The sequence below is a fragment of the Salvia splendens genome, chromosome 13, assembly GCF_004379255.2.
Source record: "Salvia splendens isolate huo1 chromosome 13, SspV2, whole genome shotgun sequence".
Taxonomy (NCBI): domain Eukaryota; kingdom Viridiplantae; phylum Streptophyta; class Magnoliopsida; order Lamiales; family Lamiaceae; genus Salvia; species Salvia splendens.
In genome coordinates this window covers 1,103,503-1,247,681 of record NC_056044.1, presented here as the reverse complement: position 1 = coordinate 1,247,681, position 144,179 = coordinate 1,103,503, and the positions used below count along the sequence as shown (strand labels likewise).

Below are 144,179 nucleotides of genomic sequence, written 5' to 3'. Positions count from 1 at the left end.
GTCCATTGCTGTGGCGAGGGCGTGAGATGCCGTCACATCGGACCCCATAGTGGGCACCAATCAGACCGAGAGGAGCTTTTGGAAGCCCGTCCTGTTGGCATACAACGAGTTCAAACCTTGAGACGCCAGACTGCGTGACGGAGAACAGCTCCGCAAAAAGTGGTCTAGGATTCTGCCGGCCACCAAGCGGTTCGCGGGCATATACCAGAACATCCTGCTCAATGCTGAGAGTGGCCGAAGCGAAGCCGACGTTAAGGCACTGTCTATGGGCCAATACAACACGGAGCGCTAACCAAAGTTCACAATGTGGGATGAGTATCTAGTTCTCGAGCATTGCCCGAAATTCAAGGCAATCTGTGCGCAAGAGCGGGCTGGAGCTCCTGGACCGAAGGATACTAGACACAACATAGTCGGGGACTACAGCAGCGATAGCGGCTGGCAATCATTCGACCAGGACGACGAGCAAGCCGAAGAGCCCTCCGCTACACACGCTAGACGCGCACGCCCTCCGGGACAATAGGCCTCTGTCTGCAGCGCCAGAGTGGCTGGAAGCTCCTCCCGCCTATCGTCGGCCGCGTCTGGATCGCACATCCCGCAGCCCGCCCCTATACCGCGGCCCATGGCCCCTGGTCCCCATGAGGTCTTGATGGAGAATTTCGATGTGCAGTTGATGCAATAACTGCAGGACGTCTGCAGCAAATACGGGGCAGCAACCGACCCGTTCATCAAGGATATATACTTGAAACTCATAAGTCGGATCCTGCGCCGTCTAGGCTTGGCTGATGAGGCTCCAGGGGCAGGGGCGGTTGGCTGCAGTGAGGGAGGCGGAGAAGAAGAGTAGGAATCCGACTCCGCCACCGATTAGACGGTGGTAGCATTTTTATTTGTATTTTATTTTAAATGTTCGTTGTATAATTTTATCGTTTCCAATGCAACGAATATTCGGTCCCAATTACCTCGTTTTCTAATTATTTACATTCCGATGATTTTAATTATAATTGATTGAAACTAAACGAAACAATTAAAAATGAAAATTGGTTATAAAATTTTGGGGCTATTGGAAGTGTCCGCCTATAGTGGCAGAAACTTTTTTTTTGGCGTGGAAAAAAAAAACTGGGGCTATGGACAAAAAAGGGGCGGGGCTATTGGAGATGGGCGCATTATAGTGGACACTCTAATATCCTTTGGTGCATTTGCGGTATCGTTGCAAATTGAAACAAACTTTATCCTTATCTTAAAAGATGACATCCTCAACGGCTGAGAAACTCTGCCGTCGATTCTCACTTGCCGAAATCAACTTAGCAACCAAAGATTTCAGTCGTGAGCATGTGATCGGAAAGGGTGGTTTTGGTGAAGTTTACAGGGGCTTCATTGATAATGGGTCATCTGTTGTGGCCATAAAGAGGTGTGTAGGATCAAATTCGAGTCAAGGGCAGACAGAGTTTGCGACGGAGTCACGGAGATTGAAACACTAAGTAAATTCCGACACCATAATCTAGTATCTCTTATTGGGTACTGCGATGAGGATGGAGAGATGATTCTTGTGTATGAATACATGTTGAATGGAACGCTGGCAGATCGCCTCCACAAGAATAGCGAGGGCGGCTCAACTCTCTCATGGAATGAACGACTTAAAATATGTATTGGAGCTGGGCGAGGTTTGGACTATCTTCACTCTGGTTGCTCCATCATACACCGTGATGTCAAGCCTACTAACATCCTTTTAGATCAAAATTTCATTGCTAAGGTTTCGGATTTTGGGTTAGCCAAACATTTAGGGAATGATTTCTTACAGAGCCATGTCTTCACATTTGTTAAGGGCTCATTTGGGTATTTCGATCCAAGTTATTTTATCTCCGGCTACCTTACAAGGGCAAGTGACACATATTCTTTTGGAGTAGTGTTATTGGAGGTGTTGACTGGGAGACCAGCGGTTGACAAGAGGCTTGTGGAAAATGAGCTTTGTATGAGCATGTGGGCTCAAGAAATGATTCGGAATGGAAAAGCTGGCCAGATTGTAGCTTCAAATTTGAAGGGAGATATCACACAAGATTGCCTCAAGACATTTGTTGAGGTTGTGAAAAGATGCCTGCATCCCGAACCTAAGAAACGACTCACAATGACTCGAGTTGTGGCAAAGCTTGAGCTAGCCCTTGAACAACAGGAGATGAAAGGGACGACGACACAAAAATTACAATTCTGGCCTCATTGGAACAGAGGTCCAAAAACTACAATTTCGGCAAGTGAGTTTTTTATATTTACAAATATTTATAATGTTAAACTTTTGATAATTGGTGTTGTGGCTTATTATGTTGACTATCATGGCACAGGATCTGCACAAAAGGATGAGAATGAAGTGGCTATGGACACAGGATCAACAGTTGACGTTGATAAGCTGTCAAAGGCTATCTCTGGCTTATCAGTGCATCATACTATCAATATGCTGCCAATTTATGTCCCTTCCTTTCCACTAGCTGAAGTAAGGTACATTAGGGAGGATTTTCAAGTACCTGAAATAAAGCACATGATTGATGATGTTATTCCCGGGAGTTTGAGTTTTAGTGAAGACACAGAAGTAAATGTAGTCCATAGAGTACTCAAATATAGAAACGAAGAATATTTTCAAAGGCGCGAGTGCAAGAAAGAGCGTGAATTTTTCGCACAGGTTTCAAAGGTTTGGCACAGGCCTGATGATTTTATTCCCAGGAGTATGAGTTCTAGTTCAGAGAGAGAAGTAAATCTATTCCATAGAGTACTCAAAAGTGGACAAGAAGCATCAATTAAATGGCTAGACGACATGCCAGAGCCTGACTTTATAGAACAGGTTTAACATCTATTCTGAATGGCTCCACTAACATAATGTATGTTTAACACATGGTTTTGCAGGTTTCAAAAGTATCTAGTCTGAAACATGAAAACGTGGCTCAACCAATTGGTTATTGTTTGAATGGTGGCCGGCAGTTGTTGGCGTATGGGTTTTCCACACGAAGGTCCCTACATGATATTCTTCGCGGTTGGTTAATTTTTAAAAAAAAATTATTATCTGGTGAAATAGTATTCAAAACAACGAGTTTGAAGACGAATCCTATCCTGCATGCATGTATGTTTACTCTATGTAGTAGGAGAAGGAGATATGGATGGCTTATCTTGGAACCAAAGAATCAATATTGCTGTTGGGATTGCAAGGGGATTATGCTACATTCATGAAAAACATTTGGTTCATCATGACTTAAGATCCAGCAATGTTTTTCTTTTTGATGATGAAACTGCAAAGATAACTTGGGCTGAGGATTTAACTGGTGTCAAGAGTTGTTATGATGCTCCAGAGTAGGTTTATTTCTGATGTTTTATTTAATGATGAGTTTGAATTTGTAATAATTGCTGCTACTTTGAATTGTAGATGGCCTCAGTGCACTCAAAAAAGTAATGTTTTTAGCTTTGGTGTGATTCTCCTTGAGCTCTTGACAGTTGATCACAAAATGCATCCAATGAGCCACCTTCGGACATGGGTATGCATTTCTCAACTTGTCTTTGTTTCGTGTTTATATGTTTGTTAGAACTTGGAATTGAAAAGCTTGAATTGAACACGATCGGAGAAGAGAACAAGAATTTGAATTAATCGCCTTTCCTTCTTGATTGAGAATTTCTGAACTGGAGATTGAATCAATAATGGGAAAACGGCCCTAACTAAAACAAAACAGAATTGAAACTAAAAGAACCAACGGCTAGTTGATCCAACGGTCCCTGATTAATCCATCTAACTAATCAAGATCGAGGGCTGTGATTAAACGTGATCATTTGTGTCGGAATTTGAGCATATACTCTTCATGTTTGATAACTTTGAAAGTAATTTGATACCATGCATTACCACAGCTGGATTCAGGCAAGGTACACGAGATTGTGGATGCTAGATTAAAAGGAGACTGCCCTCAAAAGGAAGTTGAAATGGTAGATTGATAACTAGTTTGGCTAATAGATAAATCTCTTGAATTTGATTTCATGATTATGATGATGATGATGATGATGATGATGATCTATTTAAAACAGACGGCTCGAGTAGCTGTAATGTGCCTTCTATTTAAACAAGATTGTCGTCCGGACATGCGCATAGTTGTACAAGATCTCATGAAGTGCCTTCATGAAACCAAATCACAACACTCTCAGAGTTGAAAGTAGTTGAGGAATGCATGAAAGCAAGTGAGAAGAAGAAAGATGGAAGCCAAAATGAAAGAAATAACTTCATACATGGTGGATCCAAGAATTAAATATCGTGGGGTCGAAAGAGAAAATAATCATAATAATATGTAAATATATATTTCTAATAAAAATACATTACAAATGAAATATATCTATCTTACATTAAACTCGATAATTGGCTCTTATGTGTACGATATAGAATATTCACATCAAAACTATCAATAGATTTTTATAATCCAAGATCATCATTAATTTCTTTTTCATCAGTTTCAATCTTGTCTGTATTATTATCAACTATTCCACGATCTTCTAGTTATTGTGGTTCTTGTTCAACATTAGCTAGACTAACTAACAGAAACTCGAGGTCTTTTCGATAAAATTTAATCCATTAATATAAACTGGAAGGTAATTAAATAAAATAATAAAAAAATAATATACTGATCAATTTTATTAAAATTAGGACAAATATATAATTATTATCACCAAATATGATTAAAGAGAGAACCAAATTTCAAAATAATAATAATAATAATGTGTAAAAAATAATTTGGTTTATCGTTATATTTAGTTTTTCAAAATCAAATCACACCAAAAAAAATTGGAACCAAATTTCAAAAACTAATATTTTACTTAAAAATCCAAAACAATGATATCGTGACTAAATTAATATTTATAATTTATAAATGATGCTCACATAAAATATAGTCTTATAAAAGTATACTTTTTTATAATTTGTTGACATTAAATAATATACAAAATCGGCAACCTTATTATTGTTTCACGTAGCATTACATTACATAAAATATGCAGTAATTTATTTGATCTGTGTTTAATCCCCTTTTTAACTTGTCTCATCCTATTTTTTAACTGAAAATCTGGAGTAAATTATGCATAGTCTAATTATTCAATAGTCCAGTAATTAACAGTACAAGGTCCAAGCCCAACTGGTGTCTTTCTTCCCCAATTATCCATGACCATCTCTCATTTTCACAGAGTCACCGTAGACACGAAATCTATGCGGCGACAACCATGAGCCATGGCGCCGAATCAAAGCCAGAATTCGAGAGGCTATGGGGGTCGGGGACAGTTGGGAGGATTTTTCTGGCTTGCATATTTCATTTAATTGGATTTTACCCATGTCCCATTAAAAATGAAACTTTTTTGTTTTTAGTTTGTCCTATTAAAAAGGAAACGCTTTCCTAACATGGATACAACACCATCTCTACTTTTTCTTTTCTCTTATTTTACTCTCCCTTCATTATCTCATAAACAATACTACAAAAAATCTCATGCCGAAAACCAAATGTTTCATTTCTAATGGGACGGGGGAGTATTTGAAATCTTTTCAAATTTGTTTGTCATTTCTTGCCTGTGCTTAAATGTTAGTATTTCTGGCTTCATATTTCATTTCATTGGATTTTAAATTTTTTTTAGTTTGTCCCATTAAAAAGGAAACGCTTTCGTAAAATGGATTCAACACCATCTCTACTTTTTCTTATTTTACTCTCCCTTCATTATCTCATAAACAACACTGCAAAAAATCTCATGCCGAAAACCAAATGTTTCATTTCTAATGGGACGGGGGAGTATTTGAAATCTTTTCAAATTTGTTTGTTGTTTGTCGTTTCTTGCGTATGCTTAAATGTTAGTATTTTGGTGTTTGTTATAAAGGCTGAAATGTTGTGTGTTAGTACCTAAATCTTGCAATTTTATGTGTTATATATGATGAAAATAAATGCATTTAATGCAATATAAACCGTCTTTACAATATGCGGAAATCCGTCTATCTCATCCATTAATTTTGCTATTTAATAATGTTGTTATGTTGCATACGTGCCACTTGACAGCATGTGGTTGGAAAGATGTTAGTATTTTAGTTTGAGTTATTTTTTAAGTTTACCCCATTCATATATTCATTATCAATTACAGTACATTTTTTCTTTCATTTATATTCAAAATTAGATTTGAGAAAAAAAAAAAAAAAAGAGAAACTCTCTCGATCCCTTAAATTTTATCACATTTTTCTATTTTCGCCCGTCCCACAAAATTTGTCATATTTCACTCTTTACCATTTTTAGTAATGAACCTCATATTCTACTAACTTATTTCAACTACCATTTTATTATAAAACCAATATATAAAAGTAGGATCCACTCTTCATTAACTTTTTCAACTCACTTTCCATTATATTTCTTAAAACTCGTGCCCAGTTAAAATGTGACAAAATTTAAGGGACGGATGGAGTACTAATGGAAACAAATTGCAATATAAAAGGTGAAAGTTTTGCTAAATTTGATTTGCCCATCTTAACCCATTCGGTTTGCTAAAATATGGAAGAGAAAGTTCACTGAACCATTAAGAAAGAGAAGACAAATCAAAACACGAAGAGAAAGAAAAAGGGGACAGAGATGGAGTAAGGAAGATTATTACATGGATTTTTTTAGAGTAAAGTTCAATTTTGATCATAAACACATGACCAAAATATGAATTTTGGTCCAAAACAATCATTTTTTGAAAAAAATAAGTCCATAATAAATGAAAATGTCGCCAAAGTAATCCTTTTTTAACAATTCCATCAAAAAATTAAAGGTGAACGCTAGTTGCACAGTGGCATGACCGTTAATTTTTTTACCGAACCGTAAAAAAAGGACCCACTTTGACAAGGATTTCATTTGTTATGGACTTGTTTATCAAAAAGTGAATGTTTTTTGACCAAATTTGTGTTTTGATCATATGTTTAGGACTAAAATTGACCTTTATTAATTTTTTTATGTTTTAGTTATTTAAAGACTAAAGTCCCATTTTTATCCTTAGCATATAGCGATTTTTTTATTTTGGTCCAAAACATTATCTTTAGAATTATTCGGTCCCTCACAAATAAAAACGGGTCACATTTGGTCCATTTTGGACGGTTCCGTCAAATTTTTGATGGTTTTAAATACCGAGTCACAAATCCGTCACTAATTGGGAGAAACTGATTCGGTAAATTTTTGTCGGAGTTCATCGTTCTCCACCACGGAGTTCATCGTCTTCGTCCTCTTCTTCATCTTCACCTTCGCCTTCACCCTCCTCATCACCAGGGACGCCGCCGGCCTAGAATTCCAAATCCAGCCTCCCCAACTCCGTCTTCGACGCGCTTCTCCACTACACCGCTGATGCGATATTTTAGAGTTCTTAATCAAAGCATAAAGATTATCAAGTTTAATTATTTTAACTCTAATAATACTACACTACTGCAAGAATACAGTATCGTAGTAGTATTTCAAGTGTCGATCCACAGGGAGGCGAGATTGCTTACGCTTAATAAGACTACACAAAGCATAAAAATATTTTGTTTTGATTTTGAGATGGTTAACTAACTTAAACTACTGAACGAGATTTTTAATACGAGAAAGACAAGTCACTCCAAGTTGCTCACTAAGCTTGCGTTGTTTTACACCATTTACAACGAAACATACGACGGGATTATAATTATCAACCTAATCGCGTGCACTGAACATGTCTACGACGTATAGTTCACAGTCAGCTGAACACTTGTTCCATGAACCAACTTTCAACGACATTTAATTCCTGCGGATGCGCGGGAATAAATGTCGTCTACTATAATCACTTACCTAATCCACTATCAATTTATCCCCTGAACAGTTCTAAATCGAAAGCATACCAACAAACGATCAATCCTAAGCTATGTTAAAGAGACAATAGTTAAGATTTAACAACACTACATCATTAGCCAAAAACGTAGCATTTTAATTATCAAACACATTGTTGGTATCAAACATACGATTCAAGGTGTTAAAACAAATACACAAGCCTAGATTACAACTCGGAGCAACAAAGAGAGCCTAGCCTATACACATGGTAGAATGTAGAAATAAAACCATAGGTGTGATGCTCTCGTCGAGTGGAGTCGGGATTCGGGAATGGATGGTCGGAATAATGGCCGGAATGCCTTCCTTCTCTTCTTCCTCTCCTCCTTTCTCTCCCTCTGTCTTTTTCTATCTCTCGTCTCCCCCTCCAATTCATTTTCCCAGCTTTTTTAATTCTTCAACCGCTGGGTCAACTGCAAAATCGCAGTTACGCGACTAAAACGCCCGACCGGGCGAATTCAAAGGAGGTAATCGCCCGACCGGGCGAAAGGCTACTGCATGGCCTCGCGGGAAACGCCCGACCGGGCGTTTAGTTGAAATCAGAACGCCCGACCGGGCGAACTTTCTGGACTCCGCATGCACAATATGGAAACGCCCGACCGGGCGTTTAGCGACATCAAAACGCCCGACCGGGCGAACTCTCTGGAATCTCAGCTATGCATTTCCGACGAACTTCCAGCTTCTAACACCCGAAACTACACTCAAAGCACGACTTGGTGAGTTATAATTAACATGAAATCCGGGGTAAAGAATAGGAAATAAGCTTCGCATCAAATACCCCCAAACTTAAGCTCTTGCTCGCCCCGAGCAAGGTACATTTTTTTAGCACAAAAACTCAACGCAAGTCTACCCCGCAGAGAAATTTTCATCACAAAGAATCATGTAGGGACGTGAGTGACAAAATCTAAACCCCCAACATTTCCAATCGAGATTTCCCACTCTAAAGAACAATCACTCATCCCCCTAGAACGTCAAGTTAAGGTGCACTTCAAAATAAGTCCAAGCATGCGATCAAATAACTCAAACCATCATCATTGACTCATTAAGCAATACTAACCACATAGACTCACAGATTTCAAATCGAACCTCTTTAACTCTACCAAGTTCTTTACACAACATCCACAAGCATCAACGATAAGGTCCAAGGTCTTATTTCAAGATTGTAATGGGGCTAGGGACGAGGTAGGATAAGTATGGATAGTGAGCTCAAAGGCTACACATTTGAGTGCCGAAATCTTCCCTCCTACACTTCCTTCCAAAGATTAACCAACGAAAAATTACAACCAAACCCACACTCCCCCAAACTTGAGATCTATTCCAGACGAGATTACACAAACAAACATAGAAGCTCTATCTTTATTTCATCAACTTATTCCTTTTTTTTTGTTTTTGTAAAGACCTCGACTTTTGTGAATTTGGAGGTCGTCTTTTTCTTTTTCTTGTTTTTTTTTTTTTTTTCTTAGAACTTCATTCTTTTCACCTTCTCTCAAGTCTAGAAATATCTACTCTTTACAATTCACCACCCACACTCAAACTCAAACCACAGAGCTCAACTTGTATTTAGCACCCAAATAGTAGCAAGGTCTATCGATGAGGCTAAAATTAGGCTTATTTCAGTGGCTAAGTGTTTGGCTAAGTGTTTACACAAAGAATAAGAAATTAAGCTCAAGGTGGCTTCTAGGGGATCATTTGATGGACTAGGCATGTGATCATTTGGCCATGGAGTTCATCCTAGTGCCTTATCCTCCCAAATCGTTAACACAAACGAACGCAAGCACTTCACTCGATAAAGCAAATCAATCCAAAATAATTTCCACAAGTCATGCGATTTTCATACTCTCCTCAACTTAAGAAATCGGATGTAATCACAACATGCTCTTTCAAATAAATTCATGCACCCATTCCATTCATCCTAAGCTTCAAAGATCAAGTAAGATCAAGCAAGATTTCCTAACCAGAAAGCCGAAGATAAAGCATGCACCTGTCAACTACATAGATTCAAAACATCTTTATCACGCAAAACACCCAAAAACAAACATCACAAATCATTCATAACCCCCCCCCCCAAACTTGAATGCGTCATTGTCCTCAATGCATGCAAAAAAGACAAATAAAGTAAAGGGAAAGGAAACTCCCCCAAACTTGGCATGACGTCCATAGTGCATTCGGGTGGGAGGGTGGGTGTAAAAATCCTTTGCAGGTGTGCTTCCTCCTAAGCTCCAATCCTAACTCCCAGTTGCTCCTACAAAAAGAACAAAAACTACAAAAAGAAACACTCAATTCAAAATAAATGTTGGAGGAAAGAATTGAGCAAACAAAACCTCCAACATATGAATCAAAAATAAAAACAAAAAAACTTGGGTTGCCTCCCAATCAGCGCCTTTGTTTATAGTCGTTGGCTCGACCTTCTTCATCCTTGTCTACCTCTATCCAGGCTCCAATAGGCGCTTCCCCGCCTTCTCTTGCTTGATCACCACATTCTCTCCATCTACTCGAAACATGACCGTATTTGTCTTGGTCTCTATCACAACATCACCGGTTGCTAAAAATGGCCTACCAAATAGGATAGGCATATCCTTGTCCTCTTCCATCTCTAGGACAATGAAGTCAACCGGGAGTACAAATCTATCAACCTTCACCAAGACATCCTCGATGATACCTTTTGGTTTCACAATTGAATGATCCGCCAATTGTAGGTCAATGTCGATTGGTTCAATCCTCGCTTCTAGACCGATTGACCGTGCGGTTTTCAGAGCCATCAATGATATTCCCGAGCCTTGATCAAGTAGGCACTTTGGGAACTCCTTATCTCCCATCTCACATGGGATCACACAGCTTCCAGGGTCTCTTCTCTTTGCCGGCATCTTTCCCTTCACAAATTGTGAGCAAAATGTTCTCAATATCACCACACCATCGTCTTGTATCTTCTCCTTTTTCGCAATAAGATCCTTAAAAAACTTGGAGAATTTAGGAAAGTGTAGGAACAAATCCACCAGGGACACATCTACATTAACTTTCCTGATAATGTTCATCATCCAATCGAGTCCTTTCTCTTGAATTATTTTCCTACCCTTCTTCTTATTTTCGACTGGGAAAGGTGGTGGCGGGATAAAATCTGGAAAATTAAATGGACACTTCGGGTCCATTGCCGGACTTAGTAGATTCTTCTTGTGGATATCACTCATGGTTGACTCTTCTTTTTCTTGTTGACATTCCCTAGCTTCGGTAGTAGCCCACTCAATCCCCTAGTCCGCCCCTGCGTGCGAGGTTTGTGAGCCAAACAACTTGTCCGCCCCTGCGTGCAAGATGTTCGAGCCATTTTGTGCATCTAGCATGATTGGAGACTCAAGATCCTTTCCACTTCTTAACTTAACTGCCTTGCACTGTTCAAAACCTTTAGGATTGGTTAACTAACTTAAACTACTGAACGAGATTTTTAATACGAGAAAGACAAGTCACTCCAAGTTGCTCACTAAGCTTGCGTTGTTTTACACCATTTACAACGAAACATACGACGGGATTATAATTATCAACCTAATCGCGTGCACTGAACATGTCTACGACGTATAGTTCACAGTCAGCTGAACACTTGTTCCATGAACCAACTTTCAACGACATTTAATTCCTGCGGATGCGCGGGAATAAATGTCGTCTACTATAATCACTTACCTAATCCACTATCAACTTATCCCCTGAACAGTTCTAAATCGAAAGCATACCAACAAACGATCAATCCTAAGCTATGTTAAAGAGACAATAGTTAAGATTTAACAACACTACATCATTAGCCAAAAACGTAGCATTTTAATTATCAAACACATTGTTGGTATCAAACATACGATTCAAGGTGTTAAAACAAAAACACAAGCCTAGATTACAACTCGGAGCAACAAAGAGAGCCTAGCCTATACACATGGTAGAATGTAGAAATAAAACCATAGGTGTGATGCTCTCGTCGAGTGGAGTCGGGATTCGGGAATGGATGGTCGGAATAATGGCCGGAATGCCTTCCTTCTCTTCTTCCTCTCATCCTTTCTCTCCCTCTGTCTTTTTCTATCTCTCGTCTCCCCCTTCAATTCATTTTCCCAGCTTTTTTAATCCTTCAACCGCTGGGTCAACTGCAAAATCGCAGTTACGCGACTAAAACGCCCGACCGGGCGAATTCAAAGGAGGTAATCGCCCGACCGGGCGAAAGGCTACTGCATGGCCTCGCGGGAAACGCCCGACCGGGCGTTTAGTTGAAATCAGAACGCCCGACCGGGCGAACTTTCTGGACTCCGCATGCACAATATGGAAACGCCCGACCGGGCGTTTAGCGACATCAAAACGCCCGACCGGGCGAACTCTCTGGAATCTCAGCTATGCATTTCCGACGAACTTCCAGCTTCTAACACCTGAAACTACACTCAAAGCACGACTTGGTGAGTTATAATTAACATGAAATCCGGGGTAAAGAATAGGAAATAAGCTTCGCATCAACCGCCCTCAACGCCTCTTCCACCGGCCGCATGCCCGCCGACGAGCTGAACACCGTCGCCGCCATGCTCCGCCGCTGCGCCGCCTCTTGCAACCTCCTCGTCTTCGGGCTTAGCCACGAAACCCTACTGTGGAATTCCCTCAACCACAACGGCCGCACCGTGTTCTCGCGCGTATTAGTGACGGATTGGTGACGGATTTAGTGACGGATTAGTGACGGATTAGTGACGGATTTGTGACCCGGTAATTAAAACCGTAAAAAATTTGACGGAACCGTCCAAAATGGACCAAATTTGACCCGTTTTTATTTGTGAGGGACCGAATAATTCAAAAGATAATGTTTTGGACCAAAATCAAAAAATCGATATATGTTAAGGACCAAAATGAGACTTTAGTCTTATTTAAATCAAAATTACAATTTCCACATAAGCTTGATTTTCAATTTGGGGAAAAACTAGAAAACTCTAAAGCTTATGTATTTGGGGAGATGATCCAAACAAGAGTGTATCTACGTACATTAGAAATGCAGCCCAAATCTTGGCCCTAGGATTAGATGATCTAATGGTTAATAATTAACTAAAAATACGGGAGCTCATTATTAATCAGTTTTAGGTTATTTTATAAAATTTATATCCAATCATATACTATTTGTTTATGATTAGGCGTTTCATTTATTTCCAACGCGTGTTATATGAAATGCGTGCGTAGGTGTTCATTGTGAATCTGTGATCGTTGGTATTACCAAATCTGTTAACTTCACTTCATTGTTTGTTGGGGCTTTCAGCTTTTTCTCAACCCAACTTCTTAGACAGGCTTAGGTACTCATCGAACGGTAGATCTAAGTCATTATGTAGCTTAAGTTAGTTGATAAAAACACTACGAAAGAGTCGTTCAATAAAAATGGAAATGGGCATGATTGACCCGAATATATTGTATGTGGATCGTTTCCAATATCGTAGGCAAAATAATCATAATAATAGTTTGGTCAGAGTATATATTAATCAATCGTTGCCCAAGTCAAGCTAAAATCCAAGCAGGTGATTTGCATGGAATTTTTTAAGTTTAAGGTTGTACTATCTTATATTGCTCCCGTGTTCATAAATAATTTGTTTTTAATATAATTAAGTAATTAACCATTAAAAATTAATATAAATGCTAATAAATTATCAATACTCAACTTTAAATTATAATAAACTAATTCATCTTAAAATTAGTCAATTGACTGATTTGGTAGTTGGTACTGTCGAATACATATTATGAAGAATACAATTTCTAAATTAGTGTAATATTTTAGCGGATTATATGGCAGCATATGCATGATGATACAGTGCTGACTTTGTAGAGATTAGCCACAAAACAACCATTTTCATTTTAACAATTGCATTCCACAAATTTCAAACAATTGATTTGCACCACCGGTGTCTCTTAATATTTTATATTGAGCCATGGCAACATATGCTGCAGCGTTTTCTCTTAGGATTACTAAAGGGATCAAACCACCATGCATTCACATTATCGGGACCTCTTTGTATACATCGCATACTGAGATGACTAATCTAATAGGAACAAGCCGAAATACAAAAGAGTATTATAAGATTACAAGTAATCTATGTACAATTATACAAATAGGAAACCCTAGCTACAAGTAGACTGATTACCAAGCTCCATCCAATGAGTATACCTGCACACTAAGTAGCAATGTTAGTAACACAAGAAATTGATCCTTACACGATCAGGAAAAAGTTACAGAAGAAATCGACTAAGGATGAATAAAGTAGAGATATGGCTCAGGTCACAACAACGACTACACCAGGCCAAGAACCTCCACATACGCTTCAACCACAAGTCACAAGGTGAGAAACTGTCAAACACTGGAGTCAGAAACCCTAGTCTCACCGACTACCGCCAGTTCATTCAGCAAGGCTCACAAACACACAAATCTCACTGATCTCACAAAAGTTTCACAAGTTCTCGCACTCTAACCACCAAACACAGTCGGATCTGAAACCCTAGGTTAGATCCAACACCAATCTCTAAAGGAAACCGAGAGAGTAACCTAACTCAAAATCTTCACCGATAGATCTAACTAATACATAGATTCATCGGAGGAACCAGAAGATCGGAGGAGATGACCGGCGGTAACCGCCATAGGTGTAGAGTGAGAAAGAAGAGAGAAGGCAGAGAGAAATCTCCAGAGAGTGAGAGAGAGAGAGATAGAGAGAGAGAGATGTAACTGAATGAATTGAGATAGGAAACGACGCATTACACATAAAGCATACTCACTAACTCAGACCTGAGATCAACGGCTAAAGTTAGAGATCCGGGTGATGAGGACACGTGGCGGTTTGAGACACGAGGTAACGGGCGGGGCAAGCAGCTGGGTTGCCCACACACAATTAGATGGGCCGAAGCATTTAATAATAAGGAGTAGCCCAATCAATTAAATACATAGGTCCAAACCAATTAGTCCATAACATTTCAACAATTACAATTCAGCATATTTTCACAATCGTCTCGTATTTTGCTGGCTCCCCCCTCTTCAGAAATCCTTCAGCTGGCCTTCGAGGCCACGTCTGGTTTGCAGGAAGTTCAAACCGGACGACACCACCTATAGCAAGAACATGATGGAGGTGAATGCTTTGGATGAACGAATCAAAGAGGCTACATGGGAATTCAAAGATTTACTAGAATCCAATTCGTTGATCAAGTTCTCCCACAACTTGAAAGCTTGCTAGGTGTCAAGGGAGATCACTTGCCTTTCCATGTTGACCTGCAGAATATGAAAAAGTTGATGGATCGTGGGTACTATTTTTATATATTAGTTTTACAATAAAATGTAAGTGAGAATGAGTTAGTGTAATATGAGTAGGGCTAGCAATTTTCGACACGACGTGATAATTCGACACGAATCCGCACGAAATTATTGGGTTGGGGTCAAGTCTTATTGGGTCCGTGTCCTTATCGGGTTGACCCATTAAGAACCCGATAATTTTGCAAAACAGAGAGGCAAATCGAAGGAAAAGCAAAATCGTGGAAGATCAAAATCCAGAGGAAGGAGACAATCCAAGAAGGATTTGGATCAAGTTAAATGTTGGAATTGTGATGAGTTTGGGCATTTTAGAAATCAGTGTGAGGCATCGAAGAAATATAAGAATAAGGATCAGAAAGAGAAAAAGACAACAAACGTTACCATGTCTGATGACGATGGCGAGGTGTTGGTCCTAAGTGTGAGTAGTCCAATGGAATCGTGGGTATTGGATTCTGGAGCATCGTTCCATTCATGCAGCAATGTGGAGATAATGGAAAACTACGTTTTTGGCGATTTTGGGAAAGTACATCTGGCAGATGACGAGCCCTTAGATATCGTGGGAAAGGGAAACGTGAAGGTAGTGACATCTAATGGACACATTCCTGGATTACAGAGAAATCTGATTTCGATTGGGCAGCTTGATGCAGAAGAGTACACGGTGATGTTTGGCTGCCACAATTGGAAGATTACAAAGGGATCTATGATAGTAGATCAAGGTAAGAAGGATGGTAGGTTGTATACCACAACTAACTCCAAAGATTGCATTGATCTTGCAAGTGAAGCAAATAATGCAGATTTGTGGCACTGTCGTCTTGGCCACATGAACGAGAAAGAGATGAAGATAATGTGCTCAAAAGGTTTACTGCCCGGCCTGAAAACTGTTGAAGTTGGCTGGCGAAACTTGGAAAGAGGTGAAAACGCGATTAGAATGCGGATCAAGTTATATAGAATGATAACCGAACCGATCAGATCAGTTAGCAAATTGTCGTTGCCACTTAATCACTGCAGTCTTGCTCTCGCTCTTTCTTCCTTGCCAAAGTAATTTATAAACTCCCAATTTTGCACAACTTTAACAGTAAAGCGGCAAGTTCAAGGTCGATCCCACAGAGAAGTTGGTGTGTCGAGTGTGTGAGTAGTGAACAGGGGGGTTGGCTGCTGCCACGCTTTAACTTGGGAGTTTTTAACTATTGTCCTTACTCTAGGCAGAATTTAACTAGCTAGCTTGATCAATGGAACTTTAACTACTGGGTCAAGCGAATTGCAGTGAACAGCAGAAAAGTAAATGCGAGGATGTAAACGAAAATAACTTTGATTAAACTAAAAACTGAGTACAGCGTGAAATTTAAACTAAGCTAACACTTCGGAAGCTAAGAAAGCGGTAAAAACTGAGAAGAATCTCAGCGGGAAACTTAAGACAACGCTAACAGAAATGAGTATTCTGCAGCGGTATCCTTGCCACCCTCCTCAACCACTTGAGCTAGGGGGCTTGGATTTCTATCCCCTTTTGTTTCCCTTGACAACTTCATCTCTTTGACCATTTTTCCTCATGTGATATGAAACTTTGAATTTGGTTTTGAGGCTTCAAAGAATGGGTAAGGGTGTTTGGGCTCAAAGTGGTTAACTAAGGGATGTCTTGATTAGTGAGGCGGGTTTTTGGAACGAAGGACATAAACGGCTCAAGTGGTTAAGTCCTAATGCCTTTAGTCCTTACTACTTGTGCAATTTTCATCTCAATACTAAAAGTCAGCCACTCGTAAAAATATCTTTTGTAAGAATAGTAGAAAGTGTTCTACTTTTGGCTTATAACTCACATATAGAGAGGCTTCACAGTTGGTTTAGAAATTGAGCGTTTCCATCATACTTGAGTCGTTCAAATTGATCAAGTTTTTTGCAATCAAGTTTTACATGTGAGCATACTGAATCCTTTTTCTAACTCTCCCAAAAAGTAATCAAGTCTTCCATTTATCCAATTTCATGCATATTGCCTATTTAATTACTAACTGGAATTTTGAAAATTTTAGCATGTATGATTCTACTGTAACTAACCCGTTCCCCCTCCTCACTGCATATGAACTCGTCCTCGAGGGACTGGATGCAGTGGAAAAAAGGGTTAGGCATAGGCGGCGGCACAACAACAAGGGAAACTTCTCACACTTAGACCAGGCTAAGTGTGAGACAGTGCCAGCAATCAACACATGCTAATATAGAAAAAACATAACACATAGACGAAACAAAACACAACTCCCATAAACTTCTCACACTTAGTCCAGACACAGGACTAAGTGTGAGAGCGGAGTCAAAAACACAATTTACACAAAGAAACAGGGTTAAGGGTGATACTACTGCCTTCTAGATTGTTGAATCAGGGGAATGTTGCGCGCTTTCCTTATCGCCTCCATACTCAGGCCTTCCTTATTTGCCTCTAAGGCTTCGCGTGTGTCGGAGCTCTTCCTCCTTGGTATTCTTATTCCTTTTCTCCTTCGTGGAGAGAAGCATGCTGGCGCGTTAGTAAGCCCCATACCTTGGTTGGTATGGTGGCCCATTTTAGGGGGAGGAAGGATACTTTCTCCTCCCCCCCCTCCTCTTACTACCTTCCTCTGCTCTCACCTGGTTGCTTCCACAGTCTTGCTTGCTTCAATGACTGCTCCGGTCCCTTTGTTTTCTCCTCATCCGCTTGCTGCCTTGAACCCTCAGCTTCAAGAAGCAGCTGGTTCATTGTCCGGTGGCTCGTCCTTCTCGGAATGGAGTCATCCTCTATAGTCGAAGAAAGATTACATTCTGCCTCCTTTCGTCGTAGTAGGAGATCACTGGGAAGAGGCAACCCTTCTGCTGGTGGTGGCGGAGCAAGGTCCTTAGACCGAGAAATTCTTAGGCGAGCATTTAGGGCGGTGTAAATCTCCACGAGGTCAGCGCCGGTGGGAAAACTTCTGAGTAAGGAGTCCACACGCCTTATGTCAGCGGGGTCCACATATTGGAGTGGGCCGATGAATCTAGGAGGCAATAATGGGGCTCTGGTGGTTGGTGGTCTGGGTGGCAACAAGGGCCTCTGATTATCACTGTTGATGCCGGCTCCTGAAGAAAACGAGGAAGTATTGGAAGTCTCGAGTTGATTGCCCTGCATTTCTTTCTGATTTGAATTTAGATGAGGATAGCACAAAGGTTCTGAAGGTAGTTGATGGAAAGTGAGATCCGGAAGACCCCCTTTTATACTCAAACTCCGACTGTTGAGATTTCCGCCTGTCGAGATCTCTGCAACTTTTCGCGTTCCAGCGCGCCTTTTCAGAATGCCAGGTGGCAAAGCTTCTCCAATACGCTTACTTCCTCTCTCGAGGACGTCCTTTCATTTCAATAGTCGGCGCCGCCTGACACCTCTCTAATTACTGCGCACGTCTTATCATCACCTGTTCTTATCAACTCACTCACTGCACCACCAATTAAATTCAAATTGCACTGATCACGTGGACCATTAAATCCCGATGACAACTCACATAATTCCACTTGATCAGTTTCTTTCCTCCACTTCCGACTTTTGATTAACTAAGAAAAACTTAACACACTAAAAAAACTATTTACACTAACAAGGATTTGACCGGGTTTCCTTGGAATGTCACTTGATTAGATTAAGAGATTTAGAATTTGTTGCTTGATCAAGCAGACTATCCATGAATACCCGATCACTCCTTCTACCTGTTTACTGGCGTGAGCGAGGCATTGGTAGTGAAATGTCGTCCACGACAAACGCCTCCATTCCGTTCCTTCCGGGTAACTCGCTTTCCTCCAAACTGTCAGTCCTTCCTACGAACTTTGCCCTTTTAGGTGCAAGTTGCTCCCAGCTTCTCTATTTACTTTGATCAACCCTCCTTTCCTGGCAGATCCGCTGTCCCTCAGACTTCGACTTGATCAGATGCAGGTGCCCTTCAGGGAACTTGTATTGAATGGCTTCCCTATTTTCTTTTTGCAGAATTCGGCGCAGGTGACTCGCCTCTATGTTTTCACATCTTTTCCTATCAACTGCTTTCCACTCAAACTCCTGTAGAAGGAGTAACCATCTGATCAAATGCGGGTTTGATCTCCTCTTCGACGATAGGTATTTGATGGCCGCATGGTTTGTATACACCATCACTTTGGAACCAAGTAGGTGCTGTCTGAACTCCCCAAATGCAAAGACTACTAATAGCATTTCTTTTTCGGTCACATCATAGTTCCTTTGCGCCTGACCCAATGTTTTTAATGCGTAGAGGAAAACATAACTTTTCCCTTGGATTTTCTGACTTAGTATTGCTCTCACAGCACAGTTACTAGTCTTACACATCACCTCAAATGAGTGATTCCAGTCAGGGCCGCGTATTATAGAATAACTCATCAATCGATCTTTCAGAAATGGGAACGCGGCCTTGCAGACATCAGAAAATTTAAACTTTACGTCATCTTGTGGAAGCTTCGTCAGGATCTGGGCTCTCCCGGCGAAATCCTTGATGGGTCCTCCATGGGCCTCGGCGTGCCTTAACAAGGCTCTGATCTCCTCCTAGTTAATAGGGTACGGAAGTTTTGCCACATGTGTGTGCCTTGCCATGACTGTTCGAGGGTCCGACCAGTTTGAACTTCGCTTCTTGGACATCAGATGGGGTTGATGTTGGAAGAGTAGTTTTTCCTGTTTCTGCAATCTTGGTTCGACTGGTTTGTGATCTGTCTGTCTGGACAGGTTCTTGAAAGCCATCGGCGATGCTGGTATGGAAAGTAGTTGTCTTGTAAGCGAGGGGTTCTTCTTCAGTATTCCTTTTAATGGGGCGGCTTGGTCAGGTGGTTTCTCGACCTTTCTTGGTTGAGTAATCTCTCTTGCCTCGGCTGGTTGTGACGGCTGGCAAAATTCCATAATTGCCCTTCTAATGGCTTGATCATCCATTGCTCCAGTTATTGTCGTATCAAACCATTCTGCTGCCTCTCTCTTGAGCTGTTCACCTTCAGCGGAACCAGAGGGTGGCTCTTCGAAGGATTCCTTTTTCGGATACTTCTGTTTCCGAGGGCTGATAGCGTCTCCTGTTTGTATGCTCTCTCTGTCCTGTGGCCTTCTTGCAGCTTCATTAATGCCGACTGTAAGTCGCTCTCCTTTAAACTCCAGATTAATTATCCCATGGCGGACGTCAATGACTGTGTTGGTGGTGGATAGGAAAGGTCTCCCCAAAAGGATTCCAATAGACTCCTTCGCTCCTGGTTCCGTCATTTTTATAACAAAGAAGTCGGCGGGATACATAAATTTGTTCACCTTGACGATTTCATCTTCTAGAACTCCCTCGGGGTAAATGCAAGACACGTCTGCTAGCTGTATTTCCATATTCGTTTTAACGAGCTTAGCATTCTCCAGCTTCTTGTATATAGAATATGGCATTATATTGATGGAAGCCCCTAGGTCGCACATCGCGTGCTCTATTTGAACGTTTCTGATGGAAATAGGGAGCATAAATACCCCTGGGTCAGTTCTCTTGGGGAAAGATCACCCTAAACCCTAAAGATCACCAGGTTGGATTATACCGGTCACTTTTTCTGCTTCGACTCTCCTTCTCTTTTCAGCAACCTGTTCACGGATGTTAGACTCTTCTTTCGTTGTAACTTGATCAAGGGCGCTGTATTCAAAGTTTTTATTGTGATTGGTCCTGGGTGCTGGAAAACTTGCAGTGGAGCTTTGATAAACTCCTTCTGATTTCAGAGAGACTGTGTTGACATTCTCTCACCCCGCGGGTGGTTGCACTGTAGCCGGAATCTTCCCTTCATTGCCTCTCAGCTCGCCCAGTGACATGGCGACCTGAGATAACTGCTTCGTAAGCATTTCTAATGCAGCTCTCTGTTCTCTCTGGGCTTCCTGTATTTCTTGCACAGCATCATGAGGCTGGTGTGGAATCATCATATCCCCTGGACCTTCATTTTGCTGCCTGTTATTTCTCTGATTAAATCGGCCACCCCCATGGCCTTGCTGGTAGAAACCGGAGGGTCCATACTGTCCTGGTTGGTCTTGGGAAAGATGATTTTGTTGGTTTCCTCTTTGGTACTGCGGGACATAATTCACCAGTTGATTGTTTGACTGTCTTCCCTGGTTGTTAAACTGAGGGCCTTGGTGTTGGTACCCCCATTCTCCTTCCTGCTGTCGGCTTGACCAGTTAGGTGGTCCTCCACTTGACCAGTTCCCTTGAGGTCCACTTGACCAACCTGCCTGACCTCCCTGCATTCTATTCGCTCCAGTGTTTGGTCTATCCAAGATTCGAGCATGCCAATTGGACTGCCCGTCAGAGGATAGTACATGATGTGTCGCGGTTTGTTGTGGTTGGCTTTGATTCTGATCAGTCCATCTGAAGTTGGGGTGGTCCCTCCACGGAGCATCTCTCTGCTTCCCCTGGATCCAGTTGCCATTTGCGTTCCAGTGGCCTACGGCATTTACTTGCTCTACCTCAGGGGGAAATTCGCAGTAATAGTAGTGATGCTCTTCTGGCGGCGGTGGTTGTGGCACATACTGTGTTTCCTTCGGTGCAGGCGGTGGCAGAGGTCTCGTTTTTTCTACAGCTTCCAGCAGTTTCTTCTTCATCTGCTTGAATCGAGCCTCCAGCTTTTCATCGTTGCGCGCCTCTACTGCGTGCACTGCTCCTCTCCTGTACTGCCCTCGAGATGTTTCGTACGACCGCTTAGCCTCAATCAGCCTCTCCAAAATATTCTTAGCTTGGCTAAAAAGGGTTTTTGAGAAATCCCCTTGTGCTGCGAGGTTGAGGTCGTTCTTGCTCTCCACAGTGAGTCCGCCATAGAAGATCGAGTAGATCTCCTTCTCTCCCAGCTTGTGGTTAGGGCATGCTTGAAGCAGCCCTTGGAACCTATCCCAGTACTGGCCGAGGAGCTCGTCATACTCCTGTCTGGCTTCTTTAATTTCCCTTTTCAGGGCACTTGTTTTTTATGCTGGAAAGAAACGATCGAGGAATATCATGCGGAATTCGGCCCAAGTCCTGATGGATCCTTCTGGCAGCCTAGACAGCCAGACACCGGCGTCCCCCTTCAAAACGAAGGGAATAACCTTAAGCCTGTAATCTTCGGATGTGGATCCAGCTGGCACGGGCTGAATATCACAGTATCGGCAGAATTCCTCCAGAAAAGCATACAGACACTCCTTCGAAATGCCGTAGAAGTGGGACAAAACGACCAGTACTCCTGATTTGATTGCGATGGTCCGCATCCCAGAAGTAGCGGCGATGGCATGTGTCGGCTCTCTCTCATCATGAGCGTGTAGAGAGCCGATTCCCGAGTCGTCAGGGACAAGGGCCATTTTTACTTCTGCTTGTTCAGGTGGTGGTGGGTTTGTGTTCTGCTCGACGGCTGCTACTGCTTCTAATGCTGCTCTGTAACGAGTGGTGACAACTCCGGCTTCCTGGACTCTCCAATGAACGTTAGTCTCTTTATATAAAAAGGGATGATTCCAGTGTCCGCCGCATTGGTACCTTCTCATCAACAGTGAAAAACAAAAATTGAGAAAACAAGGAAATAAGATTATATACACCTACGCATTACACACAAACATAAAATAACACCATGCTTCCCCGGCAACGGCGCCATTTTGGCAGGACTTGGAAAGAGGCGAAAACGCGATTAGAATGCGGATCAAGTTATATGGAACGATAACCGAACCGATCGGATCAGTTAGCAAATTTTCGTTGCCACTTAATCACTGCAGTCTTGCTCTCGCTCTTTCTTCCTTGCCAAAGTAATTTATAAACTCCCAATTTTGCACAACTTTAACAGTAAAGTGGCAAGTTCGGGGTCGATCTCACAGAGAAGTTGGTGTGTCGAGTGTGTGAGTAGTGAACAGGAAAGTTGGCTGCTGCCACGCTTTAACTTGGGAGTTTTTAACTATTGTCCTTACTCTAGGCAGAATTTAACTAGCTAGCTTGATCAATGGAACTTTAACTACTGGGTCAAGCGAATTACAGTGAACAGCAGAAAAGTAAATGCGAGGATGTAAACGAAAATAACTTTGATTAAACTAAAAACTGAGTACAGCGTGAAATTTAAACTAAGCTAACACTTCGGAAGCTAAGAAAGCGTAAAAACTGAGAAGAATCTCAGCGGGAAACTTAAGATAACGCTAACAGAAATAAGTATTCTGAAGCGCTCCCTTCGGTCGCCCTTTTAACTAAGCTATCTAAGCTAAGCTAGAGAACTGAACCAAACTAAGCTAGAGAACTGAACTAAACTAGATAACTAAGCTAAGCTAAACTAGACGGAAAGTAAAGTCTCGGATCCCCCTCTTGTGGTGGCACATCATCTATTTATAAGCTCGATTCGACTCCCAGCTGGATAACGATCTTGACAGGGAATATTCGCTCATTCTGAGAGTGAGCGACTCATTGATTGCTACGTGTTGTTCTTCTAGAATGACGACGCTTTTTGGTAACAGATTTGTATAACAGCTTCTTCCTTGCGTTCTCATATTCCGGCACGTGTCCCCTTCTAGAACGTCGTCCTTGATAACAGAATGGTGCGCCATATCCAGCTGATTTCCTCACGTGTTCTTCTTTTAGAAACCAGCGATCCCCACCTAACTGCTTGATCGCTTCCCCTTGATCAACTCCCCCGATTCTTGGCCTTTTTTCGCCTTTTGTACTTGCTTGATCAGTTCGGCCTTGCTGCCTTGGTCAAGTAGCATTTCTGCACATTTTAACACTTGTTTTGCGCGATAAACCGATCAAGTAGTATACATTTTACCCTTAAACCGATGCATGAAATGAGCCTTATCATTGGCCTATGCGAGGATTGCGTATTTGGGAAACAGAAAAAGGTGAGTTTCTGAAGGGGAGGCAGAAAATTGAAGACATAGAAGTTGGAGTTGGTCCATAGTGATCTATGGGGACCAACACCTGTGAAGTCCCTGGAGGCTCTGAATATTATATGACATTCATCGACGACTCCACTTAAAAGGTATGATTTTATTTTCTGAAGAGTAAATCCGATTCGTTTGATGCTTTCAGGAAGTGGAAAGCCCTTGTTGATACTGAAACCGGGCTAAAGGTGAAGTGTCTAAGATCCGATAATAGAGGAGAATATGAACTTGTAAAGTTCAAGGAGTTTTGAGCCGAGAATGGAATTCGCATGGAAAAGACTGTGAAAGGAACTCCATAGCAGAATGGAATCGCAGAGCGCATGAACAGAACGTTGAATGAGTGAGTAAGATGCATGAGGTTGAAAAGTGGATTGCCAAAGAATTTTTGGGCAGATGCAGTCAACACAGTTGCATTCCTAATCAATAGAGGTTCATCAGTTCCGTTGGAGTTTCTGATACCTGAGGAGGTTTGGACAGGAAAAGAGGTGAATCTATCTTTCCTATGTATCTTTGGTTGTGTTGCTTATGCTCATGTTAGTTCTGTTGAGATAAGTAAGTTGGATGCCGAATCTGTTAAGTGTACGTTCATTGGTTATGGAGGCGATGAGTTCGGTTATAGAACCTGGGATGAGCAGAATCGTAAGGTTATTCGCAGCAGAGATGTTGTTTTAAATGAACATGTATTATACAAGGATAGATTGGAGGCGTCGAGTTCCAGCAGTTCTGAGCCCCAAGTGGTCGAGTTAGACATCTCAAACTCAAGTGGGAGCAAGGAGAGTCAGAATGCTGAAGAGGTGCTCGAAGAAGAACCAAGTAGTCCACCACCAATAATTCCGCTGCCTAAACAGACTAGAGAGCGACATGCACCTGATAGGTACCCGCCCTCTAATTTCTATTTGTTACTTACTGATGGTGGTGAACCTGAGTGTTATGGAGAGGCAGGAAAAGACCCTGATAAACGAAGGTGGAAAATTGTCATGGATGACGAGTTTGCCTCTCTTCTCCTGAATGGCACATGGGAGCTTGTGGAACTTCGAAAAGGGAAAAAGGCATTGCATTGCATTGCAAGTGAGTCTATCGAATCAAAGGTGAAGCTGATGGTAGCAAGCGCTACAAGGCTAGGCTGGTTGTCAAGGGATTTGAGCAACGATACGGTATTGATTATACAAATGTTTTCACTCCTGTTGTGAAACTTACTACTATTCGTTTAGTGTTGAGTATGGTAGTTGCAGAAAATCTATTGTTACATCAGATGGATGTAAAGACGACATTCCTTCATGGTGATTTGGAGGATGAGTTGTACATGACACAGCCTGAGGGATTCGTAGTAAAAGGAAAGGAAAATCTTGTGTGCAAGTTGAAGAAGAACTTATATGGTTTAAAGCAAGCTCCAAAGCAGTGGTACAAGAAGTTTGATGGATTTTATGATGGAGATTGGCTATAAAAGATGATACGTTGACCATTGTTATTACTACAAGAGGTTTGACAAGACCTATCTTATCCTATTATTATATGTTGATGATATGTTGATCGCATGATGTGATCAAAAGGAGATGGATAAGTTGAAAAGACAATTGTATGAACGATTCTCCATGAAAGATCTTGGAGAGACTAATCAAATTTTGGGCATGAGAATCAAGCGTGACAAGGCGACAGGAAAATTGTATCTTTCGCAAGCTGCTTACATTGGTAAGGTTTTGGAAAGATTCAACATAGATAATTCGAAGACAGTAAGTGTGCCTTTGGGCAGTCACTTCAAGCTGTTGAAGAAGGAGTCGTCGGGTATAAAAGAAGAACGTGCTGAAATGATGAAAGTTTCGTATGCTTCAGTAATTGGTAGTATTATGTATGCAATGGTGTGTACGAGGCCTGATATTGCACAAGCAGTGGGAGTAGTGAGTCTGTTCATGGGTGATCCGGGCAAGCAATATTAGGAAGCAGTTAAATGGATCCTTCGATACTTGAGAGGTACTACAGAAAGAGTTTTATGTTTCAATGGCAAGAATGTCGAGCTGGCAGGTTATGTGGATGCAGACTTGGAGTACAATAATCTTGATGGGAGAAGAAGCACAATCGGGTATGTATTTACTTATGGTGGTACTGCTATTTTATGGACTACTAAGTTGCAGAAGACCGTTGCTTTGTCTACTACGGAGGCTGAATATGTAGCTGCGACGGAGGCAAGCAAGGAGATGGTGTGGTTGCAGAGTTTCTTAGATGAACTTGGGAATGAGAACAAGAGTAGCATACTCTACAGTGATAGTCAGAGTGCTATTTTCTTGGCAAAGAATCCAGCGTTTCATTCTAGGACAAAGCATGTGGAGTTGAAGTATCATTACATTCGACACCTATTGGAGATGAAAATCCTGCAACTTGAGAAGATACTTGGAAGTGAGAATCCAACAGACATGTTTACTAAGGTGGTGACCTTAGAGAAATTGAAGTTATGCATAGCTTCAATTGGCCTTGGAACTTGAAGAGAAGGTTAGGCAATGCTAAGCGGATGCAGGGATGAGATCACGAGGATATGGTTGTTTAGGAGTTGTTAGTCTCCAAGTGGGAGATTGTTAATTATGGAGCCTAAAATATCTCCTACCATATTTAGGATTTGTTTTCTTGAAGTGTATTTCCTTGTGATAGATTTATTGCTTAGAAGATATTTCCTTATGGAATATGTTTCCTAGTTTGACTAGAATAGGACTCTCTATTGTGCTTATAAATAGAGGTGCTCCTCATTGTAAAATCATCCTGAAATTATATAGTGAAATCCCTGGTTTGGCATCGCCCCCAGACGTAGATACACATTTATCGAACTGGGTAAATAATTTCTTGTGTTCATTCTCCTTCATATTCGTGATTGCCTGTGTTTATTTCCCAACACTTTTCCCAAGCTATGACTACTTACCTCAATATTTAAATATGTTTTTTCTCTATTTGGGAGCTTTCTCTCCATATAGAGATATCATAATGATCAAACTCTTAAGTCAGTTTAGGGTCGAGGGGATTCTTGAGCAGAATGGAAAAATAGCTTTGAAAGATTTTATGTACGAATGCTCGGGGAAGCTCGTTAAATTGTATCATCTTGCTCTACATGAATACAATAGAAAATCTTGGTTTTCAAAGAACGAGTTTCACGTGCATTCTTGTCGGCAACACGTTTGTAAGAAAGAAGCTAGTAGGATCAAGTGTTTGCATATTTTACAAAGTTGTGATGATGTTATGAATTATCAACGTCGGTTGTGTGTCCATTGCAACACTTTATTTTCCTTCAAGCAAGTGTATGATTCAATAAAAAGTGATTGCGCACCCACCACCCATTCTCTCCTTTGTTATGGTCCTTACCACAAATATCTGGTGCCCATACATGCCATGGATTTCAAGTTGCTCAAGGTACTAGATGCTCTTGAGATCCGATTTTACCATATCCCTCTTGGAATTCTAAAACTTGTTTGCCTACATTATCTTGCCCTCACTTGCAATGGAGAGCTCCTACGTCCATATCGAACCTTTTTCTCCTTCAAACCTTGATTATTGACCAGCATATGAACATTACAAAGCATGGAAAACAGTCATATATACCTGTGGAAATATGGCATATGAAAGAACTACAACATATTGAGATATATGGAAGAGATCTACCAACCCCTAATTCTAATGCTAATTTGGACAAACTCTCCTATCTTATAGGTGTGAGTGCAAAGAGTTGCACTAGAGAAATTCTAAAAAGAATTCATAAGTTGGAGAGATTAGATATTATAATGGAGTTGAAGCCTTATAGTGATGACGATGATAGCAACCCATTGAGTGACTTGGATTGTATCTCATAAGAATTCCAAAATTAGGACGTACTCGCATATATTGTAGTGAACCCTGAGATGAAGTATAAGACTGTGGTTTCCCTTTCAATGTTTTCATCAAGTCATACAATATTGTGTTTGAGTGGGACAGGGTGTCCATGGAAGCACATGAATGACATTGGTTCATTGCTACCAAATCTTAAGGACCTCAAGTTATTGCTTTATGCCTTTCGAGGCCCAGAATCGGATATAGAATCAGGGTCTTTTATGAAACTTGGTACACTTGTAATTGAAGATACCGATTTGGTGCGGTGGAGACCTCAACATGGAAGCCTCCCAAGGCTTGAGCTCCTAAGCATACGGCATGGCTACAAATTACAACAACTCGAATATTGGACGCCCGATCCCTCAATAGTCACAACTCCTACAGTTGAATTGGTTGAGTGCAATCCCCCAGGTTTCTTATATTCTGCAAGGCAATTAAGACTGAACTCTCACTTTAAAGTTCACTTCTCTTTCTCATTTGGGGATTAGAAGTCATATAGCTAGACTGTCAAGACTTGGTTAACAGGTTAGTCTTCCTACTTCATTTAATTTGCATCAACCACATCAATTCATTTCTCTCTCTTTTACTGTAGTATGTGTGTTTAGGTCATTGACTGCTCTTTTTCTTACTCCTAGTTAGTCCATGAATGAGAATTTGACATCTAAAAGTGAGGGAGTTTTTTCAATGGGTTGCTACGGTTCAGATAAATAAAAATTTAATAGTCCAGCCATATTGTCATGTGGTGTACAGTCAATCACAATTGCAAAAATATTCTCTCCTCGTTTTTCTCTTTTTCTGCAATTATAATTGGTAGGACACACCACAAGTTAATATATCCTGATCACTGAATTTTTACTGATTTGTTGTTTCTGAAATTAAGTATACTGATTTGTTGGATTTGTTGAAAAACCTAAATGTTGAATTGTGTTTGTAACATATTTGTTGAAAGATATGAGTATTATTCATTCAACTTGTTCAGAGAATTACAATAGGTACGCCTCCTTTAAATAGGCCAAGGGTTACATAAAATTGGCAAGATTTGCCATAATACTCATTCCTTAATTAATTTTTTTCCTTGCTTACCTATTTTCCTTACTTACATATTTTCCTTTCTAACACTCCCCCTCAAGTTAAGTAATGGGATTACCGATACTTAACTTGCCCAATACCTCATGGAAGCTTCTTGCATCGACAGCTTTCGTGAGTATATCAGCCAACTGATCTTCAGATCTCACAAAAGGAAGTTCTACCGTCTTAGCCTCTATATTGTCCTTGATGAAATGTCGATCCACCTCGACATGTTTTGTCCGATCATGCTGAACTGGATTTTCAGATATACTGATTGCCGCCTTATTATCACAGAACAACTTACATGACTTCTGTGAGTTTAAGTTCAACTCAGTCATCAATTTCCTCAGCCACAGAATCTCAGTCAACCCACTCTTAATCCCTCGAAATTCAGCTTCTGCACTTGACAAGGCTACCACTTTCTGTTTTTTGCTTCTCCACGTGACAAGATTTCCTCCCACAAAGGTAAAATATCCAGCAGTTGATTTTCTGTCATTTGGGTTCCCTGCCCAATCAGCATCTGTGAATCCATGAATCTCTAAATGTCCATGATTCTCGAATAGAATCCCATGGTTCGCTGTCCCTTTCAGATATCGAACAATCCTCAGTGTTGCTTCCCAGTGAGCTACTTGAGGTGCATGCATAAACTGACTAACTACTCCAACTGCATAAGCTATGTCGGGTCTAGTGTGGGATAGGTATATCAATTTCCCAACTAAACGTTGATATCTCGTGCGGTGAGTGGTTTTAGCTCCTTCAACTATCCGCAGACCATGATTCTGAACCATAGGAGTATCTGCTGGCTTACAGTCCAGTAGTCCTGTCTCGGTTAACAAGTCAAGTACATATTTCCTCTGACTGATGAAGATCCCCTTCTTTGACCTTAGCACTTCTATACTCAGAAAGTACTTTAGTAATCCCAAGTCCTTCATTTCAAACTCTGCAAACAAATTCTTCCTTAGCTTGCTTATTTCCTCTTCATCATCTCCCGTGAGAATCATGTCATCTACATAGATGATGAGGCATGTAATCTTTCCTTCTCTTTTCTTCAAAAATAATGTATGATCAGAGTTGCTTTGTTCATACCCATACTTCTTCATTGCCTCATAGAATCTCCCAAACCAAGCTCTAGGTGACTGCTTTAGCCCATATAGTGTTCGTTTTAGTTTGCAAATCTTTCCTCCTTCGAAATCTCCAACATATCCAGGTGGTGGCTCCATGTAAATGGGCTTCTTCAGTTCCCCATGTAAGAATGTGTTTGTCACGTCGAACGGATGTAGTGGCCATTCCCTGACTGCCGCTATTGAGAAGAGCACTCGAATAGTACTCATTTTTGCTACCGGTGAGAATGTTTCAGCATAATCAACTCCATAAGTCTGAGTGTATCCTTTGGCCACAAGTCTCGCCTTATACCTTTCAATCGACCCATCTGGCCTCCGTTTGATAGTGAAGACCCATCTGCATCCCACAGTTCGAACTCCATCAGGTTTAAGACATACTTCCCATGTATTGTTCTTCATCAGAGCCCGCATTTCTACTAGCATTGCTTCTCGCCAGTGAGCAATTTTCATAGCCTCCTCGGCCGTATATGGGATTTCTTCTTCTTCGTAAAGTGCTGCTTCAAACGCCCTAGCCATCTCTGTTAGATTTGCTTTAGCCAGATTCGCCATAGAATATCGGCTTCTACTAATCCTCTCAGGACTGTATCTCTTAGCCGGGACCCCACGAGTAGTTCTGTTGGGGAGTATATAGCGGCCGGTATCACCATCAATTGCTGCATTCTCATTCTCGTCTACACCAAAAGTGTCAGGAGTAATAACTGTATTATCTGAGCTAGTTTCAGGAATTACCTCGGATATCACTGGAGGAGGACTCGATTCAGGCGTAGGCGGTTGAGGAGGCTCTACAGCAGATGTGACTGACTCGGCAGTGACACTAGCTTGTTCTGTTGGTTCCACGTTCGAGATACTTGGATGTGGCATCGGAAAACTGAGGGGTCCAATTTTATCACACTCCCCCTGAACAGCACTCCCCCCTGACCCCGAGGTTGGGTGTGATAGAAGTATTCACTTTCTAGAAAATTACAATTCATGGTTGTTATAACCTTCCTAGACCCCGGGTGATAGCATCGATAGCCCTTCTGATTTACCTCATACCCCAAAAAAACACATTTTATTGCACATGCAGAAAATTTTCCTCTTTCGTGTTTCGGTACATGCACATAAACGGAACAACCAAAGATTTTGAGCGGAAGTATGAGAGGTGGGGGAATATCAGTAAGGGATGCGAGAGTCTGCAAATGAGTTTTCATACCCAAAATTTTTTGTAGGCAAACGATTAATCAGGTAGACAGCAGTGGCAACAGTTTCGGGCCATAAAAATTTAGGAACATTTGAGTCAAAAAACAGGGCTCTCGTGACCTCTAGGATTATCCTATTCTTTCGTTCAGCTACACCATTTTGTTCAGGAGTGTAAGGACAAGTAGTTTGATGAACTAACCCCTTTTCTTTAAAAAAATCAGTCATGTCTTTGTTAACAAATTCCCTACCATTATCGGATCTAAGAATTTTGATCGTGGTTTGGAATTGTGTCTGGATCATTGTAAAGAAACGGGTAAATTTTTCAAAAACGTCAGATTTATGCTTCAAAAAATATACCCAAGTCAATCTAGTGCAGTCATCCACAGAAATGAGAAAATATTTAAAACCATGATCACCAACAATAGGAGCTGGACCCCAAACATCGGCATGCACTAGAGAAAAAATAGTCTTAACACGAGTATCACTTGATCTAAAGGATTGTCTGTGGTTTTTTGCCAAAACACAAGATTCGCAAGTAATATCCTTAAAATGGGAAAACTTTGGAAAAAGCATTTTTAAATAACCCGAGGATGGATGCCCCAATCTGCGGTGCCACAACCAAGCTTCCCGATTTGCAGATCCGTGAGCAAGCATCGCGGTGCCACCTTGTTGAGTAATCTCATCCACATAATAAAGACCTTGACGCTCAATGCCACGCCCAATTATCCTCCTCGTCCTGATATCCTGTAATACACAGAAATTTGGATGCATTAGTAACGTACAGTTTAATTCTTTCGTCACGTGGCTGATAGACATAAGTTTATGAGATAATTTGGGCACATAGAGGCAATTTGTGAGCTTCAGGGTTGGGGATATTTCAATGGTTCCACTCCCACCCACAGCGGTCAACTCTCCATCGGCAGTTTGAATTTGGCTTTTAGTTGCCCCATTAAATTCACAAAAATCTTTCAGATCGTAGGTCATAGTATCAGTTGCCCCACAATCAAAAATCCACTCACTCTCCTTAGGGTCAATTTTACTTTGGGCAATGCATGCAATAGGTATATTTTCCAAGGGTGCAAAATGATTTGGGCTTAAGACGGAACTTTCAGACAGTTTTGGGGTCAAACGTGGAATATAGTTTTTCTGGGGTCCTAACTGTAATTTTCCCGGGTCATATTGCATATATTCTGAACTATAAGGACCAGAAATTAAATTACTCATGCTTTGGGGTCTATTCTGAAAATCAAATTGGGGATCGGGGTTTCTCAACCCCAATCCGTTACCTCCATATGACCCGCCTCCTTTCTTCTCCGCGAAGGCTGCCTTGCCGGGCCTGCCGCCTCCACCCGGTTGAGGACCGGTATCTCCTGCTCTCCCACGGGTGTTAGTCATCTCTCTATTCCCTGCTCCTTGCAGAAATAATCCGTCTCCATCTTCGACTCCGATGGCTAATCGAGCTTTAGCCTTTTGATTTTCATCCCACCATTCCGGAAATCCAACGAGGAGGAAACATGTATCTCGAGTATGTCTTTGTTTTCCGCAATGAGAGCACCAAAATTTTGATTTGTCGGGTTTGAAACCGCCTTGGCGATTGGGCTGTTGCGCGGCAGTTCGTGGTGGTGGCTGTTTTGGTCGCGGTGGTGGTTGGTTTCTGACGGCGAACCCGTGTCCGACTTGGCCCGATGATGATCCATCGTTGATTGCGCCGGTCTGGAGATCGATGTCTGCTGCCGGCATGATTTTCAACCGCGTAGCTTCTCGTTTTACCAGACCGTATGCGGTCTCGGCTGAGGGCAACGGGGTTTCCTTGAGAATATCCCTTCGGATCCCGTCATATCTTGCATTCAAGCCTGTTAGGAATTTGAACAGCCGTCTTGTTGCTACATACGTTCGAAGTTGGCTAATCCCCTTGTCGCAGCAATCCACAGGTTGATGTTGGCATCGGTCAATTTCGACCCAGATTCCGTGGAGATGTCGCCAATATGTTTCTAGCCCATGTTCCCCTTGCACGATTCGGCCTGCCTTTTCCTCTAGATCGTACAACAGATATGGATCTGCAATACTTTCGAATGTAGTTTGTAGGCTCTCCCACAGAGCTTGCGCGGTTTGGTGATGTGCAAAGTCGACAACAATTTCTGTTTCGACGTTGTCAATTATCCATGAGAACACTGTCATATCGGCTTCCTCCCATTCTGTGTACCCCTTCATTCCAGGTTCCGACGGCTGCGGTGTACCGGTGATATACCTGTTTGCTCGTCTTCCCACGATGGCTACTCTCATCAGCCGTTTCCATAGGGGATAATTCATCCCGTTGAGTTTAACGGCTAGAGTAACATTCTTACTCATCTTTAATCGTGTCTCCTCCATATTTGGTTTCTCTTCATCGTCTGACATGTTGCAGGTTGAAAATAACCGCCTTCTTGGTCGGGAAAGGTATTAGGCTATGATGATTTTGTTATGAGCCTTTGCTCTGATATCATGTTGAAAGATATGAGTATTATTCATTCAACTTGTTCAGAGAATTACAATAGGTACGCCTCCTTTAAATAGGCCAAGGATTACATAAAATTGGCAAGATTTGCCATAATACTCATTCCCTAATTAATTTTTTTTCCTTGCTTACCTATTTTCCTTACTTACATATTTTCCTTTCTAACAATTTCTGTTGTCAATTAAATTCGTGTGAGCATTTTTCGCTAATTTCATTTTTCCTTGCTTCATCATGGCAATTCTCTCTCTCTCTCTACACAAATTGAATTATATTTACAGTATATTTCATTTTATCAGCATGCATGGCATACATTATATTAGCATCAATATAATGAAATTAGAAGATTAGATATTAACTATTGTAATTAGTAATTTTTATATCTTTTCTAGGTTACTCTTCTTTTTGGTAATTATTCTCTTTGAATATTTTGTTTCATTTTATTAATATCATAAGCCTGTATAAAAATTGGATATAGTAGTATTGAGTATGTCAAACTTTCCTTCAAAAAGTACGTAAAACTTCAACAAGATTTGAAAAACAAATAAACGTGTAAGACTTCATCCCTATAACTTAAATCAATTATTAGTTATAAGAATGTAATAATACTATTTAGCTCATAAAATAGAAAATATCGCGCATATTAATAGAGCAACAACACCAATCAAATATAGCTTAAACAGATTAATAAGCAAATCCATTTATGCTTCTCTTTTCCTTTTCAAGAACTACAACTGCATCCCAACGACGAAAACCAAAGTAACGAGAGCATTATCACAACGAGAGAGCGCTCAAGAATAAATTTCCACGAAAACATACCTGGGAATAGTGATGATTCTTGAAATGCACACAGAAGGAACTCGATGCAGATTTCCGTATAACAAAACTGGATCTGAGGAACTTTCTCGTGTAACATTCCTCGACCTGCATCACTTCAGGAGTCGTTATAAGCTCCAAACTGCAGTAACAATCCACTCTCCGGCTCTTGAATCTTGCGAAATACGAAAGGTGGAGAAAGGGAATGCAAGAAAGGCCACTGTCGATAAAATGAATGAATGAACAATATAGATCGAAACTGAACTTCACCTTAAAACACTAATGGATTCAAATCTAGTACATCTGTTTCTCAACATTTACATGATACTGTGAAACTTCTATATCAACGAGAGGAAATGTGGAAGTGGAAGACATTCGTTCATCATCTAGTAGCAACATTGCAAGGTATAGAGCATTTAAAGAATACGTTGAACAGCTTATTCAACTAGCCTAACAATATCAGTCCAAAATCGACTTTCTCGAGCAATATACCAGCAACTCCACCGTTTTAAGCAAGGGCATTGTCAGCAAGAGACTAACACAATATCTCTTTTCATGGTAAGCTTTGTTCGAAACAGGAAATTCAACCGTTTCTGGGGTCGAAAACAAAATCATGTTTCACAAAGAAGTCTCCCTACACATAAGAGCATGATATAGTAATTCACACGACATATCTTTGTACTGATAATCTGTATTCAGTTTTCTCGAGGTATGTTACAATACGTAACCTTCTTGAATGCACTTTGACTTTTTTTTTCTGAGAAGGAACTGAAGATTACCTCAATACTCCAGTTGTTGAATGCGATGCCTGCCTGACTGCGTCCGCCTCAAACTACTTAACCTTTATTTGCCGACAGAAGGTGGTGAAAGTTTCCAGAAATTCCATGAATTAAGATCTTCCTGAAACCAGAATGCCCCATGAGTTTCTATTGTTGAAGCAAGAAGTGGAATAGAAGTACTATTGTTTGAAGATTTGAAGAAAATTGTCTCAACATCATAGAATTTTATCAATATAAGGCCCGATAAAGCAAGTCACCTATCAATCTATCCAGAACCTGAAGAAAAATACACCAAAATGTTGAACGATGCTATCAATCTAAGACTAAAAATATCACATGTTCAATTCCTATACGTCTCGAAGTGCTTTTAGAACTATTTCAATAAACTAGATAAACACAAGTTGAGAAACCCCCAATAGAATATATGACAAAAAAACAGAAACAAAATTAACAATATGATAGTAGTAGTAGTTATTTTTCTCTTCTCGTAAAAGATAAATGTACAGCAAAACGAATGATGTATTTATGTTGGAAATGTTTTTCAACAAACCTGCTCACTGGTAAACATGTTGGGAAACATTCCCTTGACAAGCGCATGGAGAGACGTGTAAGACTTGGTCTCAACGTGACGGTTTACAGCAATCTCTCCCTGTAGATATTGCCACAGATTCAGAAGACATCACCAAGTCGACAGATGCAGTTGCACAATATTAAATAACCCCTCCTATTTACCTTTGGGTTTATGATAAAGATTTTCCCCAACGGAATTCCGACCTTGATGTAGCTAACCTCATCTGTGTCTCTGTTCCCAAATCCCGCATAAAATGGATGTGGATTTCTATCACGTGGAAATAATGACCTGATGTCCTGAGGAATTCACGAGTCATCAGATTATCTACCTTCTTTCATGTCCAAATGTCTTCAGTGTTATGACATCGTGTATCCGAACATACTTTCATGTTATTGTACATCGATGAATACAATATTTTCTTTTTTGAAAAAGCAACAATTAGGTTGCAAGTATTATACTCTCAGTAAATTAAGGTCATGGAAAAGATTACGGGTAACAAACCTCCAAGCAAGCAATTTTGAATTCATGAGGAGCTCTTCTAACAACTGCAAATGAGCATTATGTAATACACGATTAAAGATACTTCCAGATTCAAAAAATATCGGATGCTTAAAAGAGAAGACAATTCGTGTGTAAATAAGTATATATAGAAGGCAGAGGTAGTCAGTTACCTTCTCGAAATAGGGAAGGAAACAGTCCATCAGGTGAGATGACGACCGGTCCATCTGGTAAGGCTTTTCCATCCTGAAAGAACATATGAAGCAATTGTGTGATGTATTTGTAGAAAGATACAACCGAAATACAAGAACGCTATGATTATTAAAAAAAAAACTCAATTTTCTATTCTTATTGAGCAAACTGAACTTTTTCTTCTGTGAAAAAGTACTTCATAGTTCATACTACCTGTTTGACATTAAGAAGGAATTGTCGAGTGATGTAAGACTGAGAAATCGAACGTGCACTCAGGAAAAGTAATTGATATCCGTTCTCCTGCATCACAGCATCATAAACGATATAAAATCTCTCTTCATCTGGAAACAATCTCGAAATGATGTGACGAAGGTAAACTAAATCACAAAGGAGAGCTAGCAAAACTATTAGTGTGAAGAGTGTTTGACCACACCAGTAAATGTTAAACTCACAATGCAAACATATAAGAAGAAACAGAATTTTTTCTCAATAATCGATAACGATGAACCTTTATTGCTGTGAAGAGATGCGCGACACCTGTCTGCGACCAATCCATGCCAACCAAGGGCATGACCTGACCCAGAAGATCAGAACTGCAGCAAGCATTTATAAGAGATCAACGATAGAGAATGCTACGATCTGAATTGACGAAATGGCATCAACAATATATGGCAAACAATTTGTCTATATAACAGGATGTGAACAAATAAAAACCAGTGGCTGTCCAATTCACTACTGTGATACGGGAACTGTGGATAGAGGACATAAATTATATACCGTGTAATTGTCCCGTCAACATCAGATATCACAATTTTAGTGTCCCATCTCCACAGAAAAATCCGGGCATCAACCTGGACGTGTCAACTTCAGTCAATGCAACATCTAACATATTATAGCGAGAGGAATATAAAGAAACTTAAAACTAGACGCTTATAAATAAAAAAAAGTAAAACAAACCTGTTGCTTTCCTAGCATGGAAGTCGAGAAGGTGAATATTACCATATTCTTCCCTTCTTTTAACTGTAAGGATTGCAGCTGTTTAGATGTTGGAGTAAGTGTCTTTACTTTCTTCTTGTTTCCCTTCACTTTGGTCACATTCGTCCCGCTCTCCACGTCACTAGGTCCATTTGAAATGTCTAAGTCACTCGCCTTTTCACTAGAACACGTCACATCCGGAATTTTAGTGGCTGTTGATCTTCTGAAGTGGCCCTTTCCACCAGTTCCTAATAAAGTATCCACAGACTTCGGAGGGTATCCTGAAGAACTTCTAAAAGTCAACTTCTATAGTATTTCGTGTACAAATATGATAAACCGAAGTATTAATTGGACGTTCTAGATTACATTCATTTAATCTATTCCAATTCAAATATTGAATATCCAAATACATTCAAATAACATCTAGAGGTGATTCTAAACCAAGCAAAACAAACGGAAAATAAGGTAATAGAATTTCCTATTCTCAGTCGAGCAATTTGAATGGAGAGGATTGGTGCACTTGAGTTGTGACTCACTTACAGAAATAAAACATCTACAAGCTACAATCACTTTGACAGCCAATCGGCTTTCTAAAACCACAACATTATCGGCCATAGTACAATTAACCCAACGTATCATTTTCTTACCCGGCTTAGGAGGTTCACCAGCTGTTCTTTGAGCACCCGGCGGTTGATCATCCTTTTCTGTACATACGTCCACATCTGGATATAGTGAAGCATTTGAGAGGTGGCTGGGATCAGTTACTTCAAGAGTATTGCTTACGGAATCCATGATGGGCAAAGATCTCGCAGTTCTAATGCTTACGTTGCCAATCTCTGTAGCGCGGACATCATTAGACATAGAACTCAGTATTCTAGGGTCTAAACACACATCATTTGTATAGTCATTCGTTTCAGATTTCTCTAACGAAGAAATGGAGCAACATTTTGCATCACTCGACTCAGTGTCTTGACCAGCAACTCTTCTCATAAGTAACAAATCGGCGGCTTCTTTCCCCTCATGATCAGCTTCACTGAGTTCCAAGCGTTTCCCAGCGGGACGAAGACCATCCATGTCTCCGAAGAGGCATAGATCTTCTTCTGAAACCGTTGATGCTCCAACCGAAGGTGGAACAGTACACCTTTCGATATGGGGATCATAAACAATCTTGTCTTTATCCTCCAAAATAGTATGTCCATCCACGGGTACACCATTACTAGTTCCTCCACTCACCGACATCTTTTCTTCATGGACGACCGTGAAATAATCCCCGGAATAAAAGCATACTTCTCTGCATTCTTTATGACAAAACGGCCGAATTTTCTCTTTGGATGATCCCTCCAATTCAACGGATGAGTAGAAAGAGTGACTATTATCTCTTCCATTCTCCTCCACAGAGAAATTAGCATCGGACAAACTATTAAGCCTTGCAATACAGTCATCAATATCCGTATCAGATTTTGTAGCCTCAGAAACCACAGAACTCAGCTGCAAATCTGATTTATTTAAGCCTAATGCTGATATCACCGGTTCTAGCTTTGTCAAAGTGGTATATTCTCCTACACTGTCGACTGACGGGGAAACAGTATACTCAGAGGTAACACCATTCGCCTCGACATTGCTCTTCATAGGGCTTATTTCATCATGACTAGAGCCATCAAACAGAGGTCTTTTCTTGACTACTTTTTTCAATGTGTCTGCATCAGATAATGGCTCACAATCGTCTTTCTTGCATTTCGGCGAACCAAGATTAATAGACCACCTCAAGTCCAAGAGATCAGCCGCCATCTCAGCAACCTCTAACGATCCTTCTACGTTAGCATCATGTGCTTCTTTCCCTTGAATGGCCTCTTCTGTTGGAGATCTCCTTCCAAAAATGCCAAAAAAATTAGACTTGTGAGTGTTCGTCCTACTCAAAACCTTCTCTTCAGCAACAACGGGTTCAAACAAACCAGAATCATAGGTGCAATTTTTCGATTTCATCAGCCATCTAGGCGTCCCTTCCGTCTCCTCACCGGATGAGTGTGGAGACGAGGCTCCACACTCACCTTCCTCTGCTGCCTCAATGTCCTCCAAAAAGAAAGCCTCTCCTTTACTATCCAAGTGCATATTGAAATCCGCCTCGACATCATTCACACTAATGCCGACCACCTTCTCTTTCATCTTCAACACCCCCTGAAACTTCCCAAACTGAACATACCATGGAGAAGACTTGTAGCTCCCATCCGGCTGCTCCACCACGATTATGTCTACAGCGCCACCAAACGGATGGAAAGTCCCGGAAACCGTGTACACACTCTTACTAATGTAGCTACCTAGCTTCCCCACAGCTTGCATCTTGACAGGAACCAAACACCCCTAACTAATTCGACACTCCAAAAACCTCGAAGCAAACTAACCACAATGATCCATCAAACAATCCAAATTCTCCCAAAAATATCCACACCTCTTCAAAATCAAATACAAAACCAACAAACACCTTTAACTAACAGAATCTCCAATCACATAAAAATCACAAATTTGATACTTCAAAAACCTCAAAAGCTACCTACACTGATACATCAAACAACCCAAATGCTCCCCAAAAAAGCCCCATCTCTTTCTACCAAGCAATCCAAATCCCAACAACTACCCCATATCAAGAAATTGAATAAAGATCAAATCTTTCATACAAACCACTATGATGATCGGTGAAATAACTGCTTCCCCACACAAAAATTGAAGGAAAAAGCGGGATCAAATCATCTAATTGAAAATGCCACTCACAAAATCAAAACCGATCAAAGGGAATCCAGCTCAGGAAAGTTGGCAATTGAAGAAATGGAAACAGGAAACACTCAATGCGAACAATAAACCGCCAAAGAGTGGGCGTCGAAGAGCAGTTGGCGTCTAAACCATATTCATTTGTGGATTATTCGAATTGAGCTTCGCACATTTTAAATATATATATATAAAGATCCTAATGTAGGACCCAACTCTGTGGATAGATTAACAGAAAACACAATGCATGCAATTAAATGTTTCCATGAAGAAGAAGGAGGATTCCATGATCGAATCAGGAGTTTTTTTTTTTGTTTTTTTTAGGGATTTTTAGGGCTGATTTATTATAATTTCATGATGAACTATTTTTGGTAGTGTTTTTTTAAATAAAAATGTGAAAATAATGAGATTCGGATTTTTCTAAAATAACAATTAGGGCACGTCAATTATCAATTTACAAGTTGGCTATAAAATAATAGTACTAAATTAATAGAAAAAATTAATATTGTGTGTGTTTTGCTTAATAGTAGTATAATATATGAAGCTAAGGTTCTCGAGCTCGAGTGGAGTATTAATTAATTTTTAAATTTTTATTTATTTATCAATTAAAAAAATAGTAATTTTGAATTTTTTATTAATAAATATACACGTTCTGTTTAGTGACCAGACTAATTATATCATAAAAATGGATAGGTAATATTCTATATTTGGAAATGTCTATTGATTGACTTCAATAATAATTCGCCCCATAGTTGTTTAATTCGAAATTTAAAAATAAGTGCTTTTCACATGTATTTAAATAAATATAAATAAAATACAAGGAGTATTAATATTTTATTCGAGATCCTTCGTTCATTTTATCTTCAGTTTTGAGAAGAGGGAGAGAGATTTGTTTTGTTTTTGTCTTGTTGTATTTCTTATTTAATATACTTTCAAGATTTTACTTTGTTGTTCATGCTCCATATTTTTGAGTAACAATTGATAGATTGGTGTCATTCTTGAAATCTTAAGCTTAAATCCATCATATTGATGTTTCTAATATTTAATAATAATCGGTCCTTATGTTAAGACAAAGACTTCTATGCGCGTATTAACAAAATATTTGCATCAAATGTCTTCCCCTTTTTCTTGGAATCTGGTCACAAATCAAACCCAAATCGACTTCAGGTTGACCCGCACTTCTTGCACGCTCAAGAGTGGTGTTTCTCTTCCTTAACTACGTTCATATATTACATTCCGTCCCATTGTAGAATCACCTAACCTTATAATGTGATTTACTTCTTCCACTTAAAAGAGCAATTTGCTCATAAATAGATAGAAAATCAAAATTGATATAGAGAAACTTTACCAATTTCACCATTTGCAAACCCCTATATCTCAATACTGATATTTGGGGCATGAGATCTTCTAATTAAAATGATACTTAACGTATCTTTAAAATCAGAATCAAAGCATATACTTAATAATTCAGAACTTTTTAAAGTAAATCAATTATTATGGGCTGCATGTCGAGTAGACATGGAAATGGGCCAGCCCACATAACAAAAGGCTTTCTTTGTACAAGATTAAATATTTGAGGATTTTAATCGGATGAATTTAATTTTGGAAATTGCATATACTTATGCTGTTCAACTTTTGGAAGAATATCCAACTATTACTTTCAAGATCAATTCATTTGAGAAAAAAGCTACTCCATATACAAAAGAAGCATGAAAAATACAAACATTTGTCATTTCTTCTTTTCCCTGTACAAAAATTTTGTCAATTATAATTAAATCTAAAGTTTAATTAATTTCACTTCTAATATTGTCATACTACAATATCATTTTTTACATGTCATATTCGGTGCTTAGTTGGGATATTAAAAAAAATACGACTAAACTTAATTGAGAAAAAAAAGATTATGTTATATTCACTATCAATAATGAAATACTATCAATTAGTCACAGTACTAAACATTGCCGAGGGATGACCAACCCCAACATCAGTCCATGATGTATGATACTTCATGCATCCGTGAAATAATGTCCCAATTTTTTTTTTAATATTAGATAGGTGGACCTTACTTTCCACTAACTCATCACACTTAGATTAAGACTATTTGTGTGTGCCTCAACATATGTATTCTTATATTCTCATGGACTAACAATTGTGACAATAAAATGAATAAATTTAAAGCCATCAAAAATCAAATTAATTAATCCTAAAAAAACAATAAAATTACGGCTGCGGCTTGCTTTTATCAGATTTTTTTATTAATAAATAAATTCAATTTAAAGGCCGCACCATGAGAAGCTTTTATTAGACTTTTTAGTTCTTACAATGATCGATCGCCTCCTGCATCTCCTCCATGGTCGCATCGCTCTTCCACGGCGGAGTCGAGGTGCCGCTCGCCACCAGCATACCGATGTGCCTTGGCGAGGCACTCATCGACCACGGCACCGAGAATCGCCCCCTCATTCCGCTCTTCTTCTCACTAACCCTAACATCCCCCGCAAACGAATACGATTGCTGCCGGATAAACTCGCCGGAGATCTCCTGTCGCCGCCCTCCCGGCGTCAGAACCGCCTTCACAGATCGCGCGCATTTCTTGATCACCTCGAACCCTAAACCCTAAACCCTATTCTGATTGTTGTCGTTGTCGTTGTCGTTGCTGTTGTCGCTGCCGCTGTCTTCTTTCTCCTTTTTCCCAATCCCAAGGAAAGAGAAGGGTTTTGACTTTTTCTTCTTTTTTCTTCTCCGCCACGTGGCGGCTCTTGATTCTGTTATTATTGTTGTTGTTGATGTTGTTTATCTCCTCGATTGGGAGAGTGAAGCTGCCTTGGGAGCTGGTGGAGAAGCGCGGCAGCGAGGCGTGGCCGGGGAGGGAGTGGAGGGGGACGAGGTGGCCGCGGAAGAAGATCTCGCTGGCCGGAGATAGGTCGATCACGTCAGCGAGCGGTGGAGGAGAGTGTTTCGTCTTGCTATCGTGTTTCGTCCGCGGATGGAGGGAGAAGGTGAAGGAGAATTCATGCGACGGAGACGACGAAGGCAAGGGACGGCGTGGACGCGGCCGGGGTTTGATCGAGGTGTACGCTGTGCTTTGGGGATTGTACGTTTGGTTGTGCTTCACTAATCCTCAACGTTTGCTCATGTTCTTCCATGATGGTTTTAAGACCAACAAAATTTCAAGGGGTGCCAATTTTTGGGAAAGATAAAGGATACTAATTTGCATGAAATAGGGTGGTTTGGTGGTGGGGATATGGGGTTGGAGGTCTTCTCTATATCGAAAATAAATTGTGTATAAAATGTGTAACAATATATACTTTCTCATTCCACCAAAATATGACGCGTTTTACCATTTCCAACTATCCCCTAACTATAAACACATTTACTCTTTTTTTTTACTTTTAGTAAGTGAACCTCATACTCCATAACTTATTATATTCTACAATGGAAATATTATAGGATTCATAATTCACTAATTTTTTCATTCATTTCTTTTATAAAGTTAAATCGTTCATTCATTTCTTTTATAAAGTTAAATCGTATCAAGTTAAAACGTGTCTTTTAATAGCGGATGGAGGAAATATAGGTGATTAGTGTAATTTGGCAAGGGGGCATGTGGTGGATGTATAATGGAACCAATGGTAGCGGGGTCTCATTTTGAAGCTAAAACCTATATCAACTAGTGGAGTATTGATTTTGAGGTGGAGTACTCCATTACATATTCATATTTCCATATTACATGTATATTTGTTAAGATTGTGCTTTAAAAAATTATCAGTTTACTTAATTTTAAATCTGATTTAGATTTTTAATATTATTTTTATTATTTTGTGTAGTTATATTGTTATTATCAATAGTAATATTATAGTTAATGTTATAAATTAATAATTAATTAAGAAAATATTAATATAATTTTAAGATTACAATTATACTTAATTAAAATAAGATATAACTACTGTTGTAATAGTGATGATTTTATAAAATATTGTCTATTATTATTATTATGTTACCAATAAATGCTTTATTGTAAAAATCTAAATGTAATTAATAAAATTTGGAACCGAAATAATAATATGAACTTTTGTGTTTTCAAGTACTAACTTATTAAGTACCTTAATGTAAATTTAAAATTATAAATCATCTTAATTATATTACTATTATTATTTTAATCATTATCATTGTTACATCAATTAATTTATTATTATTGTTATTATTATTGAAAAATGTTGCTATTATTAGTATTGTTGATAATAGTAAAAAATACAAATAAGAAACTATAAGCTGAGTCGAGGAGTTCTCTTTTGGCAAGACGAGATACGTCTTTGAAATAGTCGCATCGCTAACAACAAAACTCCGGCAAACTGGATGAAGGCGACCGCAGAGCTTCAACAAAAAAGCTATGTAGAGAGAGGGATAGAATTCAAGCATGTAATTGTGAATATCTCCACACACTCAGTCTCACAGTAGCTTTGACAGATCATCACCATAATACATAAAACAACGAAACAAAATTTATATGAGAGGGAGCGAGAAACTAGCCGTGGTGGAGCTTGGTGGCGGAGGGCGACGAGGAACCAACGAAGACAACCGCTACTAGCATTTCCTTTCTTTCGTATAATTTGTACTCCCTCCGTCCCATTAAATATGCAACATTTGCTTTTCGGCACAGGATTTTATGTAGTGTTGTTTTGTGAGTTAATGAAGAGAGAGTAAAGTAAGAGAGAAGAAAAAGTAGAGAGAGTATTGTTTCCATTTTTAGAAACGTTTCATTTTTAATGAGACAGACTAAAAAGAAAAACGTTTCATTTCTAATGGGACAGAGGGAGTATGTATCGGTGAGCTTGAAGAACAGATGTTGCAGTCTTGTGAAAGAAAGCTTCTTTGAATGTAAACTAGTAATTACATTTATATACAATCTCTGTATCACCGTTTGACTAGTCACAAACCATCAAACTCAATTATTTTTATTTTTTCATTTCATTTATAATATCTCGAAATATATTACTAGTATCATTTATTTATTGTTAGTATAACATGGTTCATCGTATATTTTACTTTATTATTCATTACAATCGTTATCTTCTAAATTAAGATAATTTCTCTACTCGCATTGTATCAACTATTATAATTAAAAAAATTGTTGCACCTTATCAAGCCTAGCTAGTTTAAATTTAAAGTACTCCACAAAAGTTGTATTACTTGGTAGTACATATTTAAACTGATTAATTGTAGCCCAAAGAAACAAACATAGCGCAAAAAAAGTTGACGAAAGATAAATAGTACTACTTCCTTTGTCCTAAAATTCCATGCATAGATCTAAGAATATAGAGTAATAAGATCAAAAACCAAAAGTTTGGTAGTAGTATATGTTAACAAAAACGATGCTCTATCACTTTCAGTACCTCCATCCTATTGTTTTGTAAATTAAACAAAAAAAATTCAACCGACCATTACAATAATGTAAAATCATCCAACTTGTAATAGATTCGTCTCGTGACTGTTTATCGGATATCAAAATGGTCTATATTACTAAGCTATGAGCACATAGTGTTGGGAAATAAACACAGGCAATCACGAATATGAAAGAGAATGAACACAAGAAGTTGTTTACCCAGTTCGATACAATGTGTATCTACGTCTGGGGGCGATGCCAAGCCAGGGATTTCACTATATAATTTCAGGATGATTTAACAATGAGGGAGCACCTCTATTTATAAGTAACTAGAGAGCCCTAATTCTAGTCAAACTAGGAAACATATTCCATAAGGAAATATCTTTTAAGGAATAAATCTATCACAAGGAAATATACTTCAAGGAAACAAATCCTAAACATGGTAGGAGATATTTTAGGCCCCATAATTAACAATCTCCCACTTGGAGACTAACAACTCCTAAACAACCATTTCCTCGTGATCTCATCCCTTCATCCGCTTAGCATCGCCTAACCTTCTCTTCAAGTTCCAAGGCCAATTGAAGCTATGCATAGCTTCAATTTCTCTAAGGTCACCACCTTAGTAAACATGTCTGCAGGATTCTCACTTCCAAGTATCTTCACAAGTTGCAGGATTTTCATCTCCACTAGGTGTCGGATGTAATGATATTTCAACTCCACATGCTTTGTCCTAGAATGAAACGCTGGATTCTTCGCCAAGAAAATAGCACTCTGACTATCACTGTAGAGTATGCTACTCTTGTTCTCCTTCCCAAGTTCATCTAAGAAACTCTGCAACCACACCATCTCCTTGCTTGTCTCTGTCGCAGCTACATATTCAGCCTCCGTAGTAGACAAAGCAACAGTCTTCTGCAACTTAGAAGTCTATGAAATAGCAGTACCACCATAAGTAAATACATACCCGGTTGTGCTTCTTCTCCCATCAAGATCATTGGACGCCAAGTCTGCATCCACATAACCTGTCAGCTCGACATTCTTGCCATTGAAACATAAGACGCTTTCTGTAGTACCTCTCAAGTATCGAATGATCCATTTAACTGCTTCCCAATGTTGCTTGCCCGGATCACCCATGAACCGGCTCACTACTCCCACTGCTTGTGCAATATCAGGCCTCGTACACACCATTGCATACATAATACTGCCAATTGCTGAAGCATAAGGAATTTTCTTCATTTCAGCACGTTCTTCTTTTGTACTCGGCGACTCCTTCTTCGACAGCTTAAAGTGACTGCCCAAAGGCACACTTACTGGCTTCGAATTATCCATGTTGAATCTTTCCAAAACCTTACCAATGAAAGCAGCTTGCGAAAAATATAATTTTCCTGCCGCCTTGTCACGCTCGATTCTCATGCCCAAAATTTGATTAGCCTCTCCAAGATCTTTCATGGAGAATCGTTCAGACAATTGTCTTTTCAACCTATCCATCTCCTTTTAATCACCTTCTGCGATCAACATATCATCAACATATAATAACAGAATAAGATAGCTCTTGTCAAACCTCTTGTAATAACAACAATGGTCAGCGTAGCATCTTTTATAGCCAATCTCCATCATGAATCCATCAAACTTCTTGTACCACTGCTTTGGAGCTTGCTTTAAACCATACAAGCTCTTCTTCAACTTGCACACAAGATTTTCCATTCCTTTTACTACGAATCCTTCAGGCTGTGTCATGTACAACTCATCCTCCAAATCACCATGAAGGAATGCCGTCTTTACATCCATCTGATGTAACAATAGATTTTCTGCAACTACCATACTCAACACTAAACGAATAGTAGTTAGTTTCACAACAGGAGTGAACACATCTGTATAATCAATACCGTATCGTTGCTCAAATCCCTTGACAACCAGCCTAGCCTTGTAGCGCTTGCTACCATCAGCTTCACCTTTGATTCGATAGACCCACTTGCAATGCAATGCCTTTTTCCCTTTAGGAAGTTCCACAAGCTCCCATGTACCATTCAGGAGAAGAGAGGCAAACTCGTCATCCATGGCAATTTTCCACCTTCGTTTATCAGGGCCTTCTCCTGCCTCTGCATAACACTCGGGCTCACCACCATCAGTAAGTAACAAATAGAAATTAGAGGGCGAGTACCTATCAGGTGCACGTCGCTCTCTACTCGATTTAGGCAGCGGAATAGTCGGTGGTGGAGTGCTTGGTTCTTCTTCAAGCACCTCTTCAGCATTCTGACTCTCCTTGCTCCCACTCGAGTTTGAGATGTCTAGCTCGACCACTTGTGGCTCCGAACTGCTGGGACTTGACGCCTCCAATCTATCCTTGTACAATACCTGTTCATTGAAGATGACATCTCTACTGCGAATAACCTTACGGTTCTGCTCATCCCAGAGTCTATAACCGAACTCATCGCCTCCATAACCAATGAACGTACACTTAATAGATTTAGCATCCAACTTACTTCTCTCAACGGAACTAACATGAGCATAAGCAACACAACCAAAGATGCGTAGGAAAGATAGATTTACCTCTTTTCCTGTCCAAACCTCCTCGGGTATCCGAAACTCCAAGGGAACTGATGGACCTCTATTAATTAGGAATGCAGCTGTGTTGACTGCATCTGCCCAAAAACTCTTTGGCAATCCACTTTTCAACCTCATGCATCTTGCTCGCTCATTCAACGTTCTGTTCATGCGCTCTGCGATTCCATTCTGCTGTGGAGTTCCTTTCACAGTTTTCTCCATGCGGATTCCATTCTCGGCGCAGAATTCCTTGAACTTTGCAAGTTCATATTCTCCTCCATTATCGGATCTTAGACACTTCACCTTCATCCCGGTTTCAGTTTCAATAAGGGCTTTCCATTTCCTGAAAGCATCAAACGCATCGGATTTACTCTTCAGAAAATAAACCCATAGCTTTCGAGTAGAGTCGTCGATGAAAGTCATATAATATTCAGAGCCTCCTAAGGACTTCACAGGTGCTGGTCCCCATAGATCAGTGTGGACCATCTCCAACTTCTGTGTCTTCAATTTTCTGCCTCCTCTTGAGAAATTCACCCTTTTCTGTTTCCCAAACACGCAATCCTCGCACAGGCCAACTTCAACAGTTTTCAAGCCAGGCAGTAAACCTCTTGAGCACATTATCTTCATCCCTTTCTCGCTCATGTGGCCAAGACGACAGTGCCACAAATCTGCATTATTTGCCTCACTTGCAATATCAATGCAATCTTTGGAGTTAGTTGTGGTATACAACGTACCCTCCTTCTTACCTCGAGCTACTATCATAGCTCCCTTGGTAATCTTCCAATTGTTGCAGCCAAACGTCACGGGGTACCCTTCTGCATCAAGCTGCCCAATCGAAATCAAACTTCTCTGCAATCCAGGAATGTGTCTGACTCCATTCAGTTTTATTACGGATCCATTGGACGTCACTACCTTCACGTTTCCCTTTCCCACGATATCTAAGGGCTCGTCATCAGCCAGATGTACCTTCCCAAAATCGCCAGAAACGTAGTCTTCCATTATCTCCACATTGTTGCAGGAGTGAAACGACGCCCCAGAATCCAATACCCACGATTCCATCGGACTACTGACGCTCAAGACCAATGCCTCGCCATCGTCATCAGACATGGTAGCGTTTGCTGTCTTCTTGTCCTTCTGATCCTTATTCTTATACTTCTTCGGTGCCTCACATTGATTTCTAAAATGCTCAAACTCATCACAATTCCAGTATTTAACTTTATCCAAATCCTTCTTGGATAGACTCTTTCCTCTGGAATTTGATCTTCTACGATTTTGCTTTCCCTTCGATCTGCCTCTCTGTTCTGTATTCAGTGCTGATCCCGAAGTAGAAGATCCTGATTCTCTCCGGCGAACTTCCTCACCAATCATCAGATCTCTTACTCTGTCAACTGTTAGTTTTGTCTCTGCAGCAGTAACTGCTGTCACTGTGCCAGCCCAACTCTCAGGCAGAGACGATAGCAAAATCAGGGCACGAATTTCATCATCGAATTTTATATTAACCGAGTTCAGTTGCGAAGTAATCATGTTGAACTCGTTGAGATGTTGTTGCACCAGCTTTCCCTCTTGCATTCTAAAATTAAACAATCGTCTAATCAGATGTACCTTGTTTGCCGTTGATGGTTTCTGATACATGTCCTCCAAGATCTTTATCATCTCCTTTGTCGACTTTGCTGCAGTCGTGTGATAAGCCACATCCTTGGACAACGATAGCCTAATCGCGCTCATCGCTTTTCTGTCCAGCAGCTCCCACTCCTCATGTTCCATCTTTTCGGGTTTGGTTTTTAAAGGCTTCCAGAGATCTTTACCGTACAGGTAATCCTCAATCTGCATCTTCCAAAATCCGAAATCAGATCCATCGAACTTCTCTACAGCAATTTTCTCGTCGATCCCCATCGTGATTTCTGCCTCTTAAACCCTAGGCTCTTGATACCAGTTGTTGGGAAATAAACACAGGCAATCACGAATATGAAAGAGAATGAACACAAGAAGTTGTTTACCCAGTTCGATACAATGTGTATCTACGTCTGGGGGCGATGCCAAGCCAGGGATTTCACTATATAATTTCAGGATGATTTAACAATGAGGGAGCACCTCTATTTATAAGTAACTAGAGAGCCCTAATTCTAGTCAAACTAGGAAACATATTCCATAAGGAAATATCTTTTAAGGAATAAATCTATCACAAGGAAATATACTTCAAGGAAACAAATCCTAAACATGGTAGGAGATATTTTAGGCTCCATGATTAACACATAGTCCAGCTAGTGATCCTTGTTCACGGTGTGAGAATAATGAACTACATAAACCCCCTGACGTTTCCATTTGTTTCACTCCAGACCTCTGACAAAAAAAAATATTGCCACAAGTCTATAGCCTTTAACATAATCACATATCGTATATTTGTAGCCATTTTTTGGACTACAATACCCTTATGCCTTGCAGGGCATTTCAGGCATTTCAGGACTAAAAGACTTTGTACAACACTGCACTTTTTGCCGACATTAGGTCTGCACTGTCAACTCAAATTTGATATTCACTATTTGAAGTCAATATATGATTCAAATATTTTAATGACATTATCAAACATAGAACAGATAATCCTATGCGTTCCTACTATTAACACTTCAAATATATGAAAACTAAAAAAAGGATATTTTTTTAACTACAATTAGGTACACTAAATTGTATTTTTAACTGTACCAGCAACAATTTAAAAACGTTCTTATTATATGTTTTCCCAACTAAATTTAATAAACATAAATAAAAGTGATCCAAAAAATAAAAAATTAAGAAAATTTTGGAACCTTTTCTTTTATGTTCTAATATTAATTTATAAAAAAATTTCAACTTAAATAATTGCTTCTTTTATAGCTAAATTCGTACGATACCAAGGATGAATTTAAGTTGCCAAGACTAAAGCAAAATGAAATCGTTTTGTAAAAACGAAAAGGAATAAAATTTATTTCAAGATGATTTGAAAATGAGTAATACCAATAATTTAAAAAGGGGAAAATAAAAATAAAATAAAATAACATTACAAATTATGCTTGTGTTGCGATATAGCGAATAGGTGCATTAGCCACGAATCCTATGGGTGGCGGAATATTATAAAAGTACCCGTTATTTGTGCTTTCACGTGGGCCCTATAATCTGTTATCGGGAGTCAACTTTATGTTGTGGTTTATTTAAAAGAAGTTGCCGAAATTTGATCGATTATATAATTACAAAAAATGTAAAATACCGAAACAATAAAAAGTATTCATGTACTATTATTATTTTTGTTATACGTTGTTTATTATTAATTTATTTGTTTTTTCAACTTATTATTCAATTAAAAATTACTTTAATTGACACCAATTAGTTAATTAAAATATAGTAGTACTCTGTAATAAATATAGATTAAGAATCCTAATAGTTTAGAAATATCTTTTTAGAAATACATACATTAATATGCGGAGGATTACATTTTTATATATAGACATGAATCATGATAGATTTTCTAATATTAGGAAAGAAACAAATATATCATTTTGGAAATGCAAAAAGAGGATTATTGCCATCAAATGAAAATCTTCAAAACACCAAATCTCGACCTTAAAATAGTTATTTATGCATAACACTTGCCTGTTCAAGGTTCTCTAAAGGGTTGAGAACTCGCCACATAGAAGGAGTGCCACTGTTTTAATAGCCATAACAACTTTCACGTGAAATACAAAACTTCCCATCAATCTAATAAATATACAATCAAATGACTTTGGAATCTTCTGCCTATATATCAATAATCCCAAATATTTTATACTATATTCAGTTCTGAATTCAAAATTAGTAATGCATTGATCCAGGGCTGATAATTCGGTCATCGGTTAGTCGGTTAACCGATGATCGAACCGATAATCTCGGTTCTCGGTTAACCGAGAACCGCCAAATTCGGTTTTCGGTTATATCGGTTCTCGGTTTTGCATGTCTTGATCGGTTCTCGGTCTAACCAAGAACCGATCGGTTTAACCGAATTAAATTAAAGAACCGATAAAATATATTAATTATGATTATTCTTTAATTTTATTATTAAAAAATATCATAACTTAGATTTTTTTTTTCGAACCAGAAACTGAGAAAGAAACGGAATCCCTAATTTGTTCACTCTCCTTCTTCCCCCTTCATTCTTCCGCTGCAATCACGCCGCCGCGCCTCCTCCAATACCCACCACCACCTCCGGTCTCCGCCTCATCCCATCAGCCGCCGCCCCTCACCCTGCTTGAGGTTCGTTATTTGACTCAAATTTGGTAGAGCTCAATTTTTTTGGTGTAATGTAGAGCTCGGATATCTTTCTGTTTATTTTTATCATTTGAAACGGTTTCTCTCTCCCTTTCTAGATTCTCTTAAATGGGGTTAACTTAAAGGTTTCGGTGTCACAAAGGGCTGAGTTTGGAATCTCCCTTTCTTGATTGTAGGTAGTCTCAAGTATAGACAGCTGAGTACAGAAAGCAGAGATTAGTACTAGTTGGGAAAAATCACATGAATTTTGGATCAATTCTAATGTTCTTTTGGTATATCAGCTGTTAGTAGGGGTCTCTATTTCATAGATTAGTTTCATGTAAAAGCAGGATTTAAGCTTCTAATATATACATTCTCTGCTTGACAATTTAAAATAGTAAAACTCAAAAGTTAAAGATGTATGCTTTCATGATGTTGAAAAGCAATTATAAGGTGCATTCTGTTTACATCTGTCACAAGCATATTTTGCAACGATCAGTGTAACTGTTTTGAATTATTCTGTTTTTTATTAATATCATAGTAGTTCAGATTTGTAACAGTTATCTCCTTATCTTTGTGCAGACTTGTAGAGTTGTAGTTGAAGATGTCGATTTCAGAGTCTTCTACCCAAGACATAGGGATCCATGAAAATATGCTTGAAGATATTGAAGTTGAAGAATTAGAGGTTTTTTTTAATATTTGAACTGTGAATGGTGGTTGAATTGAATAGGTTGTAAACATTGATGATGGATTGACCTTTTAGTACTAAATGTCTTTGGATAATACTATATCTATATATTGTTCCAAGCATGTAGTTTTCTAATCAATAATAAATACAGTATCCATTTTACATAGGTTGTTATTATCACATGATACGATCGATATCCAACTGAAAAGTGGAAGAATGGCATCATCAAAAATAGTAATTTAGCCTTTTCCTTTGCTTCCACTACAGCCTCACTTTCACCGTTATTGCTTTATCCAAGAATTAAACATACAAAATCTTCGGTGTTCAATAAGTAACTCACCCATCTTCATCATCTCTAGAGTTCGTCAGCTGCAAGCATTTAAAAAATTATCAAAAAATTACATAACTCAATTTGAGTTTATTGCTGTGACTAAAACTTATCAAAAATACTACAACAGTATTAGTATTTGTCAACAAATGAATACACAAGACATCCAAAATTGAATCAAACTAAATCATTGGGGACTAAATTTATTTTATATATTTCCATACAAACCTTTTAAGGGAGGGGTGGTAAAATGCTAACTTTTTTTAATTTCTAATACAAAAGTACCTACATAATTTTTTCTACAAATTTAAACACTAAAACCGCAATGCAGTGCAAGTGGTGGCCAAGGTGGGAATTTCTCGTGTGCAACATCCAAGGATCAATACCTATGAACTACATAAGTTTTTTTTATTCGGTTCCGGTTCGGTTAACCGGAACCGAACCGACCCTATTCGGTTAGGAACCGAACCGAACCGAGGTCAATTCGGTTTCGGTTCCGGTGCTTCAATTTCGGTTCCTTTTAATTTCGGTTAACCGGGTATTCGGTTCGGTTAGAACCGAACCGACCGAATACCCTGCGCTAGGTGTAGATATATACTTTAAAAATGCAGTGTAGATATTTTTTTTATTTTTTTTTTATTTTTATTTTTTTTATTATTATTATTTTTTTTTTTAGATATTGCTTCTGTGTATTTTAAAAAAAATTATATGTAGAGTTATTATAGTTTAAAGTCTGATTTTCGAGCAAAGTCCATTTGTGGTCGTAATTTTCAAAAATCTTAAATAGGAAATTTCATTTTATAACAATCGGTGATATTTTAAATAGGCTAAACTTTGTCTCATAATCTGGTTCATGACTTAACGTTTTTCGGCGCCAAATATGTTGACCAACAAATTTGTATTCAATGCAGAGAAGGATTAATGTAACAGGTAAAATAAGTTTAAATATAATTATAACGTGAAGTGCTTTAAATTATTAAGCTACTTTTTTTTCGGATTCCTGCTTTTGCAACTGTTTTGAGTTTATTTTCGCAATCCACGTAGAGATTGTTGAATTTGTTAAATTTGCATCTTAGACATAATTTTTTTGAGTTAATTTCGCTATCTATATTTCATCACCGTGTCACATTACTAAATTGATCTACATAGAATACATCATCAGTTGCATCAGATTTCTATAATTAGATAACAAAATTAAATATTCAAGATATTACTTGATAAATTCTACACATTTATTTCAACATTTTAAATTTACAAATGTTCACTTCTTCTTACATGGTATTCCTCATCATATCTAGGGTGGTCCGGTACAGTATACCGTACTTTGAATGTCATACCGTATACCGTACCGAAAGTTACGGTATTGTTGGAAGGAAAAGATTGTGGAAGATCAAGATACCGATTTCCTACAATCAAAATAAATAGGAGATTAGCAAATTGATTCTTACCATGTATATGAAATTAGGGTTAGGGCAATAGAACTTACCTTATGTGTATTACTCTTGGGAGCCTATATAAAGGCGTGTATACTTGCATCATTGTGAATAAGATCGACTGGAATCAATTCCCAAAACCTTTGTCTTAACCTATTTTATCATGGCTTCAGAGCAGGAATCGAATTAGGGCTAAGAGTTTAGTTTCATCATTGCCCACCACATACCAGTCTCGGCCAAATCAGAAAAACCAGAGAGCAAACCAAATTCAAATCAGTATCCTATAATCCCAGAATGTCAGACGACAAGAAACCAACAGAATCAGAAACAGAGTCATCAAGCAGTAAAATACGAGCGAGTAAGAACGTAACTGTGGCGTTCAAACTCAATGGAGGAAATTACCCTCTATGGTCGCGGCTAATGAAGGTTGCGATTGGGAGCCGGGGAGGCTACTCCCATATAACCGGAAAACCATCGCCTCCATTGCCAGGAAGCAAGGAGTATGACGACTGGGAGGAAACGGATCTAATCGTTTTCTCCTGGATTGTGGATAATATCGAAACCGATATTATTGCCGACTTCGCCCACCATCAATCGGCTAAGGCAATTTGGGACAGCCTAGCTACCACATACGAGAGCGAGGCTGATCTCTACCTCGTATACGACCTGGAAGACAAAGCAAATACAATCAAACAGGGGAATATGGATCTGGAGACGTATTACCGCAAAATCCACGGGATGTGGATCAATATTGACCGGTGCCAGAAACAACCGGTCGACTGCTGTGAGAAAGGAGTCAACCAGTTCAGAGCCTACACCAACACCAAGAGGCTGCTGCGATTTCTCGCAGGACTAAACGACGAACACGAGGGAGTCCGGCGAGACATCCTCAAAGAAGTGTCGCCCCCTCCACTAGAAACCGCCTATGGGTGGGTTAAAAAGGAGGCGGCCCGACGACGCCTAGGGTCACCGGAATCCCCAAACTCTGTCACCCACAGCCATGGGGGAGGGGACAGACAAGGAATTGGACATGGATTGGCGGCACAAGGACACCGACAAGGTCACCGAAATGTAGCTCCGCGTCAATCCACCACCGCACACCGCCCGGGGAGCAAACCGGTGGACAAATCGCGACTGTGGTGTTCCCACTGCGGGATGCAGAAACACACCCGCGACACGTGCTTTCAGTTGCACGGCTATCCCGAATGGTGGGAAGAGCGGCAGACGGCAAAGGCCAAGATGGCGGTGGGAGTTCCCGCCGGAGACGAAGCAATCAAAATGACGACCGGGAATCGAGACAATCTGACCGGTCGGGGGAAACAAAGGGAGGAACCAGAAGCTTCCAGCGGAGGCGGAGGCGGCGGTGGAGTGATTGGCGCCGGCAACGACGCCGGCAAGACATGGAACAAACAAGGGGGAGGCGGCGCAAGTGTTGGAGGTAACGGGTTAGGGATTGATAACCCTAACCCCTATTCTCACCATATACCCTCAAATCCCACTAAACTATTATTAACTCCCCCAGACTTTACTAAATTACAGAATGTACCCCACCTTTTGCATGCACGTCCCCAGACTGTTGATTATTGTGAAAACCCCCCAGATTGTTTAAAAGTTATACAATTTGACCCTATCCCACTGAAAAACCAATTTGAGCCCTTAGACCATATTTCCGCTGCATTTACTGTAAAACGGGATAATTGGGATGAAAAAAGGGGGTGGATATTTGATTGTGGAGCAACCGACACCATGACCCCAAATAAAAGTGATTTCATTGATTTTAGTGATATTACTAAAACTTACATCCAGACTGCTAGCGGGGAATTGATTACTGTGGCTGGGGCGGGCACCATCGAGATATCCCCAACTTTAAGATTATCAAACTGTCTCTATGTTCCTACCTTGTCCCAAAGATTGATGTCCATAAGCCATGTAACAAAGGAATTGAACTGTACATTGCTGATGCATCCCGACTTCTGTATTTTGCAGGATATTCGGACGAGGAAGATACTTGGGCGTGGCACTGAGAGCCAAGGACTCTACTACGTGGATGAGATAGCTCAACAAGGCAGTGCGATGCTGGCACACGGGTCCACGAAAAAGGAGATTTGGCTCTGGCACCAACGACTGGGACACCCTTCCCCTGGTTATTTTAGTTTACTTTTTCCTAAACTTTCTATTCCCAAAGATTTTGCTTGTGAGACTTGTGTTTTGGCCAAGAGCCACATACAATCATTTAAACCTACAAATACTCGTATGAATTCTGTTTTTTCCCTTGTTCATGCTGATGTGTGGGGTCCTGCACCTATTGTTGGGGAAAATGGTTTGAGATACTTTGTGATTTTCGTAGATGACTGCACTAGGATGACATGGATATATTTTTTAAAACACAAGTCTGAAGTAATTGATAAATTTATCCTTTTCTTCAACCTTGTCCAAACCCAGTTCCAAACCACGATAAAAACCCTTCGATCTGATAATGGGAGGGAATTTGTGAACCATAAAATGACAGATTTCTTCACCGAAAAAGGCCTAATACACCAAACCTCTTGCCCGTACACACCAGAACAAAATGGGGTAGCCGAAAGAAAAAACAGAACCATCCTTGAAATAACCCGAGCCTTGATGTTTGAGTCCAAAGTCCCTACCCACTTCTGGCCCGAGGCAATAGCGACTTCCATCTACCTCATAAACCGACTCCCTACTAAAATCTTAAACAAAAAAACACCCCTTGACACCCTTTCCAAAATTTGCAAAATACCCACACACCTCAACCTCCAACCAAGAGTTTTTGGATGTACTGTTTATGTCCATATACCGAAACATGAAAGAACAAAACTGTCACCTTGTGCTACCAAGTGCGTATTTGTGGGCTACGGGATTAACCAAAAGGGATATCGTTGCTATGACCCAGCTACAAAAAGAGTAGTCACCACAATGAATTGCAATTTCCTGGAAACCGAGTTCTATTACCACACCCAACTTAGTAGTCAGGGGGAGAGTGAGTCATGTAACACAGTAGACTACCTAAGTTGGTTTGTGCCCGAGTCAAATCACTCCAACAACGACTTAACAAAATCGGCTAGCACTGTCGCGGAGCAAATCTCGACCACGCCAGAGAACTCTCAACCGCGACCCGATATCTCGCCTCAACCGATATCCGAAACACCTGAGGTAATTTCTGACCCCCCTCAAGAAGATAGCACTACTGCTGATCATGTTAATACAGAAACTGTTGATGGAAGCACGACCCTTGACGAGAGTACAGGTCGATATATCCTCCCACCGCGAAGTACTCGTGGAATTCCACCAAAGAGGTTCTCCCCAGAAAAAACCGGCAGGAAAAGCCAGTACGCTGTGGCCAACTTTGTGAAAGGAAACTTGGCCAAAATGGCTAGGGCATTTGAAGCTGCACTTTACGAGGAAGAGGAAATTCCCTATACCGCCGAAGAAGCATGGAAAACCAAACACTGGAGGGATGCTATGTTTGTAGAGATGGATGCCTTGCTAAAGAACAAGACTTGGGAAGCCAGTCCACTACCCGAAGGGGCTACTACAGTGGGATGTAGATGTGTGTTTACGATAAAAAGAAGACCTGACGGAACCATTGACCGATATAAGGCAAGACTAGTAGCAAAAGGGTACACCCAGACTTATGGCATTGATTATGCAGAGACCTTCTCGCCAGTTGCCAAAATCAATACAGTAAGGGTATTATTTTCAATAGCTGCTAACCGAGACTGGCCTCTACACCAGTTCGATGTGACAAATGCTTTTTTGCATGGAGAATTGACAAAACCAGTCTATATGGTTCCCCCACCTGGGTTCACTGGAGACTTCCAGAATGGGGACGTGTGCAAGCTCAAGAAGACATTATATGGCCTCAAACAATCTCCCAGAGCATGGTTCGGGAGGTTCACCGAAGTAATGAAGAAGTATGAGTACTGCCAAAGCAACTCAGATCACACCTTGTTCCTCAAAAAGAAGAATGGTAAGATTACCTGTCTCATTATTTATGTTGATGATATGATTATCACTGGTGATGATGAAGAAGAAATAGAGCAACTAAGGAAGAACCTGTCCAAGGAATTTGAGATGAAAGACCTCGGACACCTAAAGTTTTTTCTGGGAATAGAAGTACTTCGATCAAAGCAAGGGATCTTCATCAACCAGAGGAAATATGTACTTGATATTTTGGCAGAGACCGGAATGATTGACTGCAAACCAGTGGACACTCCAATGGTCCAGAACCATGGATTACAGATTCGTGAAGGAGCCAAACTCGCCGACCGAGGGAGATATCAACGATTGGTTGGGAAGCTCATCTACTTATCCCACACTAGGCCAGATCTCGCATATGCTGTTGGAGTAGTAAGTCAGTTCATGCATGCTCCACAAGAAGAACATTGGGAGGCAGTATTGAGAATAATACGCTACTTGAAGGGTACCCCGGGTCATGGAGTATTGTTCAAAAAACATGGGCACTTGGAAATACACGGTTATACTGATGCAGATTGGGCAGGGAATCCAAACGATAGGAAGTCGACAGCAGGATACTTCACCTTTGTAGGGGGGAACTTGGTAACTTGGAGGAGTAAGAAACAAAAAGTGGTAGCACTGTCAAGTGCAGAGGCAGAATTTAGAGGGATTAAGAGTGGATTGACAGAAGTTCTGTGGCTCAGAAAATTGATGACCGAACTTGAACTTAAGTCCACACAACCATGCCGATTGTTGTGTGATAACAAGGCTGCCATTAGTATCTCAGAAAATCCAGTCCAACATGATCGGACTAAGCATGTGGAGGTAGATCGACACTTCATAAAAGACACAATTGATGCAAAAATAGTGGAATTACCCTATGTCAAGTCAGAGGATCAACTGGCGGACATCTTGACAAAGGCAGTAAACTCAAACTCTTTTCGAGGTGTATTGAACAAGTTAAGTATTGGGGATCCCATCACTTAACTTGAGGGGGAGTGTTGGAAGGAAAAGATTGTGGAAGATCAAGATACCGATTTCCTACAATCAAAATAAATAGGAGATTAGCAAATTGATTCTTACCATGTATATGAAATTAGGGTTAGGGCAATAGAACTTACCTTATGTGTATTACTCTTGGGAGCCTATATAAAGGCGTGTATACTTGCATCATTGTGAATAAGATCGACTGGAATCAATTCCCAAAACCTTTGTCTTAACCTATTTTATGGTATGACAAAACACCATACCGATACCGTACCGAACTTTTCGATATGCCGAAGTTCGGTATACCGGAAATTCGGTATGATAGTTTTTGATACCGTTACCATACCATATTTTCGGTATACCGTACTTTTGCGGTATACCGAACTTCGGTACGACATACCGTTATACCGGAAAAATAATATATTATACCTAAAATATTAAAAAAATAATTCTATTGTTCAACTACTTCAAAAAGTATAAAACAATTATACTCCATACAGGCATTCTAATATTCAAATTTATAAAACTTTGACAACCAAATCATAAACAAATTGTAAAATCATGAGCAACATTATCTTCATTTCTTGGAACCTTGTTGGTGAATTTGACAAAAGACATTATTTGTAGATGAGACTGAAAATGGAGGATCCAACCAGCTATAAATATAAGGGTTATATATATATATATATAGGGTTTTGATCTATGCAAAACTAGATTTAAATACAGAAACGCAGAACAATATCATACGTAGGGCACTTTTAGGTCATAGTTAGTTAATTTTTAGGTCATGCTAACAAAGCATGACCTAAAATGATCTTAGCATGACATTAAACCCAAATATTATAATATGACCTAAAATTGCTTAATTATGACCTTCCGTGTTTTTGGTTAATTATTGACCATTATATCATCTAATCCCAGGGCCAAGATTTGGGCTGCATTTCTGGATTTAAATGCATTTTTAATTTGATCATCTCTCTATCTATGCAAAACTAGATTTAAATATAGAAACGCAGAACAATATCAAACGTAGGACACTTTTAGGGGATGTATTTACATCCTTCATGTAAATATTGTGCAAACATTCAACTGAATCTCAGCCCCACGATTTTGTCATCCGACGGTTAGATTAATGCCACGTGTTATTTAATAATGTAGATTTTCAGTTGAATAATGCACACCGACTAGCAATGCACCATTATAGTGTAATAATGTAGATTTTCATTCTAATAATGTACACCGACCAATAATACAGATTTTTCGTCAAATAATGCAGATCATCACAACCTTCCAATTCAAGGATCCAAGGGCTGTGATCTGCATTATTGATTTATTACAGGAAATATTTTACTAAGTAAGATTAGAGTCACTTCAAAAGTAGAAGTTATAGTATTAAATTGGAGTTTATACATTGAAAGAAAAATAAATATGTCCCCTAAAAATAGAAAATCTTCCTTTTTGATTTATTCATAAAATAAAAAATTTATATTTTTAAAAAATTTCGTTCTTTTAATAAAGTGAGATTCATTTTTCAATAACACCATTTCCCTTCTACTCCATTTCACTATTAATTTACTAATTTTACATTAAAATTCGTGTCATTTAAAAAAACGGTTGGATATTTCAGTTAAAAGTAAATGATAGTGTAAAATTAAAAAAAAAGTGAGTTTTCCAACACATTATTTTTCTTACCTTTGCTCGAGCGCACTGTTCGTACGGCATATTCAGCTTCCTTAATCGAGAAGAAAAAATATTTTTGTCTGTTTCTATGCTTTTCAATGTAGTAGTACGTTTTTTTCATCATGTAGAATGGGCCAAAATATATGTTAATGATATAGAAAATCCCCCCTTTTTCATACCACTATGCAACAATTAATATACCCTCAATTATCAATAACCAAATAAATTATGTATCCCTTGACTATCTTAATCAATAAAAAATGTACATCAATAAAGAATATTGAATCATTTTACTAGGATGTAGGTGCGTTGTTTGTAATTCATAAACAAAATTTAAGAATTTCACATCGTACCACTTACAACAACAAATGCCAATAATATGGCATTATAAGTTTCGAAGTAAGGAACAGATTGCTCAATAAAAATTAAGAATTTCACATCGTACGAATCTCATTATCTCTAATTCTCTATGCACTTTTAATAAAATAATTTATCCCAAAATTGACTCTTTGTTTACCACACTTTAATTATTTTTAGGAATATAGTAATAGTAAAAGTAAGTAAATATTTATGATCGCGTGTGGATAAAAAGAAGAAATTGAATAGACCCGCCCTTTACATTTTCCAAGACTACTTCTCTCACCTTTTCCACAGACTTTTTATTTTCCCAGCTTTTTTTAATCCATGATCAAAACCCTCCACTTTCTCACACTTGTAGTGGAAGGATCGTGCTCAAGCAACTATACGTACGGAAGATTCTCTGGTTGGTAGCATTATCCACAGCACGAAGGAAATGCATTTTGTTTTCATCTTTGAATTTCGTTAAAAAAAACCGTTCATGCACGTAAAAGTGTTATGTTCATGCCTTCTGAGTTAATCTTCGTTTTCTGCAGAATCTGTTTGTGAAATTGAAGCTAAAATGGAGGAAAATAGTGCGGGAACTGAAAAGCGTTCTTGGCGTAAAGATGATTTTACTGATTTGCTGTTTTCGTGGTCCTTGAAAGACATTTTTGACGAGGATCTGTACAAACATCAGGTGTGTGAGTTTCTGTAGCTACGGATTATGAATTTAACTTTTTTTTAGCGGATTTAGTTATGTATGAAGTAGTACTAGTACGTATTTAGTCTGAGCTGGTTTCTTAGTCAATGCCCTCTCAATAGGTATTCAGCACAGGATAACCGGAATCGGACTATTACTCAGCTAGTGTAGACTTTTGAGCTTGCTTTCTTTGGTGTTATTTTAATCAGCTAGTGCTTAGTGAAAGAGATGTTTTTGGGTGGTCCTTAGCGTTGTTAAACATTGTTATAAATGAGAAGGCTTAAGAAGATACTATGTCTTGCTGATGTTCTCAATATGCTTCTTTCATGGCTGCTTGGCTTATAAAGACTCAACATGTTAAACACGTTGGTTAAACTTGTTGTCTGGTGAAGCTCCGGTTTGCACTGTATACGCTGTATTACGGTACTAGTAATGCATGTGTGCTTGGATGAAGAAGAGAGGTTTAACTACTTGCTTTTTTGTCTCTTTGAAGATGATATCACTTTTTGATTGTTGATAAATAGATATAATTCATGATCGATACTGCTTCTCTACATTGATGAGATGAATGGATATGTTAAATGCTCAGCTTTAACCTCCTTTGATTTCACTGACTAACTTTCTATTTATGTACAGGTGGAGAAGATTCCAGAGGTATTTGAAAGTGTGGATCATTATCTTTCATCATTTGATTTCCCTCTGTTAGAAGATATGCGAGCTGCAATAGCTGCTTCCTTGGAGACTGTTTACAAAGCTCCTTTTGCTGAAGTGGTTTCTTTCAAAGTGACAAAACCAGACACACTTCTGTATAATGTTAAAGTTGACAGCTGGAGAAACAAGATTAGTGATCGTGGAAAAGAGCCTTACAGAACATTGCCTAATGATCTTGTACTCCTATCGGATTCAAAACCTGAAAGTGTTTCTGACTTGCAACGCATTGGAGCAATGTACACTTTTGCATCCGTAGTTAAAATTTCTGAGGATAAGATTGGTGACAGTTCATCCTGTGAATTCAAGCTTAAAACCACAGGCATAGCTGATTTAGTTGATCAGAAAAGCAAGTCTCTCTATGTGGTATACTTGACTAACATAACCACTCACAAAAGGATATGGATGGCATTAAGAATGCGCCAAAATCTGAAGATCATTGAGAAAGTATTAGTCAAGAGTGACCTGGTATGCCATTTTACCGATCTAAAAGCTTTGTGGACCTCTGAAGTTATTATACCTTTTAAAAATTAATTTGCTGTGAAGGATGTATAGTTTCTAGTAGACACCACGTATGATAGTGATAGCATTTTGTTGTACTTTGGTTTCCTTAACCAATAGTCAGGTCTCTATTTTCATCTCCAAACTATCTTTGATGCTTTGATGTTCTGTTTTTTAGTAGCTGATCAGGCACTTATAAATGTCGGATATTTCTTAGTATGCTCCCATTATGAGCTCTTAAAAAGATATGCTTCTTTATGTTAACCGTGTTGTTGTTCTAAATATTTTGCTTTTCTATTGGTTAGCTTTGCATTGAATTAATCTACTTGGTAAATCTACATTTCTCTGCTTGCCTCTGTTTTAATTAGTTTGTATGTTTTTGAACAGGCCAAGGAAAGTTGTGAATTGTGCCCTCTAAAATTTCACAATGAAGTGGAGGAGAAATTTCGATCAACTTTATTATCCAAGTCAAATGAATCACAACTTGGGGCAATCCGGGCCTCCATATGCAGAATTGGATGCAATCACCAACCCTCCGTGGAACTGATATGGGGTCCACCTGGGACTGGCAAGACATCAACTTTGAGTACCTTGCTGTATATCCTCTTGGAAATGAATGTGAGGACCCTCATATGTGCTCCAACGAATACTGCAATTACAGAGTTGGCTTCTCGTGTGACGACACTCATGAGAAATTCAGTTAAAACTGAAAGTGGGAAGAGCTTGTTGACTTGTCCTTTAGGAGGCATGCTCCTCTTTGGGAACAATGATCGCCTTAAAATTGGCTCTGACATCCAGGAAATCTTTTTAGATTACCGGGTTGATAGGCTTACGGAAATCTTAGTACCACTAACTGGCTGGATGCATTGTGTTTCATCCATGCTTGATTTTCTTGAAAACTGTGTCTCTCATCATAGGATCTTTGTGGAAAATGACAAGATCCACTCCCGAGAACATTGCGATGGTGAAGCTGTGCAGTCTGGAACAAACTCACTTCTGGATTATGCTAGAGATCGATTTAAAAGTTTAGCACCGCCCTTGAGAAATTGCATGCTGACAGTTGTCACTCATTTACCAAGAAGTTTTGTTGACAATGGGAACCACCAAAAGATAATGCAACTTTTTTCTCTTCTTGACTCGCTAGAAAAGTTGCTGTTTGAGAACAATGGCATTACATGTATGGATTTAGAAACTATCTTCATGCAACAAATAATGACCGGTTCTGAATCCTTTCTTGATACAACATCCTTACAATGTGTCAGAAGCCAGTGTCTGTTCATTATAAAATCTCTTCAGACTTCTCTTAGTAATCTTGGCTTTCCAAAAGTATTTGGTAAAAGTTCAACTGAAGAGTTTTGCTTCCAGAAAGCTTCACTGGTATTTTGCACTATATCATCTGCATTTAAGCTACATTCGGTTGATATGGATCCCTTCCAGTTACTGGTCATCGATGAAGCAGCTCAGGTTAAGGAGTGTGAAACAACCATTGCGTTTCAGATTAAAGATGTGAGGCATGCTATCCTGGTTGGGGACGAGATTCAGTTGCCAGCAACAGTATCAAGCAAGGTTCTATATTGATTTCTTATTTGTTAATTGCATAATTTGTACTGCTCTTGACTGATTTCTTTTTCAGTGGATGTTTATCAATAATGATAATGATTTGGTTGTATGCAGCTGTCTGAAGAAGCTGGCTTTGGGAGAAGCTTGTTTGAAAGATTAAGCTCAATGGGACATCCCAAACATCTACTTAATGTGCAGTACAGAATGCATCCGTCAATAAGTTGGTTTCCAAATGCAAATTTTTATCAACACCAGATACTTGATGGACCTAATGTGCAGAGTAAAAGCTACGAACGATCATATCTTCCAGGGAAAATGTTTGGTCCCTATTCGTTTATAAATGTTCGTGGTGGAAGAGAGGAGTTAGACGATGTGGGTGTCAGCAAAAGAAACATGGTTGAGGTCGCCGTGGTTGTGAAGCTTGTCCAGAAACTCCTCAAAGGTACATTTCTCTAATTTATATCAGATGTTTCCATGATTATGAGTTACCACCTTCTGTATGTTAGTGACATAAAACCCTATTTTCCTTTTTTGTTTCCCCAGCATACCTGTCTCATGTAAATGTATATCCTTGTTTCTTATCAATTTGTTTTTGACATGTATCATGAGCAGCATGGAATAGCTCAAAGGAAAATCTCAGTATTGGTTTAGTTTCTCCCTATGCTGCCCAAGTTGCAGCAATTCAAGATAAGCTCAGATCTAGATACGATCACCTTGAGAGGATTACAGTTAAGGTGAAGTCAATTGATGGGTTTCAAGGTGGTGAGGAAGACATTATAATTATATCAACTGTAAGGTCTCACAGAGGTGGTTCCATTGGTTTCTTGTGTAGTCCTAAAAGAACCAATGTTGCATTGACACGAGCCCGGTAAGGATTAAAATGGTTCTACATCTTATTTTGTGTCACTTTGCGTATTTTTAAAAATAGATTATGATCAATCTTTCCCTTTCTTCTAGTCATTGTCTGTGGATATTAGGAAATGAGAGAACTTTGTGTAAAAGTGATTCAGTGTGGGAAGAAATAGTATCTGATGCCAAGAATCGGCGATGTTTCTTCAATGCGGATGATGATAGCGACATTGGAAAAACTATTATAGATGTGAAAAAGGAGTTGGATCAACTTGATGACCTTTTAAGTGAGGAGAGTACACTTTTCGAAAATTTAAGGTGGCAGGTACTAGATTATTTATGTTATCTTTAGTATCTTATGTTATTCGTTATGTCAGACTCTTTCAGAAATTGCGCATGTCAGCATCATTGCATCAATAAACAGCTTCCTTACTTTAAGTTGTATTGTTTCAGATATGTCATACTTTCACACCTTGATGCCTAACTTAACTCTTCTCTGGATATTAATATTTGTGGTGTTTATTCCTTGGTTAAGCATTGATCTTCAAGCTCTTCCTTTCCTATGATATGTTTATTAATGTGAATTACGGTTTTGATACTGAGACACTGACTGTTATGTTCCCATGTTATAGCCTTTGATTTTTCCTGCTGTTGTGCATTAATCCAGGTTTTGTTCAGTGAGAACTTCAGGAAATCATTTCAGAAACTGAGATTTTCAAATACAAAGAAGTTGGTCATAAATTTGTTACTAAAACTCGGACGAGGTTGGCGGCCTCGGAAATTAAATGTGGACTGGAAATGTGAGAATTCTTCATACATCATAAAACAATTTAAGATTGATATATACTATGTTGTTTGCTCCATTGACATGATGAAGGACACCATCTATAAGCAAGTTTTGAAAGTGTGGGACATATTGCCTATGACGGACACCACAAAATTGTTGAAAAGAATTGACAGTATAGCTTCTATGTATACAGATGTTTTCATCAACCACTGCAATGACAAGTTATTTGAGAGGTATGTCAGTTGGTTCTGTGATGTTGGATGCCATCATGATATTTAATCATGTGCATTTTGTGTGTAAATAACTCATCATGTTGTGCATATGTAGGATATATAGTGGTTTGAAATATTTCTATGCAATATTTCAAGTGTACCTGGGGCATTACATTTTTGTTTATGAGCATATTTTTGTTAGACCTATTTATGTTATTTTCATTTTTGTTTTAGGAATTTGGAGGTGCCAATGAGTTGGCCACTCTCCTGTGATACATCACGTTTTAAGAATCCTAGTAGCACGAAATCAGTCTCAGGTGCAAGTACTAGTTCCGCTGAATGCAGAACTTATGTTGAAAACTCAAAAGTTAGTGAAAGCCTGTTGCTGATGAAATTCTACTCCTTGTCATGTGGTACTGTAAATCATTTGCTTTCGGATAATGAGGGTAAATGTGTTGATCTTCCATTTGAAGTTACCGATGAGGAGAGGGAAATAGTAGATTTTACTAGAAGCAGTTTCATATTAGGTCGTTCTGGCACTGGGAAAACGACTATTCTAACTATGAAGCTGTACAAGACATTTCAGCAGTACTGTGTTGCTTCACGGGATTCTGTGGCAGCTGAAGACAATGTGAGTACCACCGATGAAGATGAAGAGGAAGAGGAAGAGGAAGAGGAAGATGATGGTGGCAATATGAGTATCACTGATGAAGTTGCTGTCGAGCCGTGCCATGGTGGAACCACAGATCCTGTATTACACCAGCTATTTGTCACCGTTAGCCCAAAACTGTGTCATGCTGTTAAAAAGAATGTAGCTCAGATGAAAAGGTGTGTTCATCCCACTCTGTCACCTATCATCTAGTTGCATTGCTACAATTTGTTTACAGCACTCATGTGATGAATAGTTTGTACATAAACATTTACTGGCAGCATATTTTTTTGCGGCATGAAGACAGGAACTGTTACACACCCCATTTTGAAGAGCCATTTGCAGTGTTTCATATATATATATATATATATATATATATATATATGTGTGTGTGTGTGTGTGTGTGTGTGTGAGTGTGTGTGTGCGTGTGTGTAACAGAATATCATTTCACTATACTTGTATGTATTTTTTAAACGAGAAGTAGTCATTTACATTACACATCCTCCTGAATTTTTGAAGTTAAACTTGTTTGAAATTGACCTCCTTGTTCAAGCACCCCGCTCTTTGTCTGAAAGATAATTTTTTAATAGCACTGCAACAGAATTTACTTCATTCTTTTTTCAAAGACTTAACTCATGAGAGATTTACATATGTCTAACTTTTTGCAGCATTTCTACTGAAAACAACTCTGGACATGACAGCTTCACTGGTATGGATGATGTTGATGAAGTTTCTGAATTTAAAGATATCCCAGATACTTTTGTTGGCATTCAACAGGAAAAATACCCTCTTATCATTACATTTCACAAGTTTTTGATGATGCTTGATGGCAGTCTGGGAAAGTCATACTTTCAGAGGTTTCCTTTCGTAAGAGATTCCCCTCAATTCGGAGACAGAAGATCAGTGGGGCTACAATCTTTCTTGAGGAATAACGAGGTCACTTATGATCGATTTTCTTCTATATATTGGCCCCATTTCAATGCCAAGCTGAAAAAGAGTCTGGATGCTTCAAGAGTTTATACTGAGATAATCTCACATATTAAAGGAGGTCCTCTGGAAGGTGGAGCATCTGATTACAAGCGAAGCAGACAGGATTACATATCATTATCTGAGAGTAGGATATCTACTTTATATGTGGAACAGAGAGAAGCAATTTATGATATTTTTGAGGACTATGAGAAAATGAAGTTAGAACGCGGTGAATTTGATCTAGCTGATTTTGTGAGTGACATTCATCTCAGACTCAACAAAGAAGATCTGGCAGGTGATAAAATGGACTTCGTCTACATTGATGAAGTCCAAGACCTTACAACAAGGCAAATTTCCCTTTTCAGATACATCTGTTACAATGTTGAGGAAGGGTTTATGTTTTCTGGTGATACCGCACAGACCATTGCCAGAGGGATTGACTTCAGGTTTGAGGATATTAGATCCTTGTTCTATAAAGAGTTTGTTATGGGATCTCAAAATCGTGATTTGTCAGGGAAGAAAGAGAAAGGACTTATATCTGATATGTTTACTTTGTCCTACAATTTCCGTACCCATACTGGAGTACTTAGGTTAGCTCAAAGTGTTGTAGTTCTTATATGCCATTTCTTCCCACATTCTATTGATGTACTGCCCCCTGAGACGAGTCGTATATATGGTGAGTCCCCGATTGTTCTCGAGCCTGGAAGTGATGATAACTTGATCATTTCTATTTTTGGACATAGCGGTAAGAGTAGTGGAAAATGGGTGGGCTTTGGTGCTGACCAGGTTATTCTAGTACGGGATGATTTAGCAAAGAAGGAAATTTCCGAGTACATTGGTCATCAAGCTCTCATTCTGACTATAGTGGAGTGCAAGGGCCTTGAGTTTCAGGTTAGCAATTTGTTTTATCTTTATTTTGTCAGAATACAATCACCTTTAGTTTTACTGATGTTATGATGGATATAGGATGTTCTACTGTATAACTTCTTTGGCTCCTCGCCGTTGAGTAACCAATGGAGAGTCGTGTATGGATTCTTGAATGAAAAAGATCTTCTTTCTGGGGATTCTGGGAATTCCTTCCCGAGTTTTAGCCAGTCAAAGCACAATCTCCTATGCTCTGAGTTGAAGCAATTATATGTGGCGATTACTCGAACAAGGCAAAGATTATGGATTTGTGAAAACGATGTAGAGGTTTCCAAGCCAATGCTTGATTATTGGAGGAAGCTGTCTCTTGTGCAAGTGAAGAAAATAGATGATTCTCTAGCAGAGGCCATGAAGAGGGCTAGCACTCCGAAAGAGTGGAAATCACAGGGTATCAAGGTTAGTTAGTACTTTACCTTTTTTCATCTATTGTTTCTTCCTTCACCATTCAGTATTGGTGTATTTAAGTGTTTTTTTTTCTTCTCTCTTTTTATTTTTGGTACTAGCTCTTTTGGGAGAAGAACTATGAGATGGCGACAATGTGCTTTGAAAAAGCAGGTGATGAGACTTGGGAGAAAAGGGCTAAGGCCTCTGGTCTTCGAGCTGTTGCTGATAGTCTACGCGGTTCAAATTCTGAAGAGGCAGCTACAGTGCTTCGAGAGGCTGCAGAAATATTTGATTCAATCGACCGAGTTGAATCTGCAGCTGAATGTTTCTACGAACTGGGGGAGTTTGAAAGAGCAGGTATTTTACAGATTACATTCACAATGAGCATGTTATTTTTTTCATTTTTTTGAAGGTTATGCAATATGTTTTCTTGCTGTTAAATTCTCTAAAAAGTAGTTTGGAACCAGGCTGTTCTGGACAAACAGAAAACCAAAATAAAATACCTGTTTTGCCTCTTGGTGGAGTATGGAACCAGGACGTTCTGTGCAAATTTAATATTCAACGAAGATATACTGCTATTTGTTTGGCATGATAAATATTTGCTTATTCATCCATGCAGGAAGGATCTATTGGGACAAATGTGGTAAGTCAGAACTAAGAAAAGCTGGTGAATGCTTCTCATTAGCTGGAAAATATGAACTTGCTGCAAAAGTTTATGAGAGTGGGAACTTCTTAAGAGACTGCTTATCAGCTTGCTCCAGGGGGAAACATTTTAACCTCGGTTTGCAGTATATTGAGCAGTGGAAGCAGGACGCGCTGTCAAACAGTGTAATAATGGTTAAATTTACGGAGATTGATAGAATTGTGCAAGAGTTTTTGGAAAATTGTGCTTTAGAGTGCCACAAGGCAAAGGATGCATCACTGATGAGGTTTGTTCGAGCCTTCTGTTCCACAGATTCCAAACGCAACTTTCTAAGGTCATTGGATTGCCTTGAAGATCTTCTGGTTCTGGAAGAAGAGTTGGGAAACTTCAATGAGGCTTCCGAGATTGCGAAGAGTCTGGGTCATACTCTGCGTGAGGTTGATCTGCTGGAAAAGGCGGGGCAATTTAATAATGCTTGTTCATTAGCCTTTTCTTATGTTATTTCTTGTGTTCTGTGGGGATTTGGAAATCGAGGATGGCCATTAAAATCATTTCCTCAGAAAGCGGAACTTCTAAACAGAATGAGGTCAGTTGCACAAAAGGTTTGTGGAACCTATCATGCATCAATTTGTGCACAGTCCAACTTTTTGTCTTATGATAACAAGAATTTGTCTGAATTGCTGCATTTTTACAATGCTTCAAAGCAATATGAAACTCCAATTATTGAAATTCTTGTAATTCGAAAACTTCTAGAAGTACATTTTCAAGTGAATGCTACCAAGTATGAGTGGGACCATGAACTTCTGTTGGATCCAAGGTCGTTTTCTCAGAGAATAGGGGTGAACCAAATCTCTGGTGGATCACTTGTTTACCTTTGGAACTTGTGGAAGGTACATAGTTTAGAGATATTAGAATGTCTCAACAGACTGGAAAAGAATGATTCCGTCGAATTACAAGGTGTTGTTGGCTTCTGTTTTCATTACTTTGGACTGAGGTTGCTTGATAATTCCAGATTTGCCTTTCAGTTGCTGAATCCTGATGCTGCTTGGATAAAACCTGTTGAGGGTTTCATTCGTTGGAACAAGAATGTGGCGACTTTAGAAGCTCGTCATTGTGCATCAGCGGCTTGTAAATTCTGGCTACAAGAATTAATTTTTGTTGGACTTAAAGTGTTGGAGGCTCTTCAACGACTTTATGATTCCATGATGAAGCGCTTGTCTACGCACTGCAAAAGTATGTGTATACTATACATTTTTGACATTGCAAAGTTCTTCCTCGATTCCAAGTTCTTTCATTTGAACTTTGGAGATAGCAAGAAGCTGCAGGGTTTTGTGGAGCAATGCACTGAATACTGCAATTTTAATTTCCCTTTGGACCCTCGAGAGTCCTTATCAGAAAACATGATATCTTTGAGAGAAACTGAACTTTCCAGGAATTTACTTGAAGAGAGTGTTATGAGAAATATTGCTGGAAGGGGGGAACTTACAAGTGGGCAGATTGGACGTGTAGTGAAGATAATGCTGGGTAATGATAAGCTGAAGCATGGTTTCTATGATAAAATTTCTGAAAGGCTTTCAAACGGAACGCCTTGGAAGTCATTCATCGAGAATCTCACGCAGCCTATCGAGTCACATTCACAACGTGTGCAAGAATCTCCACTTAGGTGCTCAAGGGAAGCTTTGGGTCAAGCGCTGCTTAGAGCTTTGGTGGAAACTTATAACATCAGTTGGAGGGTGTATGACTATATATCTCCACACTGTTTCATATATCTTGTGGAAAGAATGTTGATCCTGGCTCCTCATCCAAGTGGCTTCTTTTTCACAACGAAATCCTCATTTGTTGAATATTTGGTAGGTATGCCACCGGATGCCAATCCAAAAACTAGCTTGACGACACACAACAATTCTCGTCCTGGTATCATGATCGACTTTGTTGGCCAAGTGGTTGATCAATTTCTTTGTAACAGAATTGAAACAGTAGAATGGATAATGAAATCTGGCATCAATTGCAATTCTTATCTTCCTGTTCTCCTTCTGAGATCGCTCATGATTCTGTGTGTGTTGTCTATAAATTGGGGCTTAAGCTTTGATATATTCAATCAGAAGATGTCTAGATATGACATTACAAAGCATCTTCCAAAGGTGTTCTATGAAGCTCTTCGACCTAGAAGGCGGGGTTATATTCAGTTTGTTTCAGCAGTTGCTACTGCTTTCAAGCTTATTGGTGATCCTCTTGTCGTTGTGGTTTCGGGCGACATCAATCGCAGCGTCAGTTATCCTGATGCGGTCTTACTCGACTTGAGATCCTTCTCTTGCAGAACTGATATCATGAAGACACTGTTTCCTAGAAGCACATCAGTATCGGATGATCAACCTACTATGGATGAAAGCAATGTGACCGAGCCTTGCGTCATAGTCATGCCGCCTGCAGTTAGCAATGAAGATGAGAATATTGTTGCAAAATCTTCAGAAACGGGCTCTGCAACTGCTTCAAGCGCAGGGAATGATGAAAATCTGGAGAGTCTTTTTCTGGGAAAGAAGGTAATATGAATTTCATTTTGATCTCATAGTTCTTGGCTAATGTGGAACATGTAGCTGATTTGTAGTCTACTTTTCAGGTGGAACTGGAGGGGCATATAAGCTTGATTACTCATGCTATTGAAAGTGCAGTTGTCGACTCCAAGGAGAAGGGCGATGACAAAAACTGTGACAGCGATGCTGAAGATGAAGATAGTAAAACGGAGGATTCAGCAGCTGTCGAAGTTGAATCTGATCCCAGCAACAAGGGGAAAGGAAAGAAGAAGCAGACCAAGAAAGGGAATTCAGCAGCTGAGGAAGTAAAGCCCAGTCACAGCAACAAGGGAAAAGGAAAGGGTAAGAATAAAGGCAAGTCAAAGAAAGGAAAAGGAGGTAAAAGGAAGTAGCCAACTTTTTTTCATTTCTGATGAAGGAATGTCTAGTTTTTGTCTTAATATTGTGACAGACTGTTGTAATTAATCGGATATATCAGTAGCTTTTGTAGCTTGAATTTGATCCAAGTGGTTTTTGGTGCTGTGTAACATCGTAGTATCTCGTGTTCAAGTTTTGGAATTTCGGATGATTCGAGCGTAGACGAACGTTAACTAGCAGTTTGATGCAAAATGGTTTAGTTTTGTTTTGTTTTGTTGTACATATTGATATTGTTATTGTTCAGTGCTTTGCTATCTTATTCTAGTTGAGTTTTCAAGTACTGCAAGGTGGGGAAAAAAGCATAATGAAGAGGTATTTTACTGAAACTTCTATGTAAATTATGAACAAAGAAACTTTATTAATAGGCACAGTCCAATGCATGTGGAGGTTGCTGGTCAACACAGACATTAAGTCAGTCATCATGGTTGAGCAATGATCCTCGGGGGTTACAAGCCGTTATGGGTTCAAAGCTGGAGCTAGAGGCCAAATCTAGAGGGGCGTATCTGGACACGCTGCGTGTCTAGATCCATTCACAACGTGGACATTGTTACGTGTCGCTTCGTCGCGTCACGTTGGCAATGTGGCTACTTGGACAAGTCAGTTGGTCTAAAAGATAAGACTATGCTCGAACCACGACTAAAGACCAGCTTAAAGACCAATTGTCAAAATCCAATTCCAACGCAAACCAATGTACAAAAAGATTGGCACAACAATGTACGACTATTAGTTAGAACGATTAACTAATACTACAAAGGAAAATAGAAGAATAAAAAGACTAATATGTCTGAGAATATGGTGAATGCAAACGGCTTTTCAGTACTTGTTCACAAGGTCTAACAAGGCATTGTATGTCCCAATGATCCCACACACGAGGCCTATTACAGCAATGCAGCTGCTCAGAATGATCTGTGAAGAAGAAGACTAGATCATCAACAAACAACACAACAAAAGAGTATCAAAATCGTTTTAGAATTTTAGATATGCATACCTGCATTTTAGTGCCCCTCTTTCCAATAATTTTCAAGAAGCATAGAGATGGCATGACCATAGCCTAAATCAAAACCCAAATATTAATAAATAAATAAATAAATAACGAAAAAAAGTCACGTAACCGATAAAAAATGAACGTAAACTCCTTACGATGAGAACACCGAAGAGGGAGCCTATGAGAGACATCACAGTGTCTGCAGGAAAAAAAACATCAATCTGAGTTTTTTCATTGAGAGAGACGCGTTGTGTGAGAAATAATTAAGGCACCTACCAAAGAAGGGGACGAGCATGGCGACAACGATAGAAGACAGGACGAGTGATGTTCGTATAAGGAGGAAAGACACGTGAGTGTTAGATATTCTCAATGGCAGCAACTCCTCAATGGCTCTAGCCAGTGGATTCAATGTCAATGCAATTTAATTCCTAGCTAAGGAAAATCTTGAACCATATCAACAATATTTCATGTTATGTTACAAATTTGCAAATAGAAAAAGTATGTTTCTAATGAAGGATATTTGGAGAATGGATTGATAACCTGTTGAAAAGAAGCATGAAAATGTTCAAATATTGTACTAGTTCACTAACATAAAAACATGCCTAATGGTGAGGCGAGAAGCGTGTTACCGTTGTCCACAAAGCGATTTTGGAGCTGAGTTTGTGCTGTGGTAGATTCATAGTGATCTGCAATTTTGTGCTCGGCCCGAACATGAGGAATCCCATCACTGCAGCGCTACCGTAGAAGGCAGCACATATAATGAAACTGCAGCAAAGAAATGATCAGATTGATGAGAAGAAAATAAAAATAAAACCAGCATGAAATGCTTCTTTTACAAAGTTTGAGTATACAATATGATAACTACTCTCTTGAATTGTGTTTTATCAGACATTCAGTGGTAAATATATGAAGTTAATTTAAAAAAAAAAAAAAAAAAAAAAAAAAGTTCAGCAGTTTGCCGCTGTGATGAAAGCCAACTCCCTCTGCTGTGGCAACAAAGAGCAAGCATAGAACTACAACCATCGTTGCAACGACTCCCGTGGCTGCGAAAAAAAAACATTGGTACACACAAAGAATAAGGTATGTAATGTAAGTACTATTTTGCAATACCGGAAAGGTAAGAAAGAAATCGATGATATTTAAGGAGGAGAGTGGGAATGACGACTAGCACAGCAACGATTGCGAATAGATGCTTTGTGTCAATCTTGAAGCCATGTATGTTCAAAGACACTCCTGAGAATATTGTTGAGAGATTATCCCCTTCCAAAATCAAGTAGTCCGTGCACCACATCTGCATCCGTGGTTTGTGTGTTAGAAATTGAGTGAGAATACAGTGCAATAAAGTATTGCACTTGCATATAGCTCCGAGTACAATATGATCTGCAAGAATAAAAAAAAATCAAGATAGTTTTAGTTCTAGTTCATGTTCAAATGAAAATGTTGATATTGGGATGTACTTAAAAAAATAACTAAATAATTTTAAAGTTCCAACATACATCCAATCTCGTGCGGCCACGTGGCACGAAACATGCACACTAATTAAAATGCAATAAACATTTGTAGAAGCTGTAGTGGATTTCGGGCAGATTATATTTTAGTTATAGGAAGATTGCATTGAGTTTTGCATTTTAGATATAGACCGTTTCATTTTATATATAGACGGATTGCATTTATATATAGTTTATTTTGCAAAACTCAACAATATAATATGCAATTTACCTATAACAATCTACAGGAATCCATCTACAGTTTCACAATATTGTATTTTATGTTTACAATACTGAATGTTTCGTGTTGGCACGAGATTAGATATATGTTATGACTCTAATTAAGGATGCACTCTGACAACTTACTGATACGAAGAGGGGGCCCCATCTCCCAAAGGTGGCATATCCCATATCAGGAAAGGTGAGTATGCCATGAGCACTCTCGAAGCAGTGCTTCGTGAGAATGGCGGTGTAGCAACAGATGAAGGGGAAGAGGACGAGGACGAAGAGGCTGGCCCAACCGCCTACTTTGACCGTGTAATTAGTATAAGACACTTTTTTCCTAATTAATTAGTTATCAAGTAAGCATTGTATTAATTGGAAAAGAAACAATTTTTTCCTATGCCGAAAACTAAATGTTCCATATCTATTGAGACAAAGGGAGTGCAACTTTAGTCCACCAATAATAGTCTCATTTTGTCATTTTTCATCCGTCCACCAATAAATGTTTAAATTAATTTTTTTACTACTTTTATAATGGACTCAGAATTCAACTAATTTTATCTACCTCACATTTTATTATACAAGTAAATATATAAAATAAACTCATTTTCCATTATCTTTTTCATTCACTTTTTCATTATATATTTCTTAAAATCTTTTAAAATTCACGTCAAATTAAATTGAGCCTAATATTCGTATATAATGATGTTTGCATTAAATAAATAAATCGTCTTTACAAAGTTTTAACGTTTCGAATTCGTGTCAGTTTAATTTCCTATGGCAAAAATTCCTTTCTTGGTCCAAATGATATTACTCCTTTCGTTGTTGCGATTTTCTCGCTTTTACTCTTTCCAAAATGTAGTATAAAAAATAGTCACCACTAAAGTATCGTATTTGATGAAATAAACTTAGTCCCATGACTAATAACTGCAATTGAATAAAAAATAGTTTAATCGACTTTGTAGTCGATAAAAGATCAGTTAACTACTGAGACTTTTTAATATCGAATTAAATTCGGATAACGGATTAATTAAGTAAACAATACACGTGGGCACAATTAAATCTACTAAATCAATACATCGACTAGTAAACAAATATTGTTTATTATGGTGTACATATTTTCCTAAACCATAAAAATAAATATTCCAAAAAGACTGCACACGTCAAATTTATTTTCAATGATTTACATATATATGTGGACTATTAAATTTTCAGAATTTCAACATTGCAAATGGTAATACTATTATCATGTAGGCCACATTTGAAATGCTACTTTCAAACAAAGTACGACGCCATTCATAATATATTTCGTTACGTGTAAGATTCATTTATTTTTATGTCATGATGAATTATGTTTGACTAATTAGATCGATATTTTGATACTATCATAGTATCATTCAACATTTTCGACACGTAGGCTTTTTTCTAGTCTTAAGTATTGAATTTTAAGTTTTTTTTTTGGCATGAAAACTAGATTTTATGAATTAACTTATTATTATTATTAATTTCGAGATTCAGATAATCGATGATTCCATAATATTTTTATAATTTTCATGCACAATTTCTCATGTAATGGCTAATGCAATATATTAGAGGGAAAAACTTCAATAAGAGTTTAACCTAGAATATTTAACTTCAAATAATAGTAACATTCATGATAACGACAACAATAACAATAACAACAGTCAACAACAACTATAAAAAATAATACTAATATATTTTTATATTTCATAGTTTTATTCTGCATATAATTAATGCCACTAGAAAACTATAGATCTTATAAGTACATAAATGTACATGTGTATTGATTTTTTTTCATTTTTAAAGAAGTATAATAAGTACTACCTTGCACATTTAGTGACTTGTGTTGAGCATCCATACATCATCACACCACCACTCTTCCCTCATAAGAATCTTACAAAACAAAATTAACGTAACTATGTATGCTTTAACACTGTATATAATCAATTAGATTTCATCATCATCGTATAATATAATCTACTTGTCTCTCAAAAAATATTGCCATCGATAGTGATATGTCAATTATTCATAGTACCAAATAGTGACAGTTCTAAGTAGAGTGGACGGTGGGTACGATCGACCAACCCCACCGTTAGTCCATGAATACAGTCGAAAAACTCCATAAATTGACAGCTCCACCACCGATCGCGCATTGTGTGTACCTCAACATATCTATGTTTATTTTCTCATGTAACAATTTTTACAATAAATTAAAACTATGCAAAATTCAATTTAATTAATCCCTACAATAATAGATTAAAAAAAACAATAAAATTATGGCTGTATCTTGCTTTTATCTTCCACAGCATTAGACTTCTTACAATGAGCGATCGCCGCCTGAATCGCCGCCTGCAGCTCCTCCATCGTGCTATCGCTCTTCCCCGCCGTCGGAGTAGCGGCGCCGCTCGCCACCAGCAGCCCGCTGTTCCCCGGCGAGGTCCTCATCGACGCCGGCGCCGAGAATTCGCTCCTCCGCCCCCTCATCACGCTCCCCCTCTTTCTAACCCTTATATTCCCCGAATACGAATACGGCTGCTGCCGGAAAATCTCGCCGGATCTCCTCCGGCGCCGCCGCGCCGGCGACAGAAAGGCCGTCACGAATCGCACGTACCGCTTGATCAGATCGAATCTCGATTTCCGCTTCTTCTCCGTTGATTGCTGATTATTCCGATTATCGTTGTTGTGGCTGTCGCCGTCGTCTTCTCTCTCCTTTTTACGGATTCCGAGGAGAGAGAAGGATTTTGATTTCCCTCTCTCCTTCCCTTCCGCCACGTGGCGGCTTTTGTCTTCGCTGTTGTTGTTATTATTTAATAGCTCTTTGATCGGAAGAGTGAAGCTGTCGAGGGAGTTGGTGGAGGAGCGCGGCGAGATGGGGAGGTGGTGGAGGAGGTGGAGGGGGAGGAGGTGGCCGTGGAGGAAGATATCGTCGGCCGGAGATAGGTCTATCGCGGCGGCAAACGGCGGAGGAGAGGGTTTTGCGGAGGCCGGCTGGTGGAGGGAGATGGTGAAGGAGAATTCATGCGGAGGAGACGGCGGGGGCGGGGTTTGGTTGAGGTGTACGTGGTGCTTTTTGGGCTGTACGTTTGGTTGTGCTTCATTAGGATGTTGTGCTTTCATGATGGATTTTCTTGGTGATTTTAAGACCAACAAAATTTCAAGGCTACCTAATTAATTGGAGAAGGATAAGGATAATTTGAAAGAAAATGGGGGATTGTTGTCTTCTCTATATCTAAAATTGTGTTATGCATGGAAAGTGTACCAATTATATAATATGGGATTTGGCATATTTTGGCAAGGGGGCATGTGGTGGATGTATAATGGAACCAATGATAGTGGGGTCACATCTTGGAAGCTAAAACCTTTTAATTATATACTTAGCTACTTATTTTGAGGAAGAGTAGCCTATTATATATCCATATTGAACATATAGTATCATTAAGTGTTTTATACTACGGTAAACTGCATCTCATTTGGTAAGATATTTCTTTTCGAAGTTGTATATTAGTGTTCTAGTTATTTTGTGTATATTTGTTAGTGTCCTCTTATTGAAATAATTGAAATGATGTCAAATTTCTTATTTAGCTTATGTCTTTAGTGCAAATTTTCATATTGATTATACAGCATCACTAAGAGTTTTATTTAGGGTTGGAACGGTACGGTATACCGCGCCGAAATGGCCATACCGCATATCGTACCGTACCGTACCGTGCAGTATGACCAAAAACCATACATTTATCGTACCGCTTTTGTTGGTATACCGCAATTGCGGTATACCGAAAAATCGGTATACCAAAATTTAGATATCGTTACCATACCGCTTTTGGCGGTATACCGTACCGTGATTTCGGTATACCGCAATATGCGGTATACCGCGGTATGCCGTGATTTCCGGTATATACCGCAAATTGCGGTATATACCGTATTTGCGGTATACCGTGTTATTTGCGGTATGATGCAGTATAACGCGGTATATACAAAATGCATACCTTTACGGTACCTAAAACTGTCGGTACGGTAAGTGCGGTATTTCGGTATATTTTCCCAGCCCTAGTTTTATTTAAAATACTATCGAATTGCATCTTATTTGGTAAAATGTTTCCTCTCGAACTGATTAAGGATTCAAGCTATTTAACGTATGACAGTACTGCGCTCTCATTGAAATAATGTCAAATAAAGAGTAAATTTTTCACTTTCTTAGTAAATAAGATTAAATTTAATGAGGCTTTAAAATTGTGGTGTATTTGCAAACTCTAGAAGAAAACTATTCATTCGAGAAGAATCTGAGATTGGAAAAGCAAGATACTATGATATAGGTCGTGATTATTAAAGACTAAGTGATATGCTCACAGGCTTTGTTGAGTGCTTTTTGTAGAAATATACTTGCATTGTTTCGTGGATTAGTAAAGTAGATATTTAAATTTAGGTTTCAACTCTCATGTGTGTTTTATTTAGTCTTGTTAGATGACAAAAAAACTTTGAAAAATGAGATTAATTTGTCTTGCTTTGACTATAGATAAGCACGAGGGTGAAGACATTTTATGCTTAATTGATTATTTGGAGAAATGAAAAATAAATAGTGTCACGCTCATATAAGTTTTAAAACTAATTAGTAGTCCTATATATATACCAACAAAAGATAATAATTTCAAGAAAGATTAAATATAAAATAGTTTATAAATTTGAACTATTCATTTAAATTTCTTTAAATTTGGTGTTGCAACACATCACTGTCTTATTGTTGACAACCATGTACGTTTATATCATATTTTTTCACCTGTTCATAGAACAAAATATCGTTTTGGATAAAGAGTGTTATGGAATTCCTAGCAATAGAATCTAGATATTTTATTAATTTTGAGGAAAGAAACCAGTCACATAGTACTTAAAATTGATTGAAGCTACCATGACTCGATCCATGAAACGGAACTCCTGAGATCGAAGACAATGAAGGTTGCCACCGACAACAGAAGACAAGCTATGGGGTTGTCGCTGACAATGGCGGATGGACGAAGAATAAAAGTAGACCCCAATCCCAAAAGATCGGAGTGGAGCTGTCACATAGGACGGTGAAGGCAACTCCAAAGACAAATTTAGTAAAGTTTTTGGGATCATGGGTCGACGGTGGAATTAGTCAACCCTCAACCCCACTTGAATCTTCATTGACTATACATTAATAGTTTGTTGTTTCAGTCTTGTATTCAATCTCATGCATCAATATAATAAAACCAAACAAGTGTGTGTTGTCTGGTAGAGCTATTAATATCTGAGGTCAAAGATATCGAGTTTGCGCAGTAACACGGCTTTTAAAAATTCCTGTTTATTATCCATAAAAAACACAATTAACAAATAACAAACATGGTGTATAAGTTTGAGGAGATGGCGGTGAATTAACAATTATTTGGATATGATTACAACTTGTACTCAATTAAATGAAAAACAATTATGTTATCTAAATCTTCCAAAATAATGCAAAAGGAAGTTTCTTACTTGCTATCTTATGAGGATCCATCCCCCTTATGCATTCCCTACTTCAAAATAATTGTTTCCTCTATTTACGAGGAAAGTGCAACAATAACACATGTCTCTTCTCTTATTATTATCTAATCGTTCCAAATAAAAAATTACTCTTAGTAGATAGGAATTCTATCTGGAACATTGATCTTGTACGATCCGCAAATTGTTACAAATGAGTGTATTATTATAAGGCTATTATGCATGACCGTGTATATAAAAATGTCAATTCAGGCAATCCATGTATATGTGCTTTTTATTAATATGTTACGGTGTTCGCTCTATTCAAAACCATTACAGAAGAAGAGCATATGGAGAATACAAGAAAAAAACAGAAGCAAATGGGCAGAAGATATCCATCAACCTCATCCATCATAGAAGTAGCAGTAGTCTCGCATTAGCTTAAAGTCGAAGGAGAAGTTCCAAACATAAATCACAGAACATGCGGCAAAGCAATCAACTTGATTATTGTGAGAAGATTTTAAAACAAGAAAAATGGTAGGCATTTAATAATTAATATGAAACTAGAGTAAACAAAAGCAAAAAGTTTGTAGTAGTATGAATTATGATGCCATGAAGAAATCTTGGATGATGAAGATATTTGGTGGTGGCTGAATTTCAAGTCTCTATATTCAGAGATTCGAATGGGATATTGCACCAACTAATAATGTCTACAATTAATGCAAATGATTCCTTGTCCGAAAAGGACCACTTTGTCCCCACTATAAACATGCATGAATAGCTTTTGACTGACCTCATTGTTGACCCATGAGAGTAAAAAAACTTCATTAAATTCAGGTCATTGGAGCCACCACCAACTCCATGCTCCGACAACTCGGTCCTAATCCTTCGGGATTGGGGTTCACTTTTGTTCTCCATCCACAGTTTCTCAGCAACACCTTGAGGTGTATTTAGTTGTCTTGCATGAGGCTCGAGATATTCCTCTCTAGATCAATGCATAGTATGGCACCTTTCGAAGGAGGATGGGTAGCAGTCTTCCACAAAATGGGGAGGACATTACACTACCCCTTGCAATGTTGGCGATAATCTTTTTCACTGTGTATGACCCCACAAGTTCTGTTTCCTAAATCCAATGATATCCCTGGAACGAAAACCACGTAATGGGGATGACACATCCATTGCCAACGGCCACCATATCGACTCTACCTTCAGACGCCATTAATGCCCTTCTTCACTTATATACTACCTCACATGTCCATTTTCTGGATCCGCCATTGGATCCTTTAGACCCTCTTGTTGTAGGAAAATTGTTTGCATAGTTAACGTCGACATCCCAATCATGGATGCATTATTTATTTTGGGTGGGCAGACTCACTCAAACCACTCATAAAAACATTTGGTATCAATCAAAATGAGATAAGAGCAAAGTTATTGTCTTATTTCACGTTGCTTGCTGCCTTTGTCTTCCTTAAGACATAATTTTCCCTTCTGTCCAAAGGGAATTCACAAGCATTTTTAGTGGCTATTGCAAAAGGCATAAGTCATGACTGTGATATCTCTTATGTGCAATTGCTTCTCTACAATCATTTTTCAAGAATCAGGCTTTGGTGCCAGGCTCTTCATTTTTCATGAATCGGGCTTTGGTGTCTGACTCTCGAAAGAGCCAGGCACAGAAGAAGAAACACTATTTGCAACCGAGAAACGCGGTGTATCTGAGCACAACAGGCGACGGGAGACTAGCTAAAGATCGATTTATCTAAGAGGTTCGACAACCACGAGTTGGGATGAGAGAAGGACCATTTGATCTTTCAATCCATGAAAGGGAGTATGTTTTAGTGCATAATTGTTCTTCCTTTGTCACTATCAAGTCAAAAAGGTGCAAAGAGATATGCCTTTACAGTTTTATGCAACAAATGAGCCAATCTCAACAACGACATCTCGCACATTTTAAGTACACAAAAACTCGTGTCAGACTTTCTGATGGGCCAAAAATCCAGATCCGGATCTTGACCAGTCAGACGGTCTGACACGTTTGGCTTCCTTAATCATAGTGAGCTAGTAGTTGTGAATGTTTGGCTTCCTTAATCATAGAAGAAAGAATATAAAACAATGTTACACCAAGAAATAATGTTGTCTAAGACAAAGTAAAACCCTATTAAAACATTCTGTGTGACAAATATTACAATGGTGATAGCTTTTCACTTGTTAGCTATGTGAGGTAGGAAAGAGTGTATTTGAGTAAATAATGAACTCGATCAACAAATAAGTTATCTCTGTATATTCTACGACGATTGTACACAAGAAGACTTACTCGTTTTAGGGTTCGTTGATCTTCTTCATCTTCAAGTCCAAACCCAAAAAAAAGTAAAAAACACGGTCTTCGTCTTAGCTATTCACAATAGGGGTTCCAACTATTAGATTATAGCAACAGATGGTAGTTTTGATCTTGTCATACAATGGCCTTTGCAGTTAAAATCGGTTTGAGCACTTGTTTTCTGAGGGACGAACGAGATCGACTAGTCACTTCCACTACTATATCTTGAAGCTGGTAAAAAGGGGAAATACGAAAGAAATGAATGCGTTGCAAGAACACATTAAGAGTTCTCCATGGAGTTTAGCAACGAAGTGAAGGCTTACCTCCGGAAGCTCTTTTCCCTTCCATGGCATCTTTCTTGTCTTGGCAGCTCGAGCAGAGGAAAGGGCCGTCCCAAGGCCGTAACTTTTTCAAATCGGCTGTTCCCGAGTGTATTGAAATGCCCTCTCCGGGTTTTATCTCTGCTTGACAAACCGCACATACGAACAGCTTAAACATGTTGCACACCGGGTACTTCGAGTCCAACCTTTTTACCACACAACGAACGAATCAAATTAAGAACACTGATCATCGTCTGAAAGGTCAAGATCCGCCAAATAGTACCCATATACGGATCCAAGTCCATATTCGGTGGTCTATTTATAATTTTGTTTGTGTTTGGATCCGTGTATAGGTACATCAAGACTGTTTGACACAAGACTCTCTCGTTTAGAAATATAAATATTTTATACAAAATCATTCATACCTTTCCGATAGGAAGGCCGATCCTTCCTCGAACATTTCCTCCACCATCACTGGTTCAATGTGTTCTTCCTTGCTGGGCAGAGAAGTCGACTCTGACGACTTTTTCCGAAACATGGACTTTATGCCCCTTTTCCCTTGCTTCTTAGGGGGTACTTTTGGCGGGTCGTTCTTCTCGGGAGGCTGTATGTCTACAACAATACACGTTGTATCATCTCGAAGCCCTTTCACCTGTACAGCTTCCTGCACATACGACAACGGGAAATTCAGATAACCGTATTAATGTGAGATATGAAATTCGTAAGAAAAAACACAAAATATAAAATTACTTTGACAATCTGTGAGGCTGCAGCATCTGGTGGCATTCCTCTACAACACTCAAAAGCTGTTTCCGCAGATAACGCATCCCAAACACCGTCGCTCGAGATAATAAGCCTCCCACCAGTTGATGATAGCTGCATTTCACAAGTGAAATGATTTAGCTAAAGTCATAGTTTGCACTATAGTTTCAAGAAAAAGATATCAAATGACCAACAAGAACATCGAAATAAGTATTACTCCCTCCATCGTGTTATATTCCGTTCGGTTATTTTACCAGCCACTGGCTCATAACAAGGTTGTGAAGCAACAGTATCAATTTAAAATCGGGGAAAAAGATAGGTATGTGATGAAGCAAACAAACCTTGACTTGCTTCACATGAGGTACGGGAACTATGTATTCTCCGACATCCAAGTCACCAATGGATCGTGAAAGACACAAGCCACCGGGCCAACACCTCAATGGACCAATCTACGTAGCACCAAAGCATCAGTAACATTTAAAATTTATATCTCGACCAATAGGAAAGGGAAGCCTAAAGTGTACATACCTCTGTGCCAGCTCCGGTATTAAGGCGTCCAACTTCACCGCCACTTGCAGTTATCCGTTCCCTCCTGTTCCATCGACAATCAGAGAACTGGATTTATAGTAAAAAAATACCACAGAAATTGCAAATTGGCGTTCTTACTCTTCTTCACTGCAGTCAAGTCTGTGATCTGCTGAGAGATAATATATCGACCCTTCAGCTGATTCAAGCACACCACGAGAATCGCCAACTGAAGCAACGGTTAAGACCCAACCCTCAATTATTACAAAGGTTACCGTTGTTCCTGAAGTTTGGGCTGAGAAAAATACGCGATAATTAGCACCCAATTGCAGAGAGAGAGTGTGTATTACAGCATTGTGCCATATGCAAACAGTAATATTAAAAGCAAACGAGGTTATTTGAAGTCCCATCGACCTAAGTCATTTATTAGGTAGTCGACAATAAAAAAAATCTCGATTTGGCATTATATACACTTCTGAAGCAGGATTATAAAAGAAAATTGGCAAAATATGCGACGAAATTGTCTTGAAAAAGTACTTTCTTTATCTGGATAAGCAATAAATGAAACGCCGTTTGAACAAGGTTTAAAGCTGGATGTTTTACTATTTCCAGTTAATATATGGATACAAACAGTTAATACTATAACAGTTCTCTAAAAGCTTTCATTACTGAATTAGAAAAATTCCAAAACTGTTTCAATTTTGACATGCTAATGGATCCAGCTAGACTTCTACATTGTCCTATACGAATAAATTTTCCGCACAATAAACTCTTCATCTAAACCCTACTCTGTCGGATTATGTGCTAGAAAAACACTAGTACCTCTTTCCTGGAAATCTTTGTCGGTTTTCACAAACCCTGCAACTAAAGCCCGGGGCAAAGCCGCTACCCACTCTTCACTGTTAAGATCTTGTGGAATAGCATTCACGACATTATTCAGGAGATTCTCCTTCGAATAGATTGCAGCTGCAGGTCCATTGTGACCATCGAATAACTGCAAACAAGAATTTGGGAAAATTAATAATATTGATGAGAAACAAGAGGGAAAAAAAGAAGCAACACGAGCACCATAAAGCAAGTGTAACAAACTGAGAGCTAAAGCACAATTTGCACATTCAAATCTCCGACAAAATTCTACCTTTCACGAGAAAAGGCACACGTGAAAAGAATCAAAAGATCATCAATCTATGATACAAAGCGAACTGCTGGATACTCAGCAATTTCTTCGATATCATTGAACTCTGATTTCTAAACTTATACTGCTGTTTCAATCTTAAAGGAGCTCTATATTTCGCGTATACCATCCATTTTCCCGAGTATCAAAAACCATACAACACGAAGAATCAGCGAATATAAAAAAGAACACAACAAACGAAGAGTCCAATACTACACGAAAAGAACCAACAACTAAATTGATCCAATAAATAGAAGCAAAAGGGGTGACGATATACCGCATAAACAGAATACGTGGTGACTCCATCGCCCAAGACTCGTTGGCATTCAGTCTTGATAAAGGTCAAGTCCTCGCCCTTCTTGCTCTGACTGGCCTGGCCGTGCGTGAGCTCCGGCCTCTCAACCTTCTCATTGGCGAGCTCCCGTTTCAACAACACGGATAAAGGGACCGTCTGATGGTCGCCACTCTTAGTCAACATTCCTAACACCAACAGATTCCCCTTTTCCTCCCTACCTTTTTTTTCTTCACCAAATCCCAAATTGAAACCCCTATTTACAGAACAACAAAACCCCTTTTTCTCTTAGTCAGTGCCAATTCCACCGGATTCAATCAACACAAATCCAATTAAATCCTGCACACACAAAATCCCAATAAAAAAATCACAATTGCAATGATCAAAGCAAAAGGGGGATAAATCGAATTCGTTTTCTCGGCGCAATCGAAGAGAAAGACAAACGATACGAACAAGATCCTCTCTCATTTCCGGAAAACCCAACACGAAACAGCATAAGAATCATCCACAGCTCAAGATTAGATTTTTATGAAAAGACGGCACAATGCGGATTTAAAACGAGCAAAACAGATGAATGGGTGATTGGTCTGCCACATTTATTGATTGCTAACATATAAAAACAAATAAAAAATAGAAACAAAATCGCCCAGAAAAAAAGCGCGAATGATCGAAGAAAATACCGTTGTTGGGTTGAAACGCAGATCCCGGCGTCGTTGGGTGCAGAAAAATCGATTCTTGTGCATTCAACTGTATCTCAGAGAGAGAGAAAGAGAGAGCTAAATTGAAGATGCTGTTCGGCAAATTGATGGTACTAATTTTAGAGGGGACAGTAATGAATCCAATGTTTCATTTGTTAATTTTGATGTTATTAATGTGATGATGGAAAATTGGAAATTACGAAATAATTTCATTTTGAGTGTAGAATCTAAAAATAAAATACTACCACAAATTAAGTAAATTTATCTTTTATTTCTCTCACTGGTGTATTTCTATCTCTAATTTTACATTTAGTTCCTCGATATCCAGGGACGGATCTAGCTACTAGTTAGCATGGGCAAATGCCCCACCTCAATTTGTTTTAATTTCTTACTAATTGCCCCTCTTTAAATCTCTTAAATTTTGTGAATACATATTTTTGCCCCTCTTCATATAAATTCTTGGATCCGTCCCTGTCGATATCGATGTTCGACCACATTTCGTGATGGGGATGGCTGGACTGCGATGACGACGGACTTAAGTCTCTACCATTCTCTCTATTTATTTATTTTGTAATATTGAATTTGTCAAAGTTGCTTGAACTGTAGGAAGATTATAAAAAGAGAGAAGAACAAAGCAATTTGGATACAAAAGGATGGTATAAGAGAAGATGAAGGTAATGTAAAAAAGTAAATTTACGTTAATTTTATAATAAAGAGTGTGTATAGCAATATTTTTTTCTACGTCCGCTCGTGTATTTGATCGCCGGATCCATGCAAACTTCTCCGTCTATTAACTCAACTTAAATTTTTGTCAAATTTGGTCATATGGGACAAGTGCGAAATGACATATTCTTCGTGATATTATAAATAAATAGTAGTTTATTAAATTATATTAATCGAAATATGAGTAAAAAAATATTAGAAAACGTGTGGATTTTTGTTGTTGTTTGCACTTTATAAATTTAAGTACTCCCTCCGTCTCGTAGTAGATGTCACACCTCGGGATTGGTACGGAATTTTAGGAGGTGTTGTTTTGTGTGTTAAGTGGAAAGAGAAAATAATATATTTTATATTAATGTGAGAGAGACCTTTTTCTAAAAAAAATGAAATGTGACATCTTTTATGAGACAAACTAAAAAAGAAAGTGTGACGTCTATGGACTGAGGGAGTACTATTTTATTTTGCAGTGTGATGTTAGTGCCATGTGCATGATTTGACGAGTGACAATTGTCCCAAATGAAAATGCTTTTGTTTGGCAAATTGGAAAGCTGGAATCTGAGCTGTGAAAATAATCTATTCATTCATTCATTCATTCATTCTTTCGTTCTTTTTCTTTATATTTTTCGCTTCCACTACGCACTATTTCAGCACTTTCCCAATTAATTGTTTGTGAGAAACACGTTTTTATCTGCATCACTTGTTTTATTGGATTTAAATACTTCATGGACATATATTTAAGAGTGAAAAACGATAGATTGAATTAGGGTACATTACAAATAAAAATTGGGATTTAATTGTTATGTGTTCAAAAAAAAAGGAAAAGGGCTAGGGACAACTGGACGAAAAATCACAAAGTTTGATCAATTTCAACGGTCTCATAGTATATAATTTCATTTTTCTAGGAGTGCATTACATATAGAAATTGGGATTTAATTGTTATGTTTTCAAAAAATAAAGGAAAAGAACTAGGGACAAAAGGACAGAAATTCAGATCAAATCTTAATTCGTTTGACAAAACAATTAGCATGTAATCATTTGCATCATTAACTTGAGACATGTATTTAAACATAGGCGACCTAAATATTCTGTCTTAAGGGCATCAGTAACCCCGTCCCCATTTCCGGCCCCAAGTCCCCTCCACGTCATCATTCTTCTACAGTTGCGGCCCAGGCCCCAACTGCTGTAACCCTGCAGGTTGCGGCCCGGGCCGCAACTAATAAATGACACTATTCACAACTCCAACCTATTTTGAAAGTAAAATAAAAAACACTGAAAATTTATAACACGAAAAATTTAATTTCATCGAATACTGCAAAATTACAACATATAAATTTTCAAACTGAAAATAAAATACATAAAAACATAACGTCAATGCTGGAAAACGTTGTTGCGAGTCCAAATTTCTTCGATTAGATCGGCTTGGAGGCGAGTGTGTTGTTCCTCTTGGCGCATCGCAGCTGAACGAGCCATGACATTGCGGATGTCGTGAGGAAGGCCCTGCACGGGCGGCTCGGTGACAACGTAGTTACTCCCGATGCTAGCGAGCGGATCGTCGCTCCACAAAGTGACGTTATCTTGTTCGTCCTCAACGATCATGTTATGCATTATGATACATGCATACATTGTGTCGGCGATGTTTGACCGCTGCCAACCACGGGCCGCTCCCTTCACGATAGCCCACCGCGCTTGGAGGACTCCGAATGCACGCTCGACATCTTTCCGAGCCGCCTCTTGCCTTTGGGCAAACATTGCCCTCCGATCGGTTGTCGGAGCTGTGATAGTCTTCACGAACACTGGCCATCGAGGGTAGATCCCGTCTGCTAGATAGTACCCCATACTATACCGACGGTGGTTGGCCGTGAACTCTACGTTCGGTGCTCGCCCAGCACACAAGTCGTTGAACAATGGAGACTCGTTCAACACATTGAGGTCGTTGTTGGACCCCGCGACACCAAAGTAGGCATGCCAGATCCACAATCTGCAATCGGCAACGGCCTCTAACACAATCGTGGGATGTGTGCCCTTGTGCCCGCTAGTGTATTGTCCTCTCCAAGCCGTTGGACAATTCTTCCACTGCCAGTGCATACAGTCGATGCTTCCAAGCATCCCCGGGAAGCCGTGGGCCCGCTCGTGCATGTCGACCAACTTGCTAACGTCGTCGGTCGTTGGCTTTCTCAAGTACGTATCCTTGAATGCTTCGACGACTGCCCGACAGAATCTAGCGAGGGACTCCCGTCCAGTAGGCTCGCTTACATGGAGATACTCATCGAACATATCTGATGTAGTTCCGTAAGCGAGTTGACGAATGGCAGACGTGCATTTCTGCAACGTCGATATACTTTCCCGGCCCACGGCATCTGTAGTTTGGCAGAAATACGGGTCACGAGCTACAACGGCGTTGACAATGCGTATGAACAAAGGCCTCCGCATCCGGAACCGGCGACGGAACATCTGATCACTCCATTGCGGATCTCTAGAGAAATAATCCGTGAAAAGCCGCAAGGCAGCTTGTTCACGGTCTCGGTGAATATACATCCGGGTACGTGGTACCCGGGTTCGTTGTTCGTTCCGAGCTTGAATAGCAGCTTGGAAGCGTTCAACTTCGTTGTTCATTTCTTCTTGGATTGCCGGTACCGCCTCTCCTAACACTCGGGTCAATTGATCTTCGAATATTCTTTGACGAGGAGGCATTTTTTCGAATTCTAGGAAGAGATTTGAAGTTGAATGTGAAGTTGAATGTGTATGAAAATGGTGTAGTATTTATAGAAAAAAATTTCGAATTTAAAATTAAAAAAAAAAAATTTGGTTGCGGCCCGGCCCGTCACCGTGCAACGCTGGGCCGGGACGCGGGACTTGTTGCCCGTCTCCGTGCAACCCCGTCCCGGGCCGGGACTTGGGACGCTCCCCAGGCCGGTCACGCGTCACCGGGACGGGCCTGAGCCGTGCCGCCCTTCCGTGTAATGCATGGGACGGGCCGGGACTCGCAATTTGCGGCCCGGCCCCAAGGGTTACAGATGCTCTAAGAATTGCATTCAATAGTAAACATTATGATTTTTCAAGCAATTTTAAAAATTGCAGAACGAACCACAATTTATCAAATTTTATAAAAAAAATTTAACAATTAGTTCAAATACTAACTAGTACTACTACTACTACACTTTTGTGTTAATTGTGTTTTCCCCCTTATCATTGCCTTACAACTATTGAGATAGTTAAATTTATAGCTTTTTTCTCCTTTTTAGGAAAATTAAATAAATCTCTTTCATGTGACATTCAACGAGTTTAATTTTTTGGATTTACCATTACATCTATTTTTACATAAACTTAGCTGCATAGGAAGTTTTATCATTCAATTACAAAATCTAAAGTGATAAATGTCCTAGAAATATTGTGCGATGTGGGTCAATAAAAATAATCTGTTTTGAGTGTTATAGAGTCGTGTAATTGTTAATGTTTTGGCAAATTTGTCATAAAAACTGAGGTGACTAGATTAATAATGTTTATAAGTTATGATTGTACAAGAATACACGATAATGAATTAAAAAAGTAGCTTTCTATAAAGTTTTGCAATTAACCTTTATGCATGGAAATATTATCAAAATAGAGATTGTGTCTCAATCACGTATGGAATTAAAAAATTCCCACATTTAGAATGAGTCAAAACCAACAACTTGTACATGAATTCAAATAAACAATAAATATAAAGAAAATGAGATTGACCATTATCTTGTTTTCCAAAACCTTAAAAATATTGCATTTTATGTTTATATAGTAGTATGAAGTTATTGCATTCAAATTAAAATCAACTGTATTTCACAAAAATGAAACTTTTACCTTTTGTGAGATTAAAACTCTTGATAAAATTGATGCAGTCGAGGATCCTAACAACTCTGGTAAATAAAAATTGTTTTCTTAATTATACAATATATTACGTTTACTCAATTATAAAATCCAGATAAACACTAAAGAAAATAGATAAGACATGGTGATGAAGTCAAATTGAAATATATGTAATGAAGGAGTGGACCCATTAATTATATAGATGAATATGGAGACTTGAGAATTGGCCAATCAGAATTTGATTAATTTGCATGGAAATCTTCACTAAACGCGTTTTGCTTCCATGTATTAGTATTACCAAACTTATTCATAGTTGACTAAGAATATTAGTTTTCATTATTTCAGTAATGTTATCTATGCAATATCTGTTTGAACTGTAAGATTATAGTTGTCTTAATTTCAAAGCATTTCATACACAAAGCATTAGTAAAAAAAATCATAGTATTACATAAAAACACATTATATTAAATTTATATGCCGAAATACTACTGCTGAAATATACTCCCTCCGCCCCAAAAAAATATGTGCATTTGGAACGGCACGAGAATTAAGAAAAAATTGGTAAAGTAAGAGAGATGAGGAGAAAGGTAGTTAAAATAGTGTTAGTGGATAATGAGATCTACATTATTAAATTGATACAATTTTTCAAAAATGGAATGCATATATTTTATAAGACAGGATAAAAATGGAAGGTGCACGTATTTTTATAGAAATGACATAGTATTATTAATGCAAAATTTAAAATTTTAAAAAATGGGTGACAGTTTGACTTTGACCTCAAGTCGGCCGATGACTGAAATTGCCTCCCGAAATTGCCTTCCCCATCTAAGACGTCCAATCGCGTCTTCATCGCGTGAAATCACTGCAAATATAAAGTTCTTTCTTTTTTTCTTTTATTAAAATTTGGGTTGTGTATTGCCATAAGAGCATCTCAAAGGGAGAGGTAAATGGAAAGGTAAACTAATATAACTACCATATTTACTTTTTTTACATGAAAAGTCATTCTCCAAGGGAAGAGATATTTGAGAAGGTATTATACATTTTTCTATTTTGAAGAGGTATCTTTACCTCCTCATCAATGGAGAGGTAAAATCTTATAACTACCATATTTGTTTTCTTTTAATAAAAAACCCTTCTCCAAGGGGAAAGGTATTTGAGAATGTATTACACTTTAAATTTTTAATGCATTTTGTACTGTTATTTATTTTTAAAAAATAATTTACCTTTCTATGTACCTTTTCCCTTCGGGATGTGCTACTTTTTAAAAGGGTATATTTCACTTTTTAAGAAGGTAAATACATAATATACATTTGGGTTGTGATCCGTTGCTAACTTTTCTAAAATTGCTAACTTGCTAACTTATCAACGTAGTGTATTAAAAATGTCAACACGATGATACTGAAATGTCAACATAAACTTACGTTGATAATACATTGTGTTGACATTAATATTTAAATGTCAACACAGTTTATTAAAATGTCAACACAAATATGTGTTGACATTTTAATGTGATCGTGTTGACATTTTTAATACACTACGTTGATGAGTTATCAAGTTAGCAATTTAAAAAAAGTTAAGTATTATAGCACACCCCATATACCTTTTCTATATACCTTAAATTTAACCTTCATATTTTGTCTGAGCAATATTCGTAATTTTTTGTTTAATATCATTCGGTATTTATTAAGTTGTATTGTATTTTGAATTGTCCCGCATTACTTATATGATATAATTAGTTATATATAATAATCGGGATAAAATGTGTGCGAATTACTTATATAACTTTTCAATTAATTTTCATTTTTAAACTACACCATTAGATTCTAAAATCAAATGATTGAAATTTATTCATAGATCTAATTTTAAAATGAATCATGATTTTGTTAATCATGATCTTTATACTATATTGTATATATAGTACTTGAATTTGGAGAATGGGAAGAAAAGAATTTGATATTTAGACTTTGGACTTCTTTGCTTATAAGTTAAAGGGAAAGGCCCAATAGTTTAGAAATTTATTAGTAGCCTTTGATCCAATCATAATATGCGAGTAACAAATGATATGCATATTATACATAAATCTATTCCATTATTTACCCTCAAGAAAACTGATACGGGAGTACCCCCGACAACGATCACGGAGGGTCAAGAGGACGGAGTGAGACGGGAGGAGGAGCACGGAGTACCGGGAGCAGAGGAGACTCAACCAGTGTTCGAAACTGCAGAGGAAGAAAGAGAGCCAGCGACAGCACCGGTCAGGAGCGACCGGCCACGACGAGAGACGAAGCCGCCAGTGAAGTATGGAGACTTTGTGGTCACGCGAAAGAAGCGCTGAGGAATCATGCGTGAAGAGTTATTTTGCTTTCCATAGTATAACTCACTATGAGGCCATTGGCGTGAAGGAAGATGCGAGCCAAGAAGAAATCCGTAAAACTTATCGATCCGCCATCCTCGCTCTCCATCCGGATAAGCTGCTGGATTCATCCGAGCAATCAAATCCCCACGGGAGTGAGTTTCTCGAGGTGCAAAGGGCGTGGAAAGTGCTCGGTGATCCGGGATCACGGGCCCTCTACGACCGTGATTTGAGGACGCTGAGACAGGAAGCTGTCGCTGCAGAAGACGTAAGCGTAGGAGATATGATGGTTGTCGAAGAAGACGAGGATGGAGGGGGTTTCGACCTGTCCTATCAATGCAGGTGTGGTGATTTCTTCTGTATTAGTTCTTGTGAATTGGATGAAATGGGGTCTCGGTTTTCGAGAAAACGAGGTGAGGTTTCGTTGCATTCGTCTTCGTCTTTACCAGCATCGATTGTTCTTCCGTGTGGGTCGTGCTCTCTGAAACTACGGCTAGTCATTGATTGAGGCCAGTGTTGATTGAATTGGTAATTTCACTGAGTTGAATGATGGATTTTGCTTTGGATTTCCATTCATTAAAGCATGGCTTTGAGTTGAAAATGTGTTTTTTGCTCTATTTGATGTGATGTTTTTGTGATGCTGAGCATTGTGTTGAAACATATAGGTATGAGGATTCTAAGAGGGGTTTGAATTTGGCACGAGATTCTCTCTTGTTGTGATTATGTTAGGGTTGTACATGAGTTGAGTCGAGCTGTGAGCCGAGTCTAGTGTCTCGACAATGGTGGATCCACATGAGGTGGGGTTGACCGACTCCATTGCCATCACATGATGGTCGTAAAACTTTGTTAAATTCGGTCTTTGGAGCTGCTGCCAGCCAGTTTCATAATGTGACAACTCTTCAGTAACTCTTAAGTTGTGGTTCACTTTGGAGTATTATTTTCGACTCGGTTCACTTTTATTATTCGCGACTTGTGAGCTAAATGTTAGAACTTAGAAATGTGTATTCAAATTTCATGGAAAATACCATAATTATTAAAAATTAATAATTTTAGATATCAACATTGATTTCTTTCTTTTATTATTTGTAAATCAATAGTAGTAGGAGTATATTGTTATTTGTCTTATATCTTTGAAAATTTAATGATAAATCACAGAAATTTCTAAAATTCAGAATTGCCTCCTGTGCCATCCGTATCTCTGTCTCAATATTGTCTCTTAACCGTCTCATCCCATCACTATTCATGGGTCCCACTGCACTTTTTACCCCATCTCTTAACTAAGAGACAACACATGTATCCCTCCATCTTTTAATCATCTCATCCCTTAACTATTCATTCAATTCATTTTTTATTTTTATTTGGGAGAAGAATAATGTTTTGAGATGAAGAATGTAGAGTGTTTGAGTGAGAATAGAGAGTTTTTTTATGGTGGATAATTTGTGGTAATGATTTGATATTTATACAAGTGATTGGAGGCTTAAAAATAGGAAAAAAAATAAAAATTTTGAAAAAACGGCTAGCATTTTTTGGGAATTTTTTTTCGATTTTTCAGAATTTAAAAAAAAGGTAAAAAAAACATTTTTCAATGGATATAAACGACGCTCACTCGCGGGCCGGCCAGTGGGCGTCACAGACGAACGGGAGCTCGCCAACCACATCTTCGTTGAGAGACGTGGGACGCGACGGCGCTCCTGCATCGCTGTCTCGATGCGGTCTTGTCTCTCCGAGACGAGATCGAGCCCGCATCGAGACGCGATGCGGATGCTCTTACTCCCTCTGTCCCATTGAAGATAACTCACTTTCATTTTTGGTTTGTCCCAACTAAGATGACTCATTATTAAAAATGAAAACACATTTCTCTCTACTTTATTCACTCTTTCTTACTTTACTCTTTTCACTTCACACACAAAATAAAATTGTATAAATTTTCATGCTTAAGGAAGGGGTCATCTTGCTCGAGGGAATACCTTTTATTTTCGGGCAAATAGAAAGTAGAGTTGGCGTAATATTTTAATAACTTGGTATGAAATTAGGAATAGTAGCGCAGACATCTAATGTTATCAAATTTTATTTTAGCCATGGCATCAGCATTCATAAAATTTCAACATCTTCCATCACAAAAAAAAAATTCATCATTTTTATTGTTCTCAAAATTTATAAATTTATTTGAAAATTGATAATTAGACTTGTTAAATAATGATAGAGTACACTATCTAAACAAACTTATAGAGTACACAATCTAAATAATTATAGAGTACGCAATCTAAACAAACTGGGTTATCATACCACGTGTTTCATGTGCGTTTGCTGATGTTACAATTATGACGATTTATAGGCCATAATCAAGAGTTCAATAAATACCACATAAAAATTGTAAAGCTTTTGGATAAAATTCATATGAATGGAGAGAATGATTAGAGTGAAAAGTGCAGCGGTCCAATTATTGATGAGATTCTGCAAATTTTCTCTCTCCAAATGATATGAATTATCATCGTCAACTGATAATCAAAGCCTCATTTTTCAAGGTAAACTACTCCTATTAACAAACACGCCGCTAACAATTAATATGCATATATATAAAAATAAATATGTAAAATTAAACACACATCTCGAAATTTAGTTCTTCAAGCTTCAATCTAGGACCTTCTCAAACTTAATGCCGCCTTAAAATTGTGAATATAAACCAATTTTGAGAGAGAGAGAGAGAGAGAGAGCTAAAGAGTTGATTTTGTGAATTGTGGTTACATTTTTTGGGGAAAAAGGTTCCTTTTTTATACTCTTTTTTTTAATGCCTAAGATAATGTTTTTCCATTTCTAGCATTTTTAGTTAGGACCCATGTTTGTTATTTCTGGAAATGTTAATGTTGGGTTTACAGATTGAAGCTGAGCTGTTTGTTTGCTGGGGTTTATGAATTTGGGGGTTGAAATGCCTTTTTCATTCATAATGTGGGAAATAATTATCTTTTGATGAAATTGATGGCAGCCTTGTTTATCTTCTTTTGTGAAATTTTAATTTGTTAGCTGCCTAATTGTCTATTTCATTTGCATTTATCCACTATTGATAGAAGAGTCACAGAAAACTGCCTTATGTTGAAGTAGATGTAGTGTCCACATTGAATTTGATGTTCAATTTTGATTGATTGTAAGTAGGATTTGTGATTGAAATGGTTGAGGGCTTCTTCTTGTATGTGTATTTTCGCGTTGATTTTGGCTTCGTTAAGATGAATTGTGTTCGTTGATTGGTACATTTGGCTGCTCTTATTTGCCTGATTAGTAGTGTTGAAGTAAGGCTAATTGCATTCTAGCTTTGTCATTACACATTGCTTGAATGTGTGTGTGTGTTGATTTATGCAAATTTAAATGTCAAGAACTAAATTTTAGTAGTCTTTTAGTTTGTGAAATTAGGCACTCTCTACTGGAGTTGTAACATGTGCTTCTTTCTCGTGTTGATTTCGGTTTCTTTCAGATGAATCGTGTTCGTTGATTAGTACATTTGACTGCTCTTATTTGCCTGATTAGTAGTGTTGAAGTAAGGCTAATTGCATTCTAGCTTTGTCATTACACATTGCTTGAATGTGTGTGTGTGTTGATTTATGCAAAATTAAATGGCAAGAACTAAATTTTAGTAGTCTTTTAGTATGTGAAATTAGGCACTCTACTGGAGTTGTAAGATGGGCTTCTTCTTGTTAGTATGTGTTTCTTTTTCGTGTTGATTTCGGTTTCTTTCAGATGAATCGTGTTCGTTGATTAGTACATTTGGCTGCGCTTATTTGACTGATTAGTAGTGTTGAAGTAAGGCTAACTGCTTTCTAGCTTTGGCATTACACATTTCTTGAATATGTGTGGTGATTTATGCAAAATTAATATGTCAAGAAGTGAATTTTAGTCTTTTTAGTTTGTGAAATCGGACGTATGTTGCACTCTACAGGAGTTCTAAGATGAGCCACGGGGAACGAAAGCATCAATGGAGAGTGTACGATGGTGTCAAGGCTATGTCCGTTGCTCCTGAGGCTCTCATGGCTGAGATAAACTCCGCCATTGCTGCTCTTGAGTATGCTCGTGCAGCAGTCTTCTCACCGTCTCCTGATCCTGCTCCAAAGGCGAGAAACACCAACAGAAAGCCTGCTTCAAGCTTTGATGCTCAAATAGCCGATGAGGCTTACAAAGCCGGATTGGCATCCATGTCAGCAGGGAGGGTCGACGAGGCTATCATCTCGTTAAACCTCGCCCTCTCCAAATGCCCGCCCGAGAAGACCTCTGCCCTTGCCAAGATCCAGTCTCTGATCTCCGTGGCATCCCAGCAGCGACACGTGCCTTCTAATTGATTTGATTTTAAAGAAACTTTCACCCCTTTGATGTGTTTGTTTGTCAGTAATGCATACTTTATTGTATTTTACCTTCCACATTCTTCGCGATTCTTGTTCTCTTACAACGTTTGCCCGGCTAACCTAATAACCAGGGAAAAGCACATGGATGAGACGAACCTGAACTCCCTGTATCTATACATATACATTGTGTTCCTTTGCCTCACAGATATCGAGTGCTGCATCTTGTCGCGGTGGAGATCAACGGAGAGCAATGGATGCTTGATGCTATCTCGGCTCTTGATGTGGATGCTCGGGTCGTGTAGAATCGGTATTTTCCCTCTTCCCCTGCAGTCGCTTTCGTAAAAATTAGGCTCTAGTCTTCAAAGTGTTTAAACTATTTTGTTTAGAATTTGAAGAATAATTTAGGTGAACTTTTCTGTCTATTTTTTTTTAACTTAGCCTTCACCCCAAAGACTCAACTGTGAATTTTAAGTGGAATAAGGTGAGGGGCCACTCTCATTGAAAAGACTCTTAATCAGATGTGAAAATTACAAAATACATACATATATGTATTTGTGTGTGTTTACATATGTATATAATTCTTCATCAAGAAACCATCAACACATCCATTTGTTGTGTGTATACATATTTCTTTCTCATCACGGCGATGTTTTATCGATATCCTTGCATTAGGTGCAAATCCCTCTCTTCCGCTTTGCGAGAGAGGCTTTCCAAGTGCCCTCTTTTCGCAGGGAAGCTCTCGGGTCTGAGCTCCGAAGCAGAGGATGCAGCCCGTGATTTCGATGAAGAAGATGAAGTAACTCTAAATCTCCTTTTTAGACTCTGTTTCTCATTTGTATGGCTAATCAGCTCGATTTTTCTACGAAAAAACTCGTTGTAGGTTTTCGTTTCAGCGGTCATGAGCAGATACATGGAGTCCAAATGCAAGCGCAAGTCCGTGTTCGGGTCAGATGCCTCGAGATGGGCTCTCTCTCCGCAGCATTTCTTGCTCGCTCGAAAAGGGAGTTGGGAATCGCGCAGCTCCGGTGGAAGTGGTGAGGAGGAGGAGTTTTCCAGTGCAGCTGCTCGGCTCTCTAGGTGTTCGAGCGCTACGAGCTACGACACGTTTTTCTCGGTCAAGACACGTTTCTCGCGGTCATCGAGCTTGAGAAAGATCGATTCTTGTAAAGATTTTAGCAGGCGATGCATAATTATTCAAGAGCTTATGCAGTATGAAGGGTGGCCGTTTGGGCTCTGCAAGAAGGCATTTTTGCTGCCTCCGCTGCCGAAGTCGCCGTCGGATTCGTGGTCGTAGAGGAAGAACGCGGGAATTGCCACGAGTGTCGGGTCGGGTTGGTGAATACCCGATACCCGAACCCGTTTAAGCAGCCCCACAATAATACATGGATGATATATTGATACTTACTTTGCTCGAGTATGATTTGAATTATGTTTTATTTTGTTTTAGTATGTTTTACTAAATATATCAATTGGGAGTTGAGTTGGATAATTGAATTTTTTGGCAAGGGATATCATCTCTTTCCTTTTTTGTTTGATAATTTCAGAATAAAGTAAGATAACTTATCCTTCAATAGTTGTAAAATGTGGACCAAATCACAAAACATCAATTAACAATTCCATAAAAAGCTATGGAGAATACACTGGAAAAAATTCATATCCACTCCATCAACTACCCTCACAACAAACCCCTTTCTGGGCTGGACCTGCGGCACGGCCATGGCACGTGCATTGCGGGGAGCGAGGCGGGCCACAGACCGGGACATGACCCACCTGCGCTGATTCAGAGCACTCCAAGCCACTCAAAACCAGTCACTCATGTCACGCATGACTTTTCAATATTTTCATAGTTTGTTCTAATTTCATAAATATCGCGATTTAAAGAAGTACATACGAAAATAGAGATCAATAAAATAAACGATGAATTGAAAAAGTAAGTAGTGAAACAATAAATAGCGTAAGTCTAAACTAATTGATCGACCATTGTACATTATTGGGGCATGATCTAATAAATTGATATGACATGTGAATAGTATAGATCTGACTCATTTATGGCATGAGTGTTATAAGCACCCTCAACACATTCAAAAACCATAATTATCTTCATCCTCTCTCTCTCTCTCCCATGGATGCGGCAGAGAACGAGAGCACGAGCTCGTGTTTGAGTATTACTACCATGGTGGTGAATTTCTTGTGCACCCCCTCCACTCCACTCTATCCCAATTACCTACACAAGCTCGTACACGGTCGGTCCCATGCCTGTGGCGGAGCTCGGATGCTTGAGGGTGCAGGTTACTGTGGCTGAGAAGGATCTTTTGAAGGATAGATGGTACTTTACTTTCAAACATTGGGTCACAGCCGGTGGTTGGGTGCTGTCAAGATATACGAAGAAAAGGGTAGGATAATTGCTTTCATCTTGATGGGATGGAAGGTGAAAAGGCCAAACAAAGGAGGAGAAAAAAAATGGTTGAATTCTTCATAATAGACTTACCTTCATTGCTTATCAACACCACAAAATTAGTGAAACTGATCCTTAGAGAGATGTTAATACTTTTTGAGAGATGAGCTTTTGATTCAATATTGCAGAAACAAGTACCATAAGTTGATAGGAATACAAATGAGGGAAGGAGCAACAAAGTAAATCTAGACACCATTTCAGAGGAAATCGATCTCTCCCATGAAACCGGAGTTTATATCAGGTCGAGGAGAAAATAAACAGACACGTACACTTTCTGAAGAAAAGACTGTTTTGTATCCGAAATCTAGAAAACAACAGTGTCCAGCATAGTCCCCAAAGTTTGGACTATGTTGGAAGACATCAAGTTTGAGACGTGCTCCTCAAGATGCTTCTTGGCGTCTTGCTTTCCCACATTGGCGATTGCTAGCTTCTCAGGCGACAGCTCATCCTCCTCTTGGACCGATTTATTGTACTTGATGGCTAGGTTTAGCATCTCCTGTTTTTGTAGTCAATGATACACGAATTACATTAGAACAAGAAAGAGGAAATGCATGGTATTTAGATGTACTTGAATAGTACCTGGACTGTCTGCTCGTTCGTTTTGGAGTGGGTGTCGAACCGCTGGAGGGTCAATCCATCTGTCCATTTCTTTTTGTGGAGATTGAGGAGCATCTTCTCCTCAAGTTCGTTCTTCCGGTAATTTATGGCAATGGAGTAATAGTGCCTGTTCAACCCATGAATCAAAGCCTGGAGTGGATCGAATCAAAATTAGAAACTGATTGTAAGACAATTTTGGTGTAGGTCAGTCACTGAGCTTCAAATATAATCAGTACCTGGATAGATGGTTTATTGAGATGCCCCACGTTAGAAGTGGTTTGTCGCGGTTCTTGACCCAACATCATGGTTTGAGGGTTAATGAGTCGGAAGGCATCAATTACCACCTTTCCTTTAACACTTTGAATTGGATCTACCACTACAGCTACTGCCCTCTGATTCAAAGCTTCAAAACTCTGCATCAATAATTACATCAGTTCTTCAGCTTGAAAACATACCCTTGTTAACAACACATGATACGCAATAAGTAAAATAGTGACTGTTTTTTTCCAACAGAACCATCTCTACCATATACTAATGCAGACTAAAGCTAAATGTACAGATCCCCCTTTCCACTTTCCAGAAATACAACATAAGGAGCATCGAGGGTTAGAGACTGAGTAAGCTAAACCATATTAATCCTACCCAAATTTCATGGAATAGTGCATAACTCAAAAGGCAAGAATAAAGATCATAAGCACACCAATAAGCATCTCCCAAGTCCTAAGCATATTTGAAATTAATCAACAGTAATTTCTCTAGCAACAGAAGAGTATAATACGAAAAAGTAACAACCTGCTGAGTGTTAATGTCTACACCCGAAAGCCAGCATCCAAAGCCAGGATGTGAGTGGTACCAACCAACCACCATCTCAGGTCTGCAACACACAACAAAATACATGCTTCAATACGGAGGTAATATAATCACATTAATATACTTCGCATAAATATGTGAATTTGTGAGCATACTTCAATATCAACCAAACCAACACAATACTATACAATACAGTATACAAAAATTGATACATAATGCATTCTAATGAACTACGAATAATATTCCAAATACCAAGAATCAGAATAACACACTTCTACAGATATCAGTCACATTTTTCTTAGGGACAAATTCGAGAAAATACCTTTTATTAACTACAAAATGACTATAGAAGATTCGAATGCAATTGATTTGCTATGATATCTAAATCACAGTAGAACACCAACCAATCAGAACCATATCTTCCGGTTTCCATAGCACAAAATTGAGAAAGCTTAGTGAAGAAACATAGTAAATTTAAGCATACAATACGAATTTAAGCTAAAGAAAAGAAAAACAAAGCTGCAAATCACACTAGAGCTAAAAGCCTAATTACAATTACAACAATTTCCTAACATTCATTCTAGATCACGGATAATTCTGGTACCTGCCGGTCTGCTTGAGCATATCAAGCATATTAGTCTGGAAAACGTGATCCACGGCCTCGACACTGACACCAGTTCCACTCTGCGGCATCGCGAAGACGTCCACCACACGCACCGTGTACTCGTCCACAAACTCCCCCAGCATTAGACCCATCACCTCCATCGGTACCCCGGCTCTACCTGCAACAATCAGCGATAGACATCATAAGCCCTAATTACATCAGCAGAGGAAGAGAAAGCAGAGATGAATTGGATCAATCTAAGATCCTAAGAGAAACCCTAGATTTACCGTGTTTGAGCATTTTGAGAAGGGCGAGAGACGAAATGTAGACTTGCTCGGAGGAGTCGAGCGTCGGGGAGTCCGGCGGCGGGTGGCCGAGGGCTCCACCGGCGCCGGCGAACATCCGGTGAAGTCTCTCCATTCCAGCCATTTTCAATTCAGAAGAAAATTGCCGATTTTCTATTTGCAAATATTATTGGCTGAAGCAGAGAGTTTTGAAGTAAAAGTATTTCTTTGGAAACAAGACAATAGATTTGCAATTAAGCCCTTATATTATATCTAATTCTTATTTCTAGCCAAGATACTATTATCATCTTTTTTGAATATCTTCTATTTCTAACAATATTATACGAATATTTATAAAATACCTGAGTTTAGATTGAACTTTAACTAGTTTGTACAAACCATGTTTATATTTATATTATATTAGGGTTTAACACAAATAAATAATATTATATTTATATGCATGTTTGTACAAACTAACGTGAAGTAGTGCAAAATGAGGGTTTAGCATGTTTGCACAAACCATGTTATATTCGTATCAAATAAGTATTTGTTTGGTGTCTGAGCTTAGTATTTTTGCATTGTATTATTATCGTGTTGACATGATAATGATTTGATGTTACTCGATCGAGAATGATATCCTAACTATGAAATGAATATTAGGGAAAACTTTATTTTGTTTCAGAATTAATTTTAGTAGTAATATTTTAAAGATCCAAAGTTCTTAACAGAAATCAAAGTTTTCAATGTCATGTATATTGCTATTTTCTTTTTGCATAATTATACACTTCTATGAGCCTAATGTTTTGCAGAATTTTTTTTTCTTAGCCCAATAGCCTATTATCTACTCCCTCGCCCCATAATAATTGTCATTCTTTTCCATTTCGGTCCGCCCACAATAATTATCACACTTCATTTTCACTATAAATGGTAAGTAGACCCACGTTCCACTAACTCACTTCACTCACATTTTATTATAAAACCAATATAAAAAAATGAGTTTCACATTTCACTAACTTTTCCAACCAACTTTTCTTTACATTTCTTAAAACTCATGCCACCACCAATAGTAACAATTATTGTGGGATGGAGGAAGTACTATACACTTGACATATGTCCAACAGTCTATTTATTAGTACTATATGCTTCTAAACTAAATAAAGCCCATTTTCATAGTCTATAGTAAGTTCATGGTTCGACGGTTTTTTAACTTATACTCTAATACTCCCTCCATATCACTCAAAGTGATATACAATACATTTTATTTTTTTGGATACCTAATCTAAATGACACATTTCTTGAAATATATAAATATCACTCTTTTTATTTTTTTTCTCTCTTTTATTTTATTCTCTCTCCACTTAACTCACTAAATAACATTATAAAATCTGTGCCGAATAAGAAATGTTTCGCTTATAATGGGACGAAGGAAGTATAACACACAGAGGCGTATGAAATTGGACGACCATGAACATTCGGGTCAGTTTGAAAAGTAAATTATTCTCAAAAGGAAATCTTTGAACTCGTGAACAATGTTTATTTGTTAAACTCAACTATCTCAATGCGAAGTGTAAATTAATTAATCTACTAGCAAACAATCAAATATTGTCGAAAAAGTATGCTCGAGATCATAAAAAGTCCTAAAATTACACCTACTTCACAGCATACACTATAACTTTATCATAAAAAGTTATATAAATCTATTCCAAATAGTAGCTTATAAGTGAGATTACGACAAAAAAAATGACTCACTATGTGCATGCATGCATGCTTGTACATGCATAGAGCCAAATTAACGTGTCTTAGTTCCAAGTTAATTAGATAGCTACAAAATTAAACCAACCTACTACGCACAACATCGTATTTACTTAATGAATTGCAGTTCATAATATGTATACTCTATATAGATATATATGATCGATGTAATATAAGTACTACTACATGATAGCATGTCCATGACCGTGGCTCTACGTGACGGAGCCAGGAATTCTATATAAGTGGGACAAAAATATACTCCATATAAAGATATTTTAAGGATTGGAGAATGTGCATTTATAAAGACATTTAAAAAAATATTAAAAATAATGATCAAAATAGCATATATGAATTTTGTTGATGTGGGGCATTTGCCTTGTGGAGTACACGTAGATCCATCCCTGCTTATCTAGGTGTGATTAGGGTCGGTTGATATGATAGTATATGTAATTAGGGTAAGTGGAGCCAGGAATTCTATATCAGTGGGGCAAAAATACATATATAGACATTTTAAGGATTTGAGAAGGGACATTTATAAAGATATTTAAAAAATAAAATAAAAATAATGATCAAAATAGCATAAATGAATTTTGTTGAGGTGTGGCATTTGCCCCTCGTGGAGTACATATAGATCCGTCCCTGCTTATCTAGGTGTGATTGGGGTCGGTTGATATAATAATATGTAAATAAATTAGGGTAAGTAGTCATCTTCATCGAATTTCTTCATTCTCTCCACTGAGACTCAATTTATAAGAATTGGGAAAGATCATGTATGATTTAATTTCTCCACATTGATTTTTACATAACCATATATAGAACTTAAAATAAAGGTTCTCAATAAAATTTTTTATTATTTGGATAAGAACCCATTTTTTTCTTCCTTTCAATTTTATGGTCGAATAATGATAAATCAATTGCTATCACACATTATTCACACATGATGCAGCTTTGCCCTTTTTCAGTTCCACCACTAAAAAGTGGACGTAAGTAGTAATTGGTGGATGGATTCAGTTTCATTTAATACGTTAGTATTTCATATCTTATCACCAATAATTAATATCGTGACCCTACATTTGATTGGATATAAATAATCACCTAGCGTCGAATTTCCCAAACAATGACTTGACAATGAACCCCACTAATAAATATATTCACCTTTTAGCAATAATGATAAGACATCGCAAATTAGTTTCAATCTTCCATGATTTAGATTAATTTCCATAAATCTCTCCCGTTTTATAAAAATTCGGTTTTCATTTTTTAACTTCTCGACTTCCCTCACCTTCCCATTATAATCTAAAAACTCTCCTTTCTTGGGAAAATGTTGAAAACAATTTTTACTCCATCTCTTTTGGTTTAAATTGATTACGATGGACTGCTATTTTCTTGAATAAGATTGCAAGTTTTGAAATTGGTTATTGCATAAAATGAAAAGGATTTCAAAATGAGTTCAAATATGTTGACTATCAATGTTTATCTGCAAACACCAATTTTTTCAAAACTAAATTTGAAAAAGCTATTTAAATTTTATGAAAATTTTTGTAGAAACTCATTTGATTAATAATTTAACTGCAAAATTCCGTTAACGTGTGCAGAACTAAATCCAATTGAATTGAGTGAATAAATTGGCATTCATTAAATTATGAGAAGCTATGCTTTTATGGTGAAAAAAACACACTCATGAATGAGGTTGAAGAAATAAGGTTAAAAAGAGGGAGAAACAAGCTCATAGGCAACTCTGTCTCTTATCCGTCTTTTAACCGTCTCATCTCTTAACTATTCATGGGTCTCACTGTATTTTTTACTCCATCTTTTAACTAAGAGACAGCACCTGCAACCCTCCATCTCTTAACCATCTCATCCATTAACTATTCATTCAATTTCATTTATTATTTTTATTTTCAACAAATTCAATTAATAAAAACACACTTCATTAAATAAAATAAAATTACAACTTAAAATTCTAAAAAAATTGAAAACCTCATTAATAAAATCCAAAAAAAAATTAAAAATACATAACTTAAATAAAAAAACATATTTTTTATGGTGAATTAATTTGTGGGAATGATTTGATATTTATAGAAGTGATTGGATGCTTAAAAAAAGTAAAAAAAATTAAAAATTTGCAAAAAACGCCTATAAACAGCTAGTATATTTTTGGGATTTTTTTTAAATTTTGAATTTTTCCTGAATTTAAAAAAAAACAAAAAAAAATATTTTTTCGGATAAAAACGACGCCCACTCGCGAGCCGGCAAGTGTGCGTCACGGACGAACCGGAGCTCGCCACGTCGCCAACGCGCGTGGCTAGACGTCTCGCGAGCTGTCCCTCCGGGACGGGAGTCTCTCCGAGACGGGATGGAGACGGAAGGCTGCAATGCCGTCTCATATCCGTCTCGTCTCTCCGGGACGAGATAAGAGACGGCTAAGGGATGCGTTGCGGATGGCCTAAGTGGCGAGGAAGAAGAAGAGAGAGAAGTGAAGGGCCCACCACAACCAATTTGTGCTAAAGAAAAAATTTTAAATTATACTGATGGAGAGAGATTTGGTATTAAATGTTGGTAATATGAGAAATTTATGGAAATTAACTTAGACACGTCATCAATCGCTCATATGGTGCTCACATATAGTCCCTCACCATATCATCTCTCTTATCAATAATTTATGCACCAAATAAGGATATATAATTAGTTTTTAGATACTTTTCCTTTTTATTAGATAAAAATCGAAAATAGTGTTAAATTTTGAAAACAGGGTTATCATTTTTTAAAATTACCTTTTTTCATATACACAAAAATTAGTATGATTTATACTATAATAATATTTAATTTTATAATAAATAGTATCTAAAATAAAAAAAATTAGGTATGAGGCATATAAAGTGACACACTTAAGCTCGATCAATTGTATTTCTTTAATGAAGCTTTTCTATTATAATTGCTTTACATTCTCATATGTAATGCTTCCCTATAAAGAAATAAATCTACATGTTTAAACACAAAACAAACCAAATTTTGGTTAGAACACAATTAGTCCAACCATCCATCGTGATTTATGTTTTATCTCATATATATTATTTTCAAATAACAATGGCACGAATTTTATACAACTATTCTTGATAAACGTGTGTTAACCACTCCCACAAAATGAAGTCCAGTGCTCTTTTCATTTAGGATCAATTTGCACATTGTTTTTGAACAGTCATCAAGCAACGTTGTTGCAATTGTTTAAACAATTTACATTGGGACATTTTAACTCTATCTCTCATTAAAGTAAATTTTTTTTACTCATTTCCTATTAAATCATTTCAAACTGTAAATTACTTCCTTTGTGCCATTAAAAATGAAACGTTTTCATTTTTGAGTTGTCTCATTAACAATAAAACGTTTCCTAAAATGGAAACAAAATCATCTTTACTTTTTCATCTCTCTTACTTTATTCCCTCGTTAACTCACAAAACAACACTACATAAAATCTCTAAAAAAAATGTTTCATTTCTAATAGAACGGAGGGAGATATTCATCCACTGCTATCAGTTCCGGATCTACAAGTGCCATTAGAATATATTTAACGAGTCATAAGTTCTATAGAATATAGTCAGATTCATTTATACTCCCTCCCTCAATCATAAATACACTTTTTTCCTTTCAGAATATCTCATAGGAAATAGTAACACATTTCAGAAAATAGAAACTTTAAATTTCTTACTATATAATCTATTTATTTAACACACTAAATACAGTCGAATTAAACATCTCGTGTCGGAAAAGGAAATATTTCGCTTTGATCGAGAGTTGAGAGTGAGGGAGCGTAAAGTATGAGACACTCACACTCTTTAATGGGAGTGGATCCCCTGCTGGGGTGGGAAACACAACAGGGGCTGTTGTGCTATTAAACGACAGCGTTTTAACCCAATTGCTACTTCCCCTATTTTCTCATTTAAGCCGGCGTATTATTGTCTCAACATTTTAAAACTTATCATAATCTGCGTTAAGAAGTTAACTAATCCATATTTTAAATAATTTATGCTGAATCAGTTTTTTATTTAAATAACGATTCATTACCATTTAACTATTTATTAAATTTATGGATTATTTATTTTAGTAATTAATTAACATTTCTTGCTTTTATATTCACTTGCATGCTTATTTCAATTTTACGTATTTAACTATTAATATTAGGTCTGAAAATTCCCGACACGATAATCAGACATAAATTCGTACAAAATTAATGGATTTGACTCAAGCTTTATTAAGTGTGGGTTCATAATCTGATGATTTCGAGTTGGTTCTGATTAAGTTCGGGTTATCTTATAAGAAACAAAATTATTATTTTAATTATTTTTATTAATTAAAAATATTTATCCATCTGTTCGGTAAATTTTGTCACACTTTGACCGGACACGAGTTATAAAAAATGTAATGGAACGTGAGTTGAAAAACTTAGTGGAATATGAAATTTTACATATTAGTTTATAATAAAATATGGGTGGAAATGAGTTAGTAGAATATAGATCCAATATAAAAAATAGTAAAAAGTGAAATGTGATAAATTTTATGGGACAGATGGAAATGAAAAAAATGTGACTAACTTTCTGGGTCGGAGGGAGTACACTTTAATAGCACAGCAGCACTTGCTGTGTTGCTCCCCTCTTTAACACTCCCTACACTGTCTCTGTATCATCATGTAAATGGTAAAAGGTGAACGTACTAAACGTGCATGCTTTATCAAAATTCTCCTACTATAAAATAGATACACATAATCCATATATTATAAGTCGTTTCAGCAATACATTTATTTGCTCCGCACAAACTTCGATCGTCTCTCCCTCTCTCTGAAAGCATGGAAATCGATGAACTAAACCAACCCCTTCTCCCACCACCCAAACAAACCCCACAAACCTCCCTCGCCGCCGCCACGTGGCTCGAATCAAAGAAACTCTGGCACATCGTCGGCCCCACCGTCGTCTCCCGCGTCTCCAGCGCCACCATGAACATCATCACCCAGGCCTTCGCCGGCCACCTCGGCGACCTCCCGCTCGCCTCCATCTCCATCGCCAACAACGTCATCGTCGGCTTCAATTGGGGCCTCCTCGTAATCATCACTCAAACCCCCCCAATTTCAATCAATTTCAATCAATTCCACCCCAATCTCAATCAATTCCACCCTAATTTGAATCAATTTCGCCCTAATTTCAATCGATTTTAGCTAGGGATGGCGAGCGCGCTGGAGACGCTGTGCGGGCAGGCCTACGGCGCGAAGAAGTACGGAATGCTGGGGATCTACATGCAGCGATCGTGGATCGTGCTCTTCCTCTGCTGCTTCCTCCTCCTCCCGCTCTACGCGTTCGCGGCGCCGCTGCTGAGGCTGATCGGGCAGCCGGACGACGTGGCGGAGCAGGCGGGGACGGCGGCGGTGTGGCTGATCCCGCTGCACTTCAGCTTCGCGTTCCAGTTCCCGCTGCAGAGGTTCCTGCAGAGCCAGCTGAAGACGGCGCCGCTGATCTGGGTGCCGCTCCTTGCCCTCGCCGTCCACGCCGTTCTGAATTGGATTTTCGTGAGCAAATTGGAGATGGGAGTGATCGGAATCGCAATCGTTTTGGATATCTCGTGGTGGGTTTTGGTGATAGGGATGTACGCTTACGTGGCGTTTGGGGGATGCCCGCTGACGTGGACGGGCTTCTCCGTTCAAGCCTTCTCGGGGCTTCTAGAATTTCTCAAGCTCTCCGCTTCCTCCGGCGTCATGCTTTGGTCTCTCTTTCCCTCACCTTTACTATATTTTTTTATTTTTTAATTATCGATCTATTTATCTATGTGTATATTTTTTTAGGGAAAATCAATTCTTTTAATATTTTCATTTTTATTTTTATATTTTCTTTAATTTATTAAACACTAGTTTTTTTTAGTAATTTCAAATACTTAAAATAAATACCTCAATTAACTCGAAAGAAAAGAAAGGTAGTACTAACACACAATATCAATAACATAAATTAGTTGTCTTTGAATTATGATATTATATGGCTTATTTTGAGTTTTGTGTATACTGAACATTAGGGGTGAGAAAAATATTCATAACCCATATCGTAAACTCATAAAGTTTCGTTCAAATTTTCAAATTGAAATTTTTTTTATCTTCAATATTTAGATTTTGAATTGACCTTATTAAAGTCGAATAGATCCGAAAATCTTTATTATGTTTATTATATGTAAAAATTTAGCCACTACTATTATTTAAAATAAATAAAGATTTATTTAAATATTTCTAATCTAATATGATAATTAAAATTTTAAAATTTGGATACTTTTCGGATATTTCGATTACGATTTAATTCTCATAAAATTAAATTTTTTTTACTGCGTTTGAACTATGCAACATCCAATCCAAAATACGAATGCTAGCTAGCCCTCGTAAATATGTAGTACCTCGAATGAGTGGATCGTGTCATTATAAAATACATGAAAAATATTGATAGTGAAATATGAGGTGCAAATGTGGTAATGTATTATAAATTATTGTCATGCATTAGTATTTATTTTGTTCTATTTGGTAAGGTTGTGACATATATGTATGGACAATTACTTTTTCCCTCAGTTTAGAGAATTGGTATTACAGAATATTGATAGTGATGACTGGATTCTTCACCAATGCCAAAATAGCTGTCGATGCCTTATCCACATGGTAAAATTTTCGAGAATCACCTTTTTTTAATTGATTCCAAACATATGGGGATGTAATTTCCTCATCAATTTGACTATTTATATATATATATATAATTAATTGCAGTATGATCATCAATTCATGGGAGATGATGTTTGCAATAGCATTTTTCGCTGGAATCGGGTAGATTTTAATTTAACGAGACACTTATATATGACTTTTTTTTTATTCTTTTACTTTAGAATAAAATTTCAATCTTGTAATTTTATTAGAGTGCGTGTGGCAAATGAGTTGGGTGCTGGAAACGGGCAGGCTGCGAAATTCGCAACGAAGGTGTGCGTGGTGCACTCGAGCGCTATAGGCGTCTTCTTCTTCGCGATCGTGTTGATTTTCCGGGGCAATTTATCACTAATGTTCTCTCCCAGCAGCGAAGTTGCTGCGGCGGTCGGCGATCTTTCCTTCCTCTTGGCTTCAAGCATTCTTCTAAATAGTGTTCAACCGGTTCTATCAGGTAAAATCTAGTAAAAAAAATAAATGAATAAAAGAAAAAGTGGGTTTTGTGTTTCAATATTACATGGAATAGATATCATGTTCAAATATTATATTTTAAGATTCTTAACATAATTCCTACAATAATTACAAATGTATCAGATTTTTGGAATATTTCACATGATTCAAAATTTTCAGTTCACATTCCCCATAACTTTTTTTTTTGTATTTCTAGATATTTTTGGAATCGATTCATATTCATATTAATCAAAATTCAAAATTTTTTAATATGATTCGGATTGTCCCTTTGAAAGATTCTGAAATTGGTATTGGATTCAATCAAAGTTAATTATTTTACTATTATTCCAAAATTTATGTTATTAGGGGTAGCTGTTGGATCTGGATGGCAAGCTTGGGTTGCTTGGATAAATATATTTTGCTACTACATTATTGGCCTCCCAATTGGAGCTGTTTTAGGTTGGGGCTTCAATTTGGAAACTAAGGTAAATTACTGTTTTATATCCTAATTATATTTGAAATAAAATAGTATGAGATTGAAATTTGAGAAGATATTGTAATTTGTGAATTTTGATTTTTTTGAATGTGGCAAAGGGAGTTTGGGCTGGGATGATTTTTGGTGGAACGGCGGTTCAAACACTTGTATTGGCTTTCATAACGATAAGGACAAATTGGGAAGTTGAGGTAAAAATGAGGAAATTTTTTTATATATATTTATCATTAATGCTATTTCCTTAATATATTAAAATGAATTATGTGAATATTTTTCAGGTTGAGAAAGCGACAAGCCGTGTGGAGGAGTGGAACATCTCTGGTATGGAGTCTCACAAGTAGTAGAAGACTAGTGGAGGCTAATTATGTCTTTTTACTTTGAATTTTCGAATTGAGTTACTTTGTGTTTCGCGGTAGTGGTGATGATAGATATCGTTGCTATTTGAATTGGAAATTTATATTTACTGGTTTCAAATTTAATTCTTCTTCTCTTTCGCTATTATGGTGATGTCAAACTATCATTGTCGTGACGTCCGTCATTGCGGGTTCCCGGCGAACGTCCCGATTTTTAATTTTTTTTTATAATTATTGGGGATGTCCGTCGGGATGTCCGCCATTGTGCAGTGGGATGTCCTTATGACGTGGCAGTGCAGTGGGATGTCTTTATGACATGGCAGGGGCATTTTTGGCAAGTCCGTCGGGACATCCGTCCCACTGTAGATGCTCTTATGATTTTTTCTCTCTTTCTATCTCTATTATACTAAATCGAATTTGCGTTATAAATGAACGATTATGTCTAATATGTGAGAATCACGTGAGTTGTGGATCTTTCTGAAAAATATAGGCCCATTGGGCTAACCAAATAATACGGGCCCGGGCTCAATAAATGGGTATTTTTCAATCACTTTGGGCCGATCTCATATTGTGTATTTTTCTGTAATACGCTGTAGATCTTTTAGAGTTTTAGTTTATGTAATATACTACTTCCTCAAAAATTTAGTTAGTATGCTTAATTTTTTAAATGTTACATTCTCATGGATTTAAGTTCTGGTATCTTACACAATTACATTATTAAACTTTACGTATTAAAGCTATTTGTAGTATAAAAGAAAAGCTCAAGATTTGACCAAAAAACAAAAAGCTAAAGATAAAATCAATTTACCAATATATAATTATAATTATGAATAGTATATATCATAAATGTACTCCCTTCATCCCATTTAAAAAAAACATTTATTTTTCTACAAGTAATATTTTGCAGTGATAAATGGAAAAACAAAACAGGGAGATATAAACTAAAGCATGTTTCTATTTTAACAAATATGCCGATTTGAATAAGAAACGAAATGATAAATTATACCCATATTAATATTTCATGAGTATATAAACCAATAAACCATAAACCATCTGATTTACGCTCATACTCATATGATATTCTATGTCTAAATCCGAGCTTAGATCAGATTTCAGATCAATTTTATATTTATTTTGAACCGTTTCAAAAAATTCAAATTCAAACAAAATATAAATCTGAACCAATTTGAAATATAAAAAATTCATATTTAAAATTCATTGTTTTCACAATTAAATCAGAAATATTCTGAAATTCCAATAATCGAAATCATAAGTAATTTTTTAAAATTATTATCTATCTCAGAATAGAAACTTATTATAATTTAGAGTTTCAGATTTTTTATTTTTATTTTGAAAAAGGGTAGTGATTTAGAGACATAATCTCTCTATGCCATAATGCCCCTATGTCATTTTGCCATTGTGACTAATTTACCCTAATATCATATTAAATGGATATATATCTAGTTAAGGAAATTAAATCAAATTAAATGCATTTATCTAAATGCATGTTCATTAATTAGAGATAAACTTGAATCATGCATTAAAGTTATAAACGGATTTCAAAAAATTCATATGTATACTTTTGTAATGTTAATTTAATACTTTTTAATAAAAATATTAATTCAGATTATAAATTTACCATTATAGTAGTATTAATTAACACACTATATAACTAACATATTATAATTATTTAATTATAAAATAATTTGATAACTTAATATAGTACTACTATTCTTTTATAGCTTGTTCTTTTTTTTAAAATATTCTAAAATATAGTACAACAATGAAATCATTTGTTTTAATATATGAAAAACATAAAAAAATTAAAACATTTTTCTTATTCAAATTTGAATTTTATAATAAAATAATATATTTATGATGAAGTTGCGTTATCTTATTTTTGTATTATTTTCTATAGCTATCGTTACATGTAATAATTTTATTTTTTTTAATTATATTTTGATTAGACTAGTAAGCCACTGACACTAAAATTAAGAATTTAAAGAAATTAAAATTCGAAACAAAAAATTAAAATCAAAACCACGAACTCAATCAGTATAAATTATACTACTGCATCATATATCAAATTTAATTTTGTTGCTGATATAGTGAATAAACCAAGAACTCTAATACGGAGTATTTTTTTAGAATATTAACTATATATCTTTAGAATATTAAATATTACATGAATTAAGAATATGTAATTATTTTTTAAATTGAGATCAACACAAAGAATCAAAACCGTTAACTCAATCAATACTAATTTTAATACACCATATATCAAATTTTAATTTATTGCATGTTATTGTAAATTTAGCTGAGAACTCTAATATTGTAAGAAAAAGATAAAATATTATTCATATACCTTTAAAATGTTAAGTAGATGAACTAAGAAACACGTGAGTTTTTTTATTATCGAGATTTGATGGTAAAGTTTCAAAATTTAAAAAAAATTAAAGAAATCAAAATTATGGAAAACAAAAAATTATAATTATAATTATAATATTCTTAGAATCAAAACCGTGTGCTCAATTAGTATCAATATATTATATATCAAATTTTAATTTTTTGTATGTTATAGTGAATTGTACTAAGAATTCTAGTAAACTTTTTGTATCTATAGTGAATTTTAATTTTTTTATAAAGAAATTCTTGTGAATAAAAAGTACTAACAAATAAGTTTATCAATATTGAAAATTATTTCAATTTAATTGTAAAGTAATTATCAAGAAGTTTATCAATATTTTGACTAATTACAGTTTATTAAAATTAGACAAAAAAATAATACTTCATTGTGCTAATTATTTTTTAATAATTATTCGATTATCTAATCTAAAGTCAATAAAGTCTAGTTTGATACGTCTTTTATTCACCAATAAAATATACTATTGATTTAATTAAATTACAATATAAAAAAACTATTAAAAATATGTTTTTAAATATATGTAACAAAAATGGGAAATATTAAAAAAGATCATCCATCACAAATGTGTAGGTCCAACATTGTCGAAACAAAACTATACATGCATGATTTAGTTCTGTATCCTTAAATAAGTGTATTTAATAAACAAATTAATGTAAGGGTAATAAAGTATATACACAAAGTATAATTTTTTTCAAAAATAAAATTCAATGCACAATTACTATTTAAACCCCATTATGGCATTGCCATTATGTCTCAAAATCATTTCTCTTTGAAAAAAACCATTTCGAACTGAACTGAATCTACATCCAACTTACAAAGGAAAAAAATCCAATCCAATCCAAAAATCTAAAAAAATTATGAATCAAATTACCTGCATTTGATTATTCAAATTGTTATTTTATTCAGCCACGCTCCAAATTAAATTAAATCTGGCGCCCCGACACCTTTTTGCATATCAAAATAATAAAAAAGTGGAATATAATCAAAGAATTAATCCAAAATGGAAAAAAATATATAGTCGTAGGATTCTACCAATAAAAGGCAACCTCAGTCAAACCGAAAAAAATATGATAAATGCAGGTGGGTCCCCCATTCCCAATCATAGATAAAGACAACGTACCACCCCCATAGCCCCCGGTACAATTCCTCCGCTTTATTCATTCCCGTTGCAATTTCAATTTCGCATTTAGTGATAAAGCAAAACAGAATCACCACAAATTCTTAAAGAGAGAGAGAAGGAGTGAGACTGTGAGAGAGTGTTTATGGTTTATGCTGCGAAGAAGAAGATGGATAACGGATTCGACGATTCTGCTTCTTCCGCAGCCTACACCAACAGCGGAAGCAGCTCAACCAGCTCCAGAGACGCCTATCTCAAACAATTAAGCAGAAATTCGCACAAAATTTCAAAACCTAATCGGAAGCCGCTCCCCCTCCCTCCGCCGGCGTCGCTCTCCGACGGAATTTCGATTCTCGACCCTAATTCGACCAATTCGCAGCCGCAATCGCAGCAGCCTCCGGTCTACAACATCAATAAGAGCGATTTCCGCGACGTCGTCCAGAGGCTCACCGGCTCGCCGTCGCACGAGCGGTTCGCGGCGCCTCCGGCGCCGCAAACCAGGCCGTCGAGCTCTCGCCTGCAGAGAATCCGCCCCCCTCCCCTCTCTCAGATCTTCAATCGACCTCCTCCTATTCTCCCCCAAACAGGAGGCGTTCAGCAGCCGTTCACCCCTCTCCCGCCGCTGCCGTCCGTACACCCCGCCGCGGAGTCGCCGGTCTCCGCCTACATGCGGTTTCTCCAGTCCTCCGCCCCCGCCGCTTCGGCTTCCTACCTCTGGCCTACTCCACCGCGCCATCCCGACGCCCTAATTCCCCAATCCGACGGACAGCGGGCGGCTCCGCCGACGGAATCGTCGGTCTCTGCTTACATGCGGTTTCTCACTGCCTCGCCGCAGTGGAACGCCGCCGCGCCGCAGCAATTTCCGGCGTCTTTTGCTTCAATGCCTCCGTTTCCGGCGATGCCGCTTTCGCCGCTGGCGTTTGGGTGCATTCCTTCTCCTAAGTCTCCCTACGGCGCGCTGTTCTCGCCGACCGGTCAATTGGGGCTGCCGCAGCTGCCATTGTCGCCGACTCCGCCCGTTTCGAGCCCTAGGTGGAAGGGGATTCTCTAAATGTAAGATAAAAGGTAAGGGATATTGGGATTCTACAGCTTCTTATTGCTTAGGTTTTGATGGTAGCAATACTGTATATTTACATGGTTTTGGGGTATGATTATAGTAAGGAATTGTTGTATTTACATTTGTTCTTTACATGAACAGTGAAGAAGGCAAAGGAAGTTAAGGTGTCTTTGTCTTTCTCTGTTTGTAGAATCTATTGGACTCAATGGGAATTCACTTCCAAAATTTCCCCTTTCCATTTCATCTGTTTATGGACTTGTTTTCATGCTTATATACATATTGGAACATAACTGAAATCTTGGCTTCGTCGGCTTCATGCTGAATATAGCTTCAAACTGTACTATAACATGGAAAGTTATGGACTTGTTTATTTAGGATTTTTAAAATTATTGCATAAGATGTTGCAGTGAATCTGTAACAGCATTGCTAGAGTTCGATGAATCTGTAAACTTTAGGAAATTGATCGTTTGGGCAGTTCACGTGTCGCAAGTAATGCAAAGAGTTTGTTACCCTTTCGTAGTTATGCTTGTCGGTGAGATACTCAAGTGCTTAGATCCAGACTATCTGTCTCCTGGGATTTCATTCCAAAGAAGCCTACGGCTTTATGAACTCTGATGTTAGAACCGAACACTAGTAAGACTGGCGTACATTATGAAACATCATTTCACGTTGAGAATATGTGTACACGTTCTAACTATAAGTTGAGCAAACATATGCATAGAATTTAGCGGAGCTTCCATATTCTTGGTAAAATGGTATAAAGGTTCCACTTTTTTTGTGAGATCGAGAGAAGAGAAAATTTAATTAGTGACACCCTTTACTGTCATACTTATTGATGAACTTCTCGTTGTCAAGTAAATTTGTTTTGAAAATAATGTCACGAACAAAAACATGAATATCATCATGATCCTTGGGTTGTACTAATGCTGAAGGATTTAAGGATACATCCCTATAGTAGCAAATTTAGTGGTGATGCGCATCTGCTTGGATTTTGCAATTTATGACCAAATCCTTGTGCTTCAATGTGTAAATGTGTTAGTTTCTATCTACTACTATTAGATTTTGGTATATTGGCTGATGCTTTAACAGCCAAGTCATATCTCGAGCTACCTATACAGCTATACTGTCATTTGTAGGAATTGTAACTCTACATTCATGCAAGATACCTGTTGAAATATGCTTCAAATCTGAATACGGCCTTGTATATGTGCTAGAGTTTCTTCGTTAAGGATGAACATACGAAAAGAAGATGTATTGAGAGAGCGTGTATGCATATGCATTTTGGTCGAAAGAAAGTTACAAACTTGAGTTATTGTATGTTTGTAATATATAGAAATGAAGTGATTAGAGTTTGAGCTCTCAATATGTCATGCTTTTTAATAGAATGTGTTGCATCATAGCAAGTTTCTGTTCTGGGCTAGTAATAGTGTCAAATTTTGTACACGTGCCACATTTGTTGTCGGGAAGAAGTTCAGATTTGCAACTATTGAATATGGTTGTCGTCGGCGTTCAAAGGCATAAGCGTGGTGCGACAGCTATCACTACCGATGGATAACAGATGAAGAATGTATATGAATTCCAATCATTCGGGATTGGGATGGCAGCTGCAACACCTCATGGGTCGATAGTGGGGTCACTATGATCCAGCCCTTCAAGTTCACTTACATGCATCAGCCTCCATCTATTGTCAGCGATGACCACGTTACTTTTACCTATAGATGCCGATCGCAATCTTGTTTGTTGCGTTCGACCTAAGTTATGTTTCCTTAATCTAAAACTCAAACACTAGAAAAGTAATCTGAGAGCATGTAATTCATGTACACATTTTCTAGGGTGAGTCTAGGGTTTCTAATTCAAGAATCTTCTCCCTAGAAGAGTAATTTCACATGGAAACGCTGACTGATAAATGTGGAGATGGTGAGACCATAACTCGATTTTCAAGTTGAATCTGAGAGTTGCAAAATGTGATAATTTAGGATCTCATGTTTTATTTGACATCACAAGACGAACATTATTTTGCAGCAAAAGAAGCCTCTTGCATAATATTTTGTCCGAATCTGAGAAGAGTATTTGGTAAAAAAGTTGAAATAAAGAACTCCGCATAGTTAGTTAAGAGGGGCGGGCTGCGTGTGCATGAACGACACAATTCAATAGCAATAACATCGAGACCTAAACGAGACCCGAAAAAATGCCAGGATTTAAAATAGAGGAACAAAAGGGAGAAAAAAAAACGAGCGAATACTCTCATCCTCATTGTTGAGCTGCAGGTTCTTCAGGTTTAGGAGCTTCATCCGCTCCTTCGTCCTGCATCAAACTCCAGTTTATCACTATGCACACCATGGATGCAATAGATGTAAATAATGTGCTACGTTTTTCACCTTATTTTACACTCCTATTGAACACAGAATACAATAGGATTGCTGATTGAAGAATTTAGAGGAAACAATACCTGCATATCAGAGGTCCACAAGGTGAGGTTGTCTCGGAGAAGTTGCATGATCAAAGTGCTATCTTTGTAGGACTCCTCGCCAAGAGTATCCAACTCAGCAATGGCCTCATCGAAGGCCTGGATAATCATAAAACTCAACATGATTACGAATATACCTATGTAGCTATGTATGTATAGTATTATCACAGAAGGTAACTGTTTGTACCTGTTTGGCAAGGTTGCAAGCACGGTCAGGAGAGTTCAAGATCTCGTAGTAGAAAACAGAGAAGTTCAGGGCCAGCCCCAATCGAATGGGATGTGTAGGTGCAAGTTCTGTATTTGCTATGTCCTGCGAAGTCGAAAAGCATATCATAAGAAAGAAACTTGGGAGAGAGTTTCAAGTCCATCTTCAAAGTTACACCTATATATACGTTGAAAATTTGTAATGTATAAATGTTGGCATTAAAACGGTTTATTAATCTAAAGATACTCCTACTAAATAATATTCATGCAATCAACATGATTCATGCAATTTTTGGATATTGGAAGTATTTAACATTTTTATTCAAAAATAGAATCATACTTTGATGATATAATATGATATGCATGAGTAATTCATCAAAATAACCAAAATTATGAAGGAAAAGACTCGAATGACTAATAGTAGTATCATACTACTAGATTGAAGGAAATATCATTCTTATAGTGATAGGAATTGTGATCTAAATGACTTGATGATTGCGAAAAAAAAATTTATCAAACAAAGGAATAGAAACAAGATATATATTATTGTTCCATTGACGCTCCATTCCATCATGGCAAGTATGGCCTAAGAGTGACATTATTTTTTTATGACAAGATTCATAACATCAAGAAATGACCAAACATACAAGCTCCATCATAGTACTAAGTAAGGCAAATCAATGCATTTTATAAAAAAATAAATACGAAGTAGATATTCTAAGCTTAGTTAATCAAAATTGTAGAAACAATTAGATATTAAAAGTCCAGCCCTCCTTCATTTATTATTTCATCTTTCTGATTTACTATTGCTTTAGAGACTAAACCAAAATTAACATAAAAGCAAAATAAAGCCAACAACATGCGTGGATGCAGCAATCCAATCAGTAAAGTCACACACAGTAGCAAATCTAAATCCGATCTACGCAATAAAATAATTGACAACAATCACTGTATACAAATGGGAAATGCGAAGAACAAAAAAACAAGGAAACAGAGATCCACACCTGAGCCGCCTTGTAAGCGTTGAGAGTGCTCTCAGCCGCCTCCTTCCTCTCCGCAGCCGTCTTAAACTCCGCCAGATACCGATGGTAATCGCCCTTCATCTTCAGGTAGAAAACCTTCGAATCGCCGGATCCGGCGGACGGAACGAGGCGATCGTTGAGCAACTTGAGGATTCCCTCGCAGATCTTGGTGAGCTCGGCCTCGATCTTAGATCTGTACTCCTTGATGGTGGCGACGTGGTCCTCGTTCCCCCTGGACTCCTCCTTCTGCTCGATGGAGGAGATGATCCGCCACGACGCCCGCCGCGCGCCGATGACGTTCTTATAGGCGACGGAGAGGAGGTTGCGCTCCTCGACGGAGAGCTCCTCCTTGTCCTCGAGCGACGCGGAGACCTTCTCCATGTACTCCACCATTTCCTCGTAGCGCTCGGCCTGCTCGGCCAGTTTCGCCATGTAGACGTTCTCCTCGCGCGGCGCCATGGATGGATTCGGTTCTCGATCTGGATCGGGTGTGATTAGAGAGAGAAATTTGTGAATTGGAGAGAGATTTTCGAGAGGAAATGAAGGAAAAGAGGGGGAAGTGGTTTTGAAATGTGAGAAAGAGAGGGGATTTAGGATTATTTTTATTTTTTTTTGTGAGCTGGATTTTGGAACAACTCTTGCTGGCGACGCGGTGTTTCCAAAGACGTGGAGTTGGCCACTCTCACACAGTCTCTCCCTCTCAACAACAACAAATTTTATGTTCGGATACTCGAGATTGAATTGATATGAGATCGATCGATGTTGAACCGGCCGAGATTAAATTTATTCGGAAGTGTCGTTTCAAGATTAAATATATGGAGGAATCTATTAATCACAACAACGACAAATCTTGTAATCTTCCTGGACGTAACGGCCCGCTAGAATGTTTTTGAAAAAAAAAAAAAACAACAACGACAAATCTTGTCGTATGTAAAATGGTGTTCGGTTACTTGACACTGACTTTAATGAGATTAACCGATATTGAATAGGCTAAGATTAATTTTGGGGATGGGATCCCCTGCTGTGGTGGGGAGCACAGCAGGAGCTGCTGCCCTCTCACGTACAATTTTTTTTCAATAATAAATTTAAATTATTAAAAAGAAAAATTTAATATAATATAAAAAAATTTTGTGAGAAGCAGCAGCCCCTGCTGTGCTCCCCACCACAGCAGGGGATTCCATCCCTTAATTTTGTTCGTGTGTGTCGTTATTAAATATTCAGTGGAATCTATAATCTTTGTCTAGTTTATCAAATCGAACATTGCCAACATAAACTTCACTCGATATTTAAATTCCAAATATGTCGCATAATTGAATTTGTGTTGCTTTACTTATTAGTTTTGTGTTGAAGAAAAGCTGAAAGAATAAAGAGTTGTACATTAATGCAAAATATAAAGTTTTTAAAGGAAAGGGCTATCCTGTAAAATACTTATGCACTAACAACTAGGTTTAGTATTTTATAATATTTTAATTGTTATTAGTACTATTATATCCTTGTATGGCTGACCATAACGCGGCTACATAGCATTATTGATTGTAAAATAGTAATGCGCACCACAAATCATCATTTCATTCCAAAATTCATTACATTGTACGATCCACCAACTTTAAGATAAAAAGCATGCAAAAAATTAAACACATAGGGAACTATAAAAGCTAAGCTAAACCCCTATTTATTTCACTCTTTTACATAGAACAAAGATAATATTTCCAACACTATTGTTTCCTTACCCGATCCTTTATTACCTCTCTTCTCATGTCTCTGACAATGAGTATGTCTTCAACAACCTCTTGTATTTTGTCGAAGTACTTCTCTCTGAAACAACGACAAAATAAAAGTAGCCACACAATACATCCGAATCCCACAACATATCCAACTGCAGCACACACGTATTCCCACTCTATCTCATTCTCGTGTTCATCATATCCCGGTGGTGGCACATTAGTATAACTACAACTTATGTTAAGAGGGAAACCACATAGCCCGGAATTTCCTTCAAATGAATCAGCTGAGAAAGTTTGCATTTTGCCGCCCTTTTGGGATCGCTCCAACAAATTTATTGTAGGAGAGACTCAATTTTGAAAGGAATGTGAGCCTTCCATGCTCCTCTGGGATCGGCCCTGCTAGTTGGTTTACAGAGAGATCGAGTGGTTCGAGATTACTCAACCAACCAAATGATTTTGGGACGCTTCCGTTGATGGCATTGTGGGAGAAGTTGAGAAGATTACTAAACCTAGCATGCATGGGAAAGCTGCCACTCAATTTATTTCCAGACAATCTAAGCGAAACGAATTGTGTGGCATTACAGAGACAGGTTGGAATTGTTCCACTTAATTTGTTCCTAGACAAATCAAGATTAAACAGTCGTGTGGCGTTACAGATGGAGGTTGGGATTGATCCACTTAAACTGTTATTAGCAAGAAACAACTGGGAGAGTTAGTGTTCCCCAAATCCAACTAGGTATTTCCCCAGCAATACTATTGTTTGAGAGATCCGAAGGTTTAACGAAACCAGGAAAATTGGACAAGTAACATGAATACAGGAGGATAGGAGGATAAAAATGATGACGTGGTGGTGCATAGGGCACGCCTTAGGGGGCGCCGTTGCTAATGCTCTAAAGGCAGCGATGGCATTGAAGAACAAGTCTGTGTACCGTGCGTGTTCGACAAGATGGAAAATCAATTTTGTTGTTGTTGAATTGTCAAATACTGTCACACTAGCATTTTGGGGGCATTTATTAAATTCGCAACTTATAAGAGTGCAATATAATTGTTTCATTATTATTTAAATTGTGTGAACGTAACACGCTTTCATAATTTGTAATCATCGCATGTTGACATTGAATATATTTGCAACTATAGCATATAATGAAAATTTGGTACAGTAATTGCCCTATCTAATGCTAATTGTATCAACGCGTTATTATTGTTGTTATATTTTGACAATAATAATTGTGCACATAACGATAAAAGATTTCATTTCTTTATTTTCACTCTTATAAAAAGTTAGTACTGTGTCATATCTATAATATATGAAGAAAAATAAATCAAATCAGTGTGTTCCTCATCTTCCTTCACTTCTTCCTCATTTAATAAATTAATTAGTCAAAATAAAAAAACAATGAGACAATTTTAGTAAACAGACCAATTTTCATTTTTATATAAAGCAAACCTCAATAAATTTGCTTAGTATTACGCCGAAATAAAAATAGAAAAGAATAAATGAATTTTCTATTAGTACATTGTTCATCTATATAAAAAATTAATATTCCCTAAACTTAAACCAAAGTCGAGCACTTGGATGTAGAAGGATCATATATAGCGGGAAGCACGTATTTCCGGCCGTTGGCACCATGCGCATTATAGCTAGCACCACTAGTCTTCTCCACCAGCAAATCTCCGGCATAACCAGGGTACGCTCCCTTCGCATACACCCCAGGGCACGCCGTCGCCGGCTCGAGCGGCGCATCCGCCGTTCCTTGGTAGAATCCGTTTCCGAAAGGATTCGTGGCGGTTCCGGCCAAAAGCGCGGACAAATTGATCACCATTCCGTCGATTCCGACGTCGTTGTTCGGAGAAATCAACGGCGGGCTCTGCGGACCGTAGATCGGCTGGTGGAACGGCCACGCGCAGTAGCCAGCGCACTGAGTCTCCGAATTCCCTACCCAAATGTAAGCGAATTTCTGATTTTTCCCGTTCACAGCGCTCGATTTGGATCCGTGGCTGCCGCAGCGGTTCTGGCAGAAACCGTCGACGGCGACGTCAGATGCGGTTAGCACAATGTTGATCGCGTTGGATTTCTCGCCCTTGGATGCCAGATCTATGAGGTGGTTTTCGGTGAGAGATTTTCCGATCGAGTAGGAATCGTCGAGGATCTGGTTGTTGAGGTGGAGAGAGAGGGATTGCTTTTTGGAGGCGAGGTGGTAGTACTTCTCCGTTGTTTTCCACCACGCGGCGACGGATGGCTGCGATTGCGAGGGAGAGGAAGGAGAGAGAGAAGTGATGAAATCGGCGACGATTGCGCGCTGAGAAGAGGTGAATTTGCCGTACCAAATTAGGTTGACGGAGATTTTGCCGTGGAGGAGAGCGCCTTTGTGGTATTTCAGGAGCTGAGTTTGTGTGTCTTCGACTAGAGAATTGGGGGTTGCTCGTGAAGCGAAGGTGAGATTTAAGAGAGAGAGAATAGCTAGGAGCTTTAGAATGGTGGAAGCCATTGGAGAGTGAAGTGTGAGACTTTTAGAGAGAGAGAGAGAGAGATGGGAGATGTTTGGATGAGGAATGGTGGAGGTGTGGAAGGGTATTTATACAGAGGGGAAACGCGGTTTAATCAGTGGGTGAAGTGGAAGTGGGTAGGCGTTACATTTTGTTGATCTGGAGAAATTAACAAAATAAACATTACAGCTTTTATCCATCTACACTATTACAGCTAGCGTAACGCTTCTCGATGCGTTGCCAATTGAATTTACTTAATTGCCCATCACCTATAATCCGTTTGTTTCATTTCTAAAAAATATTTTATTTTTATTTTTGGAAATAATTGTACTCCTTCGGTCTCAACTAAGTTGAGATGAAACTTTTGAGCACGAAGATTAAGAAACCGTGCTGAATGAATTAAATGAAAATAAAGTAGAATATAAGAAAGGAAAAAAAATACTATGAGAAATGAGATAAAGTAAAGTAGGTGATGAATCAAATTAAGAAATGACCAGATGTTTTATTTTTTGTTAAAAGAAAGAAAATTTTTCAACTTTGTTGAGACAATGAGACGTCCCAAAAAAAATATGATTTATCATAGTTGGGACGGGGAGAGTACTGTGTTATAAATAGTACTACTGGCCTACTCCTTTTAAACATGATTTTAATTAGAATTATGTAATTTATTTTAATTTTTAAGCATTTTATCCACAAATTACGTTATTGTTAGACCTTCTATATACAAATTTTGACTTATAAACAATTTTACGGAGATTCAAGTATATAAGGTAATATTTCTATAAAAGTTTACGAGATAATGATTTTATCATCACCACGCACCAACAACGACACTGCACAAGAGAGAAACGATGCATGCGGCAATGGCTACCAATCCATTTGATTCAACGATCTTTCTTCCTCTTCGCCCACTCATCTCTAATTCAAATATTGATATTTTTTTTCAAATTACATCTGATATTAGGTTCCTTTCTCATTCAATCCTTAAAAATACTAAATTTTAGGCAAAATTCATGATTTTAAAGACTAATATTCATTATAAATTTACCATTCCCATCACATAAAATTAATCTCGACTTGCCTTATCTCTATCAAACATTGCTATCGTCACAAAAACAACTCAAATCAGTTAAAATTTCAAAGAGAGAAAAACAAAAAGAATAGATTGAAATTCAAAAAAATACAAAGTGAAAGTAGGGGTAGTTTGGGTAAGTGCCAGGGTGGAGGAATCTGAGTTGGCAGTGAGAGTGAGTCAGCAAAGGGGTATCCTATGTATTTATATTAAAGTGCTCATCTAATAAAGTGCCTCGTGACTCGTATTCACTCTCTTCTTTTCCCAGCTGGATCAAGCTTTACTATTACAACTGTCACACCACTTCCCTTTTTTGGCTTTTATTGTTTTTGCCACATTTTTTGGTTTGAAAATTTGAATGTTTTAAAAGGAAGGATGGTATTTTTTGGATAAGAGTCGAGGCGCTGACTCGCTGGCCCGTGCTGTTGGAATGCGACGACACGAGACGGGGTTATGGTAAGGCGACGAGGCAAACGTGTGCACGTGCACAACATGTTTCTCTCCTGATCAATAAGATGGCGCACATTATGCTGGTGTGATAGTTTAATAACAATTTTATTTTAAATCTAGAAAATTGATTATTATCAAAATTGAGTGGTATTAATTAAATAAATAACTAAAATTCTAAAAGGAATGGGCTTGGAGCCTTTTTGAAAAATTAGTAAAAGGAAAAACAATAATTGATGATCATTTATCTGACGCTAGTTAATACTCCATATTTGAAAAAAAGATTGGTCCCCCACCGGCCAGCAAATCTGGTCCATAGCCAATATTCTTTTCCCAAAATATGGTCAATAAATTTACGTCCAAATTCGAACTGATTTTTTATATATGGATTTAAATTGTGCATGGCATAAATTTTGTTAACATTCGACTATTAAAAGTTTCGAAATTCCAGCTAAACTATTCTAGAGGTACATGGGTAGGGAATGCTTCATAATTTGTCAAATTCAATTTTTTTAAGTGAAAATTGTTTTATTTTATGATATAAAAAAGTTGTCTCATAAGTGTTATCTATTGTTGAAAATTTTTACCAAATAATGTTGTTTTCTTTATGAATATTTAACATCTTTTAAGTCACCTGTGGAGGCAGTGTTAACTTTCATGTATGATTGTAGATGTTGTACTGGATGAAAATTTCATCGAAAATTTTTCTTGTGAGATATACTAATTGTCAATAAATATAAATTTTCAAAAAATTCAAATAATTTTTAGGGTTTAGGGACATACCATAATTTAGCTGCACTTCCTAGAATTACATCTCTCTACATTTATTATTCATTGCAGCAAGATCTGCTCCTTCATTGCCAACTGTCCTATTACTATTCATCAATATTACTATTCATTATACTAGTCAAAGTAAGTATTGCTACTTAAGTTTGGCACTCTACATTAGAAATAAAAATTACAACTACAAATGAAATTTTCTCGAAATTGTAACTGATTTTACCATTCATTTTCTATTTTCTCTCTTTTCTAAATATTTTGCTTTTGCACCTTTGAAATCTTTAAAGATATAATATCGAATTTTTGTTACTACTTCGTATCGTGCTATTTAAAGTGACAAAGGTAAATTGAAAGGGTACAAATATATCATCATGTATGCATAATTTTAGCTAAATAAACCTATCAATTCAATCAGATAAATTATAAATTATTTAAAATAATCACTCGAAAATAACATAATAATAATAATAATAATAATAATAATAATAATAATAATAATAATAATAATAATAATAATAATAATAATAATAAGTAATATGGATATGAATATAAATCAGAATAATAAAAAAAATTAGATACACGAATAGGTGTGGATAAAACCATACTAATTTACTTCAAATTCACTCTTTCATTAATTAGCTTTCAAATTCACTCTTTCATTAATTAGCTTTCAAATTCACTCTTTCATTAATTAGCTTTCAAGTTCAATTTTTTTTACTACGCAAAATAAAAAATTTCATAGTCTTGATATGAGTGTAAATAAATCTGTACTTTATTTCAATACCTAAAAATATTTGAAGCATGGAAAGATCGTAGTTTGGAGGATAAATATGTCTGAGAATAAAATCCCGATTTAATAGATAGAATGAAATTATAAATTATTTTGAAAATTACTAACATAGACTATACACTAGCGTTCTTTTATTAAGAATATATAGTCGAGTAACTACTGGGACCACACGTATTATTAAACTTAACCAACATTATGAAGCTCTAAAATTAATATTTGAACTTTATTAGATTAATTGAATTTAGATTTATGTTAGTGGAGCTTATTATGGATTAAGTCTGTCTGCGAATACTTTGGAATCGATGTAACATCTCGATTTGATTAAAGCCTTAATTAATTTTTATAATAGTTAATAATAATATCGTTTGATAAATACATAGATGCGTCCACGTAAATTGAATATAAGTACATCAGCTGTATTTTAAATTAATTTAATTATTTCAAGAGAACGTTCTGACAGATGCTGTTTATTGTCACTACAATGTTTTTTAAAATTATGTTAACAGGGTGCTAGATTCTACAATTAGATTAATTTGTTAACAGCGCCAACTGAAGAATCTGTTCAATATTTTTAGAAGAATAATGCTATGCGGCCACATTATGGCCGACCATAAATTAATTAAATAACAAAAAAAATTGATTTTTTTTCAATTTTTTAGTTTAATACTACTTGATTTTACTTTTATATCATCTTCATTATATGTTGCTCAACATGTTAGTGTTGCTCTTTCGTAGTTTTTGCTCAACTTATTACTACTGTCATTTCTTGATTGTTGCTCAACGTATACAGTAATTCGTGATATTAATGTGTTTTACGTAATGGAATTCAAATATAAGTATCAACTCACAAGTCCATTCACACACATATAAGTTTATATCGGTAATTTTAATTTTTTTATACATGTAAATGGACTAAATTAACTTTTTATGGCCAACCACATTATGACCATTTAGCATCACTCTTTTTAGAAATCCCATTATAAATAAAATTATAAAACAAAATGAATCTTATTGAAAAAATAAAATTGTAAGGTACAAGCTATATTGATTAAAATGGAGAATAACTTTAATTAATTTTTTCTATAATTGAAAGTAATTTAAATAAAATGGGAAAAATTTAGGTTTCCAAATAATATAGTTAACCGTTCATTTGCGGAATACTTCTTCGACATTGAATATTTATCACATTGTGGTATTTTTCCCCTTTTCATTAATTTCAGCGTTGTGATGTAACATAGTACTCTACGTTAGCAATTTTTGCCTAGATTAGGATACTTACTTTTTTGGACATTCTCTAGAAAATTGAACCTTAATTCGTGAACATGCATATTTTTCAACTAAGTTCACAGATTTGATGTTTATACTAATTAGGTGGTGTAAAGATTTCCAACAAGAGAAAGATACTAATTTTCCTATTTCTACAATTTATTATGGCAAAAAAGTTGAGTTACTCTATGATATAGTATATATTGTACTATTTATAAGAAAGTTTAGCCTTGATGTAAAAAGGAAACGGCCCAACCAAAACTATTCTTAATCTTCAAAGCCCGATCATGCTGCAGATCTGTATAATATGACGGCACGATCTGATCATGTGTTCAATCTCGTCTAGTCATATGTTCAATCTCGTGTTGATTCAATAGTTGTAAGTAAAAAGTGCTTTTAGTGATACACTCTATATAGGATTCTCACTTTTTCCGAAGCAAATTTTAAGAAATACTACAAGTTAGAAAAAACCTTATTGAAATATAGATTCTACTTTAATATACTACATCCATCTAAAAAAATTTAATCATGTTTTTCAATTTTAAACTATCCAAAAAAAAAATAGTCTGTATTATTTCATTATAAGTTTTTCTATCTAATAAAAATGGATCCAATTTATTTGCTTCAAACTAAGACCATTTATATTAAAAATGACTTACCAATTGCTTCAAATGTTCATTCTTTATACTCCCCCATCCCACCACTGAAAATGACCTACTTTCCTTTTTGGTTTGTCCCAACCAAGATGAAAACACATTTATCTCTACTTTATTCCCTCTGTCCATTTCACATATACAATAAAGTTGCATAAATTCACATTCCGCCTAAGGAATGGGTCATCTTCCTTGGGACGGAGTGAGTTTAATTCATCTATATATAAACATACATAATCACCCTTACTCAACACCTCCAACTCCCTCACTCCAATCTTCCAACATGAAGCATCTACCAATAGCTCTTACGTTGACAATCTCCTCCCTCCTCGCCGCCGCCGCTGCCGCCGCCGGGCCCGTGGGTCCAAACCATCACCAAAGGCAACAAAAACATAACAAAGTTCCATTTCTACGTCCACAACCTCGACGGCGGCCCCAAGCTCCCCAACAACACCGTGTACCTCGTCCACAACCTCGACGGCGGCCGAGCCAGACTGACTCAACTTTATTTTACCCTAATATTACCCGCAAGTGTACGGGGTTATCGTAGCAAATAGCAAGCAAGAGTATATCGTATCCCACAGAGACAATTAAGTGTAAACCTAAGTACCACGAACAAACTTCAACTACTATCCAGACAATCAGGAATTTTGGTTTTGAAACTAACAACTAATGAAAACATGTAAATGCAAAGATTAAAATAGAACACTTAAACAAGAAAGCAAGGAAGCAAGTTGTGTAAGATGATAGAGAAATATGCATAATTCAAGGATCCGATGCACAACTCATAGCCTAACCTAATTAAAACCAATTTACCATTTAAAGTCTCTAGAATTGTTGAATCAATCACAAAGGTGGATTAAACCCCCTCCCGAGGTGAGAAATCTGTAGATTAGGTGTAATAAGTGAAGTCCCCTTCTAAATCTTAGACCTAACTGCCAAAGGTTTGATTAGATTAAAGATCCCACTCATAATCTCAACTCTCCCGAGTTTTATTGAATTAAGGTGTGAATTATTCTTCTTTCAAGATTAATTAATTCATCTCCCGATTACTCTAAAAAATCCTAACACTCCCAATTGGTGATCAAGCAATTGATAGGAAAAAGCACAAGAATAATTCAAACAATTACAAGAGCAAGATAAAAACGAACTTAATTGGATTAAAACTATGAATCAATGCATCTTCACCAAGAATTCCACATAAAGGGTTTAGTTACTCATGTTCATGGCGGAAATCAGACAAAAACTAAGAAAAACAAGAGAAACCATGATACGAATTACAATTGGCGGAGGAATCGAAGCTTGAATCTTCAATCTTCTTCCAATAGTTCTTCAGAGAGATAGAAAGTGTATTTTCACGGCTGGTAGAGAATGCTTTTTCGTTGCCCTAGCTTCTCTCTCTTATTTTTCCCTTCAAAAAAATCGCGTCTGGGCTAAAAAACGTCAGTCAGACGGACCCGGCCGGGTGGAATTATTGCACATAAAATTCACCCGGTCGGGTAGAAGTCTCTGGACTCTTTATGAACAAAATTGTCCACCCGGCCGGGTGGAATTATTGCACATAAAATTCACCCGGCCGGGTAGCTCCCGACAGTTCGCGCAGCTTTCGTAGATCGGCCGTATCTCTCTCATCCGAACTCCGATTGGGGCGTGTGAGGTACCCACGCGAAGCTCTTTCGATGATGAAGACAATAGTACTCTCAAAATAGGATTTGGACCCCATATTGATAGGCAGATTAACGTTTGAAATAGACCCCAGTCAATGCTTGGCTCATTTTGACCATTTTTTACCTATTTTAACTTCAAACACTGGATAAACTCATCAAAGCACATTTATAGTGAAATATGGACGTAAACTCAAGTAATATGCATTTAAACACCAATTATCATCACGTTTAACGCCCAATAAAATAGTTAAAATACGAGTTTGTCAACTCCCCCAAACTTAATCACTTGTTTGTCCTCAAACAAGAAGCAGACAACAATCAAATATAAACTCGTACACATAAGTTGGATCTCATCATTGCCTCAGTTAATAAACAATATCATGCATCAATAACTTCACACACATGTAAACCAACTGATCATTGCTTCAAGTTACTAACACGTATGCAACCTAGTCAATTTGCCCTCACGAGATAGATATGTAGTGTAATTCTCCCACTCTCAAAGTGTATAGGTAAAATAAAAGCTCTCAAATCAATCAATCACGCATAGTTTACCATAGGCTTGCTCGCTAACCTCTCCTCTACTATTTCGTGACTATAAATCAAGGATCTGAAAGGTCTTATTTGTAGGTTGTAATGTAGGCTTTTTGGTTAGGTGAGGCAAATTTGGCCAAAGTGACTTATAATCCCTTTCGAAACTATAATAACTTCGTTCTTAAAACAACTCAACTCCTCAGTAGTCTTTATAGACTCTTCTCATCTACCAATTCTCCCCCAAACTTGGTTTCTTACGCATTTCTAGACTTCGTCTAGCTTATACCCCCTCTAGGCTTCGCCTAGCTTATACCACCAAATTATTCTTTTTTTTTTACAACTCTTTTTTTTTCACAACTAAAAGCATACATCCACTTTCCCAAAGATATTCAAGCCAATACTTCATCTTTAAACTCTTCTTATCATCCAAAAGTGTTCTTTTCTCCCAAACTTATTTTCAAGCATATATACAACCCCAAGTTATCAAATAATAGGCTATTAGGCTCAAATATGGCTAACAAAGGATTATGATTTTTATTTTAGGGTGAAAGTAAAGATAAGGCTAGAACGGATGGCCTAACGTCACTTCCTAAATCTATACTCACTATGTAGACTCAAGGAAGATCGCGAGCAAGTTCTAGAAACATATAACACAATGACGATAATCACACATTTAGAAATATATAGGCTCAAGTCTCACAGGGTTACGGCAAAGGACAACGCAACGAGCAATTCACTTTAGGCAAATCACAATAAGGACATACAAGCATGCTTGGTCATATCAACAAGTTTTCACAAACATTTTAGCACATAGCATCATTAGCAACTCATCCAACAAACATGCTTGAATTCAATTTAAATTGCTCCGACCCCATTCAATTTCATCCAATGGAGTTTATTAATCCTAAACTAAAATACTAAGCAAAAATTTTAAAACTACCCAAAAATAACATGAAAACAATAAACATGCTCATAGGTTCACCATCCACCATATCACCCCCCAAACTTATTCAAAGCTACGCAAAGAAATAAGTTTGAAACGTTGGTGGAGAGGTGATGCCTACTGAGCAAACACACTAAAAGAAATACATAAAACAATAAAAGATACCTTCCATGGGTTGCCTCCCATGCAGCGCACCTATTTATCGTCGTGTGCCCGACGTCTTCAAATATCAACCGAGATCCCCTTTCATCCCAGAGTTGCCTCCAGGTGATCGCTTGGCTCCTCCTCCATGAGGAAATAGATCGTTCCACGTCTTGGTGAGCCACCACTTTTCAGGCTCTCTCGGGATAGGCTCCTTCAGTGTTGGAGCAATTATCTTTCTTCCCTTGACATCAGTTGGTATTTTACCCCCCATCCTAGGGGGTTCAGTAGTGATCACCGCGTGCACCGGTGAAGGGCGACTATGGTCTGCATCGATCCATGTTATTGGCTCCGAGTCAGTGGAAGCCATCATCTCTATGTGAAGCTCATAAAAGTCCTTCTGCTTCACTTTTCTGACTGCACTCGATCCTCCTTCTTCAGTAGTCACTTGTTGCTTCAGACGCACCACCTTGCACTCCTCAGTTCTTCCATCCATGCTTCTCGGTTTGTGGGAAAACGCTTTACTTTCTTCTCCCATGAAGATTGTCAACTCTCCCTTTTTCACGTTTATATTTGCCTCAGCAGTGGCAAGGAAGGGACGTCCTAGCAGTAGGGGGACTCCCTTGTCTTCTTCCATGTCCAAGACCATAAAGTCGATGGGAAAAATAAATTCCCCGACCTTAATCAGTAGGTCTTCCACGATGCCCTTTGGATACACGACAGATCTGTCTGCCATCTGTAGTGTGGCTGAGGTGGGCTTCAAAGTACCAATGTTCATTTGCTTGAACACCGATAGTGGCATTAGATTAATGCTCGCGCCTAGATCGCAGTGAGCATTCTCCACCTTATAGCCCCCAATGAGGCAGTCGACAGTGAAACTTCCAGGATCCTTCAGCTTGGCCGACAGTTTCCTTTGCAGCAGAGCACTGCGATTTTCAGTTAGATTAATAGTGTCTACCTGCCCCCAACTGGTCTTCTGGGCTATCACCTCCTTCAGAAACTTCCTATACTTCGGCATCTGCTGTAGTGCCTCAATCAGTGGGATGTTCACGTGCACCTTCCTGAATATATCTAGGAATCGAGCAAACTGCTCATCCTTCTTTGTCTTCTGCTTCAGTGCTTCAGGTAAGGGCACCTTCACTCCAGAAGTGCCTCCAATGTCTCTTTGTTCAGTTATCTTGCCCTTCAGTTTCTCTGCCACGGCAGCCTTAGGCTCAAGAATAGCGTCATTCGTGGTCTCAGACAGAGATGGGCCTTCATACGTCTTGCCATTCCTCAGATGGATGGCCATACATCCTTTCGAATTCTCATTTGGCTGGCCTGGGAACTGCACAGGCTTGTGGTTCATACTCACAGTCTGAGCAATCTGGCTCAGCTGTGTGTCTACGAACTTCAAAACTACGTTAAGAATAAGTTTGCAAAGTCTGTGGAGATGTGAGTAAACTAAGAAAACAAATCAAACTTAATAAAAAAAAATACCAATGTTGGGTTGCCTCCCAACAAGCGCTTGGTTAACGTCTTTAGCTTGACGTTCTTTGAGGCTCATAAAATATCCCCCATTCTCGGGATTTTCTTTGGGATGCCTTATGTACCTTGTATTGGTTAACGATTGAGCACAAGAAAATTGGTAGCATCCAAAGAATTTGATTAAGTGATGTGAACGTGAAGTGCGAGTGGGTGATTTATGTGGAGAAAAAAAATAAAATAAAAATATAGGGAAAGAGGTTCTAGTTTTTTTTTTAAGATTTTCTTTAAAAGAAATGAAGAATAAGAAGGTTAAAAAAAGGAGAAAAAAAAAAGAAAAGGAAAAATTCAAACAGAAAAGGAAAAAAAAAAGAAAAGATTTTTTTTTATTTAACTAGCTCTACGGAGAAAAACTTCAGCTCTACGGAGGAGAAAACTAATGGTAAAAAATAATAAAAGCAAGAGAGCAAGCATATTTTATATTTCACCCATGCTCTACGGAGTATATCAAATGTTGTAGAAGATAATTGCATCTTCCATAGGAGCGCAGAGTAATCCATTGTTGTGCTTCGTGCTCCTTGCAAAACAAATAAAATAAAAACAATTAAAACAAAACTATACAAAATATTACACTCCAAATTAGTATTATCAACCGTTCTACAATATCAGCTTAAAGCAATAATATTCCCCGGCAACGGCGCCAAAAACTTGATGCACTATTTATTAGCACTAAAAATACCTGCAAGCATACAGGGTAGATCTAGTATAGCTAAAGGTCAGTACCGGATATCGAACATATGGAATAAGATTGCAACTGACTACCATATACTAAGCGTCATATACTATCTAGAGACACGTGATTTTTGGGTTGATTAATTAAACTAGACTGAAAGAAATAAACAAAAAAAAGGAAAACATAAAAAGAAATAATACAAAGCAGGCTTAAGAATGTAGAATTTTAGGATCCAAAAACACAATCGACTTCCTTGAATTACGGTCTCCAGAGTTATTAAGTCGATCACAGTTATAGATTAAACCCCCTCCCGAGGTGAGAAACCTGTAGATTAGGTGATAGGATTGAAGTCTCCTTCTAACCCTTAAACCCCTAACTCCTAAAAGCATATAATATCAAAGACCTCACTCAAAACCTCAACTCTCCCGAGTTCTATTGAATTAAGGTGTGAATTATCTCTTTTTCCAAGTCAATTATTTCGTCTCCCGAGTACTCTAATCAACTCTAACATGTATTCTAGAGGTAGCTAATCAATTGAACATAGAAAGCACCAGATAAATCAAATAACTGCAAGAGCTAACAAGGAAAATCAATCGAATATCTATACCAAAAATTCTACAAAAGATGTTCTACTCATAGACAAGTAAAAACTACAATTAAAGTACGAGACATGAAAGAAATTGATAAAACCCAAGGTTGAATCTTCAATCTTCAGTCTTCTCTTGCCTGGATCTACAGAACTCCGCTCCAATGGAAGATGGATGAATTTAAGGGTGGAATATGGAATGGAAGAAGTGTAGAGAGGGAGAAGGATTGGAGGCTCTGAGATGAAGATTATGAATTAGGTTCAGAGGTATTTATAGGCTGGAAAAAGGTTTATTTTTGATAAATTTCGTGCCCTACAAGAAATAGTAGAGAGTTGGCTTCATAATATAATAATTTCTTTTCTTCCGTGAATTTCCGCCTAATTTCCGCCAGATTTTGACTGCACTGCGCGATGTTTGTAAAATGGTCATAACTTTCTCCACAGAACTCCGATTTAGATGTTTAAGGTATCCACGCGAAGGTCTTTCGAAGACGAAGAGACTGGTATCTGGTAGGCACTGACTGGACTTCAAAATCGCTTCCAGAATGGGCTCGAACAGAGGCTGCTGCAGTTTGGCCTTTTTTTCACCTTTTTCTATCTTTTTCTATCATTTATCAACAAACACGTCAAAAATACCAAATGTATAACATATGCAATTTAAGAACATAATTTGCATGATTAACATTTAAAACAAGTCAAATCTAGTCCTTAAAAACATTCAAAATCTGTGTTTGTCAACTCCCCCAAACTTAATTATTTGTTTGTCCTCAAACAAAACAAGAGAAAAACTACTAAAGAAATACGGATGCTAAGAACTAGACTTCATAGTTGCCTCAAAAATTGTAACAAGAAATGAAGAGTTTGACAACAATACAAATCAAATCAAGCAAAGCTTATTAGTGCATTTTCATTACTAGCTCGTTGATCACCTTGAAGTACATGCGCTCACAAGTGTTAGAATGTGTTTATCACTCACTCTCAAAGTGTATAAGGTAAAGAATATATGCTCTCAGATCATGCAACATGCAAAGTGTACCATAGGCTTGCTCGATGTCTAATCTCTCATCTACTTTATGTGATTAAAATCAAAAATCCGAAAGGTCTTTATTTTCGGTTATAATGTAGGCTCTTTTGTAAGGTGAGGAAATATGGCTAAAAAGTGACTAATCCCAAACATAGCAAAAGTGATCAATTTCTACTACATCAAACATAGCACTGCACCAACAATTCGAATCTCAGTAAATTCTAGACTTTGTCTAAATTTCTTCTCACTTCCCAAATTCCTTTGATTTTTTTTTCTTTTCATTTTTTTTCTTTTGTACATCCTTTCTTTTTTTTCTTTTATGCACAACCAAATATCTCATTCAAACCACAAATGTCTATGCACTTTTCACAAGTAAGCACACTACTTTTCTTTCTACCTTATCTCTCCAACTCTTTTCATAAGATATGAACTAACTTTCTCCAAGAGTGTATGAATATTCCCCATTTATTTAGCTTCCAAAGAAAAATGCTTTAAAGGCTCAAAATGACTAGCTAGGGAAAAATATTTTGAGTAAGGTCAATAATTTGGATATATAAAGTAGCTAAGAAGGATGGCCTAACGTCCTCTTTTATCATTTAAACACTTTGCAGACTTAAGCAGACTAGGAGCAAGTTCTAGAAACAAATACATGAATACAGATAAATCACACAAGAAAGAAATTTATGGCTCAAGTCTCACAAGGTATAAGCAAGATTCAAGGCAAACAAGCAATTCATTATTTATGCACATTTTCACTAAACCTTTAAATCAATGCATCAAGTCAACTCAATCAACACATAAACGAACTTTTAATCATAGGCAACTCAGTCTGATGTTCCTAAACATGAGTATTTCTAAATTTTCTCTCTATTATTGTCTCTCCACTAATAAATGTCTTATTTTACTTTTTACTATTTTTGGCAAGTGGACTCCATATTTCATTAACTTACTTCACTCACAGTTTATCATATAGTGAACTACAAAAATCCTACCTAGAAAATAACGCTCGCACATTTTTGGTACCAAATGTCCAAATAATCATATTTAGGGTCCAAGACGACGAATAATCATATGTCAGGTGCCACTTTTTACCATTTTGCCCCAAGGTCATTCAGGGCATATCAGTCTTTTACATGGTCAGTTAAGACACTTAATTTGTAAAATCCTCATTTTCGGTACCATTTTTATAATTCATTCTTTATTATAAAATTAACATACGAAGTAGAATCCACATCCTATTAATTTTTAGTAGCGTAATTTTTTTTATAAAATCTAATTTTTTAAATTCGAAACTGAGCATAAATAGGACATCTATAGTATTGATAGACATAGGGGAGTAAATAACAAGGCTAAATATAATCTTGAAAGCGTGTGTTTCTCAGTGCCTTGCGAGGCAAGGTCAGTATTACTCTAATTGAAAATATTTTATATAAAATGGATATAATTTAGGATTCAAAATGATATAGTTAATCGTTCATTTTCGGAATATTTCGTCGACACTGAATATTAAATGTTTATAACGTTGTCTTGATTAGGATACTTATTTTTCATTTTCGGAATATTTCGTCGACACTGAATATTAAATGTTTATAACGTTGTCTTGATTAGGATACTTATTTTTTTGGACTTCTTCTCTAACTAAACAAAAGAAAGATACTAATTTTCCTACTTCTACAACTTATGACATAAAAATTGAGTAATGGTGATTTATATGTATGTTGTATTAAGAAATTTAGTCTTGATGTGGAAAAGGAAATGGCCCAACCAAACTTAGTCTTAATCTTTACTGTCTATTTGGGAGCCATATTACTACCTAACTCAGTAAATAGTTTTGGTAGTGAATGTAACGAGCTAGTTCTAATGAAAAGTTAATAACAAAAGAAAGAGATAAGAAAAGAAATAGTTAAAATATTATTAATTGAAAATTAGACACACCTCATGAGAGTTAGAAATTAATGTTAAATAGATAGACTAATTTTTACTGATATACTAGTTAATAATATATTCGGGAGTATCATGCCTTCCTTGATCTCTACAAAGATGTTTCACTCTATAGCTAGTTATATGAAAATTAGTCATAGCTCTATTAACTATCAAGTTAGAGCATCTATAGTGGGGCGGACGATGGCATATCCATCGTCCGTGTCCTATGCTTCGTCCAGGCATTGTCCGCGGTATCGTCCGCCCCACCGCGGGCGAAACGGACAATACCGCGGACGATGCAACGCGTTTTCTTTTTTTTTAATTCTTAAAAATTTATATATATATATACCACAATTATACTTCCTTTCACTCTTTCTTTCACTCTTCCATTCACTCTTCCATTCTCTATTTCACTTATAAAATGAATTCCGGTGATTACCCAAGTCCGAATAGTCCGATGTTCGGTGGTGGTGCACGATGGCCGGGTACAGACCCTGATGAATACCGGCCCTTCGACTCCAACACCTAGTACGATCCCGATTTCAGTACGGATTCGTACGGGCTGTCAGACATGGAGTCGTCTCCCACCCGCACCCCCGCCCCACCCCGCCGCCTCGGGCTTCGCCATCAAGAAGAAGCGGAACAGGCAAAGGGCCCAGAAGTTGCCGCTTCCGGAGAAGAATGAAGAGTTCACCCCAGGGAGGACGAACTACAACCCAGATGAAACCATCATCTTGACGAGGTGTTGGATTGATATTTCAGAGGACCCGGTGTTTGCCAACAACCAAAAACAAATCGCGTACTGGGAGCGCATCGCTGATCGCTACAACGAGGCCAAGCCGCCGCCTACAAGTGCCATAGGGAGCAACTCCGCAAGCACTGGGATCAGGTGAAGAAGCAGGTCAATTTGTTCTCGTCGGAGTACGAGAAGTGCTTGAGGGAGAAGGGCAGCAGCGATAGTTTGACGGATGTGCGGGATAGAGCGGTTGCGTCGTACATTTCATTGTACGGCGATTACAAGCATTACAACTCTTGGCTCCTCTTGAAGGACAAGCAGAAGTTCCAAGGAGGAATTCTGCCCCTATCGGCTGCGGCGAAGAGAGCGAAGAACACCGCCGCCGGTGATTATACGAGCAGCGACAGCGGCGCACCTCCGATGGACCTCAACCAATCGATGTACGAGGATGAGAGTTCCGGCACACTGATGTCCTCCCGGCGTCCCATGGGCAGCAGGCTCCCAAGAACAAGGGCAAGTCGAAGGCGACATCCTCACAGGCCCCGGCCCCTACCCTGATCCCGATCGCGACCCCGACCCTGGCCCCGACTTCGGCTGTGGGACATGCCTACGCGGAGTTGGTGGCGGCCTCCAACCGGAGGACGTTGTTGGACACGCACCACGCCCTCAGGCAGTGCGAGGACCCGGGCGAAGCCGAATACCTCAAGTGGATGATCGATGATCTACACCGCAAGCTGAGAATGATGCAGAGTATGCTCTTTTTATTATATGTAGTGAACTTGTTTTTTATCTCCACTCTTGTAACCTTTTTTTAATTAAGTAATGTAGGATTTGCCTTTAAATCGTGGTGCTTTTTTTAAATATTTTGCATGACATATTTGAAAACATAAAATTAATTAACAAAACAGTAGTTAAAACTATAGGGCGGACTTTAGGGCGTCTCACTGCATGTGGAAGGGTAGAAGGATAGAATGATGATGTGGCGGATCATAGGGCATCCTATAGGGCGCCCCATTGTGGATGCTCTTAGATCAAGATGGGTGTCATAACTCTATGTATCAGTCAGAGTGTTAGAGCATCTCCAAGGGGAGAGGTAAATGGAGAGGTAAATTAATATAACTACCATATTTACCTTTTTTTTCATAAAAAATTATTCTCCAAGGAGAGAGGTATATGAGAAGGTATTATACATTTTCTCATTTTGAAGAGGTATCTTTACTTCCCCATCAATGGAAAGGTAAAATTTTATAACTGTCATATTTGCCTTCTTTTCATGAAAAATCCTTCCTCAAGGGGAAAGGTATTTGAGAATGTATTACCCTTTATGTTTTTTTAATACATTTTGTACTATTATTTTATTTTTTAAAAATAATTTACTTTTCTATATACCTCTTTTCCTTTGGATTGTGTTACTTTATAAAATGGTATATTTCACTTTTTAAGAAGGTAAATACATAATATACCTTTTGTATATACCTTTCTCCCCTTGGAGATGCTCTTATACATTTGGATGAACATTTGACTATTCATGAAATATCAAAGCGCATCGATGTGCCGTTACATTTACTATAAGGTAATCCCTAGTCCCTATACTCCCATTAATTATTCGGTGCAGATTCTTAAACATTGTTTGACGTTATCCAAAAAAATAAGAAAAAGATCAGTGTAATAAAAATCTATACTACGCATTATCCCCTCTGTCCCTGAACCATTTTCTTTCTCTCCGCTCAGCTCACAACACAACATTACATAAAATCTCGTGCTAAAAATGTTGCATTTAGAGAGGGATGGAGGGAATATTAATTTTAAAATATTTGTGATCTAAATTTCTTCTAGTAATATAATCCTTCTATATATATACATACATAATCACCCCTCACTCAACACCTTCAACTCTCTCCCTTCAATCTTCCAAGATGAAGAATCTAACAACAGCTCTTATGGTAATAATCTCCAGCCTCCTCGCCGCCACCGCCGCCCCAGGCCCGTGGGTCCAAACCCTCACCAAAGGCAACAAAAAAATCACAAAGTTCCATTTCTACGTCCACAACCAACAAGCCGGCCCCAACAAAACCGTGTACCAAGTCGCGGCCTCCTCCATCACCCCCACCCTCCCCACCAACTTCGGCATAGTCAAAGTCTTGGACGACCTCGTCACGGCCGAGCCAGACATCCACTCCGAGCCTGTGGCTCGTGTCCAGGGCTTGATAGCCTACTCCGACTTCCACACCGCGGCCATTGCCATGAATGTGAACTTTTACATAACGGCCGGGGAGTTCAACAAGAGCACGCTGTGCGTGTCCGTGCGCCTTGCCTTGACAGAGCCGTTGCGGGAGATGCCGGTGATCGGAGGCACCGGCGCCTTCCGCTTTGCTCGTGGATATGCCCTTAGTACTTCTTATACGTTTGATTTTGCGACGGGTAATTCTGTTTTCAATTATACGATTTATGTCATCACTCCCTCTCACGAGATAGTGTGGACGGGCTTTTGAATGCAAAATTTTATTATTATTATAGTTATGACCTTTGTAAAATAAATAAATTGTTTTTTTCCCATTTGGATGATGTAAAGGGAGAAATCGAATGTTTAATAAAGTTAGAGACTTGTTATCAATTGAGTGTAATGAGTTACTGTAAAGTCAGATCCATTTACCAAAAATGAAAAAAAAAAAAAAAAAAAAAAGCAAAGTGGATAACGTTTCACGGATGGACCGAAATAGCAAAATTAGACAACATTTCACGGACGGAGGTAGTAACTTTCATTCTACGGTTTCATGAGTAATACTCCATTCGTCCGTCATAATTGATGAAAAAAGTTAGTGTACCGAAGAATTCGGTATGAGTTCGAGGTGAAAGCGCCAATTGAGATTTAACCCAAAGAGCATCTGCGAAACAATTCTACGAGAAGACGCGAAGGAGGAGAACAACGATTTTGAAAGATAGTGTTGGAGAAATAATTAGGGGTTTGTTTTTCATTACATCCTAAGACCATGTTTATCAGCAACCCCTAACCCAACCCAACCATTCACTTTTTCAATATTTAATTCATTTCTATCTCCTCCACATCATCTTCCACATCATTAATATTCACCCAACCCAACCACACATATTTTCATGGTTTATCAATGACACCCAACCACACTATTATATATTTATTTTTATATTATTTTTTAATACTA

At 38.0% G+C, this 144,179-nt stretch overlaps 12 protein-coding genes, 1 long non-coding RNA gene and 1 pseudogene across 24 annotated transcripts; 7 read left to right on the top strand and 7 right to left on the bottom strand.

Annotated features, from left to right (window-relative positions):
• The first annotated feature begins 1,211 nt into the window (after nt 1-1,211).
• Nucleotides 1,212-4,442, top strand: LOC121760325 (serine/threonine-protein kinase TAO1-B-like). Its single transcript, XM_042156000.1, is given in 8 exon segments — nt 1,212-1,454; nt 1,457-2,243; nt 2,331-2,824; nt 2,887-3,013; nt 3,120-3,327; nt 3,401-3,509; nt 3,874-3,948; nt 4,048-4,442. Coding segments are annotated over 8 exon segments (2,136 nt in total). The 5' UTR covers nt 1,212-1,241; the 3' UTR covers nt 4,171-4,442.
• A 9,360-nt stretch (nt 4,443-13,802) lies between these two features.
• Nucleotides 13,803-40,611, bottom strand: LOC121762142 (phosphatidate phosphatase PAH2-like). Of its 7 annotated transcripts, none has more exons than XM_042157937.1 (12): nt 38,164-40,611; nt 37,499-37,797; nt 37,319-37,392; nt 37,050-37,134; nt 36,755-36,841; nt 36,523-36,595; nt 36,353-36,396; nt 36,013-36,147; nt 35,831-35,929; nt 35,281-35,401; nt 34,505-34,721; nt 13,803-14,004 (listed from the first exon to the last, which is right to left on the bottom strand). In XM_042157937.1, the coding sequence occupies exons 1-10, from the start codon at nt 39,851-39,853 to the stop codon at nt 35,345-35,347; spliced, it is 2,643 nt and encodes an 880-aa protein (XP_042013871.1). In that variant the 5' UTR covers nt 39,854-40,611; the 3' UTR covers nt 13,803-14,004; nt 34,505-34,721; nt 35,281-35,344. The 7 variants fall into 7 exon arrangements, with proteins under 7 accessions (XP_042013871.1, XP_042013870.1, XP_042013875.1 ...); XM_042157936.1 differs by lacking the exon at nt 13,803-14,004 and adding an exon at nt 31,875-31,938; XM_042157941.1 differs by lacking the exon at nt 13,803-14,004 and adding an exon at nt 31,875-31,938 and having other exon boundaries at nt 34,505-34,609.
• Nucleotides 40,612-52,313: 11,702 nt separating this feature from the next.
• Nucleotides 52,314-53,261, top strand: LOC121761604. The gene is made up of 2 exons (XR_006042045.1): nt 52,314-52,457; nt 53,034-53,261. It is a non-coding gene; the product is annotated as an uncharacterized LOC121761604 (long non-coding RNA).
• Nucleotides 53,262-62,167: 8,906 nt separating this feature from the next.
• LOC121761816 lies at nt 62,168-73,974 on the top strand. 3 transcript variants are annotated; one of them, XM_042157490.1, is made up of 14 exons: nt 62,168-62,305; nt 62,436-62,578; nt 63,218-63,757; nt 64,178-65,356; nt 65,465-65,792; nt 65,963-66,218; nt 66,308-66,524; nt 66,867-67,219; nt 67,433-68,026; nt 68,516-69,707; nt 69,783-70,136; nt 70,244-70,481; nt 70,744-73,307; nt 73,385-73,974. In XM_042157490.1, the coding sequence occupies exons 1-14, from the start codon at nt 62,227-62,229 to the stop codon at nt 73,688-73,690; spliced, it is 8,343 nt and encodes a 2,780-aa protein (XP_042013424.1). In that variant the 5' UTR covers nt 62,168-62,226; the 3' UTR covers nt 73,691-73,974. The 3 variants fall into 3 exon arrangements, with proteins under 3 accessions (XP_042013424.1, XP_042013425.1, XP_042013426.1); XM_042157491.1 differs by having other exon boundaries at nt 62,250-62,332; XM_042157492.1 differs by lacking the exons at nt 62,168-62,305; nt 62,436-62,578 and adding an exon at nt 62,919-63,042.
• A 450-nt stretch (nt 73,975-74,424) lies between these two features.
• On the bottom strand, nt 74,425-78,600 carry LOC121762200 (annotated as a pseudogene).
• On the bottom strand, nt 78,590-79,682 carry LOC121761145 (BRI1 kinase inhibitor 1-like). Its single transcript, XM_042156746.1, has one exon. The coding sequence runs from the start codon at nt 79,545-79,547 to the stop codon at nt 78,705-78,707; it is 843 nt and encodes a 280-aa protein (XP_042012680.1). The 5' UTR covers nt 79,548-79,682; the 3' UTR covers nt 78,590-78,704.
• A 4,279-nt stretch (nt 79,683-83,961) lies between these two features.
• On the bottom strand, nt 83,962-88,128 carry LOC121762545 (probable protein phosphatase 2C 12). The gene is made up of 10 exons (XM_042158449.1): nt 87,970-88,128; nt 87,275-87,628; nt 86,646-86,817; nt 85,965-86,118; nt 85,827-85,890; nt 85,640-85,747; nt 85,287-85,412; nt 84,962-85,200; nt 84,540-84,742; nt 83,962-84,447 (listed from the first exon to the last, which is right to left on the bottom strand). Exons 2-10 carry the CDS (start codon nt 87,473-87,475, stop codon nt 84,419-84,421), a joined length of 1,296 nt encoding a protein of 431 aa, XP_042014383.1. The 5' UTR covers nt 87,476-87,628; nt 87,970-88,128; the 3' UTR covers nt 83,962-84,418.
• A 6,663-nt stretch (nt 88,129-94,791) lies between these two features.
• On the top strand, nt 94,792-95,525 carry LOC121762155 (DPH4 homolog). The gene has a single exon (XM_042157954.1). The coding sequence runs from the start codon at nt 94,848-94,850 to the stop codon at nt 95,406-95,408; it is 561 nt and encodes a 186-aa protein (XP_042013888.1). The 5' UTR covers nt 94,792-94,847; the 3' UTR covers nt 95,409-95,525.
• A 1,755-nt stretch (nt 95,526-97,280) lies between these two features.
• Nucleotides 97,281-100,717, top strand: LOC121762153. Of its 4 annotated transcripts, none has more exons than XR_006042167.1 (4): nt 97,281-97,425; nt 98,829-99,535; nt 99,901-100,024; nt 100,109-100,717. XR_006042167.1 is itself a non-coding variant. In XM_042157953.1 (2 exons), the coding sequence occupies exons 1-2, from the start codon at nt 99,797-99,799 to the stop codon at nt 100,520-100,522; spliced, it is 642 nt and encodes a 213-aa protein (XP_042013887.1). In that variant the 5' UTR covers nt 99,552-99,796; the 3' UTR covers nt 100,523-100,717. The 4 variants fall into 4 exon arrangements, 1 of the variants encoding a protein (XP_042013887.1); XR_006042168.1 differs by lacking the exon at nt 97,281-97,425 and adding an exon at nt 97,472-97,662; XR_006042169.1 differs by lacking the exon at nt 97,281-97,425 and adding an exon at nt 97,778-98,042.
• A 1,059-nt stretch (nt 100,718-101,776) lies between these two features.
• Nucleotides 101,777-104,177, bottom strand: LOC121762152 (26S proteasome non-ATPase regulatory subunit 14 homolog). Its single transcript, XM_042157952.1, has 6 exons — nt 103,982-104,177; nt 103,695-103,872; nt 103,073-103,154; nt 102,517-102,693; nt 102,263-102,430; nt 101,777-102,179 (listed from the first exon to the last, which is right to left on the bottom strand). Exons 1-6 carry the CDS (start codon nt 104,121-104,123, stop codon nt 101,988-101,990), a joined length of 939 nt encoding a protein of 312 aa, XP_042013886.1. The 5' UTR covers nt 104,124-104,177; the 3' UTR covers nt 101,777-101,987.
• Nucleotides 104,178-110,395: 6,218 nt separating this feature from the next.
• Nucleotides 110,396-113,864, top strand: LOC121761317 (protein DETOXIFICATION 27-like). Its single transcript, XM_042156969.1, has 8 exons — nt 110,396-110,822; nt 110,937-111,478; nt 112,320-112,406; nt 112,512-112,568; nt 112,658-112,896; nt 113,259-113,377; nt 113,487-113,576; nt 113,664-113,864. The coding sequence occupies exons 1-8, from the start codon at nt 110,571-110,573 to the stop codon at nt 113,724-113,726; spliced, it is 1,449 nt and encodes a 482-aa protein (XP_042012903.1). The 5' UTR covers nt 110,396-110,570; the 3' UTR covers nt 113,727-113,864.
• Nucleotides 113,865-117,344: 3,480 nt separating this feature from the next.
• On the top strand, nt 117,345-118,578 carry LOC121760040 (VQ motif-containing protein 9-like). The gene has a single exon (XM_042155644.1). The coding sequence runs from the start codon at nt 117,426-117,428 to the stop codon at nt 118,329-118,331; it is 906 nt and encodes a 301-aa protein (XP_042011578.1). The 5' UTR covers nt 117,345-117,425; the 3' UTR covers nt 118,332-118,578.
• A 1,828-nt stretch (nt 118,579-120,406) lies between these two features.
• Nucleotides 120,407-122,716, bottom strand: LOC121762916 (14-3-3-like protein 16R). The gene is made up of 4 exons (XM_042158946.1): nt 122,013-122,716; nt 120,992-121,114; nt 120,787-120,903; nt 120,407-120,641 (listed from the first exon to the last, which is right to left on the bottom strand). The coding sequence occupies exons 1-4, from the start codon at nt 122,487-122,489 to the stop codon at nt 120,588-120,590; spliced, it is 771 nt and encodes a 256-aa protein (XP_042014880.1). The 5' UTR covers nt 122,490-122,716; the 3' UTR covers nt 120,407-120,587.
• A 2,443-nt stretch (nt 122,717-125,159) lies between these two features.
• On the bottom strand, nt 125,160-126,322 carry LOC121762686 (protein PHOSPHATE-INDUCED 1-like). The gene has a single exon (XM_042158645.1). It carries the CDS (start codon nt 126,241-126,243, stop codon nt 125,308-125,310), a length of 936 nt encoding a protein of 311 aa, XP_042014579.1. The 5' UTR covers nt 126,244-126,322; the 3' UTR covers nt 125,160-125,307.
• Nucleotides 126,323-144,179: the final 17,857 nt, after the last annotated feature.

Coding starts and splice junctions, on each gene's coding strand:
- LOC121762142 (XM_042157937.1), bottom strand. CDS start 39,853: ATGCAAGCTGTGGGGAAGCTAGGTAGCTACATTAGTAAGAGTGTGTAC. Junction 37,135..37,318: donor GTTGACGGGACAATTACACG/GTATATAATTTA, acceptor TGCTTGCTGCAG/TTCTGATCTTCTGGGTCAGG. Junction 36,596..36,754: donor TCCTTCTTAATGTCAAACAG/GTAGTATGAACT, acceptor ATGTTCTTTCAG/GATGGAAAAGCCTTACCAGA.
- LOC121761816 (XM_042157490.1), top strand. CDS start 62,227: ATGATCAAAACCCTCCACTTTCTCACACTTGTAGTGGAAGGATCGTGC. Junction 63,758..64,177: donor TATTAGTCAAGAGTGACCTG/GTATGCCATTTT, acceptor GTTTTTGAACAG/GCCAAGGAAAGTTGTGAATT. Junction 65,357..65,464: donor CAGCAACAGTATCAAGCAAG/GTTCTATATTGA, acceptor GGTTGTATGCAG/CTGTCTGAAGAAGCTGGCTT.
- LOC121761145 (XM_042156746.1), bottom strand. CDS start 79,547: ATGAAAGCACAACATCCTAATGAAGCACAACCAAACGTACAGCCCAAA.
- LOC121762545 (XM_042158449.1), bottom strand. CDS start 87,475: ATGTTGACTAAGAGTGGCGACCATCAGACGGTCCCTTTATCCGTGTTG. Junction 86,119..86,645: donor CAAAGATTTCCAGGAAAGAG/GTACTAGTGTTT, acceptor TATTTTTCTCAG/CCCAAACTTCAGGAACAACG. Junction 85,413..85,639: donor CTCATGTGAAGCAAGTCAAG/GTTTGTTTGCTT, acceptor TGTGAAATGCAG/CTATCATCAACTGGTGGGAG.
- LOC121762155 (XM_042157954.1), top strand. CDS start 94,848: ATGGAGACTTTGTGGTCACGCGAAAGAAGCGCTGAGGAATCATGCGTG.
- LOC121762153 (XM_042157953.1), top strand. CDS start 99,797: ATGTATATAATTCTTCATCAAGAAACCATCAACACATCCATTTGTTGT. Junction 100,025..100,108: donor ATTTCGATGAAGAAGATGAA/GTAACTCTAAAT, acceptor AACTCGTTGTAG/GTTTTCGTTTCAGCGGTCAT.
- LOC121762152 (XM_042157952.1), bottom strand. CDS start 104,123: ATGGCTGGAATGGAGAGACTTCACCGGATGTTCGCCGGCGCCGGTGGA. Junction 103,873..103,981: donor TCTCAAAATGCTCAAACACG/GTAAATCTAGGG, acceptor TGATTGTTGCAG/GTAGAGCCGGGGTACCGATG. Junction 102,694..103,072: donor TAGACATTAACACTCAGCAG/GTTGTTACTTTT, acceptor TTATTGATGCAG/AGTTTTGAAGCTTTGAATCA.
- LOC121761317 (XM_042156969.1), top strand. CDS start 110,571: ATGGAAATCGATGAACTAAACCAACCCCTTCTCCCACCACCCAAACAA. Junction 110,823..110,936: donor GCTTCAATTGGGGCCTCCTC/GTAATCATCACT, acceptor AATCGATTTTAG/CTAGGGATGGCGAGCGCGCT. Junction 112,897..113,258: donor TGTTCAACCGGTTCTATCAG/GTAAAATCTAGT, acceptor TTATGTTATTAG/GGGTAGCTGTTGGATCTGGA.
- LOC121760040 (XM_042155644.1), top strand. CDS start 117,426: ATGGTTTATGCTGCGAAGAAGAAGATGGATAACGGATTCGACGATTCT.
- LOC121762916 (XM_042158946.1), bottom strand. CDS start 122,489: ATGGCGCCGCGCGAGGAGAACGTCTACATGGCGAAACTGGCCGAGCAG. Junction 121,115..122,012: donor ACGCTTACAAGGCGGCTCAG/GTGTGGATCTCT, acceptor TCGACTTCGCAG/GACATAGCAAATACAGAACT. Junction 120,904..120,991: donor CTTGCAACCTTGCCAAACAG/GTACAAACAGTT, acceptor ATGATTATCCAG/GCCTTCGATGAGGCCATTGC.
- LOC121762686 (XM_042158645.1), bottom strand. CDS start 126,243: ATGGCTTCCACCATTCTAAAGCTCCTAGCTATTCTCTCTCTCTTAAAT.